Below are 138,931 nucleotides of genomic sequence, written 5' to 3'. Positions count from 1 at the left end.
TACTGTGATGTGGGATAACGATAAAACATAGAGACTATTATGTGAGTAGACTGATGACCTCATCTCACGAGTCATGGATATGAGATATCAGGTCTTCACATAGATATAAATGTTAGGAGTAATATTTATATTGGATTGACCCGCCATGAGAATACTACATAGTATGTTATGAAAAGTGTCATAAGTTATTCTCATAGTGATAATGGTGTATTCTGTAACGACCCGATATTTTAAGTCTTTTTGATAATTTACTCAATTTATTATTTATTCAAAAATTTATCTTATGCTTATAATTATATTTTTTATTATATATTGTTATAGTCTTATTTCAATTATTTATTCTTTATAATTACCTTGTTATTAATATAGTAGTTAATATTGTGAATTATGAGTAGCACATAAAATGGTAATTCCTTGATTTCCACACGTTTTCTACTTTAATGTCATTTAAATGAATGGATATATCTCATTCCCTTTCTCCCACGTTTTGCATTCTTTAGAGAATTTGTTCCACTTTATTCTCCTTTAAATTTGCACACGTCCAATTCAATTTCATTAAACAAGCAATTAGCACACACTACTATTTCCATTGCTAATTCTCGCCCAATTCTCTTCTTTTGTGACTCGTGCTTTGCCAATATATATAGCCACCATACACTCAGTTTTTTTAAAATAAACTTCAAGCCTACAAATTCCAATCTTTAAAAGATTATTCTTCTCTAAATTTTGTGTGACACCAAGCTTCGGTTTCTTTTCGTGTGTGAGCATCACTTCGTGGACTATAGAATTTCTTTGGCTAGGGAGAAAATAAGGTAAGGGCTTTTTCCCCATACATTCATGCTACATAGGAACTGTGTGGTGAGATGGTAGTAGAATCTTTGTCTATTGAAAGAAACTAATAAAAAGTATTTTTGATTAATTAAAAGAAAAATGTTACTTATATGTATGTAATTATACGGTGTTATACCTTCATGAATTTGTTTATATATGCTGTTATGGTTGTGAAATATATTATTAGCTTTACATGTAATTTATTTGGTATATGTATTGATAAATTTATTTGTTCGTCCTCACTTTGTTTCGGATATTAAAAGAAAATATACAAATAAAAAGATGGTATGGTTAGTTACTTGTTTTGGTCGGTAACACGTCAGGTTGGTTCTGAAGAAAAATGATCTATTATCGAGACATGCATCATATAGAATGTGTATATAAGAGAGTTCATTTAGAGCCTGTGTGGCATGTTTTAGGGCCTGTGTGGCAGAACTTACTTTTAGCCTGTGTGGCAGAACTTACTTTTAGAGAACTTATTTTTAGCCTGTGTGGCAGAACTTATATTTTTAGCCTGTGTGGCAGGAGCCTGTGTGGCAAATTTTCCCTATTGGTATGGGATGTATTATCCGGATCATGTGTCTCGCATAGCATGTAGTATTTGAGGTCACATTGCATTGCATCGCGAATCATTTGACAAAAAGGTTTTGAAAAATAAATAAATTAATTATATTTTTTTGAAAATCTTTTGATTGGTGAAGAGTTTTGTTATTGTCTTATGGCATTTTTCTTGTAGTGAGTATGATTCAATATGGATAAGGAAATTGACCCTTACAACCAACATTTTAGGTACTCAAGGAGAAAACTTTGATTGAATGTGATGTGATGCTCGAAGGCGCACGAACGGGGAAAATTGGGTTTTGTAAATTTGAGAATTTTTATGTAATAAATAAGTTCTTTGTTATATTTTCTTCCGCTGGAAATTTTCAAACAATAATTCATTTTTAATTAGGTTTATAATTCTTTGAATTCCACTTCAATTATCTTTATAACCATTTTATTTTAAAAAGGAAAAAAAAATAATTGCACATTTTCTAATTAAATATGGTTTTTAAGAAATATCTTGGATGAAAATCCGGGATGTTACATTTGGTATCAGAGCAATAATCCTCGGACAAATATTTTTGGGGTGGGAGCGATGTTTTATTTTTACGACGCATGTTTTGATTATGGTGTGATTTATGTATGACTTTGTTATTATTGATGTTTTTCGGTGTGTTTCTCATAAGGTGATTGTATGATTTTTCTTGTTAAAGGAAATGATTTGTGATTGTAAGAAGCAATGTTTGCTATTATGAATATTTTTTTGAATAGTATTTATGCTCTTTTAATTGAAAGGAATGAATTTTTAGGATGACTATATTCATGAATAATTTTGTAGTCTTTAGTTTTGAAGAAATTTATTACTACGATGATTTTAAAATAAGTAAATTCTTAGAGAACATCTATGATGAAGTAATATGATCTTTAAAAAAAAATGTTTCTACCATATTTTGAATTATAATTTTTTCTTAAAGCTACAAAAAGTACTTTTATCTTTGCAACTTATTTTTGCTACTTATATTATTGGCTTCTGTTTGACATCAGAGTGCGCAGCGTAATCATGAAATTGTATGTTTTATCTTGCTCTTAAGTTTTTGTACCTTATTTTATTTTTACTTTACATAAAGTGTTTTAGAAAATTATACCTCAATTTTTTTTATCTAGTTTCGGGGACGAAACTAAATTTTTGGTGGGTAGAATGTAAGACCCGAGAAATTTATTTTAATTACTATTTTATTTATGAGTTAAGATTCTTTAACTTCATCTTTTATAACAATTGGTTTTATCACCTTTGATTTTATGAGAGAAATTTACTTAACTTATCTTCTAGTTTCGAGGACGAAACTATTTTAAGGGGGTGATAATGTAACGACCCGATATTTTAAGTCTTTTTGATAATTTACTCAATTTATTATTTATTCAAAAATTTATCTTATGCTTATAATTATATTTTTTATTATATATTGTTATAGTCTTATTTCAATTATTTATTCTTTATAATTACCTTGTTATTAATATAGTAGTTAATATTGTGAATTATGAGTAGCACATAAAATGGTAATTCCTTGATTTCCACACGTTTTCTACTTTAATGTCATTTAAATGAATGGATATATCTCATTCCCTTTCTCCCACGTTTTGCATTCTTTAGAGAATTTGTTCCACTTTATTCTCCTTTAAATTTGCACACGTCCAATTCAATTTCATTAAACAAGCAATTAGCACACACTACTATTTCCATTGCTAATTCTCGCCCAATTCTCTTCTTTTGTGACTCGTGCTTTGCCAATATATATAGCCACCATACACTCAGTTTTTTTAAAATAAACTTCAAGCCTACAAATTCCAATCTTTAAAAGATTATTCTTCTCTAAATTTTGTGTGACACCAAGCTTCGGTTTCTTTTCGTGTGTGAGCATCACTTCGTGGACTATAGAATTTCTTTGGCTAGGGAGAAAAGCGCCTAAGGTAAGGGCTTTTTCCCCATACATTCATGCTACATAGGAACTGTGTGGTGAGATGGTAGTAGAATCTTTGTCTATTGAAAGAAACTAATAAAAAGTATTTTTGATTAATTAAAAGAAAAATGTTACTTATATGTATGTAATTATACGGTGTTATACCTTCATGAATTTGTTTATATATGCTGTTATGGTTGTGAAATATATTATTAGCTTTACATGTAATTTATTTGGTATATGTATTGATAAATTTATTTGTTCGTCCTCACTTTGTTTCGGATATTAAAAGAAAATATACAAATAAAAAGATGGTATGGTCAGTTACTTGTTTTGGTCGGTAACACGTCAGGTTGGTTCTGAAGAAAAATGATCTATTATCGAGACATGCATCATATAGAATGTGTATATAAGAGAGTTCATTTAGAGCCTGTGTGGCATGTTTTAGGGCCTGTGTGGCAGAACTTACTTTTAGCCTGTGTGGCAGAACCTACTTTTTTAGCCTGTGTGGCAGAACTTATTTTTAGCCTGTGTGGCAGAACTTATATTTTTAGCCTGTGTGGCAGGAGCCTGTGTGGCAAATTTTCCCTATTGGTATGGGATGTATTATCCGGATCATGTGTCTCGCATAGCATGTAGTATTTGAGGTCACATTGCATTGCATCGCGAATCATTTGACAAAAAGGTTTTGAAAAATAAATAAATAAATTATATTTTTTTGAAAATCTTTTGATTGGTGAAGAGTTTTGTTATTGTCTTATGGCATTTTTCTTGTGGTGAGTATGATTCAATATGGATAAGGAAATTGACCCTTACAAACAACATTTTAGGTACTCAAGGAGAAAGCTTTGATTGAATGTGATGTGATGCTCGAAGGCGCACGAACGGGGAAAATTGGGTTTTGTAAATTTGAGAATTTTTATGTAATAAATAAGTTCTTTGTTGTATTTTCTTCCACTGGAAATTTTCAAACAATAATTCATTTTTAATTAGGTTTATAATTCTTTGAATTCCACTTCAATTATCTTTATAACCATTTTATTTTAAAAAGGAAAAAAAAAATAATTGCACATTTTCTAATTAAATATGGTTTTTAAGAAATATCTTGGATGAAAATCCGGGATGTTACATATTCCACCCTTCGACCTGAAATCACTATGTACCCTAGATGTAGGAGTGTATTACCTTGTTGCCATTCAAACGTTATCCGTAACAGGATGACTATAAAGTTGGTTGATGGGTATTCCATGAATCATGTTGAGGGACATGAGTGACCTAGATGGAATTTGCCCCTCCTACATAACAGGAGATATGTCTATGGGCCCAATATTGAACTTAGCAAGGGTGACATACTATGCCTTGTGTTCAATATAGACATAAGGGCAAAGGGGTAATTATACACACGATCGTTATCACAGAAAGGTTTCGTCAGGTCACATGACATTCTCGTCACTTGGGTAGCAGTGATGTGTTGCTAGATACCGTTCACTGTTTATAATATTAAATATGTGATTTAATATTATTGTCAACGTTACGAGAACCTATAGGGTCACACACAAAGAACAGATAGATGAGAGAAATAAATAGGTAAAACTTATTTATAAAATAATAAGTAGGACTTATTAGTAATTAAATAATTAAGTATGACTTATTATTTAATTTATGAAAATAGAGAAATGCGGTCCACCGTAAGGTACGGTGCAGTGCTTGGTTTGATGACCACACAAGTGGTTCTATAAATAGAACCCTTGTGGTGAAGTCTTGTAAGCTTAACCTAATTCACAAAGTGAAACCTAGCCGCCGCTCTCTAAATCCTATTCTCTCTAAATCTCTGGTGGAATTGGCTAGCACCGGTCATCAGAGAAGGTCTGTTCGTGTGGACTGAATAGATGCATCGCTACTTTGCTTTGCTCGTGATTAGAAACAGTTTCTACCTCAAAGGTTCTGCACTTCAAGAGGTAAGCACATAAACTTGTGGTTTTGTGTCCTTTGATTTGTGATTAATGATTTAATCAAGATCCGTTCATCGGGATTGTTCCGCTAAGAGGATTAATTATTTTGAAAAACCCCTCTTAAATCCCTACAAATTTTTAGTCCTTCCAATTGTTTATTAATACTTTGTTATCATCAAAACCTTAATAGATTTAGGGGCAAACATCTTTAAATCAATTTTGTTCCAACAATCTCCCCCTTTTTGATGATGACAAACATAAGTATTAATTGACAATTGTTGTTAAATTAACTTATCATGTTTCTCTTAGGTTTATGAGGTTTGCAAGCTCCCCCTAAGATTGATACTCCATAAAGCCTAAGCTTTAAGTTTTATCCATGAAAATTTAATTTAGTATAAGACTTAAGTATTTAAAGTAAAACAAATTTCATATCTTTCTTCAGAGCGAGAGGTTTGCAAGCTCTCCCCCTGAGTCTCACAAGGCTAAGTTAAAATTGCACTTTTAACTTATCCTTACTTATGAAATTTAATTTCAGTTTTAAATTACTTAATCTCCGCATTGAAATACGTAAAACAATTTAAAACTAACTTAATAACTTAACAAACAAAAGTGGTTTCAGCTTTTTGAAACTTATCAACTTTCAATTAATGCGTAACTACTCCCCCTTTTGTCATTATCAAAAAGTAAAAAAAAAAAATAGATAACCAAGACAGTCAAGGAAGGAAATTGGTTATTACAAAGGTGAATTTATTTCAAAAGCGAAAACCAACGCGCCAAAAAGCCTATAAAAAGTGAACGAGTTAACAAACATTCTTCACAACAAAAAAAATAAACAAGCATATCAAGAAGAATCAAGAAGAATGAGAAGATTTAGTTCACGTATTGCAGAGGTTCGTAGAAAGAAAGAAGAAGAAGAACGCGAAAAAGATGAAAAAGATAAAGAAGACAACAAGAAACCACAAGATGCTGAAATTATAATCATTTCATCAGACTCTGAAGCTGAGGAAAATGAAGATGATGCTGACTACGTTGAGTTCTTGGCTGGCTATGTTCCAGAAGAAGAACAGGAAGAAGAAGAAGAGCAGAACCCAGATCCTATAGAAATTTCATCAGAGGATGCTGAGGAGAAATCTGAGATTTCTTCTGAGTATTATCCATCTGACTAGGATTAGGTCGTCTTTTTCTTTTTACCAATGTACTCATCGTTGTCAGATCATCAATAAAAATTTTCTTTTAAATTCACCTTGTGTTCTTATGTTCTTGTTTATCGTAAAAAATAAAAGTAAACAACACACAAAAATATCAAACCAATAAATAATTCAAAATAAGATTGTTCAGACGATAAATAACATTAAAAACATAAAGTGCATAGAAGCCTAGGGTTTTTGAAGAAAAGCTAAGAGGATGTCAAATTTGTCGTTCAGGGAGTCCACTTTGGAGTCAAGCTTATCCACCTTGGACTCTAAGTTCTGATGATTTGATCTGTGCCTCTCAAGATCTTTTTGTTGTTGCCTCAATGCATCCTGAAGAATTCTTAGCTGATCTGAAACCATAGGAGCTTTTCCTTTATCAGAGGAGGGTTCACCATCCTCTTGATAATCAATCATAAGAACATCAGCATCCGGAGCATCCTCTTGGTTCAGCTCATCAGCTAATTGGGCAATCCTTGCAGCAGCTTCAGCCATACGCTCATTTTCAATCCTTTGATCTTCAAGACTCTTGAAAAGTTTGGAATCAACCCAGCACTCCTTAAAAGCAGACAGACGCCTCACAGCAGCAGATACAGCAGCAAACTTGGCACGCTCATTCTCTTCATGACTATACATAGTCAGCCTTTTCAAACCAGCCCTTGCTAAGCCTTCCTTCATCAGATGAACAACCTCCATATCCCTTTTTCCAATAACAGACTTGATATCATCACCCACTGCATCCAGAGCATTATAAATCTTTGCCTTGAGTAGTGATACCTCCATATCCACATCAGAGGGACAAACCAAGAACCTGTCCTTTATATGTGACAACCTAAGTAAGTCATCATAAAGCTGATTGGAGAGGTTACCAAATAGGTCAGAGGATGAGGGTGAGATATTGGGAATGGGAGAGTGTTTTGATGATTCATTAGCAGGGTTGTCAATGATAACAACATCTGCTTCTGAAGGGTTAGAAACATGTTCAGCACTTGGGTTGAGATTGAGTTCAGGAGTTGATTCAGGAGATGTGTGTTCAGATGTTGGTTCAGGAGATTTGTGTTCAGAGGTTGGTTCAGGAGATTTTTGTGGAGAGGGTTGTTTTGTGGGAGAGGCTTGTTCAGAGGTAGGATTATCTGGTTGGGGTTCAGATGATGAAATGTCAGGTGATTTGTGTGGTTGAGGTTGAGGTGATTTTGGTTTAGGAGGTGATGAAGATTTGTTGGTTTCATGAGTAAAAGGTTGATTATTTAGAGGGTCTGGGCTAAGATGTTTTTCAAGTTCAGATAGGGGGTTATCAGAAGTTGAAATGTTAGTAGATTTGGGAAGGATAGTTCTAAGAGGTTTGGTAAACCCTATTCCAATCTCAGCTTCATTAAAAATGTACTTAGGAGACTTACCTTTAGGATCAGGAACTTGTCTCTTACGTAGCTTGGCACCAATAGTCTCTTCATCAGATTCAGTTTCATCATCAGACTCAGTCTCATCAGATGAGCTATCCTCCTCAATAACAATTGGCTTTTTAGATGATGCTTCAGCAGCCTTGTTAGCAACATCCTCATGTTTCTTCTTAGTTCTCTGTTCAGCCATAGATTGCTCAACCTTAACCTTCTTCTGAGCAAGAAGATCTGGCTTAACTTGTTCATCCTGAGAATCAGCTTTCCTCTTAGGTTTCCTCTTAGGCTTATACATGTTTATTGGAGCCTTTGGAACCATACTCCTATCAACAGTATAACCTTCACTTTGAAGAACCTTCAGATAATCTTGAATGATGTGCTCAGCATCCATTTCAGAGATTACTGGATATCCATCCACATACAGGCGATCTTCCAGACTAACTCTGAACTCTTGTTTAGGTTGAACCAGCTTGGTGTCGATTAAATGCATCTTTGTTAAGAAGCTTGCATTCAGAACTTCTGGCGAGAGCTTCTGAGCCATAAGTTCTGGATAGAACTTCTTCAGATTCTGAACAATGTGACCTTGGAAGAGAAGATCTGAAAGCAGTCTAGGATAAACAATGGTTGTTTTCCTCTGAGACTTGCTTAAGAATATGGCTTCACAGATCCTCTCAAAGAAGTATTTACCCAAATTTACTTTCCTTTCAGTCAGAAGGAAGTATATCAGATGACGATGAGGCCATGAAATAGTATCAGTACCACCAACTCTTGGACTGATAGTTGACAAAATAATCTTGAATAAAACTCTGCATTCATCTGTCAGGCCTTTAACCTTTCCCTTCAACTTCATATCAATGCACATCCTGTGCAGAAGTTCGTCTCTGAATCTTGTATCCTTCTCAAAATCATCCAGCACCAAACCAGAGTTATCCAAGCCAAGCAAGGCATTAAAGTGAATTGGAGAGAAGGTAAGATTGATACCACAGATGTTAGACCTAATCTGTGTACCAGTGAACTCCAATAGACCCATCTCCTTCCTAGTTTTTCCTTTCAGACTAGGATCTCTTTCGATTGCTGCAAGTTCTTCTTGCTTAGCTTCAAACTTTGTAAAGACTCTTGCTTTCATCCAGAATTTCTTCAAAAGATCTGGATAAATAGGACCATTCAACATGTCGAAGTACTTATTCCATCCTTGAGCAGAGAAATACGGCTTCACATCATACCCATTTTCCTTCAAACTGTCAAAATCAACCATCTTCTCAGGTAGTAACGTTAGTTGAGATTCTGGGAATTCCATCTCGTTCCCAACAATCTGAAGATGTTTGAATATAAACGGAGGGATCTTTGTTGAAGAAGAAGAAGAACCAGCCATGATGGAGTTTAGGGAAGGGTAGGAACTAAAGAGAGAGAAAGAAGATTTTTTGTTGGAGGTTTAGAGAGAAAAGAAAGTGTAGGTTGTGAGAGTGAAAAGTGTGCAAGTGTATTGTGTAAGTTTATTTAAAAGCGTACAGTTAACACAAAAATGGCAAATTTGGGAAGTTACGCTTATTGACAAATATTTGAATACTAAAAGTCATCATTAACCACCCACTACCTGACACACGTAGACCACGTGCAGAAGATTACTCGGTAACTGCTATTTTAATGGACAACTGTTCAGCAGCGAATGCTAAACGTTTTCCACTTAAATAGTTCAGAGCCTCTGAGTTTTTAAAATAATCTATCAGAGTTAAGTATTTCAGAGCTTGTGTTTCAGATGTTCTGAATCATAAGTTCTGACATACATAACCTCTTACACTTTAAATGCCAAAAAATTTTCATTCAGAAATTGAAAACATGTTCAGATGTTTCTTTATAAAATCAAATCTTTCAACAGGTAAGGCTTTAGTAAATATGTCAGCCCATTGATTTTCAGTATCAACAAACTTAATATCTATTATACCTCTCTGAACATAATCTCTGATAAAATGGTGTTTTATTTCAATATGTTTGGCTCTAGAGTGTAGGATAGGATTTTTAGATAAATGAATGGCTGCAGTGTTATCACAATATAAAGGAATATTGTGACTGCTTACCTGATAATCTTCTAACTGATATTTTAACCAGAGTAGTTGTGTGCAACACTTAGCTGCTGAAATGTATTCTGCTTCTGCTGTAGACAAAGCTATAGTAGTTTGTCTTTTACTAGCCCAGGAGATAAGGTTTTCACCAACAAATTGACAATTGCCACTTGTGGATTTTCTTTCAATTTTATCTCCAGCATAGTCAGCATCACAGAATCCATTTAGCACATAATCATTGGATTTCTTATAGAGAAGTCCAAGATTAGCTGTTCCTTTCAGATACCTAAAGATTCTCTTTACAGCAGTAAGATGAGATTCTCTAGGATCTGACTGGAATCTTGCACATAAGCAAACACTGAATAAAATATCTGGCCTAGAGGCTGTCAGATAGAGTAAGGAACCAATCATACCTCTGTAGACCTTTTGGTCTACTTTTCCTTCATCTTCTGACTTGCTCATGTTGGTAGTTGAATGCATAGGAGTGTTCATTATCTTGCAATCATCTAGGTTGAACTTCTTCAGAAGTTCTTTGGTATATTTTGATTGATGAACATAAGTTCCTTCCTTCTTCTGATTGATTTGAATTCCAAGAAAGAACTTCAATTCTCCCATCATGCTCATTTTAAATTCATCCTGCATTATCTTAGAGAAATTCTTGCACAAGGAAGCATTAGTTGAACCAAAAATAATATCATCAACATAGATTTGGATGATTAAAATATCCTCTTTGGTTGTTTTTCTAAAGAGTGTGCAGTCAACCTTCCCTTTCTCAAAACCCTTTTCAAGAAGGAAATTACTGAGTCTATCATACCAAGCTCTTGGAGCTTGTTTCAGACCATACAGTGATTTCTTTAATCTGAAAACATGTTCTGGGTTTGAGACATCTTCAAAACCAGGAGGTTGCTTAACATACACTTCTTCAGAAATAAAACCATTTAAGAAGGCACTTTTAACATCCATCTGATACAAAGTTATTCCATGATTAACAGCATAAGATAGAAGTAACCTGATAGCCTCAAGTCTAGCAACTGGTGCAAAGGTTTCAGTATAGTCAATCCCCTCTTGCTGACTATAACCTTGTGCAACCAATCTAGCCTTGTTTCTTACCACTTCACCTTGTTCATTCAGCTTGTTTCTGAATACCCATTTTGTTCCAATAATGTTCTTGTGTGAAGGTTTGGGCACTAGAGTCCATACATCATTCCTTTGAAATTGATTCAGCTCTTCTTGCATTGCTACAATCCAAGCATCATCTTTCAGAGCTTCATCAATCTTTGAAGGTTCCATCATTGAGATAAGACCAACTAAAGATTCCTCATTTCTCAGTTGAGATCTTGTCTTCCTTGGACTATCCTTATTGCCTAAGATCAGTTCCTCTGGATGTGATGATTTGTATTTGAAAGTGTTCCTAGGGGGTTCCTCATCTTCAGACTCATCAACAGCAGGTTCAGCAGCTGCTTCAGTTCTTTGTTGTTCAGAGTCTGTAGGAACTGTCATGTTCAGAGGTTCTTCAGAGAATGGATGTTCTGAGTAGTTTGGAATATCTGAATACTGATCCTCTGATACCTGAAATCTAGACAAACCTTCCACAAGCTCTGACACTTGGTCAGGCTCTTTGTCATCAAACTTGACATGCATAGTTTCTTCCACAGTGTGTGTTTCAGAAATATACAGTCTGTATGCTTTTGAGCGTTCAGAGTATCCTATAAAGATACCCTTATAGCCTCTAGCATCAAATTTCTTTAGATGGACTTTGTTATTTAAGATGTAACAAGTACATCCAAACTGATGAAAATAAGAAATGTCAGGTTTTCTTCCTTTGAACAATTCATAAGCAGTTTTGTTCAACTTAGATCTGATATAGATTCTATTTTGAACATAACATGCTGTGTTTACAGCTTCTGCCCATAAAAACTTTGCTACATTAGTTTCATGCATCATGGTTCTGGCCATTTCTTGCAGAGTTCTATTCTTCCTTTCAACAACCCCATTTTGTTGAGGAGTTCTAGGAGAAGAGAATTCATGCAGAATGCCATATTTTTCACAGAAATTTTCAAAAGGTTCATTTTCAAATTCTCCACCATGATCACTTCTAACTTTTAAAATAGTGTAGCATTTTTCATTTTGAATTTGTTTGCAGAAGATGCTAAACTCATCATAAGCTTCATCTTTTGTTCTTAGGAATTTTACCCAAGTCCATCTACTGTAATCATCAACAATTACTAATCCATACTTCTTTCCATTGATAGAGGCAGTGTTAACTGGCCCAAACAGATCAATGTGAAGAAGTTCCAATGGTCTTGAGGTAGAAACAATGTTTTTAGGTTTAAAAGAAGATTTTGTAATTTTTCCTTTTTGACAAGAACCACAAAGTGTGTTTGAGTGATATTTGATTTTAGGTAAACCTCTGACAAGGTCAAGCTTGCTAAGCTTAGAGATTAATCTCCAGTTAGCATGGCCTAACCTCTTATGCCAGATCCATTTTTCTTCACTCAAGGTCAAAAGACACATCACTTTTTGTTCATTCAAATCAGAAAGATTAATTTTATAAACATTGTTCTTTCTCAAACCCTTGAATATAATGGAATTATCAGATTGTTTAGACACAGTACATGATTCCTTATTAAAGACAACTACATAACCATTGTCGCAAAATTGACTTATGCTCAATAGGTTATGTTTGAGTCCATCTACTAACCAAACATCATTAATAGATAGGGAAGAATTACCTACTGTACCTGTGTTGGTGTAAGCCCTAGAGGCCAATTATTTATAATTGCATGATACTTGTATTGGATATTTTACTTATTAAATAAAGGCTTTTCTTTATTATGTTTATGTGTTAAATAATAATAGAGTCCCTAGAATAGTAAGTTCATTGTATGGAACGTTAAGTATGACTTAATCGTGAGATTCCATTACATATAAGAACACTATTCTTAAACATATCCATAGTCAAGCTTTATTGTGAAATGGGATAACGTTAAAGCATAAAGACTATTATGTTGGTAGACTGATGATCATATCTCACTGATCATGGATAATGAGTTATCAAGTCTTCACATAGATATAAATGTTAAGGGTAACTTTATATCGGATTGACCCACCATGAGAATACTACATAGAGTGTTATGAAATGTCATAAGTTTTCTCATAGTGATAAAAGGTGTATTCCACCCTTCGACCTGAAACCACTATGTACCCTAGATGCAGGAGTGTAATACCTTGTTGCCATTCAAACGTTATCCGTAACTGGATAATTATAAAGTTGGTTGATGGGTATCCCACGAATCATGCTGAGGGACATGAGTGACCTAGATGGAATTTGTCCCTCCTACATAACGGGAGATATGTCTATGGGCCCAATATTGAACTAGACAAGGATGACATACTATGCCTTGTGTTCAATATAGACATGAGGACAAAAGGGTAATTGTGCACAAGATATTTATCACGGAAAGGTTAGTCAGATCACGTGACATTCCTGTGACTTGGGTAACAGTGATGTGTTGCTAGATACCGCTCACTGTTTATAATATTACGATTAATATTATTGCCAACGTCATAAGAACCTACAAGGTCACACACATAAGGACAGTTAAGAAGGGAAAAAATAAGTAAGACTTATTGTGGGGGTGCAGTTAGTGAAAAACGGTTATTGGGCTTGAGAAGCCCAATTTCGTGTAAACTAAAGACCTCATAAGAAACTCTATAAATAGAGCCTTATGAAGTTCAGTAGTGATTTTTTTTTGAAACCCTAACTGAGTTTAGAAAAATTCTGAATTTCTCTAAACCCTAAACCGCACAAAATTCCCTCAGCCTTCATCCAAGAACAGCTAGCACTGTGAGATCGAAGGTTCCTGTTCGTGTGGACTAAGTGGAGGTGCTGCAAGTGCGGTGCTTGTGATCAAGAAAGGCGACCACAAATTTGTTCTTCAAAGGTAATATTCTAGACCTGATCATGCTCATTCACAAGAATCCATTGATGGGAAATTTTAATTTTAAAATTCCGCTGCGTTTATAAAATTGTTTTATGAAACGATTTCCCAACAACCTGTACCTATTATCTTTCCTTTTTGGTTACCTCCAAAGCCAACAGATCCTCCTTCTTTCATAGTCAGCTTAGAAAATAGTTGTTTGTCACCAGTCATATGCCTTGAACATCCACTATCCAGATACCATAAATGATTCATGATACTTCTTTGAGTGGTAGGCTGTATGAGAAACAACTTTAATCATTGCAGTAGAATTCTTCATCACAGTTAATGATAAAGTCATCCCAGTATTCTTCCTCTTCATTTTTCAAGTTCTGATTAGTAACTTGAGAACTTGTCAGCCATTTGTCTAGGACATAAGCCCTTCTTCCTTTGCATAGGACTTGTTTCCATGCTCTAGGTAGGACATATCCTTTCCTAGTTGGTAAATCTGAATGGTACATTATTTCAGCTTTTGGTACCCATCTTCTGGGTCCACGCTTGTTAGTCCACAAATGCTTACTATGTTGTTGAGTGTTAGAGAAAGATCTTGGTTTGGAATAATAACCTTTTTGAAACCTTTTCTTTGTTTGAGATCTGTTATTATTCCAGGATTTGGATTGTTTATGATTCCAGGGTTTGTATTTATCACCAATCCTATGTTCTGATTGATTATATCTACTGACTCTAGAATCATAAATAATCTGAGTCCTGTACTGCATCTGAGGTTTGGAGTTTGAATTTTTTCTTTTAAAAACTTCTGAGCTTTTAGATTGACTAGCTTCAGGTACTGAAGTTCCTTTGGATCCAGAATTTGAAGTCTCAGATTTTGAAGCTTTCAGAACATCTGAACTAATATTTTCAGGTTCTGAATAACTTCTATCTTCTGAACTTTTCTTCCCAGATCCTGAGGAACTTGGTTCCTCTGAGCTGTCAGCTTCTAAATCTCTCAGATCATCATCCTCATTTTCAAAAGTACCAGGATTCTTTCCCTCTTCACTTGGTGGAACAACATAATAAACCCAAGATTTTCCAACCTTTTTGGCAAAGGTCTTCAGCTTTGAATATGTTCTACCATATTCATAGCCAAGTCCTTCTCCTCTATGTCTCAAAACATTATAAATTCTATTAGCAGCTTTGCTCTTCCCAAGGTTGAGATGCACAAACTGTTGAAGAGCTATTTCCTGCTCATCAATAGGTTTGTGACACACAGCACAACCCTTTTCAAAGTCATTCACTCTATTCAGAGTTTCTTGATATAGACCTTGAAAATGTTCTGTCTGTTCAGTCAGAGTGTTAAGCTTTTCTTGTAAAACTTTTTGTTTACTTAGCACTCTGAGATGTTTCTCAATGACCTTGTTAAGTGCAGTTATAAGTTGAGATTTAGAACAATCAGAAAATACCTCATCTGTTACTTCCGAATCTGATTCTGATTCATCCTCTGAGTCTGCATCTGAGTCAGTTGAAGCCATTAGGGCTAGATTTGCCTCTTCCTCTTCCTCAACTTCTTCCTCAGATGATAGCTCTTCAAAAGTAGCCATCAGACTCTTTTTCAATTTGCTCTTAAATTGTTGCTTCTTTGAGCTGTATCTCTTGCTTTTGTCTTTGGCAGACATTTCTGGACAGTCAGCAATAAAGTGTCCTGGCTTCTTACAATTGAAGCAGTTCTTCTGATCATCCTTTTTGCTGACAAAGTTTCTGGAGCTGTTTCCTCTGAAGTTTCTTTTGTTAAACCTGTTCCATTGCTGAAACTTAGTGAATAAAGCAAACTCATCTTCACCCATTTCCTCCTCTTGACCATCTGCAGAAGATTCCTCTTCAATGTCAAGAAGCTGAGTCTTAAGAGCTTTAGAAGGAGTCCTAGTTGACTGTAAAGCCACAGACTTAGACTTCTTCTTAGCTTCTGAATCAGCATTCAGAACCATCTCATGGCTTCTGAGATTGCTTATCAGAGCCTCAAGACTCAGAATCTTGAGATTTTGAGCTTCTTCTATTGCAGTGACCTTAGGTCTCCAAGAAATAGGAAGACTTCTCAGAATCTTCTGAACATGGTCATAGGTGGAATAACTCCTCTTAAGAGCTTTAAGACCAGATACAAGGATTTGAAACCTTGTAAACATAGTCTCAATGCTTTCATCTTGTTGCATAGTGAATAGTTCATATTGCCTTATCAAGAGACTAGCCTTAGCCTCTTGAACCTTTTCATTACCATCATAGGTAGCACACATAGAGTCAAAGATAGATTTAGCAGTGGGTACCCATCTACATACAGACGATCTTCAAGACTAGCTGTAAACTCTTGTGGAGGTTGAATCAACTTTGATGAGATGATGCGCATCTTGGTTAGAAAACTTGCATTCAGAATCTCAGGAGTGAACTTCTTTTCCACAAGTTCTGGATGAAACTTCTTCAGATTCTGAACAACATGACCTTGATAAAGAAGGTCTGAGAGTAATCTTGGATAAGCTATGGCTGTTTTCCTCTGAGATTTGCTTGAGAAGATTGCTTCACAGATCCTCTCAAAGAAGTATTCTCCCAGATTCACTTTCGTTCCTTTCAGAAGGAAGTAGATCAGATGACGATTCTTCAAGAAGCTCTGAGGGAACAACAAGAAGGTTTGGAAAGGCAAAGGATGTAACACCCTAACCCATACTACCCTTAAAAACGTAATTTTAAAAACTTTTCAACAAGTGTAAAGGCAGAGTGCCACGCGGTAATTAAAACACAAGCATACACACAGAGCATCATGAAATTTAACATGAAAAGCAACAGCGGATTCATTTCAAACCAAGCATGCATATATATATACATATATATATACATAAGCCAAATTCATCCCTAAGGATGCCACTTATACAAGAACTAGCATATCAAAAGGTAACACCGATATACGATGAAATCCAAGCGTAACCCCGACTCGATGTTACATTACCAGAGCATTTACTATTTACAAACCCTAGTCAAAAGCTAGTACTAAGAGGAGTAATCTATTCTAAGTCTCCTCACCAAAAGGTACTTCCACGCCACGCTAAAACCGCAGTCTAAACGTCGGCACGATCCTCAGCCTGAATATCTGAACCCCCAAAGGTCCAGCAATTAACACAAAGCAGAGAGTTAGAAAACATAATCGCATATCATACGAGCATAAGAAAGGTCTTGCACTTTCGAACTACATCATACATATTCTAACTCACGTCCAAAACGTTGTATTAAACAGTTATCAATTAATAAAGTTTAACACAGTTCAACCAGATAATGTCACATACCATTTATCAAATATATGCGCATTTACCCTAATGTATCTAATGCCAATCATTCTATGTCATGCCATCCCTAGACACGACTAATGCATGTGGTACCAATTGCCTTTTACCCCTTATGGATAAGTTAAACAGTTTTACATCTTGCCGGATTGTTCGGAACTTACCAAACCTTCATATCCCTCATGGATAAGTTAAACAGTTTTATATCCTGCTGGATAGCAGCTCTAGATCTTAGGGATTCATCAAATCCGATCCTCGGCTTCCTTATGGACTCAAAAATCCATTTAAATCTATTGGAACCCAAGTTTCCAATTTCAACATATATATACATGAATGCATGTATGTTTGCACATATCATCAATATGATATTTCTAGCTCGAAGCTACTCATTATGAATGCGGAAACACAATTCAAACACATTCACTTAACATTACAAATTAATGCCAAATCTTCACATTGCTCACTTAAGCTACAACTTATTGCATACACGTTTATCATTCATATAACGATTAACAATAAGCATTAACAGTATCAACATGTATCAACAAACATGTAAGAATACTCTTAAACCATGTTACAAGTGCCAAATCACACTTACAAACATTAACCAAAGTTGCAGGTTCAGTACTGTTCGCTAAGCGAACCCATAGCGAACAGGTAGCGAACTCATTCGCTAAGCGAATCTCAATTCGCTGTAGCGAACTACATCAGAGGATTACAGGTACATGGCGAACAGGTAGCGAACTTGTAGCGAGCTTATTCGCTGCAGCGAACTCCTATTCGCTAAGCGAACAACACCAGAAAGAAAATCTGTTCTTGAGTTATCTAAGGCGGTTTAACACTAAATCAACTCAAAAATTCATCCAAACATGTTATAAATTCATATAAACAGCCATTCCAAACATATATGGTATCAAGGAACATTAATCATCCCTTCCAAACATCCAAATACCTCTAATAATCAAAATCATGGCAATTACTTGAGTTTTAAGTAACTTTCTCAAACTTTCCAAAAATGATCCAAACACATACATATTCATCATGGAATCAAACTAGTGATTAACACACACAAAGTGATGATGAAAAACATCATACTCACATACAAAAGCTTAATCAAAATCTAAAAGAAATTGAGTGGGAGAGTTCGGGAACGGAGACATAGACAATCTCCCCCCTCCTTGTCACTCAAGAATCATGAATTCTAATCTCTTACCTTAAGCAAAGATGATGATCCAAGCCTTCTCTTGCTCAAGCTTTCACTCTTGATCCAAACCCTAGCTTAGCTCTATGTTGCTTCTACTCACTCAAACTCAAGAAATGAAGTTATGAAACTATTCATAAGTTGGACTTGCTACTTATACTCTTTCCCATGGTCATGAACCAAGCCCATTTGGCTTAGGCCCATGCCTCTCACGCCCTTCAAGCCCAAAACCAAGGTTCTCGCATCTAAAAACTTACGATCGGCTAAATAATTATTCGTCGCTCACTAAAATAATAAAAGCCAATTAATAAATAAAATAACATTTAATAAAATATACGAATACGAAAAACGGGTCGTTACAATCCTACCCCCCTTAAAAGAATTTCGCCCTCGAAATTACCTAGAAACAGATCGGGATAAGAATCTCTCATCTTGCTTTCCAATTCCCACGTTGCATTCTCACCAGCCGGTCCTCCCCACACGACTTTCACGGATGCAATCTCTTTGTTTCTCAATCTCTTCACTTCTCTTCCTTCTATTCTCAAGGGTACAGTCTCAATGGTCAAGTCATCCCTCACTTGAACATCGTCCGATTCAATCACGTGTGTCGGATCAGACACATACTTGCGCAACTGTGATACATGAAAAACATCGTGCAAATTCGCCAATGATGGCGGTAATGCAATCCTATACGCAACTTTCCCAACTCGTTTCAAAATCTCAAACGGCCCAATAAACCTCGATGTCAACTTCCTTGACTTCAATGCACGTCCTACTCCAGTAGTCGATTTAACTCGTAGGAATACATGATCCCCTTCTTGGAATTCAATGTCCTTCCTCCTCTTATCATGATAACTTTTCTGTCGATCCTGAGACGCTTTCATCTTCTCACGAATCATCCGAATCTTCTCTGTTGTCTCTTGTACAATCTCTGGTCCAAGAATTGCACCTTCTCCTGTTTCATACCAACACAGAGGTGTCCTACACCTTCTCCCATACAAAGCCTCAAACGGTGCCATTCCGATACTAGAATGGTAACTGTTGTTGTATGTAAACTCTACCAATGGCAAACAAGAATCCCAATTCACGTTTTGCTCCAAAACACAAGCCCTCAACAAATCCTCTAAGGATTGTATCGTCCTCTCCGACTGACCATCTGTCTGAGGATGATACGCTGAACTCAACCTCAACTTCGTTCCTAAAGCTTCTTGCAAGCTTTCCCAAAATCTAGAAGTAAATCTCGGATCTCTATCCGAAATAATACTTGTTGGAATACCATGTAGCCTCACAATCTGCTCCACATAAATCTCGGCCAACTTAGGCACCAAAGTACCTTTCCTAATAGCAATGAAGTGAGCACACTTCGTCAGACGATCTACCACTACCCAAATCACTTCATGACCTTTCTTGGTCTTCGGTAAACCTCCCACAAAATCCATCGCAATGCTATCCCATTTCCATTCGGGTATAAACATTGGTTGCAACAAACCAAACGGCTTCTGATGTTCAATCTTCGATTTCTGACAAGTTAAGCATGAATAAACAAATTCAGAAATTTGCCTCTTCATTCCCGGCCACCAAAATAACTTCCTCAAATCCTGATACATCTTGGTTACTCCAGGATGTATACTCAAACCACTTCTGTGACCTTCTTCCATGATCATTCTCTTCAATTCGGGTACATCCGGTACACAAACTCTTCCGTGAAATCTCATGACTCCACTTTCGTCAATCTTGATATTGGTCTCCTTACCTTCATTGATGAGTACCATCTTCTCCATCAATTTCTTATCCGATTTCTGACGTTCTTTAATATCCTCGAGAAAAGGATTCGTCAACTTTAACATTCCAAGCTTCACACTTGTAGAAGTAACCTCGCACACAAGACTCAAGTCTCGGAATTCTTCTATCAACTCTAACTCTTTCACCATCAATGATGACATATGCAAAGTTTTCCTACTTAATGCATCGGCCACTACATTGGCTTTTCCAGGGTGATAACTCAATTCAAAATCGTAGTCCTTTAAGAATTCGAGCCATCTCCGTTGCCTCATATTCAACTCCTTCTGGTCGAATAAGTACTTCAGACTCTTGTGATCACTGAAAACTTCAAACCTCGATCCATACAAGTAGTGTCTCCACACTTTCAACGTAAACACCACTGCGGCTAACTCTAAATCATGCGTTGGATAGTTCCTCTCGTGAACCTTCAGTTGCCTTGAAGCATATGCTACCACATTACCCCCTTGCATAAGCACTCCACCAAGTCCTAACTTCGAAGCATCGCAATATACGACGAACGACTCTTTGGCATCGGGTAAAATCAACACGGGTGCAGTAGTCAATCTTCTCTTGAGCTCTTGGAAACTCTTCTCACAAATACCATCCCAAACAAACGCTTGATCTTTCCTCGTCAACTTGGTTAACGGTAAAGCCAACTTCGAAAAACCTTCGATGAATCTTCTATAATAACCGGCCAAACCAAGGAAACTTCTAATCTCTGAAACAGATTCCGGCGTTCCCCACTGTGACACAGCGTCAACCTTCGCAGGATCTACCGCGATTCCTCCACTTGAAATTATATGCCCTAGGAAACTCACCTCTTTCATCCAAAATTCACACTTCGACAACTTGGCATACAACTTCTTCTCCTTCAAGACTTGCAAAACAATTCTCAAGTGCTCCTCGTGCTCTTCCTCGGATTTTGAGTAAATCAAAATGTCGTCGATGAACACCACCACGAATCTATCCAAAAATGAATGGAAAATTCGGTTCATATACTCCATGAAAACTCCAGGTGCATTGGTCACACCAAACGGCATAACTGAATACTCGTAGTGCCCATACCTCGTCCTAAATGCAGTCTTAGGTATGTCTTCCGTCTTCACTCTAATCTGATGGTATCCAGATCTCAAATCTATCTTACTAAACACACAAGCTCCAACTAGTTGATCCATCAAATCATCTATCCTTGGAAGTGGATATTTATTCTTGATCGTCACTTTGTTCAACTGACGATAGTCTATACATAATCTCATGCTTCCATCTTTCTTCTTTACAAGCAATACTGGCGCTCCCCATGGCGAAACACTCGGTCGAACAAACCTCTTCTCAAGCAGCTCTTCAAGTTGCTTCTTCAACTCATTCAACTCTGACGCTGACATTCGATACGGCGCCATCGATATCGGGCTAGTTCCAGGTACTAGGTCGATAGAAAACTCTACCTCTCGCTTCGGAGGCACGTCAGATATATCATCCGGAAACACATCTGGGAATTCACAAACGATCGGTAACTCTTCTATCTTAACTCCTCCTTCGAGTTTCAATGATGCAAACATCATGAACATCTCGGCATGTTCTTTCAATGCTTCCGATACTTCCTTCCCGCTCATCAAATGCAAGTTCTCCTCCGGCTTCGGAAAAACAACGGCCTTCTCACGACAGTTGATATGAATTCGATTAAAGATTAACCAATTCATACCAAAAATCACATCCATACCACTAAGTGGAATACACACTAAATCCATTCCAAAGTGCCTACCAAAAATGGTTACGGGGCAGTTACGACATACTTGTCGAGTAATTACTGAACCATTAGCAGGAGTTTCTATTTCCATCCTACCCATCATATCCGTTAAAGGAATACTAAGACGCTTCGCACAATCCAAAGAAATAAAAGAATGCGTCACTCCCGTATCTATAATCGCAATTAAAGGAGTGTCATAGATGAAACACGTACCTCTAATGAGATTGTCCTCAAGGCTAGCATCCTCTCCACTCAAAGCAAACACCTTGCCCATCGCCTTCTTGGGTTTCTTGCAGATTATACTCTTGTGGCCCTCCTCACCACAGTTAAAACAAAACACTCTTGTTCTACACGCTTCAGTTTTGTGGCCTAACTTCCCACAATTCAAACACTTGTCTAATTTCTTCTGGCAATCATACGACATATGACCCCTCTCTCCACATTTGTAACAATTCCCATTCACCGGCCTCTTACCACCACTGGTATTACCCCTACTGCGGTTATCATAAGGTTTTCCGCGCTCTTGTCCTTTCCCTTTTCGGTCATTCGCAGCCTTGTAGTAGTTCACCTTAGCTCTACCATCCTCATCGCAAATCCTACTCTTGTTCACAAGGGTCGCAAAATCCCTTATCTGCGAAAATCCAATCATATGCTTAATATCTGGACGTAGACCACTTTCAAACTTCACACACTTGTCGTTCTCCGCTTCCATAGTGTTGTAATGCGGACTAAACGCACACAAGGTCTCAAACTTGACGGCATAGTCAGCTACCGTCATATTTCCCTGTTTCAGTTCCATGAATTCCACAACTTTCTTGTTCTTCACATCCACAGGAAAATACTTAACCAAAAATTCTCTTTTAAACATTGCCCATGGTATAGCCATACCACCGGGTCCTAGCCTCAACTTGGCATTCTTCCACCACACATTCGCTTCCTCGCGCAACACATATGTCCCAAGGGTTGTCTTCCCTTCCTCGGAACAATCCATTGCTTCAAAAATTATCTCAAGTTCTTCCAGCCACTTGTGAGCTCCATCCGGGTTGTAACCTCCGGTAAATGTTGGCGGTTTCTGCTTCATGAACCTTTCCAACCTCATCTCTACCTCTCTTCCAGGTTGATGATCTCTAACCACTATGTTGGTGAGTGCGGCCAAAGCTTCCGGAATCTGAGCATTCGTTCTCGCAGCAGCCATGATTCCTGAACGAATCACAACTAGACGTTAGAAAGTACTAACAGTGTTCCCTACACATGCTCATACGGGGAAAAGAAAAGTCCTAGTTGGTTCACACGAACCGACCTGCTCTGATACCACTATTGTAACACCCTAACCCATACTACCCTTAAAAACGTAATTTTAAAAACTTTTCAACAAGTGTAAAGGCAGAGTGCCACGCGGTAATTAAAACACAAGCATACACACAGAGCATCATGAAATTTAACATGAAAAGCAACAGCGGATTCATTTCAAACCAAGCATGCATATATATATACATATATATATACATAAGCCAAATTCATCCCTAAGGATGCCACTTATACAAGAACTAGCATATCAAAAGGTAACACCGATATACGATGAAATCCAAGCGTAACCCCGACTCGATGTTACATTACCAGAGCATTTACTATTTACAAACCCTAGTCAAAAGCTAGTACTAAGAGGAGTAATCTATTCTAAGTCTCCTCACCAAAAGGTACTTCCACGCCACGCTAAAACCGCAGTCTAAACGTCGGCACGATCCTCAGCCTGAATATCTGAACCCCCAAAGGTCCAGCAATTAACACAAAGCAGAGAGTTAGAAAACATAATCGCATATCATACGAGCATAAGAAAGGTCTTGCACTTTCGAACTACATCATACATATTCTAACTCACGTCCAAAACGTTGTATTAAACAGTTATCAATTAATAAAGTTTAACACAGTTCAACCAGATAATGTCACATACCATTTATCAAATATATGCGCATTTACCCTAATGTATCTAATGCCAATCATTCTATGTCATGCCATCCCTAGACACGACTAATGCATGTGGTACCAATTGCCTTTTACCCCTTATGGATAAGTTAAACAGTTTTACATCTTGCCGGATTGTTCGGAACTTACCAAACCTTCATATCCCTCATGGATAAGTTAAACAGTTTTATATCCTGCTGGATAGCAGCTCTAGATCTTAGGGATTCATCAAATCCGATCCTCGGCTTCCTTATGGACTCAAAAATCCATTTAAATCTATTGGAACCCAAGTTTCCAATTTCAACATATATATACATGAATGCATGTATGTTTGCACATATCATCAATATGATATTTCTAGCTCGAAGCTACTCATTATGAATGCGGAAACACAATTCAAACACATTCACTTAACATTACAAATTAATGCCAAATCTTCACATTGCTCACTTAAGCTACAACTTATTGCATACACGTTTATCATTCATATAACGATTAACAATAAGCATTAACAGTATCAACATGTATCAACAAACATGTAAGAATACTCTTAAACCATGTTACAAGTGCCAAATCACACTTACAAACATTAACCAAAGTTGCAGGTTCAGTACTGTTCGCTAAGCGAACCCATAGCGAACAGGTAGCGAACTCATTCGCTAAGCGAATCTCAATTCGCTGTAGCGAACTACATCAGAGGATTACAGGTACATGGCGAACAGGTAGCGAACTTGTAGCGAGCTTATTCGCTGCAGCGAACTCCTATTCGCTAAGCGAACAACACCAGAAAGAAAATCTGTTCTTGAGTTATCTAAGGCGGTTTAACACTAAATCAACTCAAAAATTCATCCAAACATGTTATAAATTCATATAAACAGCCATTCCAAACATATATGGTATCAAGGAACATTAATCATCCCTTCCAAACATCCAAATACCTCTAATAATCAAAATCATGGCAATTACTTGAGTTTTAAGTAACTTTCTCAAACTTTCCAAAAATGATCCAAACACATACATATTCATCATGGAATCAAACTAGTGATTAACACACACAAAGTGATGATGAAAAACATCATACTCACATACAAAAGCTTAATCAAAATCTAAAAGAAATTGAGTGGGAGAGTTCGGGAACGGAGACATAGACAATCTCCCCCCTCCTTGTCACTCAAGAATCATGAATTCTAATCTCTTACCTTAAGCAAAGATGATGATCCAAGCCTTCTCTTGCTCAAGCTTTCACTCTTGATCCAAACCCTAGCTTAGCTCTATGTTGCTTCTACTCACTCAAACTCAAGAAATGAAGTTATGAAACTATTCATAAGTTGGACTTGCTACTTATACTCTTTCCCATGGTCATGAACCAAGCCCATTTGGCTTAGGCCCATGCCTCTCACGCCCTTCAAGCCCAAAACCAAGGTTCTCGCATCTAAAAACTTACGATCGGCTAAATAATTATTCGTCGCTCACTAAAATAATAAAAGCCAATTAATAAATAAAATAACATTTAATAAAATATACGAATACGAAAAACGGGTCGTTACAAAGGACAGCTCACCTCAATCTGGAATCTAAAGTGGATGGTCTAGTTTCCAACGTGGGGTCTCTGAATGACAAATTTGACCAGCTCTTAGCCTTTCTCAAGAAACCTTAGGATTCTTTGCACCTTCTGTCTTTAATGTTATTTATCCTCTGAACAATTTTTTTTTTTTTTTAAATTTTTACTTATTTATTGGTTTGATATTTTTTATTGTTGTGTGATGTTTACTTTTATTTTCTTTGATAAACAAGAACATAAGAACACAAGATGAATTTAAAAGAAAATTTTTATTAATGATCTAACAATGTTGAGTACATTGGTAAAAAGAAAAAGACGACCTAATCCTAGTCAGATGGATAATACTCAGAAGAAATCTCAGATTTCTCCTCAGCATCCTCTGATGAAATTTCTATGGGATCTGGGTTCTGCTCTTCTTCTTCTTCTTGTTCTTCTTCTGGAACATAGCCAGCCAAGAACTCAACGTAGTCAGCATCATCTTCATTTTCTTCAGCTTCAGAATCTGATGAAATGATTATAATCTCAGCATCTTGTGGTTTCTTGTCGTCTTCTTTATCTTTCTCATCTTTTTCGCGTTCTTCTTCTTCTTTCTTTCTCCGAAACTCTGCAATACGTGAACTAAATCTTCTCATTCTTCTTGATTCTTCTTGATATACTTGTTTATTATTTTTTTCTTGTGTGAAGAATGTCTGTTAACTCGTTCACCTTTTATAAACCCTTTAGCGCGTTGTTTTTTGTTTTTGAAATAAATTCACCTTTGTAACAACCACTCTTCTTCTTTGACTGTCTTGGTTATCTAAATTCTTTTTACTTTTTGATAATGACAAAAGGGGGAGTAGTTACGCATTAATTGATAAGTGATAAGTTTCAAAGCTGAAACCACGCTCACGCCTTTATCCGTTAAGTTAAAAGTTGTTACTTTTAAGTTGTTTTACGTATTTCAATGTGGAGACTAAGTAAGTTGAAACTGAGATAAATTTCATAAGTAAGGATAAGTTAAGAGTGCAATTTTAACTTAGCCTTATGAGACTTAGGGGGAGAGCTTGCAAACCTCTCACTCTGAAGAAAGATATGAAATTTGTTTTATTCCAAATTATCTTAATCTTATACTAAATTAAAATATCATGGATAAAACTTAACTGTGATGAAGAGTTCTACCGCAATGATTAAAGTTGTTTCTCATACAGCCTGCCACTCAAAGAAGTATCATGAATCACTCATGGTATCTGGATAGTGGATGTTCAAGGCATATGACTGGTGACAAACAACTATTTTCTAAGCTGACAATGAAAGAAGGAGGATCTGTTGGCTTTGGAGGTAATCAAAAAGGAAAGATAATAGGTACAGGTACAGTAGGTAATTCTTCCCTATCTATTAATGATGTTTGGTTAGTAGATGGACTCAAACATAACTTATTGAGCATAAGTCAATTTTGCGACAATGGTTATGTAGTTGTCTTTAATAAGGAATCATGTACTGTGTCTAAACAATCTGATAACTCCATTATATTCAAAGGTCTGAGAAAGAACAATGTTTATAAAATTAATCTTTCTGATTTGAATGAACAAAAAGTGATGTGTCTTTTGACCTTGAATGAAGAAAAATGGATCTGGCATAAGAGGTTAGGCCATGCTAACTGGAGGTTAATCTCTAAGCTTAGCAAGCTTGACCTTGTCAGAGGTTTACCAAAAATCAAATATCACTCAAACACACTTTGTGGTTCTTGTCAAAAAGGAAAAATTACAAAATCATCTTTTAAACCTAAGAACATTGTTTCTACCTCAAGACCATTGGAACTTCTTCACATTGATCTGTTTGGGCCAGTTAACACTGCCTCTATCAATGGAAAGAAGTATGGATTAGTGATTGTTGATGACTACAGTAGATGGACTTGGGTAAAATTCCTAAGAACAAAAGATGAAGCATATGATGAGTTTAGTGTTTTCTGCAAACAAATTCAAAATGAAAAAGGCTACACGATTTTAAAAGTTAGAAGTGATCATGGTGGAGAATTTGAAAATGAACCTTTTGAAAACTTTTGTGAAAAATATGGCATCTTGCATGAATTCTCTTCTCCTAGAACTCCTCAACAAAATGGGGTTGTAGAAAGGAAGAATAGAACTCTGCAAGAAATGGCCAGAACCATGATGCATGAAACTAATGTAGCAAAATTTTTATGGGCAGAAGCTATAAACACAGCATGTTATGTTCAAAATAGAATCTATATCAGATCTAAATTGAACAAAACTGCTTATGAATTGTTCAAAGGAAGAAAGCCTGACATTTCTTATTTTCATCAGTTTGGATGTACTTGTTACATCTTAAACAACAAAGTCCATCTAAAGAAATTTGATGCTAGAGGTTATAAGGGTACCTTTATAGGATATTCTGAACGCTCAAAAGCATACAGACTGTATATTTCTGAAACACACACTGTGGAAGAAACTATGCATGTCAAGTTTGATGACAAAGAGCCTGACCAAGTGTCAGAGCTTGTGGAAGGTTTGTCTAGATTTCAGGTATCAGAGGATCAGTATTCAGATATTCCAAACTACTCAGAACATCCATTCTCTGAAGAACCTCTGAACATAACAGTTCCTACAGACTCTGAACAACAAAGAACTGAAGCAACTGCTGAACCTGCTGTTAATGAGTCTGAAGATGATGAGCCCCCAAGAAACACTTTCAAATACAAATCATCACATCCAGAGGAACTGATCTTAGGCAACAAGGATAGTCCAATGAAGACAAGATCTCAACTGAGAAATGAGGAATCTTTAGTTGGTCTTATCTCAATGATGGAACCTTCAAAGATTGATGAAGCTCTTAAAGATGATGCTTGGATTGTAGCAATGCAAGAAGAGCTGAATCAATTTCAAAGTAATGATGTATGGACTCTGGTGCCCAAACCTTCACACAAGAACATTATTGGAACAAAATGGGTATTCAGAAACAAGCTGAATGAACAAGGTGAAGTGGTAAGAAACAAGGCTAGATTGGTTGCACAAGGTTATAGTCAGCAAGAGGGGATTGACTATACTGAAACCTTTGCACCAGTTGCTAGACTTGAAGCAATCAGGTTACTTCTATCTTATGCTGTTAATCATGGAATAAACTTGTATCAGATGGATGTTAAAAGTGCCTTCTTAAATGGTTTTATTTCTGAAGAAGTGTATGTTAAGCAACCTCCTGGTTTTGAAGATATCTCAAACCCAGAACATGTTTTCAAATTGAAGAAATCACTGTATGGTCTGAAACAAGCTCCAAGAGCTTGGTATGATAGACTCAGTAATTTCCTTCTTGAAAAGGGTTTTGAGAAAGGGAAGGTTGACTGCACACTCTTTAGAAAAACAACCAAAGAAGACATTTTAATCATTCAAATTTATGTTGATGATATTATATTTGGTTCAACTAATGCTTCCTTGTGCAAGAATTTTTCTAAGATAATGCAGGATGAATTTGAAATGAGCATGATGGGAGAATTGAAGTTCTTTCTGGGAATTCAAATTAATCAGAAGAAGGAAGGAACTTATGTTCATCAATCAAAATATACCAAGGAACTTCTGAAGAAGTTCAACCTAGATGACTGCAAGATAATGAACACTCCCATGCATTCAACTACTAACATGAGCAAGTCAGAAGATGAAGGAAAAGTAGATCAAAAGGTCTACAGAGGTATGATTGGTTCCTTACTCTATCTGACAGCCTCTAGGCCAGATATTTTATTCAGTGTTTGCTTATGTGCAAGATTCCAGTCAGATCCTAGAGAATCTCATCTTACTGCTGTAAAGAGAATCTTTAGGTATCTGAAAGGAACAACTAATCTTGGACTTCTCTATAAGAAATCCAATGATTATGTGCTAAATGGATTCTGTGATGCTGACTATGCTGGAGATAAAATTGAAAGAAAATCCACAAGTGGCAATTGTCAATTTGTTGGTGAAAACCTTATCTCCTGGGCTAGTAAGAGACAAACTACTATAGCTTTGTCTACAGCAGAAGCAGAATACATTTCAGCAGCTAAGTGTTGCACACAACTACTCTGGCTAAAATATCAGTTAGAAGATTATCAGGTAAGCAGTCACAATATTCCTTTATATTGTGATAATACTGCAGCCATTCATTTATCTAAAAATCCTATCCTACACTCTAGAGCCAAACATATTTGTTGGATATTTGAATTGGCTTAATTTTGCTAAAACAAATATACTAACAAGATGTTGGAAAACATGTTACAACATCATATTTATTCAAGGAAATCTCGCGCATTTATGAGAGCATCTGCTATTTATGGAAATCCACTTAAAGAGCACGCTCAATGGAGATTTGATCTGATCAGGAGCTTTAAGGATAAGATAAGACTTAATGGTACAACGGTATGATCACAATTATCCTATAAAGTCCTTAAACACTTTTGGAAAGTTTCTATACACTCTTGATGAAGATCAAAAGAAAATCAGATCACCTTTTATGAGCTACAAGGAGCGTCCTATCAGTAATGAAGAAAGAGGAGCGTGCTAGATCATTATATATACGAAGACCAAGCTCAAGACTAAAGTATCTTATTGAAAAATATTAGTTCACATATTGAGTCTTTGTTGAGTCTTTTATTGTTTGATTGTAATTCTTGCTTGTGGATTCTATAACACGAGTTAAGAAGTAAGTTTATTATTTTAAGGTGACTCCCAAGCTTTGAAGTACGGAGTTTACCGTGTGTGATTCACTTGAAGCTTTTAAGCATAAGTGAAGTGTTGTCTTGGCAAGTTGTCGCCACATCATTCCCAACATTGTATAATCAACACAGGTTGTGTTGTGTGAGTGGAAGTGAGATGGGATCTCATGTCTAGGAGTTCCTAGGCAGAAGTTGCATGAGTAGTGTCGAGGTTATAAGGCGTAAACCAAGGGTTTGCTGGAGGTCTTAGTTTAAGGCGTAAATCCTAGGGTTTGCTGGAGGTCTTAGTAACTAGAGCTATTAGTGGATTTCCTTCCTGGATTGGTATCCCCCAGAGTAGGCAGTTGGCTGAACTGGGTTAACAATTACTTGTGTCATTTATTTATTCTCTGTCAGTTTTTATATGTTATATAAGATGTGCCAACAATAGAAAACAACATTATTCACAAAGTAGTTGTTGGGACATCTTAGGCAACATCATTCTAGTGATACCAGAATTTCAATTGGCATCAGAGCAGGCACCCTGTTCTGTTATTTTGGGTGAGCTCCAGGGAGAGTACTTTCTGGTACAATGGATAAAGAAGGAGGGTCAGTGTCTAAACCCCCCTTACTGACAGGTCCTGAGAACTATGATTATTGGAAATCTAAAATGGAGGCTTTCATAAAATCAATTGACAGCAGGACATGGAAGGCTGTGTTACGTGGATGGGAACCACCAATGGTTCTTGACAAAGATGGCAATAAAACTGATGTCAAGAAGCCAAATGATGAATGGACTAAAGATGAGGATGATCTGGCACTTGGCAACTCCAAAGCCTTGTATGCAATTTTTAATGGTGTGGACGCAAACATGTTCAGGCTTGTTAAGAGATGTATTACTGCTAAGCATGCCTGGGAAATTCTGAGAAAAGCTCATGAAGGAACATCAAAAGTTAAGCTATCTAAACTTCAGATGCTCAAAACCAATTTTGAGAATATCAGAATGAAGGAGGAAGAAACCATTCATGACTTTCAGATGAATGTGCTTGACTTTGCAAATTCGTTTGATGCACTTGGAAAACCTATCTCAGATGAGGAGCTAGTTGGAAAAATACTCAGATCTTTGCCTAAAAGATTTGATATGAAGGTGACAGCTATTGAGGAGGCTCATGATCTTTCAAGTCTAAATTTAGATGAACTCATAGGATCACTTCAGACCTATGAAATTGGCCTAAATAGGAGAAATGAAAAGAAAGATAAGAATCTAGCCTTTGCTTCAAAAAGTGCTGCTGAAGATTTACAAACTGAATCTGAAGGTGAAGAAAGCTTAGCTGAATCTATGGCTATGCTTGGGAGACAGTTCAACAAGTTGATGAAGAAAGTGGATCAAAGGCACAAGCCAAATGGTCGACTCAACAACAACAAACAGTCCAGCTTTCAGAAAAAGACAAATGAAGATGAAAGAGGAGTGAAATGCCATGATTGTGAAGGTTTTGGACATATCAGACCTGAATGTCCAACCTTTCTAAAAAGGCAAAAGAAAAGTCTTGTGGTTTCATGGTCTGATACAGATTCAGAGGAGGAAGAATCTGCCAAATTTGTTAATGCTTTAACAGGAGTTTGTGTATCTGACTCAGAATCATGTGATGAGGAGGTAACTTATGAGGAACTAGCTGCTACTTATAAAGATCTTCATACTAGAAGTATAGAAGTTTGCAAAGCATTAGAGAAACAAAAGAAGATCAATGGTAAACTACAAGCTGAGAAAAATGTCTTACTCATAAACATTGATAATCTCAATGCTAAGGTTGAAGATCAGAGTAGTAAAATTCAACAGCTGGAAATGGAGAAGTCTAACCTCCTGTGTAAAGTTGCTGAACAGAATGAAGAAGTAACCAAATTAAATGCTGATTTAGATCAAGTCACAAAAGTGGCTAAAATGATGACCAAAGGTACTGATGCCTTTGAGGAAATGTTACAGAGACAAAACTATGGGAAACCTAAGCCCATTGGTTTTGAACATGAAAGAGTAAAGCAGCAGATGAAGTTCAACAATGCTACTATACATACTCCAATCAGCAGCACGTTTGTGTCAGGAGGATTGTCGCAACATCTGATGGGACATTCTATGCCCAGGTTCTATAACTGGACATGTCATCATTGTGGCAGGAAAGGACACATTAGGCCTTTCTGCTATAGGCTGCACGGATATCCAAGAAGAGTTCATCAAGAATTCTATACTCCTGTCTTTCCTAATGTTACAACAAGACAGGAATGGAGAGAAAAGAAGAAGATCACAGGTCTAATAGCTCATACATCCTTGAGAGCTTCTTCAAGAGAAACCTGGTACTTTGATAGTGGCTGTTCTAGACACATGACAGGTGTTGAACACTATCTTGAAGACTTGAAGTCATATGCTACCAGCTTTGTGACCTTTGGAGATGGAGCCAAAGGGGAGATCAAGGGAGTTGGTAAACTTGCAAACCATGGCTTACCAAAGCTAGATAATGTGCTGCTTGTAAAAGGGCTTAAAGCAAATCTAATCAGCATAAGCCAACTTTGTGATCAAGGCATGAAAGTTAACTTCACGAAAGCTGAATGTCTAGTTACAAATGAGCAAGGAGAGTTGTTAATGAAAGGAGTAAGGTCAAGAGACAACTGCTATCTCTGGATCCCTAAAGAAGAAGATGTACCAACATGGCTTATTAGCAAAGAAGATGAGGTAAAGTTGTGGCACCAAAAACTTGGCCACCTGCATCTTAAAGGCATGAAGAAGGCAATAGCTAAAGAGGCTATCAGAGGACTTCCAAAGCTCAAAATAGAGGAAGGAAGTATATGTGGAGAATGTCAAATAGGGAAGCAGACAAAGATGTCGCATCCAAAGTTGCAACATCTTACCACAACAAGGGTTCTAGAATTACTGCACATAGACTTGATGGGGCCAATGCAAGTGGAGAGCCTTGGAGGAAAAAGGTATGCGTTTGTCATGGTAGATGACTTTTCAAGGTTCACATGGATTGAATTTCTAAAAGACAAATCTGAAAGTTTTGATGCATTCAAAGAACTTAGTCTTCAACTCCAAAGAGAAAAGAACTCTGCTATTGTTAGGATACGAAGTGATCATGGTAAAGAGTTTGAGAATGCAAGCTTTCTTGAATTCTGCATCTCTGAAGGAATCAAGCATGAATTCTCAGCTCCAATCACACCTCAACAAAATGGTGTTGTTGAGAGGAAGAACAGGACAATACAAGAGTCAGCCAGAGTGATGTTGCGTGCAAAACATCTTCCATATCAATTCTGGGCTGAGGCTATGCATACTGCTTGTTATATTCACAATCGTGTCACACTCAGAACTGGAACTTCTACTACACTATATGAACTGTGGAAAGGCAGAAAACCAACTGTCAAACACTTTCATGTGTTTGGAAGTAAGTGCTATATCCTATCTGATAGAGAGCACAGAAGAAAAATGGATCCTAAAAGTGAAGAAGGATTGTTTCTTGGATACTCAACAAACAGCAGGGCCTACAGAGTTTACAACCAGAGAACTAAGGTAATAGTAGAATCTATCAATGTTGTGATAGATGATTTGACATCTGCTAAAACATCTGATACTGAAGATGATGTTGCAACAACTTTGCCAACATCTGAAGAAGCTGTAGCAGAAAAGGAATCAGATTCAGATGATGAATCAACCATTCCTACACCTCGCCCTGTGAGCAAAGTTCCTTCAATAAGAATACAGAAGAATCATCCCAAGGATCTCATCATAGGAAATCCTAACCAGGGAATTGCTACAAGAAGGACAAATGAAGTGGTTACTAATTCATGTTTTGTCTCAAAGGTTGAACCTAAAAATGTAAAAGAGGCTCTCACTGATGAGTTCTGGATAGAAGCCATGCAAGATGAATTAACTCAGTTTAGGAGAAGTGATGTGTGGGATCTTGTTCCTAGACCCAATGGTGTTAATGTCATAGGCACAAAATGGGTGTTCAAGAACAAGTCAGATGAAAATGGTATTGTAACAAGAAACAAGGCAAGGTTAGTGGCTCAAGGGTACACTCAGGTTGAAGGACTTGACTTTGATGAAACATTTGCGCCAGTTGCAAGACTGGAATCTATTAGGCTACTTCTTGGTATAGCATGCATCTTCAAATTTAAGCTGTACCAAATGGATGTCAAGAGTGCCTTCCTTAATGGGTACTTACATGAAGAAGTTTATGTGGAGCAGCCAAAAGGTTTTGTAGATCCTGCTAATCCTGATCATGTGTACAAGCTGAAGAAGGCTCTTTATGGACTGAAACAGGCTCCAAGGGCCTGGTATGAAAGGCTGACAAATTTTCTTGTTAGTCAAGGATACAGAAAAGGAGGCCATGACAAAACCTTGTTTGTTAAAGAACAAGAAGAGAAGCTGATGATTGCCCAGATTTATGTTGATGACATAGTATTTGGTGGAATGTCTGAAAAGATGGTGCAACATTTTGTACAACAAATGCAATCAGAGTTTGAAATGAGTTTGGTAGGTGAGCTGACATATTTTCTTGGTCTGCAAGTAAAACAAATGGAAGACACCATATTTGTCTCTCAAAGCAAGTATGCGAAGAACATGATCAAAAAGTTTGGAATGGACACTGCAGCACACAAGAGAACACCAGCTGCTACTCATCTAAAGCTAACCAAAGATGAAAATGGCATTGATGTTGATCAAAGCCTATATAGGAGCATGATTGGCAGTCTATTGTATCTTACAGCCAGTAGACCAGACATCACCTTTGCTGTAGGTGTTTGTGCAAGATATCAAGCCAAGCCAAAAATGAGCCATCTTGTCCAAGTCAAAAGGATTCTGAAGTATATAAAGGGCACCAGTGATTATGGGATTCTGTACTCCCAGACAAAGAATTCAACCTTGATAGGGTATTGTGATGCAGATTGGGCTGGAAGTGCTGATGATAGAAAGAGTACCTCAGGTGGATGCTTCTTTTTGGATGATAATTTAATCTCATGGTTCAGCAAGAAGCAGAATTGTGTGTCTCTGTCTACTGCAGAGGCTGAATACATAGCTGCAGGAAGTAGTTGTTCCCAGCTGATGTGGATGAAACAGATGCTGAAAGAATATAATGTCGACCAAGATGTCATGACATTATATTGTGACAACTTGAGTGCAATCAATATATCAAAAAATCCAGTTCAACACTCAAGAACCAAACACATAGACATCAGGCATCATTTCATCAGAGACCTTGTTGAAGAAAATTGTGTGGAACTCAAGCACATTGGTACAAGTGAACAGCTAGCTGACATTTTTACAAAGGCGCTTGATGCTAATCAGTTTGAATTTTTAAGGGGCAAATTGGGAATTTGCCTGCATGAAGAAGCATAGCAGTTACAGCAGTTGAGGCGTGCAAAAGGAAACCGTTTTCTCTCCCATCATTCAATGCACGCTAATTTAGGGAAATCATTACAAACTTCCCTTAAATGTGTCTGTACACGCAATCAATACACTTTCACTCAAATCCTAATTCTTCATCGTGAACCCTATTCTTCCACTTCCAACTTCAACTTTCATCCGTTCAACTTCCTAAACCTCAAATATCATCATCCAAACATATCTGAATCTTCCCAAACTACAAAGTTCGGCCGTTCTACTCGATCAAAGGCAAAGATCGATTCCTCGAAGATCATCAAGGACGCTGTTCCTGTTACAACTGTTCGTGCTTCCAAACCCAAAGCTCAAACAAATGTCGCTGAGAAGAAAGGGAAAGGAAAATCTGTAGAGAAAAAGGAAACTCCAAAAGTAAGTGATGATATCTCTCTTTCTACTGTTAAATCTAGTAAAGGAAGTTCTAAAAAGAAGAGAAGAGATTACAAGTCTAGGATTCCTCTGAATATGTCTGATTTGGTTTTTGAATCAAATGTTAACACATCTGAGAAAACAACTAAAGTAGAATCTCAGAACCCTAAATCTGTCTCTGAAGTTGTTGAAACACTTATTTCAATTGCTGGTAACCCTAATCAAGATAATTTGGGATCTGGTGCTGAGAAGAGAGATCAGAATGATATGTCTGTTGATACTGAGATGGAAGACACTCCTACAGAGGTTGAGCCTAATATTGCTGATAAATCACCAACAATTGCTGAGATGGTGACTGAGAAATCAACCCCTGTTGTTACTGAAGAAGTTGTTATGAAGGATGTTGAAACATCCTTGAATGTGAATGAAGAAGTTGAAATTGCAATTGCTGAGGAAGAACCTGTGAAGGAAACTGTTGCTGAAAAGGATGTTGAAACAACTGCCACAACATCTGAGTCCACAGATGAGGAAACTGGTACTGCTGATGAGGGTACTTCTGATAATGAAGGGGACACTCAATCTGAAGAAAGTAACCAGTCCATCCCTACAGATGAGCAAGAGGTTGAAGCTGACAAGCCTGCAGAAGCTGAGAAAGAGAAAGATGTTGTTGATGTTGATGATTATGTCACCACCAAGACTGCTGAAAAATCAACTGGTGGTATAACAAAGAGATTGAGAAGCTGTACAGGGAAGGCTGTGCCCACTGCAACCAAGACTCCTACACCAAGAGTCAAAACAAAAGGTGTTGGACCAGTCAAAGGTTGGAGCAAAGTTCTCTCCCCTCCGAGTAAGAAGAAGGAAACACTGAAGAGAAAGAAGGAGTCATCTAGTGACTCAGACTATGATGTTGCTGAAGATATTGCTAACATCTCATCTGCCAATCCTAAGAAGACTACTGTGAAGAAGGCTCCACAAGGTATTGAAGAAGCCCCCTGTGATAACATCTCCTTCCATCGTGCTGCATTTGCACTGAGATGGGACTATATTTACCAAAGGAGATTGGCTGTTGAAAGGGAACTGACCAAAGATGCTCTCAAATGTCAAGACATCTTTGACTACATCAAGGAAGCTGGTCTGATGAAGACAGTCTGTGACTTCAGTCCCTGTTATGAGCTGCTTGTGAAAGAATTTCTGGTGAACATCCCTGAAGAATGTGATAACCCACTGAGCAAGGACTACCACAAAGTTTTTGTCAGAGGTAAATGTATCAATTTTTCTCCTGTTGTGATTAATAATTACTTAGGAAGACCTATAGAACCTAAGGCTGAATTAGAGGTTGCTAATGATGTTGTGAGTGCTGAGATAACTGGTGGTAAGGTTAAGGTCTGGCCTACAAAGAAGCTGATTCCCACGAGTAAATTGAATGTCAAATATGCCATCCTCAATAGGATAGGGTCAACCAATTGGGTACCAACCAAGCATGCAACCAATGTTGCAACTAACCTGGGTAGATTTATATATGCTGTAGGAACCAAGTTTGACTATGACTATGGATCCTTTATTTTTGATCAAACCATTAAGCATATTAGATCAACTGCTGTGAAGATGCCAATAGCATTTCCATCTTTGCTATGTGGAATTATCTTGGCCCAATATCCAGACATTAAGGTTGTGACTGACACTCCCAAGAAAAGGGAATCTGGTTTTACTTTTCATCATAAGCTCTTTGGTAATCACAATGTTACTGATCATGTTGGAACATCTGCTGCTGGAGCTGGTATTATGACAAAAAGGGAGATTATTGCTGGTTTGAAAGTTCAATGTCAAGAGATAGATAAACAGCAGGCTGAGCTTGAGAAAAGGAAGAATGTGTTCTTGAAGATGATTGAAGGATTGGAAGCTGATGAGGTACCTGTGAAAGCTAGTGCAAATGTGGTTGCTACAGATGATCAAAACAATGCAGATGAAGATGAAGGTTATGCTACTGCTACAGATGAGGATGAAGCCTCTGACAGTAGTGATGATGAATGATTTTGTAATCTGTTTAATGTTTTACTGCACTTTGTTATTTGGTTTGTGGGTTGTTTTGTGCCCTGGATTTTAGCACCTTCTGAGTGCATGGTCTGTTTAGTGTTTTGGCACATTTTGTGGCTAAAAAGGGGGAGTAGTACTTTGATTTGTTTGTTTCTGCTACATGTTGTTGTGTCTTTTGTTATGACATGTTTTTAAGTAGCAGTAAGCAAGTATTCAGGGGGAGTAAAATTTTTTACCCTGAGATGATGCACAAGCTGATGAAGTCAGGGGGAGTTTGCTGATGGATGCTGCCCTGATTGGATGACCAGGTGCTAGAAGATGTGCTCCCATATGTCAAAACACCTTTGATGACATATGACATATGATATATGTTTTGCTCTGATACCATGTTTTAGTTTGCTTGAGGCATTTGATGATAACTCCGCTGCTGCTGCCTCTGATGCATATATTTTTCACCTATGTGAAATTTTGCTTAAATGATGCTCTAACATTCCTTCTTTTGTGTGACCATGGTGATTTGAAGGATTGCGCTTTTTATATCTCTCAAAGGTAATGGCCTGAAATTGTTTTAGCCAAAAATTGCCAAAGGGGGAGATTGTTGGATATTTGAATTGGCTTAATTTTGCTAAAACAAATATACTAACAAGATGTTGGAAAACATGTTACAACATCATATTTATTCAAGGAAATCTCGCGCATTTATGAGAGCATCTGCTATTTATGGAAATCCACTTAAAGAGCACGCTCAATGGAGATTTGATCTGATCAGGAGCTTTAAGGATAAGATAAGACTTAATGGTACAACGGTATGATCACAATTATCCTATAAAGTCCTTAAACACTTTTGGAAAGTTTCTATACACTCTTGATGAAGATCAAAAGAAAATCAGATCACCTTTTATGAGCTACAAGGAGCGTCCTATCAGTAATGAAGAAAGAGGAGCGTGCTAGATCATTATATATACGAAGACCAAGCTCAAGACTAAAGTATCTTATTGAAAAATATTAGTTCACATATTGAGTCTTTGTTGAGTCTTTTATTGTTTGATTGTAATTCTTGCTTGTGGATTCTATAACACGAGTTAAGAAGTAAGTTTATTATTTTAAGGTGACTCCCAAGCTTTGAAGTACGGAGTTTACCGTGTGTGATTCACTTGAAGCTTTTAAGCATAAGTGAAGTGTTGTCTTGGCAAGTTGTCGCCACATCATTCCCAACATTGTATAATCAACACAGGTTGTGTTGTGTGAGTGGAAGTGAGATGGGATCTCATGTCTAGGAGTTCCTAGGCAGAAGTTGCATGAGTAGTGTCGAGGTTATAAGGCGTAAACCAAGGGTTTGCTGGAGGTCTTAGTTTAAGGCGTAAATCCTAGGGTTTGCTGGAGGTCTTAGTAACTAGAGCTATTAGTGGATTTCCTTCCTGGATTGGTATCCCCCAGAGTAGGCAGTTGGCTGAACTGGGTTAACAATTACTTGTGTCATTTATTTATTCTCTGTCAGTTTTTATATGTTATATAAGATGTGCCAACAATAGAAAACAACATTATTCACAAAGTAGTTGTTGGGACATCTTAGGCAACATCATTCTAGTGATACCAGAATTTCAATATTGAAATCAAACACCATTTTATCAGAGATTATGTTCAGAGAGGCATTATAGATATTAAGTTTGTTGATACTGAAAATCAATGGGCTGACATATTTACTAAAGCCTTACCTGTTGAAAGATTTGATTTTATAAAGAAACATCTGAACATGTTTTCAATCTCTGAATGAAAATTTTTTTTGGCAATTAAAGTGTAAGAGGTTATGTATATCAGAACTTATGATTCAGAACATCTGAAACACAAGCTCTGAAGTACTTAACTCTGATAGAGAATTTTAAATATCTCAGAGGCTCTGAACTATTTAAGTGGGAAACGTTTAGTATTCGCTGCTGAACAGTTGTCCATTAAAATAGCAGTTACCGAGTAAATTTCTGCACGTGGTCTACGTGTGTCATGTAGTGGGTGGTTAATGATGATTTTTAGTATTCAACTTTCTGTCAATTAGCGTAACTTCCCAAATTTGCTATTTTCGTGTTAACTGTGTGCATTTAAATAAAACTTACACAATACACTTGCACACTTCTCACTCTCACAACCTACACTTTCTTTTCTCTCTAAACCTTCAACAAAATTTTCTGTCTCTCTCATTAGTTCCTACCCTTACCTAAACTCCATCATGGCCGGTTCTTCGTCTTCTTCAACAACAAAGATTCCTCCGTTCATGTTTAGAACTCTTCAAATCGTTGGGAACGAAATGGAGTTTCCGGAATCTGAACTCATCTTTCTCTCTGAGAAGATGATAGATTTCGATAGCTTGAAGGCAAATGGGTTCGATGTGAAACAGTACTTCTCCACTCAAGGTTGGGATAAGTACTTCAACATGCTTAATGGTCCTATTTACCCAGATCTCTTGAAGAAATTCTGGATGAAGGCTAAGGTTTTTGATAAGGCTGAAGCTAAGCAGGAAGAACTTGCTGCTATTGAACGAGATCCTAGTTTAAAAGGTAAATCTAGGAAAGAAATGGGTTTACTGGAGTTCACTGGAAAACAGATTAGGTCAAATATCTGTGGTATGAATCTGGCTTTCTCTCCTATTCATTTCAACGCTTTGCTTGGCTTGGATAACTCTGGGATAGAGTTAGATGTTTTTGAGAAGGACACAAGGTACAGAGATGATCTTCTGGCTCTGATATGTACAGATCTGAAACTAAAGGGTAAAGTCAAGGGTTTGACTGATGTCTGCAGAGTGCTATTCAAGATCATTCTAGCTGCTATTAGTCCAAGAGTTGGTGGTACTGATACAATCTCCTGGACTCATCGTCATTGGTATCAGGAGATTTGTGTTCAGTTGTTGGTTCAGGAGATTTGTGATCAATTGTTGGTTCAGGAGATTTGTGAGGTGAGGGTTGTTTTGTGGGAGAGGCTTGATCAGAGGTAGGAATATCTGGTTGAGGTTCAGATGGTGGAATGTCAGGTGATTGTTTTTGTGGTTGAGGTTGAGGTTGAGGTGATTTTGTTTTAGAAGGTGATGAAGATTTGTGGGTTTCATGAGTAAGAGGTTGATTATTGAGGGGGTCAGGGCTAAGATGTTTTTCTAGCTCAGAGAGGGGGTTATCAGAAGTTGAAATGTTGGGAAGAAAAGTTCTAAGCGGTTTGGTAAACCCTATTCCAATTTCAGCTTCATTAAAGATGTACTTAGGAGACTTACCTTTGGGATCAGGAACTTGTTTCTGATGCATCCTAGTACTCAGAGTTTCTTCATCAGACTCAGTTTCTGAATCAGACTGAGATTCAGAAGAGTCACTATCTTCACTTTCCTCTTCATCATCAACGACAATAGGCTTCTTTGATGAAGTTACAGCAGCTTTTCCAGACAAAGCTTCATGTTTCCTTTTCGTACTTTGCTCAGCAATAGCTTCTTCTACTTTAACCTTCTTCTGAGCCAGAAGATCTGGTTTTTCTTGATCAGCTTTCCTCTTAGGTTTCCTCTTAGGATTGTACATGTTTACAGGAGCTGGAGGGACCATACTCCTATCAACAGTATACCCTTCTTTTCTAAGAACTTCCAGATAATCTTGGATGATGTGCTCAGCATCCATTTCAGAGATTACTGGGTACCCATCTACATACAGACGATCTTCAAGACTAGCTGTAAACTCTTGTGGAGGTTGAATCAACTTTGATGAGATGATGCGCATCTTGGTTAGAAAACTTGCATTCAGAATCTCAGGAGTGAACTTCTTTTCCACAAGTTCTGGATGAAACTTCTTCAGATTCTGAACAACATGACCTTGATAAAGAAGGTCTGAGAGTAATCTTGGATAAGCTATGGCTGTTTTCCTCTGAGATTTGCTTGAGAAGATTGCTTCACAGATCCTCTCAAAGAAGTATTCTCCCAGATTCACTTTCGTTCCTTTCAGAAGGAAGTAGATCAGATGACGATTCTTCAAGAAGCTCTGAGGGAACAACAAGAAGGTTTGGAAAGGCAAAGGACAGCTCACCTCAATCTGGAATCTAAAGTGGATGGTCTAGTTTCCAACGTGGGGTCTCTGAATGACAAATTTGACCAGCTCTTAGCCTTTCTCAAGAAACCTTAGGATTCTTTGCACCTTCTGTCTTTAATGTTATTTATCCTCTGAACAATTTTTTTTTTTTTTTTTTAAATTTTTACTTATTTATTGGTTTGATATTTTTTATTGTTGTGTGATGTTTACTTTTATTTTCTTTGATAAACAAGAACATAAGAACACAAGATGAATTTAAAAGAAAATTTTTATTAATGATCTAACAATGTTGAGTACATTGGTAAAAAGAAAAAGACGACCTAATCCTAGTCAGATGGATAATACTCAGAAGAAATCTCAGATTTCTCCTCAGCATCCTCTGATGAAATTTCTATGGGATCTGGGTTCTGCTCTTCTTCTTCTTCTTGTTCTTCTTCTGGAACATAGCCAGCCAAGAACTCAACGTAGTCAGCATCATCTTCATTTTCTTCAGCTTCAGAATCTGATGAAATGATTATAATCTCAGCATCTTGTGGTTTCTTGTCGTCTTCTTTATCTTTCTCATCTTTTTCGCGTTCTTCTTCTTCTTTCTTTCTCCGAAACTCTGCAATACGTGAACTAAATCTTCTCATTCTTCTTGATTCTTCTTGATATACTTGTTTATTATTTTTTTCTTGTGTGAAGAATGTCTGTTAACTCGTTCACCTTTTATAAACCCTTTAGCGCGTTGTTTTTTGTTTTTGAAATAAATTCACCTTTGTAACAACCACTCTTCTTCTTTGACTGTCTTGGTTATCTAAATTCTTTTTACTTTTTGATAATGACAAAAGGGGGAGTAGTTACGCATTAATTGATAAGTGATAAGTTTCAAAGCTGAAACCACGCTCACGCCTTTATCCGTTAAGTTAAAAGTTGTTACTTTTAAGTTGTTTTACGTATTTCAATGTGGAGACTAAGTAAGTTGAAACTGAGATAAATTTCATAAGTAAGGATAAGTTAAGAGTGCAATTTTAACTTAGCCTTATGAGACTTAGGGGGAGAGCTTGCAAACCTCTCACTCTGAAGAAAGATATGAAATTTGTTTTATTCCAAATTATCTTAATCTTATACTAAATTAAAATATCATGGATAAAACTTAAAGCTTAGGCTTTAAGGAGTATCAATCTTAGGGGGAGCTTGCAAACCTCACAAACCTAAGAGAAACATGATAAGTTGATTTAACAACAATTGTCAATTAATACTTATGTTTGTCATCATCAAAAAGGGGGAGATTGTTGGAACAAAATTGATTTAAAAATGTTTGCCCCTAAATCTATTAAGGTTTTGATGATAACAAAGTATTAATAAACAATTGGAATGACTAAAAATTTAATTTAAGTGTGCAGGACTTAGATTCAAATTAAGCTCTGATTAAAGATCAGAAGATAAGGACTTCAGAAGTTTGTAAGCGTTCAGAAGATCGTGAGACTCAGAAGTTGCAATCTTCAGACGATGAAGTCTTCAGAACTTCTTAAGGTCTTAGCTTCATCAAACTCTGATGATCTTCTTGAAGTTTGTAAAGATTCTCTTTTGCAAGTCAACTCTTCTACCAATGAAGAAAAGGACCTTTCAAGCCTGATCAGAACAGCTAATCTCTTTCTGTCTGTTCTCTTTTGAGAACGTGGGTTATCAGTGGTGTTAGCTGAATAAGGAAAGTCTTCTCTGCAGTAGTCAAAGTACCTGAAACTCTTACTTAGTTTTGGATACAACCAAACTGCATCAAGACAGGCTGCTTGAAGACAAAAGATTATCAACTTCAACGGTCATCTTTGCAACGACTCTTTTCTAGTCGTATATATACTAAAGGAATCAGTTGTAATTAATATCAAGGATTATTAACACGCACGAACAAACTCTGAATTCCTCATACAAAGCTCTGAACCTCTGAACCGTGTTGTTGCACTTTTAGTTCAAATATTTAGTATTTGTTCTTCTAGGTTCTGATTAAGAGCTGTTGTATTCTTTCAATTACTTTATTATTATCTAGTACCTGAGGTAACTTAAGCTTGTGTGCTTAAGTGTGAAGTCTCTTGCTTGTGTGCTTGAGCATTGTGGTGAAGTCTCTTGCTTGTGTGCTTGAGCATTGTGGTGAAGTCTCTTGCTTGTGTGCTTGAGCAGTTGTAATCTTGTGTGATTATAGTGAAATCCCTTGTGTGCAAGGGGACTGGACTACTCTCGTTTTGTGAGAGGAACCAGTATAAATTGCTTGTGTGATCTATCTCTCTCTCTTAACTTGTTTTATTGTGTTATTTATCCGCTGCTGTTGTAGTTAAGTTAAGAACTTGAAAAAGTTTTAAACTTGACTAAAACACAATTCAACCCCCCCCCCCCCCCCCCCCCCCTTCTTGTGTTTTCACACCTTCATTATTATCAAAGAATGATTCAAAAAGGGAATTTTCAAATTCTCCTCCATGATCACTTCTTATAGAGATGATACTAGTACCTTTCTCATTTTGAACCCTTAGACAAAAAGTTTTGAAAGCTTCAAAAGAGTCATCTTTATGTTTTAGAAAAAGTACCCAAGTGAACCTTGAAAAATCATCAACAATGACAAAACCATAATTCTTACCACCAAGACTTGTAGTTTTGACAAGGCCAAATAAATCTATATGAAGCAATTCAAGAGGTCTTTTGGTTGAAACAAATTCTTTTGGTTTAAAACTACTTTTGACTTGTTTTCCTCTTGTGCATGATTCACATACTTTATCTATGTCAAAACTTATCTTGGGTAATCCTCTTACTAGATCAAGCTTAGAAAGTTTTGAGATTGTTTTCATGCTTACATGTCCAGCCCTTTTGTGTCAAATCCATTTATCTTTTTAAAGACAAACAAAACAAGATTCGGCTGGAATTTCATCTAAGTATAAAACATAAACATTCTTTCTTCTTGATCCATTAAAAAGAATTTTACCAGATTGCTTAATTTCACAAGTGTGAGGTTTAAAGATAACTTCATAACCATTGTCACATAGTTGACTAATGCTTATTAGGTTATGTTCAAGTCCTTCCACATAATGAACATTTTCAATCTTAGCTGAATCAACCTTACCTATAATACATTTTACCTTTGATGCTAGCTTGTTCATTGTTACCAAAGGTTACCGATCCTCCATCTTTCTCTTCAAATGAGAGAAAGCTTTGTCTGTCTCCGGTCATATGCCTTGAGCAACCACTGTCCAAGTACCATGGTTTTTTCTTCTTTGCTAGATGACATTCCTACATTTGAATTTAATAAGTTCTTAGGTGGATTACCCAAGATAAGGTGGTTTAGCATTTCCAATCTTATAAGATGTCTTCTTATATTGATAAGATGATCTCTTATAAGGTGGTTTAGAAGAATATTGTTTAGGCAAATTCTTCTGAGAACGTTCTGCTTTCCAGTGAGAGTGTTGCCTTTTCTTTTTATAGCAAAATGATTCAGCATGACCATTTTTATGACAAAAAGAGCATTTTAGTTTAAGAACCTTTTTGTTTTGATCAGGGATAAAGAAATTTTTAAAAGGCTTTTGTTTTTGATGAGTTTTAAAACCTAATCCAGATTTGTCAAAAACACTAACTTGAGATCCCATGATTTTTTCAAAAGTTTCAGTAGATTTTACAAAACATTTTATATCATTTTCTAAGACAGAAACAATTTCTTTTAAAGCAATATTTTCTTTGTGAGTCTCAGATTTTTCAAAAATTTCTTGTTTAGATAAATCCCTTTTTTCATATTTGAAATAACCTCTTTTAAAATGATATTTTTAGCTTTATATTCATCTCTTTCTTGAGTTATTTTAGTGACATCATCTCTAAGCTTACCATTTTGTTGAGTTATAAATTGAGAGTCATATAATAGATTATCAAATAAATGTTCAGTTTTAAGGCAAGAAGCACAAGGTTCGAGTGATACCTCTTGAGTGTCTGAGTGTGTCATGAGGCACATCTTTGCTTCTTGTTGTTCTTCTTCTTCAAATGCTTCATCTATTTCATCCCAGGTAGCCATTATCGATTTATTTTTGACTGGAGGTTTTTGCCTTGTCTTTGGACAATCATTTTTGTAATGTCCAAATTGATTACTGCATAACATTGAACCTTGCTCATGTCACTTTCATTTCTGGTGTTATTTCTTTGAAATGAGTTTCTTATCTGGTTTCTTTTCATCATCAATCTTTGAATTCTTCTTGAAATGAGTGCAAATTCTTCTTCATCATCGTCTTGAAGTAAACTATTATTATCTGTAGTCAGATTGTTCTGAGAGTGTTCCATTACTTGTGACTCTAGAGCAATCATCATTTTTTGTGTAGGTTTATCTTCTTGAATGATTGATTCATGAGCTTTCAGAGATCTAATCAAGTCTTCTAATTTGATTTGAGAGAGATCCTTTGCTTCAGTGATAGCTATTACTATATGCCTCCAATCTTTTGGTAAACTTCTTAGAATCTTTCTTACTCTTTCATGTGCAGTGTAGGTTTTTCCAAGAGAGTTGAGTTCATTGATAATGATTGTGAATCTTTCATACATTTGATCTATGGTTTCATCTTCTTTCATTTCAAACAACTCAAATTTTCTCACACCTATATCAATCCTTGTTTCTTTTACACGACTTGATCCTTCATGATGATTTTGAAGAGTTTCCCACATTTCTTTAGCAGTTTTGCCTTCCATGATTCTATCATGTTCTTCCCTGTTCAAAGCAGATTTTATAAATAATTTTGCTCTAGTATTTAAAAGTACCCAATCAGATTCTTGTGTAGTCCATTGATCTGAAGTTCTTGGAGTTGTTGAATCTTTAGCTGGTGGTGGAACATATTCTCCAACTTCAATTACATGCCACATGTTGTTGTCTTGTGATCTAAGGAACAACTCCATTTTATCCTTCCAGTAGTAGTAATCATGTCCTTCAAATAAGGGTGGTCTTGTTGAGGATCCTCCTTCATTTATATATTTTGCCATTACTTCCTTCCTGAATCTTTTCCTCTAGCACTTGTTAAATGCTCAACCTTAGAGGCAGAGCTCTAATGCCAATTGAAGTAGCAAAGTTTTTCACAAGAAAGGGGGGATTGAATTGTGAACCTATTAAAATTTACCTTTTAAAAATATAACTCAACAGAAAGCGTTAGAATGATCTCAGAACGATCTGGTTAGCAGTAAAACAAATTCAAAGTGAATTGTGTGCTTAGTGTTTGCAGAAAATAAAAGATAAGGGAAGAGAGAATTAACACACAACAATTATACTGGTTCACCCCCTAATAGTATGGTTCACCCCCTAATTAACACACAACAATTATACTGGTTCACGCTCCGTGAGTATCCACTATAATCTTGAGATACTAGTAATCTCAAATTTCAAACCTCCTTAATCTAAACCAAGATCAATAACCTTAAGCCCTACAAGCTTAATATCCACCTCAGTCCTACAAACTAAGGTGTCACTCAATCAATAGTTACGTATTGACTTGAGCCAATCTTTTACAATGAATTGTTCGGATCACAAGCTTTCAAATGAAGAGAAAATCAAGTCGAGAAGCTAATAGAAGAATACACTCAGTTCACTCAATGATATACTGATCCAAGTATGTGATGTTAGAGAGCTGGAGTGAGAGTGGAAGAGTTTAATGACTTGGTCGAAAAAGACAAGTGTGGATGTTGAAATTTGTAGTTGAAACTCTTGAATCTTCAAAGCACCCAAGTGTGCTATTTATAGATGTTGTTTGTCCTTTGTTCCGTGGTCTCCAAGCAGGTTGGAGTGTTGCCAAAGACTAGCCGTTAGTCCTTTAAAAGATCAGATCAAATATTATTCAAATAATATTTGATGAGAGAGAAGATGCTTCTTGAGAACATTCTTAGAATGATGATGTCATGAGGAGCGTGAGGTTGAGCATCTTTGAGCTGTATGAACTTGTTCTCCAAGAACAAGCACTGTTGAAGCCTTGGAAGATCAATTACAACAGCTGGATACAGCTGGAGAGAATCTTTCGATCAAGAGCAGAAAGTCTGCTTGATTCTGGAACGTTCTTAGATCGTTCTCCCAGAGTATTTTCTGATTCTTGGCCTAGATCAAATAGAGAGATGTGCATTGCTTGTTTTGATTTTGTGGGCCTCAAGATATTCATGATGATCATATGATGATAGTTGGTCTTCTTATCCTTTTACTATTCATGTGTACTTGTAAAAGTACAAGTAGTTTTTCATTGTATATTAAGATCATAGTGAAATATATTTTATGAAGTCCTTTGAGAAGTACCATTTCAAACTTGTTGTCTCCTTTTCATTGGTCCATAAATGTCTTCAAATAATCTATGAATAGAGCATGTGAGCTTGAGAAATAAATTGTCAAAGACATGTTCATGTTTATTCCTTAAACATGACCAAATAGGAAGCTTTCTTTTGTTATCATTTAATCCTTGCTTTAAATGACTTATATCCTGTAGAGATTCTCTTCAATAAAGTCCTTTGCAAAAGTGCTTATTTGTCTCTTGTTCAGATGATATCAATTAAGTGCTTATTTGTTGATGTATAGCTTTGCACGTGAGAAAAAGTGCAGACTGGAGAATGTTCTCTGATCATTCTCATAAACTTGCAGTTTTCAATCAATTTAAGTGTAGTGATATATAATGAATGAGCTTTTGTTCCTGACTATATTAATCACTCAAGAGCACTTGTTAGATTACAATAAGATCAGAATTCACTTAAAATATAATTAAGATGTTTGTTATCTTTAAAACATCAAATTAGGATTTTGCCTCAACAGAAGGCAAGTTTGTACAAGCATGCACATCCCATTTTGAAGGACAACTAGAGATCAAAGAGGTAGAGGCACAAGGTCTGTTAGTAACTTTGCAATGGATAAAGCAAATACCTATTTGTCGCGGTGAAAAATCGAGAGACCAAGCCATTGGTTAGACTTGACTCGCGTTTTTAGGAGTTCACCACCGCTCTTTATTGTTTCTGAGGGAAAGGGGAAAAGATCAAACAAAACTCACAAATAAACATGCAAAGCTAAAGAAACAAGAAAGCAATAAGCAATGCAATAAGAGATCAAAGTACGAGAGTTAATTATGGAGGCAAGGTATTAGTACTCTAAGCATTTATAGTACTCTATATGAACCTCTTGTAATATATATGTTTTTGGCTAAAGTTGTTTGCTTGTAAATGATTGGGGAGATGAAAAAAGAAATATCTTTTTATTAATTTTGATTTGAAAAGACCTGAAAGTCTTATGTCTACGTACCAATGAATGATCAAAACCTCGTAGTTCGGGGTAAAAATAACAAAGTGGTTTGTTTGATTGTTTTTAGGAGAAGAGACAAATTGTCATCTTAAGTTAAGACTCCTTTAATCCACTACAAGCATGATGAAGATGAATCTTTGCTTCACAATAGGGAAGGACTCCAACTTGGATATAAAATCAACAAGTATGCCACTAACTCTCCTAGGTGGAAAAGACTCCATATCTTTCAATCTAATGTTATGGGGACTTTGAATAATCAACCATAGATGACTTATGTCTAAACTCTTTGAGAAAAAAGTTTTAAAGTCAAAAGCCAAGTAGCAAAAAGTTTTGAGTGAGTTTTTGTATTTTTTAGCTTTTTTGTGAAAATAGTTTGATATGCTTAAGATGTCTTAGCATTTATTGAAAAAAAGAGTTTTGAAAATGCATTGACCTAAGTCAAAGTTTTTTATGAAAGAGGTGCAAGTTTGAAATTAGGGTTTGAAGGATAAACATGCGATAAAAGATTGACAGTATATGTAATAAAACACACAATATGCAAACACATGACAAAAGTCAATACACAATTATTTTCCTTGGATTTTAGCAAAATTAAATTAATTAAAATAACAAAAGAGTGACACCAAAAAAAAAAAAAAAACAAAAGAGTATTTTTAATGTCTTGAGAAAACTTGTTCGAGAATGATGATTATGTTAGATATCTCATGACAATGTTCCTTCTAATATGTTAGTTAACAAGAAAAAGGAAAAAATGACCAGATAACTGGAGGAGAAATTGTAAAGACAATAACAAGAAGGTAAATGGACCAGATGACCAGAAGACCAGATAACTGGAGGATAAATTGTAGAGATAATGACAAGAAAATAAATGGACTAGATAACTGAACATAGTTAGTGCCGAATTAATAAAGGTTAAGGACTAGAGAAATATGGAAATAGTTAGTGTGAGTGTGTGTTTTTGTTTTATTCTTTTTCCATTTTATTATGCTTGAAATAAATAAATACTTAAAATTAAATAAAAACAAACTAAAAGGGCAAAGGGGTACAAACTGAAATAAGGGGGGTGTGAATAGCCAAAATAGGGCCCAATCCGCAAAGAAAGAGCCCAAAAACGCTAAAAGACAAACACAAACACAGGGGACCAGATCTGGCCGTGGGATTGATCAGACAGTCGTGATCTGATCTAGGAAGGAAAGAGTATAAGCCGTCTGATGCATATCACTGGCTGGTAGGAGAAGCTTACAGTGGGCTGCAGTGGACGCGTGCGCGTAGGATCAAGGGATGTATAAACACCCAAGTTTACAGATTTTTCCTCATTCTCCACTTTTCTTTCTTTCTCTCTCTCTCTCTCTCTCTCTCTCTCTCTCTCTCTCTCTCTCTCTCTCTCTCTCTCTCTCCCTCTTCTCTCACTTTCTCGGTTCTCTCTCTAACTCATGTTGTTCTTCATGAACAACAAGAACACCGGCGGTGTTCATATTTCCTGGCGGCCTACCACCGTGTCGGCCGGTTCCCGGAGGCGGAGCCACGGCGACGGAATCCGAAAACACCCAAAAAAATCCCAACTCTTTTTTTTTTAAACACTTTACCAGTTTAAACACAAATCAAACCCTAAAACAATGAAATTCAAACAAACAAAATCAAAACCCAAAAAGAAATAAATCTCTTTGTTTTTGTTACTTTCTGTTTCTTCTTTTTATGTTTTGTTTGTTTATTTCTCTGTTTATTGTGTTTGCTTGGTTTGGATTGTGGTTTATTGATGGTTTTGATTGAAGAGGGAGGCTGTGGTGGTTTATGGTTGTTGTGGTTTTGGTTGAGAGGTGGGGGGAGGCGCAGCTCTGCTTCTGCTGTGGTGTGTTTCTTTCAGATTTTTCTCAATTTGAAGGTGAATGGTCGATGGGGAGGAGCAGCATTGCTGCTGTGTTTTCCTTTTGATTTTTCTCCCTCCCCGTGTTTGATTCTTGACCTTCTATTTATAGGCAGACAATGATGTTTGGACCAATAAGCTTCTAAATGTAGTTTATGTGGTCCGGCAGTCGAAACTTCGCCTCATTTGTTTCTGCATTGTTCTTTTGCTGCTAGACTTTGGTCTGGCCTTCCTCTAAGCTTCATAGACATATCAATCTGACCTCTTTTATTGGTCTGCTTCAAATTGTTATTTGTTCATGCTTCTTCTAGTACTCAAATTAGAGACATTGCTTTAGCCTCCATTATTTCTTCTCTAAATGCTATATGGTTTGCTCGCAATCAGGTCCGTTTTCATAACATCCTTGTTCCCTTCCATCAATCTTGCTCTTCTATTTCTGCTTCAGTTCAAATGGCCGGAAACATGTCTAAGGGTATTATGTCCAACTATATTACTGATTTTCAAGCTTTAAAAGAGTTTAATATTGTGAGTCATGCCGGTCCTGCTCCGAAGATACAAGACGTTATTTGGTCTTTTCCTCCGACTGATTGGATAAAAGCAAACACTGATGGTGCAACGAAAGGTTCTTCGGGGCATGCCTCGGCTGGTGGTATTTTTTGTGACTCAAGTGGACGAATCAAAGGTTGCTTTAGCTTGTATCTGGGTATTCAATCTTCTCTCTTTGCTGAAGTAATTGCAGCTATGCATGCTATTGAAATTGCTCATCAAAATCATTGGCATAATTTTTGGCTGGAATGCGACTCTAAACTAGTGGTGGATGCCTTCAATAATCACCATATAATTCCTTAGAAGCTTAGAAATCGTTGGTATAATTGTATCTATTTCTGCTCCCTTATGAACGTTAGAATTTCTCATTTTTTAGGGAAAGAAATTGTTGTGCTGATAAGCTTGCAAATTTTAGTTTAACGTCTCAGGAAGATCATTGGTGGGATAATGTTCCTAGTTTTATTGGTGATGACTTTTTTGCAATAGGACAACTTTGCCTTCTTATCGATTCAATTGATTGTTTTTCTTGGGTTTTGGCCTAGTCCACCAATGTTCAATTGCTTTGTTTCAATAAATTTTTATGGGTGGTGCTGCAAATGATTGGTGGTGTTTGGGGTGCCAACATATTTGGGATGTCAAGTTTCTACAACTGATGCCTTTGCACTACACTAGCCTTTATATAAAAAAATTAGAGGAAACATTTTAGAAAATATATATTTATTTATATTATTTTATACATTAATACATTAAAGTTATTATTTTGCTAATATTTTCAAATTTTATAATTAAATTATCAGTTTTTTTTATAAAAATATAATATAGATTTTATGTTTAACGTAGTAAATTAAAGTAACAGTAATAAAATAAATAAACAGATAATTTTTAAAAATAATATTTATTTCAAGAATTATATAGTTTTTGAAAAATTATATTTTAAATATATATTTGACCAAAATTATATAGTTTAAAAAAAAAACATTTGAAAAAATAACCAAAACCTTGATGTCAAGTCATTAATGAACTCCCTCTAAGACAGATCATTTGAGAGAACTTGATTTCGATTCATGAATTAATATATTTTAATAGAAGTTTTGTTCAAAAATATTTTAATAGAAGTAACATATCATCTTCGTCAAAAAAAAAAAGTAACATATTAATATAAAATTTTATACCTTTCTAAATAAATATAAAATCTTATACACAAGAATGAACTTTATACAAGTAAAGGAATAAATATTTTATTATAGATAATATACGGGATGAACATTTCACAATATTTGTTAATATACGGGGATGAACATTTTAAATAAGAAATTGATGTTTAATATAAATTTTATTTACGGGGATGAACATTTACTTCTATACAAACTTACATACTCCCTTCGTCCCAAAACTTTAGTCTTTTAGAAGTTTTGCACGAAGATTAAGAAATGATAAGTAAAGTTATTTTTATTCTTACTTTATTAAGAAAGAGAAAATATATTTAATTAATGTTTTAACTTTTGTAAGGTTCAAATGGTAAAGTATCACTAAATGTGCATTAATTTCTTAAAAAAAAAACTAAAGTTTTGGGATAAAATTAAAAAGCTAAAAAGACTAAAGATTTGGGACGGAAGTAATAATATATACCTTGTAACATAAATACATCTCACATTTTTATAAAAACGAAAAAGGAAAAAAAAACTACAAATGTTATTTTAAAACATTTACGTTTTATTAAAAAAAAAACTTTTTTATTAGGTAAAAACTAACCCGTGACACGGGTGAATTATTCTAGTATATAAAGAAAAAAAAAACGTTAACTAATATTTTTAGGGCATTAATTAAGATACCAAATATAGTATAATAATATTGAAACTTGTGTAGTTAATATATTTAAAATATGAATTGTGTTATTTTCAATATAAAATTTATATATTTTAATTCTTTAACTAATTTTTCGGGACACTAATTAGCATGAATCATAGAAAATTTATCAAATTTTTCAAAGGATTTCATATAAATCATAACTCATAAATGAATTTCATTCATATAAGTCATAAATCATCCATTATACGTTCAAAAATTAAGTTTGTCAAACAGAACTTTAAACGAACATAGTAGTTAACATTTTGGTTACCTTATTACATATGAGGGAAATGTCAATAGAACGAGTTGTGACATGTCAATATACTACCTTCGTCCCTAATTATAAAACTCTGTTTGACAAAAATGTTTTATTTATTTACCTTGTTTTGATCGTATTTTTTTAATAATATATAAATATAAATATTAACAAATAAGATCTTGTTCAATTTATTTTGATGAATTGTGTTTTTTCAATATAAAATTTATCTATTTTAATTCTTTAACTAATTTTTCGGACACTAATTAACATGAATCATAGAGAAATTATCAAAATTTTCAAAGGATTTCATATAAGTCATAACTCATAAATGAATTTCATTCATATAAGTCATAAATCATCCATTATACGTTCAAAAATTAAGTTTGTCAAACAGAGCTTTAAACGAACATAGTAGTTAACATTTTGGTTACCTTATTACATATGAGGGAAATGTCAATAGAACAAGTTGTGACATGTCAATATACTACCTTCGTCCCTAATTATAAGACTCTGTTTAACAAAAATGTACTATTTATTTACCTTATTTTGATCGTATTTTTTTAATAATATATAAATGTAAATATTAACAAATAAGATCTTGTTCAATTTGTTTTGATGAGTATTTTTAAAATATTAAATTTTTATAATTTTTCTAATAGACAACTAAAGATATTAGTGATTAAAATTGTGCATTGACGTACGTGCAATGGTCAAACAAGATCTTATAATTAGAGAGAAAGGTGATAATAATCTACAATGATTGGCCAAAACTATAGAAACTTGAAAAAAGAGATATGTAGAGGTTGGTGGACCATGTTCCACAACCTGGCGGCCAGCAATCTATCATAGTTTAGTCAAAAATGTAAGCCGCCAAAATAGTGTGGAAATATTGATTTGGCAGGATCATTGGATGAATTAATATCCCTCCTTTCAACCATGCCACACGATATCTAGAATTAAGATGAAGAAGTTTCTTTTCTCTAATTTGAGTGGACAAGTCAAAATGGACAAAAAAGCAAACTTAAAACTAATTATGTAAAACATCAACTCTTGGTTTTATAGAAAAAAAGTGAGATGAAAAAAAATTATGATCTCACTTTTTTTCTATAGAACCAAACAGACCGTTCAAGTTGAAAGGATTTATGGATAATAGTGACACGAACAACAACACATTAATAATATTATTAATTATTGGTGTCTATGTTTCTTGCACCAAGTTTCGAAACAGGTACCTCTTGGTTGCAAAGTGACCTCTCAACCATATTGGTGTCTATGTTTTAGTATCGTGTTAATAGGTATTTTGCGCAAGTGAGAAATGCTAGAAGAACACAAAAGTATTCACCTGACACCGTATAAATACGGTCTGCTCTTCTTTTGTTCCTTTTTTAATTTATTTTTGGCTACTTCGGTTTCTATGCACTGCTTTCTCCTTTCCTTTTTCTATTAGATGTCACATACGGTGTATGCAGACCAGACCAGACCGATGTTCCAGTAGCATCACTTTTGGAGAGAAATAAATTAGGCGCAGTCAACTTTTCGGTGTAGTCGTTTACTAGTCATTCGATCTTGATCGGACGACTGCACCGAAAAACCGACTGCATGGAATCCGGGTCCTCTTTGCAGTTATAAAGGTAAAATAAATTTCCATTCTTCCGATCAACTTTATTTTCTCTCATGTTTTCCCAGCACCAATCAAACTATCAATATCAAAGCACAAACAAACATTACTTTATTCCTTTATATTGTCATTATCAAATAATATTAACTTGTACACAAGCAAACAACAAAACCCATTTTCACATTGAATGTATCATGGCATGATTTAGAACCAAAGTGACAAACTGCTAAAAGGAAAAACAAAATCAAATTCAACACTGAATTTCAGTTCCAAACCCTTCTGAAGATCTAATAGGAGGAGTGAAGGATGTAGGAGGTTTGGTTACAGCACTTAGTATATCAGCATATCCTACAACACCAACCAAAACTTCTTCATTCTCATCATCAGTCACCCAAACATGAGTTGCCCTATGAGATAGCATCTGAGCCATCACTGCAGCCAATGAACTAGTCACTTTACACGTCAACGGTGCACTTCTACCTCGATACATGCTCCTTGAACCGAAACTATGGCTTGCTGAATTATTGAAGAATCCAACACTCCTGCTACTGAATTTCTTTGGTTTTATCGAACTGCCGCCACCGTTAACTAGATCATTATCTCCTCCGGATCTTGAATTGACACAGAAATCAGGAAGTGACCTTGAGGTATCATTATCTTCAACTCCCATAACAAACTGTCCTGCCGAGAGATTCGCTAAAGCCCATGCAGCGGATGAGTAATCGCATTTCCATAATTTGATTGCTGAAATTTCTCCGATGATCTTACACTGACCTTCTGACGTGGTTTCTATTACTGCAACTGCACTTGGATCTTGAGGAACCTTTTGAGTTGATTCGAGTGCTGGAGTGGAGGATTCAATATAGCTGTAGTGTGGATTAATTGCTCCAAGAGCAGCAATGGAAGTGAGAGGAATTGGAGCGAGAGCTCCGAGACAACCAATGATGAAACGGAGTACGTCTTCTCTGGAGAGACAACAGTACTTATCACGGATGGATGCTGAGGCATTCCGGCTTACGTTTGCAGGTAGATTGTTGCTGCTGCTGCTAGGAGATTCGGGATTCTTGAGCCACTTTCCGTAGTAGACAACCGAGAAACGCTTACTCATGCCCTTCCATACTATACTCTTCGGAACAAGCAAACGCTTCACGCCTTGCTTCATCATGTCCAGTGCATCTATCAACCTTGATCAGAAGAAATAACAATATGTTAATAAGGATTGTGTTTGGAAAATTAGAAAACTGACAGTTCAATTTAAAACTAGTTATGAAACACTTCAGTTCAAACTAGCTTTAAAAACCAAATTTTCACTGTATTTGATTTCAAAAACTAATCAAACAAGAACTAGTTTTTCAAATATTATTACCAAACAAATTTTAAAACAAGCTTCATTAAACTTGGTTGTCGAGTTTCTTAAAAAGGACGATCACACATTAGCAAAGGAACATCTATCTTATTTCTGCGCTTTATCCCAATATCTGATAAATAGAATAACACATCGTGCATTTTTATATATAAATGCTTCACCTTTGTTCTTTAAAAAGGGAACGGTAGCCACAGATTCAAGGCTTTTAGGCCACCGTATATTTAGAATCATATATAAGGTCCAAAATTCTGTTGAGACAGATAAAGAATAATCAATATCTACATAAAAGTGAATTGAAAAAAACAAAGAGAATAGTAAACTAAGGAGAGAAAAAAGCCATATGCCAAGGACAAGTTCAAAGATACTAAACATGCATCTTACACAAAAGGGGATTATTAATATAAATTAGACATCCCTTTCCCTTTAACAACCTATTATCAAAATAGTGAAAAACAGTATTTCCATATGGTAAATATTTTTCGTGATCCTTTTGCCATGAATATATGAAAACCATTAACTTACACATTAAGGACATATCCTAGACAGAACTCGAGATTACAAACTCAACCAAGTATTGTCAAAGGCAATAATGGCATTGCTATTATTCCACAATACACTACTTAGTATATATAGTTGGTAAATCGAAGTTAGAGCAGCGATAGCACTGTAGCATAATGGAATTTTAACAAACTTATAATTTTTGCAATTGACAACACTAGCTCAAACTAAGGAAAATGGCATACAGGTAGTTATCGGCCCGGGATATCTTAGACACATGTGTATAAAATACCAAAGAATAAGATACACCGGCACCTAAGATCCCAATAGTCCTAATATAAAAATTGAAGTTATCAAACCCTCATGATTAAGGAGGTGTAGAATATATATATCTATGAATTACGGACATGACATGTTGACACCGATAATAATTTGAAAAAATGACATAATTCAATATAATCACATGTGTCGTGTCGGTGTTGGACCCATGGAGTATCTGCGCTTCATAGATGTATTCATGTAATTGGATGCAAACATTTGCGATTATTATCAGCAAGCCCTAAACTTCCTAAATCACACACCAGTTAAAGCAAAACTAAATTCACTACAAATCAGCACAAATCACTGATGGTATAATTTAATTTTTAAACCACGCCAACAAATGTAAAGTAGAGAAATTAATAGGATCCTAATGTACTCTAACTAAATCATGTATATTTAATATTCAAGTTCTGTTAAATTAAATTAGTTCAAAGCAAAAACTAAATGAAAAAGGTGCTAACTAACCTTGTTCCAGGATCAACCAACCTAAGCAAAGAATTATTTGGAACAACAACCTCAGAAACAGGTGTTTTCATAGCCTTATCTTGATCCTCCAAACACCAACTCTTAGCCAAAAAAGCAACAACATCAAAAGAACTAAGAATACCAACAAACCTCATCTGTCTCATGTCACTATTCTCAATCACACCTTGAGATCTCTTTTTCCAAATAGGTATACTACCTTCAGGTGATTCAGCTATTGCTCTAATTGCAGATTCAACCGTCTCAGTTTCATGAAACTCAACTAACTCTGGTTTCCCAACCGTTAGATCTCCAACAACGTGATAAACAAGCACTGACGCCATTAAAATTCAAAAGGGTATTCAAATTAATCAAAAAAATAGATTCAGTTTTTATTAACTGAATCAAAAGTAAAAAAAAATTAAAAAAAAATGAAATTTTTTTGATGGGGTTAAAGAAGAAGAATTGATTGATGGCTATAAAAGGGTATGGAGAAAGATGAGGAGAAGATCAAGGGCGTTAATGGGTGGTCTATGAAGGATCAAGTTGAGAAAAAGGGGAAGAGAGAATGAGATTTGCTTTGCCATGGAAGAAGAACAACAAGGTTATGGCCCATCAATCAGAGAAGAAACTGAAGATTTTGGAGAAATACTTACAAACAGGAAAAAAGAATGAAACTTGGATGGATCGAAAAGTGTTATGCGGTTGGGGACTTCATATGATGGATAGATGCAGAGAATGTGTATGGGAGTCAGGGTCTATGGTCTATGATGTGAATGTACAATTTATCATACGTATCATATACTACTAGTAGTAGAACTGTAGAAGCAGCAAATTTTATTTTATTTTTCATAAAATAAAATTCTTTATTATTAAAATATTTTTCCATGTGACAACCAAAAAATATATATTGACTTTCTCAATAAAAAAATACTCTGTCCGTCCTAAAATAAATAACCTAATTTTAACTTAGTATATTATTTATATGCTTATACATGCAAATATAAGCATATGAGATGTTTGATTTGTCTCGACGAGTATTTTTAAAATATACAATTTTTATAATTTTTAATAATAGATAATTTAAGATATTAATGATTAAACTTGTGCATTGACAAACGTGAATGCAGTCAATTAGGTCATTTAATTTGAGACAGAGTGTCATTTTTTTTTTTTTAAAAAAGTCATTTTTATTACACAATGCAAAAGCTAAATAAAATGATTTTTTTAAAAAAATTACATTATCATGGGTATTAATTTTTAGGAGGAGTAATTCTTGATGAGTTTTAAATCAAACGAACAGCTCAATACAATGGAAAAACAAAACAACGCCATAGTAACAAAAACTTAAATATACAGAGTAATTACTCATTTATTTGTTTTTGTTGAAAGAAACTTATATTTAAATAAAAGAAATGTTAACAAGTCATTTATTCTTTAAACATATTAAATAATAAATTCTTGTAATTTTTTTATAGAAATGTGTGAAATCAACGCATTGAAAATTAAAATCCTTTACTTTTTAAATAATAATATTTTTAAATAGAATATTTAAAGAGTATTATGAGAACATTCATTAGCAAGATCGGACGATTAAAAATAATAGAGAAGAAGAAAAAAGAAATTAGATATTCGAAAAAAGATGTGGGGCAAGGGAAAAAAAGTAAGGACTACAACCAAAGCACGCATCACATTTGCCATAGCCACAACAAATTGCTGGAATGAGAATAATACGCCAAACAAACAAATTCGCAACTTGTGTGAACATTATGCTCCAAGATGTGAAAGATAGATAAAAAAAAGGGAGATAAATGATGTAAGCGTAGCTTGCTTGATGTTGTAAGTAGGAATGTTAGATATCTTTGTGAGGTTGTTCTATTTGGGGATTCGAAGATGGAAATTTGGATGGGGAAAGAGAAAAAGTTCAGGTTTGGAGACGAGATGATATTTTATTCCCGTCTTGCAGAAATGTCGTCCTCAAACACTTTATTGAAATAACTTTTGCATATGTATATTCGAGTTTTAAATATGTTATATTTATTTATATTTTCACATACTATATGTCTAAATTTATTTTTATGTGATGTTTATTATTGTCACAATACTCACAAGATTCATAATAATATCTTAATTTTTTTTAATGTTTTGTTAGTATGATTGAACATAATATAAATTTTGATAATTATTCTAATGTTGATGGTTCCCATGGAACTGGGGGATCTGTGGGGATGGGGAAGGTGGAAGAATATTATCTGAAGCGGATAATGGGGATTCATTTTAAAATTTAAATGGTGGAGAATTATGTGGCAAAATACTTGTCACTTATTTTTCGCCTTGTTGACATCCTTATTTGTAAGTAGGGTTGGGAATAGGACAGACGGCCTACAGGCGCCTTCGGCCTGGCCTGGTCTGTTTATTAAAAATGCTAGGCTCAGGCTTTGAAAAAAGCCTATTTACATAAATAGGTCAGACTCAGACTTTTAAAAAGCTTACAAAGCCTGATAGGCCGGCCTGTTTATATTTAATAATTATTATTTATGTAATATTATTTATATAATAATTTTATTATGGCATACTTAACTTTGTCGTAATCGTATTTGTTATTTTATTAGCTTTTTCTTAATGTTGTAGAAATTATAAAAATTTAAATGTGAAATAGGCTCTAAGGCGTGTTTAACCTATTTAAAAAGACTATATAGAGTGATTTAAAAAAAAAAAACTATATAGAGACATTTATGTAACACATGCTTTTAAACAGGCTACAAGGCCATGTCAGGCTTTAAAAAGGCTCAGGCCAGGCCAAAAAAAATTGCATTTGATAGGCCGTATGTCATGCTTAGGCCTGAAGAAAAATCGTAGGCCAGGCTCAGGTCTGTCAAAGTCTGGCCTGGCCTGTTCCCAACCCTATTTGTAAGTATTCAACTTTTCTTTTTATGGCAAGTATCAATTAAATAAGAAGATAAATTATGAAAATGTAGTTTTTTTTTTTATAAGTTGAAGAACATCTAGACATTAGGAGACAAAGAAGGATTCACCTGAAATCATTCGCCTATATATCTTTATTATATTAATAATAAAAGGAAAACAAAAAATATGCAAAATTTGGCGGACATAAACTTAATCCGGTGAGTCCGAGGACAGTGAAACATAACAACCAACTTCTAATTAATCCTAACAGATAAAAAGAAGTCCTAAAATGTTAGGTGAATGAACTGATCGTCAACAGTCCATGTACCGGTTATTCAAAGCCATAACCAGTCGTTAATAACTAACATAAAACTTCAACACCATTTTTTTTCTTTTTCTGGCTTTCATGATATTGATATGAAGTTTCCACCGCCGTTAGCGATAACTAATCTCTGTCGGGAAACTGTGGTACACACAAGATGGATTCTCCCCTCCCAACCAATATTTTTTCATACGCATGAATCAGAAATCGAACTCCTGACTATATGCTTAAGGAGATCAAAACCCTTATCACTTAGACCAATTCATTGTTGGTACTTCAAAACCAAAATTTTGATTTAGTAAAAAAAATTCATTCATGTTTAAATATATTGTCATTTTATTTATATATGTATTTTAAAGCAAAAAATAGAATATGTATGATAATATAATATTACACTGACATTCCATGAATATTTTGTATTCAAATCATAAAAATGTTTTAAAATTAGTTATATTATTACATATAACATGAATGTGAATCCTCAACTCAACAACTAATTTTTGGAAAATTTCTCATCGCACCCATCCATTTTCTCGCGCACTCCCCAAACTTCCAAAATTGCCCCTGCAATGTTGACTTCGGGGACTACGACCCGAAATTTTACTTGTTCGGAAAACGTTTTCCGCTCGCTCTTTTTTCGGAAAATGTTTTCCGAACGACTGAGTTTTATACCAGAACGATCCAGCTTTCTCTCATTCACCTAAACACTCAATCTAAAACTCTCCCCCAACAAAAATTGTGTTTGCTTCGAATTTTGGCTCAAAATCAAGATTGCAACCTTGCCTAGACGTTTCATTACTCGTGGAGGCTCGAAATCCAGGTAAATTTTAGTTTGAACCGTTGTTTTTTTTTTTATATACATGCTATAAGTAGACTGTCATTCGTAACCCTTTTCTGACATAATCGCTCGGAAAACGTTTTCCGAACAAATCTCAGAAACGGTCGGAACGTGTTTTCCGAATTACTGGGAGTTTGAATTTTCAAATTTGCAGCTACTGTAGTATTTTATATGATCATTTTTTTTTCACATTAATCTAACAATTCATAATGGAATGCCTATTTGTGTTATTCATAATAATAAGATATAAATGTGTTATGTGTAGATATGAATGATGATCACGAGCTTCCAAAAAAGTCGAGGGAGGTTGTACTTGGCTTACGTAAACAAGATCCGGTAGAAGATGCCGAACCCATCAACTGTGCAAATCCTGTCAAATATGAAGCTACTGAGTGTGAAGCACCAGCAATTCACATTGATACAAGTGAGCATTTTGTGACGGAAGAAACATATAAGGATCGAGATGAGTTGATTAAGTGGGTTAAGGGTCAAGCTGAAAAGTTACATTTTACAGTTGTAACTGTAAGATCGGACCAAGGATTGGTAAGTGGGAAGCCAAGTTTTGTGTTGGGTTGTGAAAGGGGAGGTGCGTACAGACCATCGAACAGCAAGGCAATGAAAAAGGTATCAATCGAAGAGAGGGGATCGAGGAAAATTGGTTGTCCGTTTAGAATCCGTGGTTATTTGCCGAAATCAAAGGAGTGGAATCTTACAATTGTGTCCGGCATTCACAACCATGTGTTGGATAAAGCTTTACAAGGTCACCTAGTTGTGGGGCGTTTGAAACCCGAAGAGAAGGAGATGGTTGTTGAAATGACCGGAAATCAAATCCCACCTAGAAACATCATGTCTACATTGAAAAAGAGATATCCGGATAGTGCGACAAGCATCAAGCAATTGTACAATGCCAAGCATAGATTGAAACTTGCAGCTCGGGAGCCAAGGAGTGAAATGCAACAACTTTTGAAATGTCTGGAGGAAAACAACTATTATTTCAAAGTTAGAACAGTTGGTGAGTCTGATACTATTCAAGACCTTTTTCTTGCACATCGTAAATCTATCCAATTGTTCAATACTTTTAGCGATGTTTTGCTTATGGATTCCACATATAAAACCAACCGGTACAAAATGCCATTGTTTGAGATTGTCGGCTGCACATCGACTAATAAGACATTTGGACTTGGTTTTGCTTTTCTAAGTAATGAAAAACATGACAATTTTGTTTGGGCTCTACAACAAGTGCAAATGCTTTTAGTGGACGAAAACAGTACGCCGAAGGGTATTGTGACTGACCGGGATGCCGCATTGATGACTGCTATTCCCGATGTATTTCCAAATGCAACACCGCTAGTTTGTCGTTTTCATATTAAGAAAAAATGTGTCAGCTAGGTGCAGCGTGCTTTGTAAGATCAAACATGGTGAGGAGAAGAAGCAGGGGGACGTTGTTAGAAACATAATGTCTCATTTTTACGAAGTGTTGAATTCTCCAACCGAGGAAGCATATGCTGAAGCGGTCTTAAAGTTTAGAACCGTATGCGAAAGGTGGCCTAGATTTTATAACTATGTCAAAAACACGGTTCTAGACACTGATGAAAAGAAAGTTGTGAGCGCGTGGACAAACCGTGTAATGCATTTTGGGAATACTACAACAAACAGAGCTGAGTCATCACATGCTGTGCTAAAAAAATACTTGTTAGATCCAAATGGTGATTTTGTCAAGGTTTGGGGAGCAATACATGATATGTTGGTTAACCAACACACTGAGATTCAAGCAACTTTTGGGATCAGTTTGTCGTTACAAGAGCACAGATATTGTTGGGTTTTTGTATATTGGCTACATTTTGCAAAAACATATTTTAGCCAAGTGTTGAGACAAATGTGCTGACCCCAAGTGTTGTGACAAATGTTGGGACACTTTGGAACAACACCTGACTCTGTATCGTGCGCGCCAGCTAGCGGGTTTAAAATTCTACTCAATCTTTTGAAGATCTGTTTGAAGAATTGTTTCAAGGTTTCTTACAGAGGAAGGCGCACGTGTTTAATGTGTTTCATGAGGCAGCCAAACCCTAGTTTTATTTTCCAAAGGAATTATATTTTTGGAAAATATATTTTTGCGGTTCAAAAATATAACTATTATTTTCAAAAATATATCACAGCTGCCGCAATTCTAGAAGCCCTAATTTTGTCTTGAAGCCCAAGTCGTTCTACTACTATAAATACGAAGGCAAGCATATGGTTTCAAGTATCTAAAATCATGTTCTAATAAAGCGTGTGTTTTAGGGATTTTAGAGTGTTAATTGTGAGCCTTTCTTGTGTCTTACTGATGCAAGCTTAGGACCTGAGTTTATTGAGTTGTAAGTGTGAACTTCTCCTAAGCTTTTAAGTACGGAGATTGTTCTATTGTGTTGTGTGGTTTACTCGCAAGCTTTTAAGCAAGAGTGAATCCTAGTTTCTTAGGAGTGTGTCTCCACCTGTTGTGATTGTGGAATTGAATAGCAACGCTGTCTGTGTTGCTAAGGTGGGAATTGGGACGGGGTCTCATATCTAGGAGTTCCTAGGTAGAAGTGTCATTGGGTAGTGATTAAGTGAGAAGTTGTAAACGGGTGAGTTTAGCTTCGAAGTAATACTGCTGATAGTGGACTTCATTCCTGGATTGGTATCCCCCAGAGTAGGCTTTAGGCTGAACTGGGTTAACAACTCTTGTGTGTTATTTACTTTACTGTTTGTTTTGTTTTATGTTATTTGCTCTGTTTATAGACAAGTGTTGGCGCACCGGTAACAACATCTGTCTACAACAGACAAGTGTTGCTACACCTTGAGCAACACCTGTTCACTGTGTGCCAGGAATTTCAATTGGCATCAGAGCAGGCACCCTGTTCTGAATTTTAGGGTGAGCTCCAGGGAAATCGTTTCTGGCAAGGATGGACAAAGAAGGAGGGTTTGTTACCAGACCACCTCTTCTGGTTCGTGCTTCAAACTATGACTATTGGAAGTCCCGCATGATGGCCTTCCTAAAACAAATTGATAGCAAGACATGGAAGGCAATTCTGAGAGGATGGACTCCTCCTGTGAAGATGGACAAAGATGGTAAACCAACTCTTGAGTTGAAATCTGCTGAAGAATGGTCCAAAGAAGAGGATGAGCTTGCTCTTGCAAACTCAAAAACATTATATGCACTATATGGTGTTGACAAGCACATATTCAGACTCATCAAAAAGTGTGTCTGTGCTAAGGAAGCTTGGACAATTCTTGAGACTGTTCATGAAGGTACCTCTAAAGTGAAGCTGTCTAAGCTACAACTCCTAACAACTAAGTTTGAGAATCTAAGAATGAATGATGATGAAACCATTCAGGATTTTCACATGACCATACTTGATTTTGACAATCAATTTGATGCCTTGGGTGAAAAGATACCTGAAGAAAAGCTGGTAAGAAAAATGCTTAGGTCTTTACCTAAGAAGTTTGACATGAAAGTCACAGCTATAGAGGAAGCAAAGGATATCACAGATATGAAGCTAGATGAACTGGTTGGTTCTCTACAAACCTATGAGGTAGCTATAAATGAAAAGATGGATAAGAAAAACAAAAGCATTGCTTTTGTCTCAAATGCTGAGGAAGAAGATCAACAGAGTGACACAGAGTCTGAACACAGCATCTCTGATGCAATGGTTCTTTTGGGAAAACAATTTAATAAGGTGCTAAAGAGAATGGACAAACGCTCTAAGACAAGTGCAGCTGACATTGGTCGCAACACTTACAGGAATTTCAGAAAACTTGTAACAGATGAGAAATCAGCTCCAAATAAAGGTGTTCAATGCCATGAATGTGAAGGGTATGGTCACATTAGAAGTGAATGTGGAACCTTCCTGAAGAAACAGAAGAAGGGGTTAACTGTGACTTGGTCAGATGAAGATTCTGAGAGAGAAGCTGATACTGCAAAGGCTATACATGTATTGACAAGTGTTTGCACATCTGACACTGAATCATGTGAAGAAGAACTAACCTTTGATGAACTTGCTGAATCATATAAAAAGCTGTGTCTGAAGAGTGCAGAAGTTTGCAGAGTCTCTGAAGAGCAAAAAGAAACAATCACTAAGTTGCAAACTGAGAGAGCTGCTAATCTGTCAAGAATCTCTGAATTTAGCACTAAATGAGAAGATAGTTTAAAGATCATTGAGGAACAAAAGGCAACTATCATCAACTTAGAAGCAGACAAGATTAAACAACTGACTGAGATAGCCCATCTGAATGAAGAGGTAACTGAATTAAACTCTCATCTTGAGAATTTAAAGAAGCATGTTCTTAGGCTATTCAAAGGAAGTGATCTAGATGAAATCCTGGAAACTTTGCCTGCTCCTAGTAGATCCAAAACAGGAATTGGGTACGAGTACAAAAATGTTAATAGGATTATGGATTACAACAAAGAAGGGAAATATATGCCTGAGATAAGTAAACAACCTTCTCCAAAAATGCATGACAGGATGTCGCCACACCTGGCTCCTAGACAGCAGAGACAAGTGTTACCACATGTGGCACCACATCAGCAAAGATGGCAGAGACCTAGATTTATACCTAGACCTAGAAGCAGGTACCACTCATGGAGATGTCACCACTGTGGAAGAAAGGGGCACATAAGGCCTTACTGCTACAAATTGTATGGTTATCCAAGTGAAGTTCCTCAAGAGTCTGATCCATCCATTACTAAAACAAGGATGAAATGGAAGCAAAAAGATGATGCAATCAATACCAAGGAGTATACAGCTGAAAGCAGTGGGAAAAGTTTGATTGCCCATACGTCTCTCAGAGCCTCATCAAAAGAAGATTGGTACTTTGATAGTGGTTGTTCTAGACACATGACTGGTGTTGAAAAATATTTAAAGGAAGTAAAATCCTATGCCACAAGTTTTGTGACATTTGGAGATGGAGCAAAGGGGGAAATCAAAGGTATTGGAAGACTGATTGACCATGGTCTACCAAAACTTGAAAATGTTCTCCTTGTAAAAGGACTAACTGCCAATCTAATCAGTATAAGCCAACTATGTGATCAAGGCATGAAAGTCAACTTTACAAAAAATGAATGTCTGGTCAGCAATAATGAAGGAGACATCCTTATGAGGGGTGTTAGATCAAAAGACAACTGCTACTTGTGGATCCCTCTTGAAGAAGCTAATGTATCTACATGTCTCTTAACTAAAAATGAAGAGGTTAAGCCGTGGCATCAAAAATTAGGGCACCTTAACCTGAAGAGCATGAAGAGAGTCATATCAGAAGAAGCTGTCAGAGGACTACCAAGCCTACAGATACAGGAAGGCAATATCTGTGGTGAATGTCAGATTGGGAAGCAAACCAAAGTGTCGCACCAAAAGTTGCAACACTTGTCCACCTCTAGAGTTCTTGAGTTATTACATATGGATCTGATGGGGCCCATACAAGTTGAGAGTCTTGGAGGTAAGAAATATGTTCTAGTTATTGTTGATGACTTCTCTAGATATACTTGGGTAAATTTCATTAGGGAAAAATCTGAGACTTTTGAAGAATTCAAAAATCTTTGTTTACAACTTCAAAAAGAGAAAGACTGTGGTATTGTAAGAATCAGAAGTGACCATGGTAAGGAGTTTGAAAACTCTAAATTTGCTGATTTTTGTGCTGCTGAAGGAATAACTCATGAATTTTCTTCACCAATTACACCTCAACAAAATGGTGTGGTTGAAAGAAAGAATAGAACCTTACAGGAATCTGCTAGAGTAATGTTGCATGCCAAAAATGTTCCTTACAAGTTCTGGGCTGAAGCCATGAATACAGCATGTTACATTCACAATAGAGTAACATTAAGAAAAGGTACTGCTACAACACTGTATGAACTATGGAAGAATAGGAAGCCTACTGTGAAATATTTCCATGTGTTTGGATCAAAATGTTATATTTTGGCAGATAGAGAACCTAGAAGAAAATTAGACCCCAAAAGTGATGAGGGGATATTTTTAGGTTACTCAACCAACAGCAGAGCGTACAGAGTTTTTAACTCCAGAACTAGAACCATGATGGAATCAATTAATGTTGTTGTTGATGATAGTGATACAATAAGTGCAGAGCCAGCTGAAGAGACAGATGTCATAACACCTGTCCCAACACTAGATGATGATCAAACTGAACCTGAACCTGATCAACATTCTGAGTCTACTACAGAGGCTCCTAGACCAAACAAGGGACCATCTACTAGAACACAAAAGAATCATCCTCTGGAACTTGTCATTGGAAATCCAAATCAAGGAATTGCAACAAGAAGGTCAAAAGAAGCAATCTCCAACTCATGCTTCATATCCAAGATTGAACCAAAGAATGTTAAAGAAGCTTTGACTGATGAATACTGGATCAATGCTATGCAGGATGAACTAACTCAGTTCAAAAGAAGTGAGGTATGAGATCTAGTACCTAGACCAGATGGTATGAATGTTATTGGTACAAAGTGGGTGTACAAGAACAAAACTGATGAAAATGGTGATATTACTAGAAATAAAGCCAGACTTGTAGCACAAGGATACACCCAGATAGAAGGAGTAGATTTTGATGAGACTTTCGCTCCAGTCGCTCGTTTGGAGTCCATAAGATTACTCTTGGCTGTGGCATGCATTTTAAAATTCAAGCTATATCAAATGGATGTAAAAAGTGCATTCCTAAATGGCTATCTAAATGAAGAGGTATATGTTGAACAACCAAAAGGGTTTGTAGATCCAAGCTTTCCTAACCATGTTTACAAACTAAAGAAAGCACTCTATGGATTGAAACAAGCCCCTAGAGCATGGTATGAAAGACTGACTGAATTCCTTGTCAGCCATGGATACAAGAAGGGTGGTAATGATAAAACCCTGTTTGTAAGAGAAGAGAAAGGGAAGCTAATGATAGCTCAGATATATGTGGATGATATTGTATTTGGTGGAATGTCGCGACAAATGGTGGAACATTTTGTGCATCAAATGCAATCTGAATTTGAAATGAGTCTTGTAGGTGAGCTAACTTATTTCTTAGGTCTTCAGGTCAAACAAATGGAAGACACCATATTTATCTCTCAAGAAAAATATGCAAGAAACATTGTGAAGAAATTTGGAATGGAAGGTGGTAGTCACAAAAGGACACCTGCACCTACACACTTGAAGCTTACCAAAGATGAGAAAGGGATTGATGTGGATCAAAGTCTCTACAGAAGTATGATTGGGAGCTTGCTGTATCTCACAGCTAGCAGGCCTGATATCATGTTTGCAGTAGGTGTTTGTGCTAGATACCAATCTGAACCCAAGATGAGTCATCTGACTCAAGTAAAGAGAATCTTCAAATATGTCAATGGAACATGTGGCTATGGAATTTTATACTCTCATGGTAATGATTCTACCTTAATTGGATATTGTGATGCAGATTGGGCTGGAAGTGCTGATGATAGAAAGAGCACCTCTGGTGCATGTTTCTTCTTGGGAAACAATCTAGTATCTTGGTTTAGTAAGAAGCAGAATAGTGTGTCTCTATCAACAGCTGAGGCAGAATATATAGCAGCTGGGAGTAGTTGCTCTCAATTGTTATGGATGAGACAAATGTTGAAGGAGTATAGTGTTGAGCAAGATGTCATGACACTTTACTGTGATAATCTGAGTGCTATCAATATCTCTAAGAATCCTATTCAGCATAGTAGGACTAAGCACATTGATATACGTCATCATTTTATAAGGGAGCTTGTAGAAGAAAAAATTGTTACACTTGAGCACATTGCATCTGAAGAACAATTAGCAGACATTTTTACTAAAGCTTTGGACGCAAGTCAATTTGAAAAATTGAGGGGCAAATTAGGAATTTGCCTTTTTGAAAATCAATAGCAGTTACTGCATGAAGAGCGTGCAGCAGTTAATTTCTCTCTCCCACTTTTGGTGCACGCTAACTTAAGGGAGTTATTATTGGTTTTTCAAAACCAACCTATCTTCACGCAAACTTCTCATCTTCTTTTCTCTCTCACGCAAATCAACTCAACTTCCACTTTGTATTTTCTCAGAGAACGTTCAACTTCCATCTTCTTCAATCACAAAATTCACCTCATTTCACTCACTATGTCTGACTCTGCAAAATCCTCACCAACGAAGACAGATGCTGTTCCATCGCTACAAAGAGTGGTGATCGATGCTGTTCCTCTCAACACCATACCTTCCATAAGCCCAACTATGAGGAGAAAATCAGTTGCAAAGAAGGAAAAATCATCACGAACAAGTACAAATCCTTCATCTCCTTCCGCGACAATTAAAGCTTCAAAACGTAAAAGCAAGAAGGTTAAAGGTGAATCGAGTAAAGCGTTTACAATGTCTGAGCTTCACACTGATCCACTTCCTTCAAGTGGTGCTGCAACACATGTCGCTAGTGCTACAGTTGAGAATGTTGATGCATCTGGTAAGATTTCTGTTAATTTAGGTTTTAATACACCAAAATCTGATAAAACCCTAGGTGTAGAGACCCCTGATATATCTGGAAATTTGGGGAAAAGTGTTCCTAACTCCCCTGCTGCTGTTGATGATAATATTGGTGCTTCTACTGAGACCAATAATGATGTTGCTAATGAGTCCATTAAGAAAACTGCTCCTGAGACTCATGTTGTGCCAAGTGTTGCAACACATGGCGCTACGCCAAATGTGGTGCCAGATGTTACCACATCTTTGGCACAAGAAAACCTTGTGGACTATTCTGAGTCTGATGAGAGTCCCCCACCTAAGGCTATTGATAAAGAAACTGTTCCTGATAAAGTTGTGAATGAAACTCCTGAGGTTATAATTGTTAATGAAAATGAAACTACTGTTAGTGATAAGGCTGCTCCTACAAATTCTAAGGCTAGTGTGGCTAGAAGGACTTGAAGTAGGGCTGGAAAAGGGGTAGAGACTGCTAATACACCTGTCCAAACACCCCAACCTTCTAGGGCTGGAAAAGATACTGGTAAAAAGCCTCTTTATGGACCTCCAAAACCTGTAAGTAAGGTAATACCTAGAACAGAAACTAGGAAAAGGAAAGCTCCACCAACTAGTGATTCTGATTTTGAGCCAGAGACAGATGTTGCTGCATCTGGCAGCACATCTAGGAAGAGTATAGGAAGGAAGAAGGTTCCTCAAACTGTTCCCTATGCTCCTTTGGATAATGTCTCATTTCATCTGGAGAATGGGTCTGCAAGATGGAAGTATGTGTATCACAGGAGGCTGGCCCTGGAAAGAAATTTGAAAGCTGATATTCTTGAATGTGCTAGTGTTGTTGAAACTCTTGAGTATGCAGGATTAATGAAAACTGTGGTTGGGTTGGACAAGTGCTATGACAGGCTTGTCAAAGAATTTTTGATTAATGTGGCTGCAAACTGTAATGATCCAGCAAGTCCTGAATACAGGCAGGTATTTGTTCGTGGGAAGTGTGTTCAATTCTCACCAACTGTGATCAACCAATATTTGCAAAGGGATTCTGAAGAAGTGGCTCCTCTGAAAGTCACAGACAATGAGGTCTGCAAGGTCCTCACAGGTGGCAGGATCAAGGTATGGCCTAGCAAGGCAAAATTGGCTGCAACTTCTCTCTCTCCATTTTATGCTGTTCTGAATAGGATTGCTGCACATAATTGGGTGCCTACAACCCACTCAGGTGATGTGGCCAGAGGGTTGGGAAAGTTTATCTATGCTGTGGGTACCAAGACCAAATTTGATTATGGATCTTATTTCTTTCAAGAAACTTTAAGCCATGCTTTGACCTATGCTGTTGAGAAGCCAGTTGCTCTCCCCACTCTGCTATGCAATATCATTCTTGAGCAACACCCAGATATACTAAGAAGTACTGATGTTCCTTGTAAAAGGAAAGGGGTGTTGGTGATTGAGCAGAGGCTGCTGGATGGGACAAATATTGCCGCCGGTGTTGGCACATCTGTCCAGGCTGGAGCACTTTCAAGAAAGCAGATGATTGCTGATCTTACTGAGACAAGCAGAGCCCTTGAGGCAAGAAAATTGAAAATTGATCGTGTGATTGAGGCACTGAAGGCTGAGGAGATTGCTGAGACTGTTGAGGGTGAGCCTAATGAACAAGAAGGAGAAGGAACTAGTGGCTCTGAGGATGGCTCTGAGGATATGATGGAGGACTCTGATGAAAGTTCATCCATATGATTTCTGATGTTTTTCTTATGATTTTCCTGATGTACTTTTGGTGTTTCTTTGTTGTTACTTTTATGGGCAAGGCCCTGAATTTCTTGCACCTGTGTGTGCTCTATGGTCTGTAATAACTACACCCTGACACTTCTATTGTCTATTACACTATGATTTCCTATGCATGTGTTTGTCTAAATTGTGGCTAAAAAGGGGGAGTAGTGTGTGTAGTGTGTGTGTGTGACAAGTGTGTGGACAGATGTTCCCACATCTGGTGACTGTTTTTGTGCTAGTGTTCGTATGCTCGTATTGAGGGGGAGTGTGAGTAATATGCATGTACTGAGGGGGTGTAGTGAATATTCTTTCTCTATCTGATGAGTGTATGCATGAATTCAGGGGGAGTGTGAGTGATATTATCTCTTGATCGCCTGAATGTATTTGATGACAAATGTTGTGCCAAGTGTTATGGCACCTGACTATTGAGTCCACTATCCACTATGACTGAGAATTTATTTTTCTCAGATGTCTTATGGGAATTTATTTTTCCTGTTGTTCTTATGATGAATGGATACGCGCTTACACTATTAGGAGTTTATTTCTCCTACTTCTTAGCATCTACTATGGGAGTTTATTTCTCCCTTGTGTTGTTCCATGAGGCTAGTTGTTTTTATTCCGCTGTTGCATTGCCTCTGATACTACTTAACTCTTCTGGAAGTAGTTTTTATTGTGTGTTACTTTCTTTCCTAGTTGTGTGTTCATGTTGACTCGAAGGAAAGGTAATACTGTATCTCTCTATATACTGGTCTAATATTGTTTTAGCCAAAATTTGCCAAAGGGGGAGATTGTTGGGTTTTTGTATATTGGCTACATTTTGCAAAAACATATTTTAGCCAAGTGTTGAGACAAATGTGCTGACCCCAAGAGTTGTGACAAATGTTGGGACACTTTGGAACAACACCTGACTCTGTATCGTGCGCGCCAGCTAGCGGGTTTAAAATTCTACTCAATCTTTTGAAGATCTGTTTGAAGAATTGTTTCAAGGTTTCTTACAGAGGAAGGCGCACGTGTTTAATCACTACTACAAAAAAGAGTTTTAATAGCACCCATTTAATAGCGCTTATTGAAAAAGCGCTATTAAAACATAAGCCGGAACCATTATTATAGCGCTTTTAGAAAAAACGCTGTTAAAGCCTCAAACCAAAGTACACTATAATAGCACTTTGTTAAAAACCGCTATTAAAGCCATAAACGCACAGCTTTATAATAGCGCTTCTGAAAAAAGTGCTATTAAAGTTTATACCCTATAATAGCGCATTTTACGTAACCGCTATAGTAGATGAAATTGATAAATAAAAAATTGTCGTGTGTGGGTCTCGAACCCTTGACCCCTTGGTTGCTAATAATGATATAATATATTTATTTTTTGACAAAATATAATATATTAATTAAATAATTAAATAATAATAATAATTTTAAAAAAAAACTGAGATCTATCAAATTTTCAAAGCTCCCAATCTCAATCCCACGATCTTCAAACCACTTCCAGCAAACATTGAACTCAAACCCTAGAAACAAAATCAATCTTCTTCTAGCTTCAAACCTAAAGGAATCGAACTTCGATAAAATTCGTTCCTCTGTAATCAAACTCAGAGCAATCGAAACTCAAAGATGTTGTTTTCCAAGAGCAATCGTTTCCCATTAATCGTTGGTCTTCTCCAATCACACTCGTCAATCCTAATATCCAAGAACCTAGAAACCACCGTGAACCCTATCCCATAATCCATAAATTATCTTCTATCCAAGAACCTCAATCCAATAACCCACCGATTTAACTGTCGGAAGTCGTACTCGTTCATCCCCGTGCTCTTACAACTCAAACTGCCATCATTAAGGTATGCTTAGGATAAGTTACAGTATATGTGGGATATAACTCAAACTGCCAGCAGCCAACTCTGGTTTATATCTTAATGTGTGTATAGTGCAGGTTGGAAATGTCTGGTAATTGCTCATGTTACTCTGAGTGTTGTAATTGCTACATGGGTAATAGTCTGTGCTTCAGTTGGAACATATTCATCTCTAATTTGTGTAGGTGCAGATGAGCTGACTTGACACCTTTATATCAGCATTTAAGTTTAGAATTTTTTTTTCACAATCTTTAATAGTATGTTCCCCTGTATTTTTTTCACTTGTTGGTAGAGTTTAGAATTGTTGGTTCAGTGTGTGTGTTTTGTGTGTGATTGTTCATTATTTTTGTGGATCCTAGTATTATACTTAGTTTCTTATTCATGGATTTTACAATCTTTTCGATTTCGTGTTAATTATACCAAGTGATTACTGCAAACTTATAAAAGGTATTATTTGGAGAAGGTAATTTTGATGGATAAGATAGAAACTTGTGACAATAGGCTGAGACCACACCCTTTGAGTTCCCAATCACATCTAGCCCCTCGTTGCAAAAATAATGATAAATAGTTAACTATATGACTTGGTGTTACTTAAAATTTAGAGTAAAACTAAAATATCTTAGCTAAGTTTTTGTTTTTTGGTAAGCAACTGATAATGATGGGTTTAAATTTCTGGCCGTCCTTGAATTTTGCACTGTTCAGTAGTAAAAGGGAATTTGTGATTTATCGAAGCTGTTTCCCATTCTTTTGTGTGGTAGAAGCAAAAATATTGTTATATGTCCTATACTTGTCTCATAGACAAAATGAAGTGTGAGAAAGATGAAAGTGTGAGTGTGACAGAAGAGAGAGTGGAAAACATATATCTTTAATTTCCAATTTGGCACACTATAAGGTTTTGTATTCATGGTTGAGATGTTATGAACTGATTTTTCCTACAAATCTAATTTGGTAATTAGTAAGTAGAGCCATGTAAATGATTTCAAGATAGTTTTGCAGGTTTTTCTTTCATAGGTGTGGTTTTGTGCATTCATTTTTCAATATGGTACATAACTTATCAACACTGCACATCAAGAGTACTACTAGTACAACTATGTGAGGTGACTCATTATACATAATCTCAAGGTAATTTCAATTTTTCTCTGTAATTTAATTTATTTATTTTGTTGACAAACTGTAATTTAATTTTTAAGATTCAACTTTTTGGGTTTTTTTTTGTTTTGTTTTTTGTAATGGGTTTGTGTAGGAAGAGGGTTTATTGAAGGACCTCAATTCACAAGAAGGTGACAATGAAGATGTAAAGAGTTACGGTCAGACTTTATAATATGCAGATATTTATAATTATAAGTTATCATTAAGGGTTAATTTGTTTGGCAGGGTAGAGGGTAGGATTGAATTTTTCTGCTTTAGGCTGCTCATACATATTAGAGCATAACTTTGGCTTAATTTAATTTATTTGAGATCATTTGGCAAATGTAAAGTACTTTTCTAAAATCTTTTTTGGGAGTTCGAGATTCATTGAGTTTCTCACTTAGAGATGTTTCTGACATTATTTATTGATCACACTTTAATCAGAACATATGGATTATTCATCGCTTGTACTTTGTTTATTTGATATTTTAGGTGTTGGGGACTTTCATCACTGAATGGGGTGAGGGAAAGGCTAACTGTGATATACTGCTTTCAACAAAGGAGTCTGCACGAATGTATGCAGAATGTCTGCCAGAGCTTGCTGTTCATTTAGGCTTCGATGGGTGGCTAGTATATATTTCATCATCTCTCTGTGCATTTTTGCTGCAAGTTTTTTATTTTTATTTTGTTGTAATGTCCTATATTGTTTATGAGATTTGCAACTAGTTTTTTGATCAATATATGTTTTGGCCATTTAGTCTTTTATAATTCTAGTGTTATAGTCCGGTCCATATGTAGTCTTTCTTTGTATATGTTTTGGCCACTTAGTTTTATGTGATTCTAGTGTCAATGTTAGTGACTGGATTGTGTTGTAACAAATGGATTGTGACTAGCTATGTATTTGATTATGATTAATGAAAATCAAAGGTATTTATTTTTTAAATTCCAGAGAATGTCGAAAGCAAAAAAAATAAAAAATGATGACATACGATAGCGCTTTTTGCACATGCGCTATTAAAGGTTTACCCAGATTAGTTTTAAAAAAAGGACATATAATAGCGCATTTGTGACACGGGCGCTATTAAATATGTACCTATGACAACGTTTATAGAACAAAGCGCTATTAAAGCTCCGTTTCAAAAGATATCATGGGCAGTGTTAAACAGCATACTATAGCGCATTTTACTAAAAGCGCTGTTAAAAATGCACATTTGATAGCATTTTAAAACGCTATTGTAAGCATCCAGACTTATAATAGCGGTATCAGTAATAGCGTTTTAAAATGCTATTAAAAGTCAAAACAAGTGCTATTAAAGGGGCCTTTTTGTAGTAGTGAATGTGTTTCATGAGGCAGCCAAACCCTAGTTTTATTTTCCAAAGGAATTATATTTTTGGAAAATATATTTTTGCGGTTCAAAAATATAACTATTATTTTCAAAAATATATCACAGCTGCCGCAATTCTAGAAGCCCTAATTTTGTCTTGAAGCCCAAGTCGTTCTACTAGTACTATAAATATGAAGGCAAGCATATGGTTTCAAGTATCTAAAATCGTGTTCTTACAAAGCGTGTGTTTTAGGGATTTTAGAGTGTTAATTGTGAGCCTTTCTTGTGTCTTACTGATGCAAGCTTAGGACCTGAGTTTATTGAGTTGTAAGTGTGAACTTCTCCTAAGCTTTTAAGTACGGAGATTGTTCTATTGTGTTGTGTGGTTTACTCGCAAGCTTTTAAGCAAGAGTGAATCCTAGTTTCTTAGGAGTGTGTCTCCACCTGTTGTGATTGTGGAATTGAATAGCAACGCTGGATTCAATTCCTGGATAGTGGACTTCATTCCTGGATTGGTATCCCCCAGAGTAGGCTTTAGGCTGAACTGGGTTAACAACTCTTGTGTGTTATTTACTTTACTGTTTGTTTTGTTTTATGTTATTTGCTCTGTTTATAGACAAGTGTTGGCGCACCGGTAACAACATCTGTCTACAACAGACAAGTGTTGATACACCTTGAGCAACACCTGTTCACTGTGTGCCAGGAATTTCAGATATGATGATAAGCCGATGTACAATTTAGTGGTTTATAAGGTTTCAAGACATGCATTGGGTTACATTCATGAAGAAGCCAAGAGGGTTGAGGAAGTTGGCATGGATAGCAAAAAGTGTGGTTGTGTGTTACAACGCACCCATGGATTGTCGTGTGCTTGTGTGCTTGCTAAAAAGATTCGCCACAACTGACCTATTAGGCTGGATGAGATTAACAACCATTGGAAGAAGTTGGTTTTCAATGACCGGGAGGACGTTGAACAACAAGTTGATGACTATTCTTGCTTGGCGGAGTGGAACGCTATTCAGGTTCGTCTAAAACTAATAAAATTATCAATAAGTATTTATATAATGTGTTACAATGATAATTACTTATAATTGTTTTTCTTGCTTTTTTTTTGTTTAGGAGCGTTTGAGAACAGTCGATGTCCCCATGAAAGCACAAATTAGAGAACAGCTGCGACAAATTGCATTCCCACACTCTACGTCGTTGAAACCTCCGGTTGTGGTTGGAAAGAATAAAGGTGTAAAAAGAAAGGGTGCTTACGAGGAAAGTTCGATGACTCGGTCTCCTTCCTATTGGGAGCATGTGGAGGTGCAATTTCCGCCTAGCCAATCATCACAAGCAACATCATCGTCTTCTAAACAAAAGGGTGCACGTACCGGTGAAGTTAATCCAATCGAAGATCGACATATTCCATTTCTTGATGCAATGCCATTGTTCATGCATTCGCATATTGAGGATATAGTTGATGTCGATGGTGATGGCTTTTGCGGATTTCGTGTTATTGCTTTGGATACTCGCAACAATCAAGCTGATTATGAGCTAATTAGACTAACCTTGCAAAAGGAGCTAGGTAAGCACAAAGACGAATATTTGACGATATTTGGTTCTATGGAGCGTTATCAATATCTATATGACGCTTTCTTTCCACCAACGAGAAGGTCTAGTCGGCGCATGGCACCTAGAGAAAAGTGGTTAACGTTTCCAGACATGGGCCACATCATTGCCTCCTGCTTCAACAAGGTAGTAGTGTTGTTGACTAAGAGTGAAAGGTCTGGAGCTAGTGAAACTTTTTTTCCATTGCGAGACACTCCTCCACAAGACCCGGATTCTAAGATTTTATGTATCGGAGGGGTTCCAGATCATTTTGTCTATGTTAAGTTGAAGCAACATTGTCCATTACCTCCGACCTGTAAGACGTGGACTAAATATTGTACGCAGGAAGCTTCTTCGTGGCAGACTAGTTTCGTGGATAGACAAGCGGATTTCGTGGCATTGATGGATAATGAAAAAGGCGATGTTGTTCCGAAACGTAATCTTCAAAAGGGAGACTCTAAAGAATGTCCAATTGATTGCTTGTAGTTTATGTTATTTAACTTAATTCATGTTTTTTGATTTAGCGCGATTGCGGCGTAGAATGTCACTTTAGGATGTCATTCTAGACTCATTTTGTAAGTGAACACATTTTGAACACATTTTGTAAAGTAAGTGAACATTGGACATGATTTTATGGAATTGTGTATGTTAAACTTTAATTTGTACTATTCGATGTTGGATTTGATTGTCGAAATATTTATTTGTATCGGTGTACGTCTGATTTTGATGATTATAAATGTGGCTTAGTATGGTTAAAAGTCCCAGTACTTCGGAAAACGTTTTCCGAACAAATTACAAACTTCAAAAAATTCAGTTTCTGCGTTCCGAATTATTCTGTTTTACGAAATGCAGATTTTCTTCCTCCTAATTATAGTTATATTTAACGGTCGATATCGCACCGATAATCTTAACGGTCGAGATTTCACCGACACTTTTAACGGTCGAGATCGCACCGACACTTTTAACGGTCGAGATCGCACCGACGCTTTTAACCAAGGTCTAATATAAATATGTCTATGCATATTCAGTTCTAAAAAATACATGTTTACAAAATGAATGTTTCAACTCGTCCAATTCATAATTCTGTACCAAAAGCGCATCAGTTTTCTGTCAAGTTTCGCGGCAACGACGAGCCGTTTTACATTGAATTGAATAACACTTTAACAACTCTCCGCTCTCTCAAACGCAGGATTGAAGTCATGTATCACTATAAATATGCAAGGCAGATCAAAATCGATAAACTAGCGAATTCATAGTCGTACATCGATCTGGCATCTGACCATGTTGGAGGATACGATGATGCACCACGGAAATACGAGTGGCATGAGTTGAAAAATGATGAAGATGTGGAAGAAATGTTCAACTGCATAGAGATTGATCCAAAATTTCCCCGTTTGTATGCTACATTAATAGTTGCAAAATGATGCACATTCCGTTTAAAATGTTTTATTTGTATAAGTTTATTTCTATTGTCTAAGTTTATTTCCTTAATGTATTGTCGTTTAGTTTTAATGTATTCGCGTTTACATATAGTCAATATCGTATGGTTTTTGATGTATCGTAATGTGTTAAATAATAAATGTTCGAGATTAAATTTTGTCGGTGTAGTTTAGAGATGAATATTTTGGAAGTAGTAAAAATTACCGCAATTAGTAAAAATTATCGAACACGAACATTTTCACACCTTTGGTTCCTTTGCTTCTTCTTTTAGTTTTATAAGTCCCAGTATTTCGGAAACTATTTTCCGAACAAATGTGTTAACCGTTCGGAACGCAGAAACCTTTTTTTTGAAACGCTAAATTTCGGAAAACGTTTTCCGAATTCTGGGTACACATGATCAGAACATTCTGACTTATATTATAACCAAGTTATGTTATATAACTTAATTCAAAAACCTGTAAAACTTTAATAATCCATCCAAAAATCAGACATAAATTGTGATACACAGTTTTATACACAAAACACGATACAAACGAAATTATATATATCAAAGTTAGATGTCCCAAACATATTACAATCCAATCAAAGTGACTTAACACATTACAAAATTGAAAAGTAAACAAATGAAAATTCAAATACACACAAGCTAGCTATCAATGAGTGTTAAAGCGTCTTGCAGCATCATGTGGGTCAAATCTTCCTCTACCCGGTGGTCTGCGCCTTGATCGGTACAAAAATGCTGGTTCGACAAACCCAAGCACTCGGTTCACAGTTTCATAAATCGGAGTTCCTGGCAGTGCCTCATTTGCTTCAAGTGAGCGTCGTAGCTCGGTTCTAACATTGCGGCATATATCCAAAGTATCAGGAACTGACTGCGATTCTTGTTCCTCTATCAGCACCTCTAAGTTTGCTGGTCTAGGTGGTGGTTCCGGGGCAGCGATCAGACGCATAATCGGATGGGAGACTTTGTAGAACCATGATATATAGCCAGGTACATGATCTCATGCTCTCGCAACAGTCGGTCCTCTCATTTCTTCGTCAATCATTCTCATCTCAACCTCTTCCATAAACACTCGATCAATCTGCAACAAACTCATCCCAGCTGGGGCAGCCGCAGCAGGGTCTCTTGGAATGCCTTGAACATGACCAAATTGTCGCAGCACACGTTCAGGTAAATGTTTTGCCTTCAATGACCCGCTCCTCAACCAACCAGAAAACCAGCAAACATCAATCAACGGTCTCACATGGCGGTGGCCATCGTATGGACAAAATTCAAAATCAGAAATCTGCATGTTATCCAAAAATTGCCTATACAGGACAGGATGTTGGAACAAAATCGATTTAAAAATGTTAGCCCCTAAATCTATAAAGGTTTTGATGATAACAAAGTATTAATAAACAATTGGAAGGACTAAAAATTTATTTTAAGTGTGCAGATATAAGTATCAGATAAGCTCTGAGTGAAGCTCAGAGGATGTGAATTCAGAAGTTCACAAGCGCTCATAAGATGTTGGACTTCAGAAGCTACAACCTTCAGAGGATGAAGACTTCAGAACTTCTTGAGTGACTAAAGCCTCATCAACCTCTGAAGATCTTTTTGATATTTGTGAAGATTCCCTTTGCAAGTCAACTCTTCTACCAATGAAGAAAAGGACCTTTCAAGCCTGATCAGTTCAGCTACTCTCGTTTTGTCTGTCCTCACTTGAGAACGTGGGTTTTCAGTTTTGTTAGCTGAATAAGGAAAGTCCACTCTGCAGTAGTCAAAGTATCTGAAACTCTTACTCAGTTTAGATACAAACAAACTGCATCAAGACAGACTGCTTGAAGACAAAAGATTATCAACTCCAACGGTTCTTTTTACAACGACTCTTTTCTAGTGGTATATATACTAGAAGAATCAGCTACAACCAAAAATACAATTATCAAGGATTAAACGTGCGCTGAACAAACTCTGAATTCTGTGTATACAAGCTCTGAACCTCTTATCAAGTGTTTTTGCACTTTAGTCAAATACTCTGTACTATTTGTATTTGCTCTCTTTAGGTTCATCTAAGAGCATTTGTATATTTTCATTTACTTTACTATTACTTGAGGAAACTTAAGCTTGTGTGCTTAAGTGTGAAGTCTTAAGCTTGTGTGCTTGAGCATTGTTGAGAAGTCTCTTGCTTGTGTGCTTGAGCAGGTGTAATCTTGTGTGATTATAGTGAAATCCCTTGGAAGTGCAAGGGGACTGGACTACTCTCGTTTTGTGAGAGGAACCAGTATAAATTGCTTGTGTGATCTCTCTCTCTCTTAACTTGTTTATTGTGTTATTTATCCGCTGCCGTTGTAGTTAAGTTAAGAACTTGAAAAAGTTTTAAACTTGACTAAAACACAATTCAACCCCCCCTTCTTGTGTTTTCACACCTTCAATTGGTATCTAGAGCTCTGGTCTGTTACTTTCACTTAACAGTGAGACAGTAAAGATCTTGTGAGAACACTATGTCTGGAGGAGACGATAGTAGCACTAGAACAACCGGTGAAGCCGGTGAGGCCAGTGGTGCTGGTGGTGGTCCTAGAAATGCTTTTGGCTTTGACTACTTAAGTAATGAATCACATGAACATAGTGGCAATAGGAAAGCCCCTATATTCAATGGTGATGCATCATTATTTGAGTGGTGGAAGGAAAGACTGTATAGCAATATTACTGCTATTGATCATGAGTTGTGGGATTTGGTTGAGCTGGGAGTAACTTTTGAAAACTTAAATGAACATGGAAGGTTGTCCATTGAGCATAGAAAGTTACTCACACCAGCTAACTTAAAAACCTACACTAAGCATCATAGAGTAAAAGACATTGTTGTTGGTGCTATTAGACATGAGGATTATGTCAGAATAGAGAACAAGTCTACTGCTAAATCTATCTTTGATTCTATGTGTGCTACCTATGATGGTAATGAAAAGGTTAAAGAGGCTAAAGCTAGTCTTTTGATAAGGCAATATGAACTATTCACTATGCAACAAGATGAAAACATTGAGACTATGTTTACAAGGTTTCAAATCCTTGTATCTGGTCTTAAAGCTCTTAAGAGAAGTTATTCCACCTATGACCATGTTCAGAAGATTCTGAGAAGTCTTCCTATTGCTTGGAGACCCAAGGTCACTGCAATAGAGGAAGCTCAAAATCTCAAGACTCTGAGTCTTGAAGCTCTGATAAGCAATCTCAGAAGCCATGAGATGGTTCTGGATGCTGACTCAGAAACTAAGAAGAAGTCCAAGTCAGTGGCTTTACAGTCAACTAGGACTACTTCTAAGGCTCTTAAGACTCAGCTTCTTGATATTGAAGAAGAATCTTCTGCTGATGGTCAAGAGGATGAGATAAATGAGGATGAGTTTGCTTTATTCACCAAGTTTCAGCAATGGAACAGATTTAACAAAAGAAATTTCAGAGGTAACAGCTCCAGAAATTTTGTCAGCAAAAAAGGATGATCAGAAGAACTGCTTCAACTGTAAGAAGCCAGGACACTTTATTGCTGATTGTCCAGAAATGTCTACTAAAGACAAAAGCAAAAGATATAGCTCAAAGAAGCAACAATTCAAGAGTAAATTGAGAAAGAGTCTGATGGCTACCTTTGAAGAGCTATCATCTGAGGAAGAAGTTGAGGAAGAAGAAGAGGCAAATCTAGCCCTGATGGCTTCAACTGACTCAGATGCAGACTCAGACGATGAATCAGAATCAGATTCAGAAGTAACTGATGAGGTATTTTCTGACTGCTCTAAATCTCAACTTATAACTGCACTTAACAAGGTCATTGAGAAACATCTCAGAGTGTTAAGTAAACAAAAAGTTTTACAAGAAAAGCTTAACACTCTGACTGAACAAGCAGAACGTTTTCAAGGTCTATATCAAGAAACTCTGAATAGAGTAAATGACTTTGAAAAGGGTTGTGCTGTTTGTCACAAACCTATTGATGAGCAGGAAATAGCTCTTCAACAGTTTGTGCATCTCAACCTTGGGAAGAGCAAAGCTGCTAATAGAATTTATAATGTTTTGAGACATAGAGGAGAAGGACTTGGCTATGAATATGGTAGAACATATTCAAAGCTGAAGACCTTTGCCAAAAAGGTTGGAAAATCTTGGGTTTATTATGTTGTTCCACCAAGTGAAGAGGGAAATAATCCTGGTATTGTTGAAAATGACAATGATGATCTGAGTGATTTAGAAGCTGACAGCTCAGAGGAACCTAGTTCCTCAGGATCTGGAAAGAAAAGTTCAGAAGATAGAAGTTGTTCAGAACCTGAGAACATCAGTTCAGAAGTTCTGAAAGCTTCAACATCTGAGACTTCAAATTCTGGATCCAAAGGAACTTCAGTACCTGAAGCTAGTCAATCTAAAAGATCAGAAGTTTTTAAAAGAAAAAATTCAAACTCCAAATCTCAGATGAAGTACAAGACTCAGATTATTTATGATTCTAGAGTCAGTAGATATAATCAATCAGAACATGGGATTGATGATAAATACAAACCCTGGAATCATAAACAATCCAAATCTTGGAACAAAAACAGATTTCAAACAAAGAAAAGATTTCAAAAAGGTTATTATTCCAAACCAAGATCTTTCTCTAACACTAGACAACATAGTAAGCATGTGTGGACTAACAAGCGTGGACCCAGAAGATGGGTACCAAAAGCTGAAATAATGTATCATTCAGATTTACCAACTAGGAAAGGATATGTCCTACCTAAAGTATGGAAACAAGTCCTATGCAAAGGAAGAAGGGCTTATGTCCTAGACAAATGGTTGACAATTTCTCAAGTTAACAATCAGAACTTGAAAAATGAAGAGGAAGAATACTGGGATGACTTTATCATTAACCTTGATGAAGAGTTCTATCGTAATGATTAAAGTTGTTTCTCATACAGCCTGCCACTCAAAGAAGTATCATGAATCATTCATGGTATCTGGATAGTGGATGTTCAAGGCATATGACTGGTGACAAACAACTATTTTCTAAGCTGACTATGAAAGAAGGAGGATCTGTTGGCTTTGGAGGTAATCAAAAAGGAAAGATAATAGGTACAGGTACAGTAGGTAATTCTTCCCTATCTATTAATGATGTTTGGTTAGTTGATGAACTTAAGCATAATCTATTGAGCATAAGTCAATTTTGCGACAATGGTTATGTAGTCATTTTTAATAAGGAATCATGTACTGTAACCAAACAATCTGATAATTCCATTATATTCAAAGGTCTTAGAAAGAACAATGTTTATAAAATTAATCTTTCTGATTTGAATGAACAAAAAGTGATGTGTCTTTTGACTTTGAGTGAAGAAAAATGGGTCTGGCATAAGAGGTTAGGCCATGCTAACTGGAGATTAATCTCTAAGCTTAGCAAGCTTGACCTTGTCAGAGGTTTACCAAAAATCAAATATCACTCAAACACACTTTGTGGTTCTTGTCAAAAAGGAAAAATTACAAAATCTTCTTTTAAACCTAAAAACATTGTTTCTACCTCAAGACCATTGGAACTTCTTCACATTGATCTTTTTGGGCCAGTTCACACTGCCTCTATCAATGGAAAGAAGTATGGATTAGTAATTGTTGATGATTACAGTAGATGGACTTGGGTAAAATTCTTAAGAACAAAAGATGAAGCTTATGATGAGTTTAACATCTTCTGCAAACAAATTCAAAATGAAAAAGGCTACACCATTTTAAAAGTTAGAAGTGATCATGGTGGAGAATTTGAAAATGAACCTTTTGAAAACTTTTGTGAAAAATATGGCATCCTGCATGAATTCTCTTCTCCTAGAACTCCTCAACAAAATGGGGTTGTAGAAAGGAAGAATAGAACTCTGCAAGAAATGGCCAGAACCATGATGCATGAAACTAATGTAGCAAAATTTTTATGGGCAGAAGCTGTAAACACAGCATGTTATGTTCAAAATAGAATCTATATCAGATCTAAATTGAACAAAACTGCTTATGAATTGTTCAAAGGAAGAAAACCTGACATTTCTTATTTTCATTAGTTTGGATGTACATGTTATATCTTAAACAACAAAGTCCATCTAAAGAAATTTGATGCTAGAGGTTATAAGGGTATCTTTATAGGATACTCTGAACGCTCAAAAGCATACAGACTGTATATTTCTGAAACACACACTGTGGAAGAAAGTATGCATGTCAAATTTGATGACAAAGAGCCTGACCAAGTGTCAGAGCTTGTGGAAGGTTTGTCTAGATTTCAGGTATCAGAGGATCAATATTCAGATATTCCAAACTACTCAGAACATCCATTTTCTGAAGAACCTCTGAACATAACAGTTCCTACAGACTCTGAACAACAAAGAGCTGAAGCAACTGCTGAACCTGATGTTGATGAGTCTGAAGATGATGAGCCCCCAAGAAATACCTTCAAATACAAATCATCACATCCAGAGGAACTGATCTTAGGCAACAAGGATAGTCCAAGAAAGACAAGATCTCAACTGAGAAATGAGGAATCTTTAGTTGGTCTTATCTCAATGATGGAACCTTCAAAGATTGATGAAGCTCTGAAGGATGATGCTTGGATTGTAGCAATGCAAGAAGAGCTGAATCAATTTCAAAGGAATGATGTATGGACTCTAGTGCCCAAACCTTCACACAAGAACATTATTGGAACAAAATGGGTATTCAGAAACAAGCTGAATGAACAAGGTGAAGTGGTAAGAAACAAGGCTAGATTGGTTGCACAAGGTTATAGTCAACAAGAGGGGATTGACTATACTGAAACCTTTGCACCAGTTGCTAGACTTGAAGCAATCAGGTTACTTCTATCCTATGCTGTTAATCATGGAATAACCTTGTATCAGATGGATGTTAAAAGTGCCTTCTTAAATGGTTTTATTTCTAAAGAAGTGTATGTTAAGCAACCTCCTGGTTTTGAAGATGTCTCAAACCCAGAACATGTTTTTAAATTAAAGAAATCACTGTATGGTCTGAAACAAGCTCCAAGAGCTTGGTATGATAGACTCAGTAATTTTCTTCTTGAAAAGGGTTTTGAGAAAGGGAAGGTTGACTGCACACTCTTTAGAAAAACAACCAAAGAAGACATTTTAATCATTCAAATTTATGTTGATGATATTATTTTTGGTTCAACTAATGCTTCCTTGTGCAAGAATTTTTCTAAGATAATGCAGGATGAATTTGAAATGAGCATGATGGGAGAATTGAAATTCTTTCTTGGAATTCAAATCAATCAGAAGAAGGAAGGAACTTATGTTCATCAATCAAAATATACCAAGGAACTTCTGAAGAAGTTCAATCTAGATGACTGCAAGATAATGAACACTCCTATGCATTCAACTACCAACATGAGCAAGTCAGATGATGAAGGAAAAGTAGATCAAAAGGTCTACAGAGGTATGATTGGTTCCTTACTCTATCTGACAGCCTCTAGACCAGATATTTTATTCAGTGTATGCTTGTGTGCAAGATTCCAGTCAGATCCTAGAGAATCTCATCTTACTGCTGTAAAGAGAATCTTTAGGTATCTGAAAGGAACAACTAATCTTGGACTTCTCTATAAGAAATCCAATGACTATGTGCTAAATGGATTCTGTGATGCTGACTATGCTGGAGATAAAATTGAAAGAAAATCCACAAGTGGCAATTGTCAATTTGTTGGTGAAAACCTTATCTCCTGGGCTAGTAAGAGACAAACTACTATAGCTTTGTCTACAGCAGAAGCAGAATACATTTCAGCAGCTAAGTGTTGTACACAACTACTCTGGTTAAAATATCAGTTAGAAGATTATCAGGTAAGCAGTAACAATATTCCTTTATATTGTGACAATACTGCAGCCATTCATTTATCTAAAAATCCTATCCTACACTCTAGAGCCAAACATATTGAAATTAAACACCATTTTATCAGAGATTATGTTCAGAGAGGCATTATAGATATTAAGTTTGTTGATACTGAAAATCAATGGGCTGACATATTTACTAAAGCCTTACCTGTTGAAAGATTTGATTTTATAAAGAAACATCTGAACATGTTTTCAATCTCTGAATAAATTTTATTTTTTTTTGGCTTTTAAAGTGTAAGAGGTTATGTATATCAGAACTTTTGATTCAGATCATCTGAAACACAAGCTCTGAAGTACCTAACTCTGATAGAGATTTTTAAATATCTCAGAGGCTCTGAACTATTTAAGTGGGAAACGTTTAGTATTCACTGCTGAACAGTTGTCCATTAAAATAGCAGTTACCGAGTAAAATTCTGCACGTGGTCTACGTGTGTCAGGTAGTGGGTGGTTAATGATGATTTTTGGTATTCAACTTTCTGTCAATTAGCGTAACTTCCCAAATTTGCTATTTTCGTGTTAACTGTGTGCATTTAAATAAAACTTACACAATACACTTGCACACTTCTCACTCTCACAACCTACACTTTCTTTTTCTCTCTAAACCTCCAACAAACTTTCTTTCTCTCTCGTTAGTTTCCAAACCCTACCCTAATCTCCAACAATGGCCGGACCTTTGTCTTCTTCGTCAACTAAGATTCCACCATTTTTGTTCAAGAACCTTCAGATTGTTGGGAACGAGATGGAATTCCCAGAATCTGAACTCACGTTTCTGTCAGAGAAGATAATAGATTTCGACGGCTTGAAAGCTAATGGTTTCGACGTTAAGCCGTACTTTATCACTCAAGGTTGGGATAAGTACTTCGACATGCTTAACGGTCCTATCTACCCAGATTTGCTGAAGAAATTCTGGATGAAAGCAAAGGTGTTTGATAAGCATGAAGCTAAGAAGGAAGAGCTTGCTGCAATAGAAAGGAATCCTAGTATGAAGGGTAAAACTAGGAAGGAAATGGGTCTGCTGGAATATACAGGTGTACAGATTAGGTCTAACATCTGTGGAATGAATATGAGTCTCTCGCCCATTCATTTCAATGCTCTTCTTGGTCTGCCTAACTCTGGGATAGAGTTAGATGTTTTTGAAAAGGATACAAGATACAGAGATGATCTTCTGCATCTCATCTGCACAGACTTCTCCTTGAAAGGGAAAGTAAAAGGATTGACTGATGAATGTAGAGTTCTCTTCAAAATCATCTTAGCAGCTATCAGTCCAAGGGTTGGTGGGACTGATACAATCTCCTGGACTCATCGTCATCTGCTGTATTTCCTTCTGACAGGAAAGAAGGTAAATCTTGGAGATTACTTCTTTGAAAGGATATGTGAAGCCATTTTTGCAAGTAAATCTCAGAGGAAAACTACTATAGTTTATCCTAGATTGTTGTCAGACCTTCTGCATCAAGGTCATGTTGTTCAGAACTTAAAGAAATTTCATCCAGAACTTGTGGAGAAGAAGTTCACACCTGAAATTCTACATGCTAGTTTCCTTACTAAGATGCGTCTTATTGCATCTAAGCCTGTTGCACCTCCACAAGAGCTATCTGCTAAACTTGAAGATCGTCTGTATGTGGATGGATATCCAGTTATTTCAGAAGCTGATGCTGAGCACATCATTCAGGACTATTTGGAAGTGCTCAGAGAAGAAGGATTCGTTGTTGATAGAAGTATGATTCCTCCTGCTCCTGCAAATTTGTATAATCCTACAAGGAGACCTAAGAGAAAGGCTGTTCCTCAAGCTGATCAACCTAAGCCAGATCTCTTGGCTCAGAAGAAGATTAAGGTGGAGCAAGCTGATGCTGAAAAGAGAACAAAGAAGAAGCATGAAGAAACTGCAACCAAGGCTGCTGAAGGAGCTTCCAAAGAGCCTATAGTTGTTGAAGTTGACAGCTCATCTGAAGAGTCTGCATCTGAAGATGAGACTGAATCTGATGAAGAGACACTGGCTGAAAGACTTCGTAGAAGACCTGTTCCTGTTCCTAAAGGTAAAGGTAAGTCTTCTAAGTACATCTTTAATGAAAATGAGATTGGAATAGGTTACACCAAACCACTCAGAACTGTACTTCCAACCTCTGATATTCCAACCTCTGACAACCCTTTGTCTGAACTAGAGAAACATCTTAGTCCAGACCCTTTGAATAATCAAACCTTCACCCAGAAATCTTCATCACCCCCTAAACCTAAATCACCTCAACCTCAACCCCAATCACAAAAAGAAACACCTACCATTCCATCATCTGAACCAACATCACATATTCCAATCACTGAACCAATCTCTCCCACAAAACAACCTTCTCCACATAAATCTCCTGAACCAACAGCTGAACATAAATCTCCTGAACCAACAGCTGAACACAAATCTCCTGAACCATCCCCTGAACACATTTATCCTGAATCAACCTCTGACATCTCATCATCTGAAGCAACCCCTGAACCCAATCCTAACCCAAGTGCTGAACATGCTTCTCCTGAGCGTATTCACACTTGTGCTCCTAAGCCTTCAGAGGCAGAAGTTGTTATTATTGACAACCCTGCTACTGAAACACCAAATCTCTCTACCATTCCCAATCCTTCACCCTCATCATCTAACCCTTTTAGTAATCTATCCACTCAGTTTCATGATGACTTGGTTAGATTATCTCTGTTAAAGGACAGGTTTTTAGTATGTCCTTCTGATGTGGACCTAGAAGTGTCAAGCATTAAGGCAAGGATTTGCAATGCTTTGGATGATGCTGCTGAAGAGATTAAGGTTGTTGTTGGTAAGAGGGATCTGGATGTTATAAGCTTCATGAAGGACAGTTTGGCTAGGGCTGAGTTGAAGAGGTTAACGTCTTTCAATCATGAAGAATCTGAGCGTGCTAAGCTTGAAGCCATTGTTGCTGCTGAACAGCGTTTATCTGCTTTCAAGGTTTGTTGGATTGATTCCAAGCTTTTTCAGAGTCTTGAAGCTCACAGGGTTGAGAAGGAACGTCTGGAAGAAGCTGCTGCTAGAGTTGCCCAGTTGGCAAATGAGCTACATCATGAGGATGCCACAGAAGAGGATGTACTGAATGTACTGAACCAGGATGATGTCCTGATGATTGATTATCCAGAGGAAGGTGAACCCTCTGATAAAGGCAAGGCACCTTTGGTTGAAGAACAAGCACCCTTGATTGAAGATCAAGCTCCTGTGGTGGTTAATCAGTTGCAGATCTTTCAAGAAGCCCTGAGGGAACAGCAGGAAGGTCTGGAAAGGCAAAGAGCTGCTCACCAAACATTGGAAACCAAGGTGGATGGTTTAGTTTCCAATGTGGGATCGCTGAATGACAAATTTGACCAACTCTTAGCTTTCCTTAAGAAACCCTAGGATTCTATGCACTTGTTTTAAGTTTTTTTTTTTGTTTTCTTATTATCTTCTGAACAATTTTATTTTAAGCTATTTTGTTTTTCTTGATTATGTGGTTTGTTATATTTGTGTTATATTTTTTTGTTTGTTTTGCTTGTGCTAATTTTCTTTGATAAATAAGAACATAAGAACTCAAGATGCTTTTAAAACGAAAATTTTTATTAATGATCTAACCATGTTGCGTACATTGGTAAAAAGAAAAAGAAAAAGACAACCTAATCCTAATCAGATGGATAATACTCAGAAGAAATCTCCGATTTCTCCTCAGCATCATCTGATGAAATTTCTATGGGATCTGGGTTTTGCTCTTCTTCTTCTTCTTCTTGTTCTTCTTCTGGAACATAGCCAGCCAAGAACTCAACATAGTCAGCATCATCTTCATTCTCTTCAGCTTCAGAATCTGATGAGATGATTATTATCTCAGCATCTTGTGGTTTCTTGTTGTCTTCTTTATCTTTCTCATCTTTTTCGCGTTGTTCGTCTTCTTTCTTTCTCCGAAACTCTGCAATGCGTGAACTAAACCTTTTCATTATTCCTAATCTCTCTTGTTTTACTCGTTTATTCTTGTTTTTACGTGAAGCAGGCATGTTAACTCGTTCACCTTTTATAAACCTTTGAGCGCGTTGGTTTTTGTTTTTGAAATTAATTCACCTTTGTAACAACCACTCTTCTTCTTTGACTGTCTTGGTTATCTAATTTTTTTTTATTTTTTTGATAATGACAAAAGGGGGAGTAGTTACGCATTAATTGATAAGTGATAAGTTCCAAAAACTGAAACCACACTTTTATCTCGCTTTTATCCGTTAAGTTATAAGTTGTTACTTTTAAGTTGTTACTTTCAATGCGGAGACTAAGTTAGTTGAAACTAAAATAAATTTCATAAGTAAGGATAAGTTAAGAGTGCAATCTTAACTTAGCCTTATGAGACTTAGGGGGAGAGCTTGCAAACCTCTCACTATGAAGAAAGATATGAAACTTGTATTATTTCAAATTATCTTAATCTTATACTAAATTAAAATATCATGAATATAACTTAAAGTTTTGGCTTTAAGGAGTATCAATCTTAGGGGGAGCTTGCAAACCTCATAAACCTAAGAGAAACATGATAAATTAATTTAACAACAATTGTCAATTAATACTTATGTTTGTCATCATCAAAAAGGGGGAGATTGTTGGAACAAAATCGATTTAAAAATGTTAGCCCCTAAATCTATAAAGGTTTTGATGATAACAAAGTATTAATAAACAATTGGAAGGACTAAAAATTTATTTTAAGTGTGCAAATATAAGTATCAGATAAGCTCTGAGTGAAGCTCAGAGGATGTGAATTCAGAAGTTCACAAGCGCTCATAAGATGTTGGACTTCAGAAGCTAAAACCTTCAGAGGATGAAGACTTCAGAACTTCTTGAGTGACTAAAGCCTCATCAACCTCTGAAGATCTTTTTGATATTTGTGAAGATTCCCTTTGCAAGTCAACTCTTCTACCAATGAAGAAAAGGACCTTTCAAGCCTGATCAGTTCAGCTACTCTCATTTTGTCTGTCCTCACTTGAGAACGTGGGTTTTCAGTTTTGTTAGCTGAATAAGGAAAGTCCACTCTGCAGTAGTCAAAGTATCTGAAACTCTTACTCAGTTTAGATACAAACAAACTGCATCAAGACAGACTGCTTGAAGACAAAAGATTATCAACTCCAACGGTTCTTTTTACAACGACTCTTTTCTAGTGGTATATATACTAGAAGAATCAGCTACAACCAAAAATACAATTATCAAGGATTAAACGTGCGCTGAACAAACTCTGAATTCTGTGTATACAAGCTCTGAACCTCTTATCAAGTGTTTTTGCACTTTAGTCAAATACTCTGTACTATTTGTATTTGCTCTCTTTAGGTTCATCTAAGAGCATTTGTATATTTTCATTTACTTTACTATTACTTGAGGAAACTTAAGCTTGTGTGCTTAAGTGTGAAGTCTTAAGCTTGTGTGCTTGAGCATTGTTGAGAAGTCTCTTGCTTGTGTGCTTGAGCAGGTGTAATCTTGTGTGATTATAGTGAAATCCCTTGGAAGTGCAAGGGGACTGGACTACTCTCGTTTTGTGAGAGGAACCAGTATAAATTGCTTGTGTGATCTCTTTCTCTCTTAACTTGTTTATTGTGTTATTTATCCGCTGCCGTTGTAGTTAAGTTAAGAACTTGAAAAAGTTTTAAACTTGACTAAAACACAATTCAACCCCCCCTTCTTGTGTTTTCACACCTTCACAGGATCCCTATGTCCTTGTCCAGTGCTGAAGGTGGCATTACGTGGCATCTCCTCTCTGTAGTTGGGATCTCTACGCCACACAGTCATTTTTGGAAAGTGCATAATTATCCATCCCTACAAAAAAATAAATTAAATTATTTCGAAAAGTATAATTATGAAAATAGATGACAACCAAAATACATGTTCCTAATTGTTTACCTGATAAAAGGACAAGTATCCGGCTACTTGCCCACCACCCGCCTTGCACGAATCATCCAAATAGTACTGCAGATATGTTAAAGCAGCCACCCCCAATTCCACTGATTCACCTCTGACAAATCCTGAAAGTAGCTCAAATAAACTACGTCGACGTAGAATTGGCTTTTGTTGCTGAAAATGGTAGTGCACACCAAAAACAACAAAAAAGCCCTAATACATTGCTGCCTCAACACCGTAATTTCATGCATCGGTCGGTTTTCATTCACAGCTTTGTCAACTTCCTCCCATCTTGTAGTATACACAAATGCTAGCTCTCCGTAAGTTATATGCGGACCGTGGGTATCAATAAAAAATTCCCAACATTTGGATTCAGGCACTCCAAGATATGTATTCACAAGTTCAACTCCTTCAGCTCTTGATATCTTTTTGTGGTTCAACAGCTTTCCCTCGATCGGTATATGTAACAGACATTGGACGTCATCCAATGTGATGCCAACCTCACCTATTGGTATGTGAAAGGTGCTGGTCTCCGAATGCCATCTTTCGGCAAATGCAGTGAGAACCCCATGGTCTATTATGCTATAATTGGTCCTCTTTAGCGACTCTAAGCCGGTTGCTTCTATGGCTCTCCAAAATCAGTCCACATTCCGATCCATTTTTGGAAGGTTGATAACCCTCTTTCCGTTGGTAATGGCCCGCATAGTTTTCTTCAAAATCTGAAAATTAATACATAAATTTAGAACAAGACATAAAAACAAATAATTATTTAATAAATCATATGCAATTAATAATTTATATACCTTTTCATCATCAGGCTCTGCATTCCATATCGGAATTGCCCTATGCTTGTGGTATTCCGTTAATAAGGAAAAATTACTAGGTCCTCCCGGATAGCCATCCTCTGGTTGCAAATTGGGTGCATGTGGTGGTTGATGTGGTGGTTCATGTGGTGGTTGTTGTTGCATTTGTTGTTCTGGTGGTTCTTCATCTTCATCGGGCCAGTCTGCATCATCGGCCAAATATTGACCAACATTTACATTCCCATCTTCAGCTGCATCTACGTCAACATCATCAACTTGTTGTCATCTTGAACGTGATCGTGTCGCGCCTGACCCCCCCGCTTCATTATCATGTGTTCTTTGAGACGGAGGTTGTCCTTGTCTACGACGACCTCTTTTAGCAGGAGGATTGCCGGCAGTAGCCTCTCGTCGAGCAGAAGAATGTGCCTGACTCGGTCTACCAAGCCTGCTTCTTCCAATATTGTGTTCCATATCTAAACAAAAACAAAAAAACAAAACAAAACACCATGATCAAAAATAATTCAACAATATATGGTTATTTCCAAACTCAAACATATACATTATGCATTCCATTCCAATTCAGTCGTTTTCACGAATTATATTGCACACAATTTCAAGCATATGCATTACCAATCTTCATTGACACATTTTTACAAACACATAGAGTACGAAATGCAAATCTACAACATATGCTTGAGTTTATGCTACAAGCCAGCCAAACACTTGTCTTAAAAAACGAATGATCAACAATTTAATCACTTAATAACGAATGAATTTTCAGATGAACAATGGATAACAACAAAATTTCGATGCAAATGAAAATTGATGAAAATTGGATGATGTTTGTTGATGAAAATTGGATGACAATTAATAAGAATGCATAATAACAGTAACTTACTAATTGATCAGAGGTTGATGATATTTGTTGATGTAGATGCAAGCTATGCGTTCCTTTTCTCCCTTTGCAGCCCTAACCTTACTCACTTTCGCAGAAAATTGAAACTGACAAAAGGTCTATCGTTCTGGTATAAAACTCAGTCGTTCGGAAAACATTTTCCGAAACAAGAGCGAGCGGAAAACGTTTTCCGAACAAGTAAAATTTCGGGTCGTAGTCCCCGAAGTCAACATTGCAGGGGCAATTTTGGAAGTTTGGGGAGTGCGCGAGAAAATGGGTGGGTGTGATGAGAAATTTTCTAATTTTTGGGTGTGGTTATGGTGCATAAGCCCAAACTTATGCACCATGCATAAACTTGCTTCTTACAACCAACATATTTGCTTCCTACACCAAAAGTCAGCTCAACCCCAAAATAGGCAATCCATTTGCTTAGCACACCCCCCAAAATTTTTTTCCTTTTCCTCCCTAGATTTCTTGTGAGCCCCCCAATTTTTTTTCCTCCCCCAGATTTCTTGCGCGCCCCCAATTTTTTTCCTCCTCCAAACTTCTAGCGCACCCCCCAAATTTCTAGCGCGCCCCCCGTTTCCAATTAAATAATAATTTTTGTTCCTTTTAAGTATATACTAGTATAACTTACCCGTGCATTTGCACGAGTTAATGTTCAATGAAAAATATAAGATCATTTTTGACGCATTAAAAATATGAATTATTAAAATTTTAATATTTTTTTATTTTTTAATTATTTGTAAAATTAATTTTATATTTAATGTAATAATTTATTTAAATATGATATATGATAAATGATACGTATTTTGAATATTTAAGAGAGAAATGACGGAATAGAGAGTGATAGTGATACCCGACTCCCCGTTCCCAACTCACATGTTATAACATCATAAAAAAAAATTAAATAATTAAATTCTATATTATTTTGTAGATGAAGGTCAACATACTTTATTTTTATTTTTTTTGTTAATATATTATTGTACATTTTATGTTTTATGTAAATCAAGATGTATTTATTATTTTGATAAATTCAATTTCTTTTAGCACATTTTACACTTATTTTGCTATACGAAAAATATAATGAACGAATATACTGATAAACACGGTGAAATGTTCGAATATACAGAAAAAGATATTCTTTGCTTAATACTTCCATGTAGGTTTTTTTTTTTTATCAATAACCCCATGTAGTAATATTTTGTTTGGTACAAATTACCATGTATATTTGAATTTGAGTTATTTCCTTTTTAGTTTATTTTTAATAGGTGCATTAAATACGATTTATAAACAATAATTGAGAAATGATTGAATTTCCAAATTAGCCAAAGGTCAAGGAAAATGTAGGAAATAAATGTTGATTTGGGAAATAACATTCCTTAATTTGTCATTTTGGTTCCTACCATGATATAATTAGTAACAAAGTATTAAAACAATTAAATAGAAAACGTGTAATAATTAAGGCAATTGTGGGAATGGTGGTAGTGATTGATTAAGAAGATAAGATCAAAATCAACCAAAATTGGATATGTAAACCTTAAGGGTCCGTTTGGTGCACATGATAAGAGACAGGATAGGATAACTGTATCATATCCTGCCGCAATCCAGTGTTTGGTGATACAACAAGATATGATAAGTTAATCCTGAAGCTTATCCAATCCTGTCTCTCTAGTTATAATTCTTATCCTGAATTTGAGCTGGGTTACCAGCAGGATAGGATAAGAAAAAAAAAATTATTGATTTATTTTATAAAATATATTTTACAATACATAAAATAAAATTAATAAAATATAAATAATAAAATAATTAATTTTTAAATATATATGTGATTTTCTCACAGGAGTAATTTTGTAATTTATATATTCTAAAAAATCAAAATTTTACTAAAATTATTAATATTTTAAAGTAAAATGATTATTAAAAAATTGACAAATAGGAAACTGGTTTATATTTTTTATTTTAAAGTAAAATGATTATTATATAAAGTTATTTGATTACTTATTTATATTTTTTATTTATAAAATTCAAAGTATTACAAAATAATTTTAAAAAAATAACAATTGTTTTACAAGAGTAATTTTGTCAAATGAATATGTTATATATCTTATCATATTATTATGAGTTTAAAAACAAAATATAATAGTTATCATGATTGTTATGCTGTGTGCACCAAACACAGAATATGATAACTGAGTATAACTGTTATCCTATCCCATCCTTATCCTGTTTTATATCCTATCCTGTCACTATGGTATCCTGCGCACCAAACGGGCCCTAAGGAGTTTTAACCAAACGACACATAAGCAAATGTGGTCTTAGAAGATGCCATGTATGATAAAAAAAAATTGGTTGATCAAGAGAATGCCATGTAGGAAAGTTTTCATGAGAAAAAACTCCTAAACATATAATATATAGATTATAAGAATCCATTTTTAATTAATTTTCGTCATACACCCCCTAGAAGCCCAACATAATAACCAATGGTTCATGTATATATAAAGCATATTTGTCAAACATACAATTTAATTTTAAGTTTTATCAATCATAATCACAATATAAATAAAATCTCTCTGTCTCTCTCACACACACACACACACACACATATGGATGTTTTTCTTTACAATAAAAAAATGATCGAATCCAATATCTCACTCACACACACACACACACATATGGATGTTTTTCTTTACAATAAAAAAAATGATCGAATCCAATATCTCATGCATACTATCCAAATTTTTTCTCAACTAAACTAACCCTAATTGCTTTATATGATTTTTTGCTTTATGTAGCATGATCTTGTAAAATGGTTACGTGATGTTTTACTTAATAACAATGGTTTCAGTGTATAACATCTTGGCACTAATGCCCATATGAAACCATTTAACTAAAATAATGGTTTCAGTGTATAACGCTATGAAACCATTTAACTAGACTAATGGTTTAAGTGTATAACATCTTGAAACTAAATAACAAGACTAATGGTTTCAGTGTATAACGCTATGAAACCATTTAACTAGAATAATGGTTTCAGTGTATAACAGTATGAAACCATTTAACTAGACTAATGGTTTCAGTGTATAACATCTTGAAACCAATTAAAAGGACTAATGATTTCAGTGTATAACATCTTGGCACTAATGCTCATATAAAACCATTTAACTATAATAATGGTTTCAGTGTATAACAGTATCAAACCATTTAACTAGACAAATGGTTTCAGTGTATAACATCTTGAAACCAATTAACAAGACTAATGGTTTCAGTGTATAACATCTTGGCACTAATGCTCATATAAAACCATTTAACTATAATAATGGTTTCGGTGTATAACGCCATGAAACCATTTAACTAGACTAATGGTTTCAGTGTATAACGGTATGAAACCATTTTTGTTGTGGAATGGTTTCAAAGAGTTGTTCTCCAAAAACATATTTAACCCTTAATAAAAATTGTGAAATAAATTTAAATTTTTAAGACGATATAAAACCGGAGAGATTGAGGTATCCCCAGCCGTTCCAAATAATTCAAAATACCCTAAATAAAATTTTGGGAAAATTTTATTAATACCTGATATTTATAAAAGCATATTTACCTCATTTAATTAACTAAAAATAGTTTAAGGTCTCAGAAAAATACCTAACTGGTCCCAAAATTCCCAGAAAAGTATTTACTATTTTTCTGTAAAAACAATAAAAAAAATTGGAGTCTCCTTGACACCACATGCGTCCCCACGCGCCTCTAGTGAGAGTAAGCGTGGAGGCGCGTAACTGTTCATCATCCTTCTCACCCATTTTTTGAAGAAACGGGTCGCGACGACCCGGTTCGTCGACCCGATTCGTTCTCCCTCAACAATCAACGAAACTCGACGTTCTTTATACGGTTTTGATCGTCGTTCGATTTTATGAATGTTTCCGGTATTAGTTTTCGAAATCGGTGATCGAATCGCATATAAAATGTGGCCGAAATTGAGCAAGCAAAAATAGAAAGTTCTTCAGTTATGATTATTATACGTGTAAAATCATCTGATGGCTGTGAATGACTTATTGCACCATACATAAGAAAAAACTTATGCATATTAACTATTGCCCTAATCTTTCACAACGTTCAAAAAAAAAAACAACTAATCTTTCACAATTGTTTAATGCATCTCTATTAAACTCTTGTAAAATGCATGTGTGGTAAATAATAAAAAAGTTTAAATAAAAAAATGAGATAATATGTATTTTAATAGAAAGTAGAACTAGAAACATATGGGAAGCCCCAGAAGATTATCAAATTTACAAGTGTAGTTGTTCCAAGTTTTTACAAAACATACAAGAGGAAAAGGAGAGAGATTGCAAGAAAAAGGAAAAAAGACTATAGAAAAGAGAATAAAGAGAAGGAAGAAAACACTCCAAAGCCACTTTATTGCTTTGATCCAATCTAAACCCACATCTTGCACCCTCACTTTATCTCTGTCCCACACATCACCACTAACCTAAAACCAATGTAAGTTGTTCTTGTTCTGTTCTTGTTCCTCTTTTTGTTCTGTCTTTTTTATTTATTTATTTATTTATTGTGTTTTCCCCCTTCACACATTCAATCTAAAATCTTCAAATTCTTCACCCAAGTTCCTCTTTTTCATCTTCCACTACTTCAAACTCTTCTCCCCCTTCTTAAAAATCACACCTTTACCATGCCCCTTTATCGTTTTTGTCATTCACTCACACTACTTTGTTTGATTCTTCACTGTGTTACCTCTTCTCACTCAATTGATATTCACCCACAAGACAAAAAATCTCTTTTATGGTTCAAATCATCACTGCATGACCCTAACCAGAGTTTATCCAACTGGGTAGGTTCCAATTGCACTACATGGGTTGGAATCACATGTGAAAACACTACTGGTAGAGTGATTTCAATCAACCTAAATAGTATGAATTTGTCAGGTCAAATTCACACCAATTTTTGTAACCTTTTGTATCTTAACAAGGTGGATTTTTCACATAACAATTTCACATGCCCTCTACCTTTTTGTTTTGGAAACTTACTTAACCTTAGTGTTATTGATCTTAGTCACAACAGGTTTCATGGTGGAATACCAAGCTCTTTCATGAGGCTTAAGGTTCTCACTGAGCTTGTTTTGAATGATAATCCACCTTTGGGAGGTTCATTGCCTTTTTGGTTCGGTAACTTCTCTGTAAATCTTGAAAGAATCCATCTTGGTTTCTGTTCATTTAGTGGAGGTATACCTGAAAGCTTGCTTTACTTGAAGTCCCTTAAGTATTTGGACCTTGAAAACAATCTATTATCTGGCAATCTTGTTGATTTTCAACAGCCTTTGGTTTTTCTCAATCTTGCTTCCAATCAGTTTACAGGTACTTTGCCTTGTTTTGCAGCTTCAGTTCAGTCCTTAACTGTGTTGAATTTGTCTAACAATTCTATTGTTGGGGGTTTACCTGCTTGTATTGCTTCTTTTCAAGCTTTGACTCATTTGAACCTATCAAGGAACCATTTGAAATATAGAATATATTCAAGGCTTGTGTTCTCAGAGAAACTTGTTGTTTTGGACTTGAGTAATAATGATTTGTCTGGTCCTATTCCTAGTAAAATTGCAGAGACCACTGAGAAACTTGGCCTTGTTTTTCTTGACCTTTCTCACAATCAATTCTCTGGTGAAATTCCATTGAAAATTACTGAGTTGAAAAGCCTGCAGGCTTTGTTCCTTTCTCACAATCTTCTTTCTGGAGAAATTCCTTCTAGAATTGGAAACTTGACTTATCTTCAAGTCATTGATCTCTCACACAACTCTTTGTCTGGTACCATTCCATTTAGTATTGTTGGGTGCTTTCAGTTGTATGCTTTAGTACTTAATAACAACAATCTTTCTGGTGTGATTCAACCGGAGTTTGACGCGTTGGATATCTTGAGGATACTAGATATAAGCAACAATAGGTTTTCTGGTGCTATTCCACTCACTTTGGCTGGTTGTAAATCTTTGGAGATTGTGGATTTTAGTTCCAATGATCTTTCTGGATCATTGAACGATGCGATAACTAAATGGACAAACCTCAGGTATCTTTCTCTTGCTTGGAACAAATTCGATGGAAGCTTGCCTAGTTGGTTGTTCACATTTCAAGCTATAGAAACACTGGATTTGTCGCATAATAATTTTTCTGGCTTTATACCTGATATTAATTTGAAGGGTAGCTTATTATTTAACACAAGGAATGTTACGGTTAAAGAGCCTTTGGTTGAAGCAACCAATGTTCAACCAAGAGTTTCCGTAGTTGTTTCTGATAGCAACCAACTCAGTTACGATCTTTCATCGATGTTCGTAATCGATCTATCCAATAACTTGTTTCATGGAGAGATTCCAAGGGGCTTATTTGGCCTCGCTGGCCTAGAATATCTGAATTTGTCATACAATTTTCTCAATGGACAGCTTCCCAGTTTGCAGAAAATGCAGAGTTTGAGAGCTATAGACTTGTCGCATAATTCTCTATCGGGACATATCCCAGGAAACATTTCCGGCCTTCAAGATTTAACCATCTTGAATCTGTCTTACAACTGTTTCTCTGGATATGTTCCTCAGAAGCAAGGGTATGGAAGATTTCCTGGTGCATTTGCTGGAAACCCGGATTTATGCTTGGAATCTTCAAGTGGAATATGTGATGGAAGGATTCCATCAAATCAAGGCAGTTATTTTAGGGAAGATAAGATGGATGGACCTATATCTGTGGGGATTTTCTTTATCAGTGCCTTTGTTAGTTTTGATTTTGGTGTTGTTGTTCTATTCTGTTCTGCTCGAACAAGAAAATACATTCTCCAAACCAAAGCTTGATTTAATGTATCTCACAATGGCAATATTTCTGCTGTAAATTCCATTTTGTAATTTGGCAGCTGCCTTCTTGTTTCAAGTGAACATAGACATCCGTGTCCTGGAAATGACAAAACCAAATGTCAAATCACCAAAGGTCTAAACAACATTTGTGATTCTTGATTTTGGATAGCGTGTAAATGTAAAGACTAATCTGGTATTATTCAGCTGGAAAAGGAATGGATTGTTATGGTGAAAATTTTATTTGAGTAAAGACAAGCCCTACATCATTCAGTTGGTTGTTCTCCTTTGGTGGAACTTGGTTGCTAAACTTTAGGATGCATTATAACATTCATCCACATACTATACCATGTTATTTATAATCAAAATGGAGGCTTAGCATGAAACATGCCTTTGTATCTAGTCTAGTTATGGTGAAATTTTGATCTTGGCAATCAATTTGCAGATTTATAAGCTTATTTACATTTATGGTTCTAGATTTACATAGCTCTGTTTTGATTATGGGGAACCAAGATTTCCCTTTAGTGTTGTTTTGCATTTGACCGCAAATTGATGAAGTGTAGGGAACAATGGTTAGTGCAGACAATAAGACAAAAATGCACTAGTCTGGCTCACAAAAATAAATTTCTTACTGTGAGTTTTTCTTCTTTTTTTTCATAACAATCAATTTTCTTACTGTGATTTGAAATGATATTCTCAACTTTTTCTTTACAAACAAGAACAAGGTTAGCAAGAGAACTTACAATGTTTGGAAGTATTTTTGTAAGTATTTGAGAGAATTAATAAAACCAGCTTATGACGTGTATAAGTGGTTTTTCAATGATTTTAATAAGCTCCTCATGATGATAACTCAAGGCACTTATAAAATCGTTTAACCACTTGACCATAGAAATATTTATACACAAATGCTGATACAATAAACACTTATTGAATACCCTCTTAATTAAGTTGTTTATACACAAATGCTGATACAATAATACATATGCCTAGCAGCATACTCAACAAAGATTTTTTTAAAAAAAATTACAAAAAAAGGACGAGTAAAATAAAATCAGCAAAACACTCAATTAGTTGGTTTGCAAGGCGAAAAATCCAAAAATAAAAAATAACAATGAAGCAGACTTGTTGAATTACAATGAACTGTTTACAAGAAAACAGCAGGCAATTTAATTTAGCACATAAAGTAAATGTACTCCGTATAGAATAGAACAAATAATGTTAATACAATATGCTGTCCTTATGGTGTAGCCAGTAACAACAATAAGCTGTTCTTCAAGCTTCCAATTTCAACCCAGAAGGCCAAACCCTATACCAAAACCACCTTAATAAACCCTTTAATCCGTGTTGCGACCAATTTATTGCTCATCTTAAAAGTTGCCATTTGAAAGCTACATCCATTTTCATTCCCATTTGCACATTTAATAGCAGCCAAGACACAAATAATACATCTTTTACGGCCGCAGTCCTGTTCTAATATTTGATAGGACCATCTAGGCTCCCGGATGCAAACTGCCACAATGAAAGAAAAGGAGGCAAATAAACTGGTCAAGGCAGTCAGGCTAATGTAAGAAATCAGATTTTGTTTTTTTTTTTTTTGAAGCTAAATTAGACCACTCAAATTGGCATCAGCGAGAACCGAACCTGAGACCTTAAGGAGGAGCACACTCTCATGCCCCAAGCCAATACCACCAGACCAACCCAAGTGGGTTAAGATTACAGTTCATTCCTCAATGGGAATAGATTTAAGTTTGAAGAGGGCGATAAGTGTTTTCTTTAATGTGAACTTTTCAACATTTTATATTTAGGCATAGTCCTAAGGAAATTGAAATCCAAATAAAAGAATTAAAAAACAACTCATTATATTGTCGGTAACTGATGAAGCAAAACAAACCTGCTGAACAATTGGATTCGTTGAAGTGGTAAATTCATGAGTCATTCCTTCCCAAACAAGCTGTCCCTTGTGTAAAAACAATAACCTGTACTTATGAAAGAAAAATATTTCAAAGTAAGGTACATAAATTGTGGGCAAATTAAGAGGGTTCAGGGTAGAAGATGTTCAAATTCAACCATCATGAAAATATCCGTACCTATCAATAGCTCTTTTAATGGTACTATGTTGGTGAGTAACAACCACGTAAGATGTAATATTCCCAGGTTTTCCAAGTGCATCTCGTCCTTTTATGTGCACAGAGCGAATCAGATCCTCGACAACAGTAGATGCAATGGGATCAAGTCCAGCAGTTGGTTCATCATACAAGAGCACCTATACATAGTGTAAACTGCTGTTTATATTTTGAGAAACATGAATTCTTCACATAAGATGACATCTACTTTGACGCATGATACACAAGTATATTTGGTTTCTCCTTAAAATAGTAAAATTGGAATTGGTGAACATATAGTAAAATTGTTGACTTCATACATAAGAAATAGTATCAAGTGCAATAGATGCACAAGATAGTCTCCCAGCAAAATTAACCGTGAAAACTACATGTGGTTGAGGGAAGATGAATTTTATATTGAAAGAAACAATAGAAGAAATAAGATTCCACAAATCGCCTAATCTCACCTTTCCGTGGTTTTGTCTCGGCCATCCACCATTAGCACAATATGTGTGTGCACATCTTCTACTCCCCACCTGCACTAAATGTGCCCCTACTTGAGTGGAACACACCACCCCAAAGACAACACACAATTCATTCCATAGACGTCCAACAATTTTTTTCTCATACACGCCTAACCAAAATGCTACTATACCCAATCTTCCCACATGTGCTCCATTTAAAGCACCTTAGACGGGCTCAATTCTTGTTCCTCATTCGCAGATTTTTCCTACAAATCATGTCACTCTTCACCTGACATTCAACTATGTTTCTGGAAGCTCAAATGTTTTCGACCTCTCTTTCACTCCTGCTCCAAAGTCCATTCATTGCCTAATTTCCACTGGCAGCAGTCATGTTGACGCAGTCAAGGCCGTCTCTGAAGATGCTGTCACGTAGGCATGTTTCTTGTTGGAGCATCAGAGGCCAAAACAATTTTAGTATTTGGATTGACATGTGAAATGTTGGGTTGTGCCTCGTCACAGAAATGCAACAGGACAGTAGTGGAATTGTGGTTCTTTCTTCGGAGGAGATACTAATTTCGCTCCAGAATTTTGGGGCCTCTTCGTGTAACTTAGGGATTAGCGGAAATAGTATAAGAATGGAATCTGCTTGTTCTTTCCATTTTGATGATTTTTACTCTAACCAAATGATTGGAAATGAAGTTTTGGAGACTTCTCTATTGGTTATCCAACTTGAACCACCGGATTGGCCGTAGAGCGCAGGACAAATTTACAAGAGTTCCAAGAAAGAAGAGATTGAAAAACAATATATAGAATTTTGGGAAAAAGCAAAACTCCTTCATATGAACCAATATATAGAATTTTTTTTAATCTTAACCATTTATTTTATTTTTTAAAAAGAGAACCATTAGATTTTGTAGGTGTATTGTATCTTATGATAAACCACCAAAACTTAATTTTGTAATACTTTCTTCATCTTCTTTCTTCTTATCTCTTGATGTTCATCAAGATCTTCATAATCTTAAACTAAAAAAATTCCAGATTTCAAACTAACCCAGAAAATAATTCCGATGGACCCAGATTTCAAACAAACCGTTTCAGAACCAATAACAACATCTTCTTATGAAGAGGTTAAGAGTGATATTGAACCGACGGAAGTGGTGAAAAAGGAGATGGAAGTGGTGAAAAAGGAGATGGAATTGGTGCATCCGTGGCCAAAATAGATTCAATGGATGGAGAGATTAGTTCATCAGAATTATTTTGATCATAGGAGGAAGGATGGGGATAAGTATAACAAAAAAAACCCAGATTTCAAACTAACCCATAGATTGATGGAGAGATTGGGCTTTAATTTATTGGTGCTTTTACTGTGTTTTTATCAGATCTGTTTTTTTTGTATTTTAATTTCAGGGTTTGAGAGACGTGGAGAGGGAGATCCTAGAGACGAAGAGGTGAAAATAAGATTGAATGTCTGAGAGTGGCAATAAAAATTGAGTAAAAAATTAGGAGGACGAATATGAATCATGTGAGAACCACTTTCCCGTACATGGTTATTTCCTCTTATTTTTTATGAAAATGTTGTTGTGATACTAACTAATAATGGGTGTTTGTGTTAGTTTGTTTGGTCTGTAATAAGTTGGTGTGTCCATTTTCATTATTGTCCAGTATCATTCACCGTATATTTATATATGTTTCCATTTCCATTTCCATTTTCATTTTTTGGGTTTTTGGATCGTGATTTCTGGGTTTTTGGACAAATTTACAAGAGTTCCAAGAAAGAAGAGATTCAGAAACAATATATAGAATTTTGGGAAAAAGCAAAACTCCTTCATATGAACCATGTCAGTGATATTGGGTGAAGTAAGGGATGTGCTTGGCACGCTGTCGTTAATGCAGAAGGGCTTCCAATGAAAATTCAGGTCAGTACAGGCTGTCATTGTTTGGAAGGATAAGCACGTACCCCGAAGTCAGTTTTCACTTTTCATGTCTCAGCCTTGAGGACAGGACTTTTTTTCAGCGGTCGGTAGTGTTAGGATATCGGGTTGGGCCTAAGCCCAATAGAGGGGATGAACAGAGAAATTTGGGACAGTAGCTTATGTGGCAGTTAGCTGGGGATAGGCAACAAATATATAGGAGAGAATTAAAAAAAAGGGATTCATTTTGTTCTTGTTTGTTAGAAACTCGTGAGTTTGAGCAGAAAGAGTATCATCTCTTCTCTGAGGAGCAATTGCTCTGGGATTATAAGGATCATTCTCTGTAATAGTTCTTCCTATTTCAATCAATAATACATTTTCAGATTCTCTCGAATTCGGGTTCCTATTACTGACCACTCAATTTAATGCCAGAAATTGAGGTAAATTAATGAACAGAGGAACCTCTAAAGCAGGCCAATCCAGAGAAATGATGTGACAAGTGGAGTGGCAACCTACAAAACGCATTCATCATAGAAACTTCCTTTGATACAGTATCAATGAAGTACAGAAAGGAGACCCAATAGTACACAATTGTTAAGGCGGCTGGAGGCAGACCAAAATTACAGAGGAATTTCTAACAGATAGACTTTGATACCGTCTTAGAATTTAGATCGAGTCTAAACCAACCCTACAAAACTGGCTTGTAAGCTGAAATTTGCCCAAGCTTTATTACCACTACTTAGGCCCTATCTCTAGACAACGTGAGACTAAACTCAGCCCCTCACACCGAGTACAATGAAGGTGCTGGAGGCTGCAATATAGGCAACCCAAATGCTGCAATTAAGGAGGAATGTCCAACACTTTCCTTCCTCTTATGTATTGGAGATACCAAAAAATTTCCCTTACATTGCAATTTGCAACTCTAAAACAAAAGAGTTTCCTCTATTCTTCCCTTCCTATTATTTATATTTTATACCCTGTCATTCTCTCTCTAACTACCTAACAGACTAGCTATTGCAACTAACTAACCATCCGTAACTGGGGTTCAGCCAACACATATACTGAAAATTGAAGATAACTGTATTAAATAAACAGAATTAATTATTGCAATTTACAGAGATTGAATTTATAAATTGAACTCATCTAAAGCAAATAAAATTTCTAACTTCTAACTTCTAAAGACAGTCTTGCCTAGTGTAGGAAAATCCAACATTACGAACCACTTAGAATGCATTAAGTAGTTGATATCTGAGGGAGGATTGGACACTTAAGAATAGGAAAGGAGATATTTCAGAAGTTAACATACCTCTGGTTCTATTGAATCCTTTGTGGTGTCACAAATAATAGATCGAGCTAAAGCAACTCGCTTTTTCATTCCGCCTGATAACTCAGAAGGAAGTCGCTCCTCAACTCCCTGTAAAAAATGGTGGATAAGAAGTTATTCTATATGAAACTACTTTCTCAATGGTAGAAAGAAAACACACTACTTTTGCTACTCTTCAATGAAGTATCCACTGTCTGCTGTTAACGGATGAACTAAGTATTACACCTATACGATGTATACCTTCAAACCAACTGCAGCCAAGGTTTCCTTGATAAGCTCTGATATCTGTTCCTCAGGCATTCTTGAGTGTTCATACCTGAACAATTAAAAAAACAGGTCAGAAACAAAAAATAAAAGGATTATAGAATCCAGAAATCAATTAAATACACAACTTATATTCATCCTTTTCACGACAATGTTAAAAAGGAAGTGAAATTTCAAAGACAGGATTAAACCCGGGTCTTACAAGAGGAAACCAACATTTTCACGAACAGTTAAAGAATCAAAAAGTGCTGCACTTTGGAACACCTGTTTACAGATAAACAAATAAAATCACAACTAAGAAAGTGATGGCATTTAAGAATAAGCATGTCACACATAACTCTGAAACTTACTAATCCAATCCGAAGACCAGATATCTCGTCATCGCTTATCAAACCACCTCGCTTTCTACCTCGAATATAAACTTCTCCCTGCTCAGCGGACAAGAGGTAGCACTCAAGAAGTGATCTCAGATCAATTATTCAAAATAAAAATCACATGCCCAAATCAGGGTTTACCTTGTCTGGAGCAAGAAGTCCTGCAATAATCTTCAAAATTGTAGATTTGCCGGTCCCGGAGGGACCAATTATTCCAACAGCTTCACCATGCCTGATCTATTCATAATGTAAGAAGATAAAAACAGGTGGCAAAAATTTAATAAGCTCCGAATCAGCAAAGGCCTCCTCCAACTTCTCACTGATAAGTAACTGTTCATACTAAGGATGTGTTTGGAACACCTCATTTAAGTTTATCTTATATCAAACCCTTGTGTAGAGTTTATCTTATATCAAACCCTTATCAAACCCTTGTGCAACTTATAAAAATAACTCTGATATATGCAGAGTTGATCCCCATTCCCTCTTCGATCGTAGAAATAGCTTAAACATAAATTTTTATACAACAAAAGCTTATTGAATAAGTACTTAACTAAGTTGTCTATCCAAATGCCTCCTAACTCTTAAGTACCCCAATCAATGGAATGCTATGTTGCATGGGTACTCCATTTTAGATCGAGTACCGGTACCGGGTACGTACCGGGTACCGGTACGCGTATGGTACTCCCCCGGTACGCACCGACGCCGTACCTAATTTTTTTTTTTGTTTTTTGCAATGGGTACACGTGTGGTACACCTGTGGTACGCGCGTGGTACACCAATCCAAAAAAACATGGTTTTTTTTTCTTCTTTTTCTTTTATTATTAGTTTTTTTTATAGGAAGATTTACGTTTTTTATTTGTTTATAATATAAAGTAGCAACTATTGCTAAAAAACAATAAGAAAGTAGCCGCCGGAATTATTCACTCATTCATCGAAAAGGAATAACTAAATTCAAAGAGAGATGAAGATCTAGTTTTTATTCATACCAATCTTCGTCTTCTCTCAAGAAAGAGAAATATTAATACTTATAATGAAAGTGCAACAAAAATGTGGGATATTCGTAGAGATAAATGAGATTTATTTAATATATAGTTGATATTCTTGAAATCGCTAGTCTTTCTCGCGGTGAACCTAACTAGAGATCACTCTTTTTAGTGATGATGAAGAGGGAAATTATTGACTTTTTTTGAGCTAATTGATTTTTAATTTCATATTTTGATGTTTCGAACAATTTAAATTACATTTATAGTGTGGTGTGATCTTTTTTATGTTTAATTATTAGTTTTAACAACATAACTATATTATTTGATATATATAATTATATTTTAAAAAAAAAATTATAGGGACGTACCCGTACCTTAATTTTTCTAAAAATGACGTACCCCGTACCGGTACCGGTACCGGATACCGGTACCGGTACCGGATACCGGTACCGTACCCGCACCTGGGCAACATAGATGGAATGACTCGAAGGAATGACATATAAGAATTGAAGCAAAACGCCAAAGGATAAGTAAGGTAAAGACAATGATATAATCACCTTGAAGCTAACACCATTTAAGATTTTCTTTTCACCAAAAGACTTGTAAACATCTCTACACTCAATAAGAACATCAGAATCATCCTCATGATTCCTCACAGTGCTTAATTGTTCTGATTTGGAAGAACCCTGACAAGTATAACAAATACAATTGATGGTCACAAACAACAAAAAAAAAGAACAAAATTTGATGATACCCATAAAACTAAATTGAGTTAATTACAAACCCAACATAAAAAAAAAATCAAAAGAAAAAGAGGAAAAGCAAAAAGGAAGAAACTTTTTACATTGAATTGAATGGCGGAAGAGTCTTGGGTGTTGAAGTTATTACGTGGAGGAGCGATGCAAGCACAAACAAAATTTGTGGGATCTTTACTGTGTTTGTTGTTAAAGAATGGATTTGCGTTGTTGTTTTTGGGTTGAAATCTAGTAGAAGAAGGAGAAGTTTTTTGTGCAGTGAGAGGAAAGAAAGGGGTGGTTGAGAGAGAAACCATGGTTGAAGGAATTGAAATTATTGGGCGGTGATGAATGAGTGAGTCAATGGGGGGAATTTGGATGGTGGATTTTGAGAAGCAACTTTCCCTACGAGATGGTTATTAGTTATTACACTTTGCTCTCACTCCATGGTTTTGTTTTTTTTGTTTTTCTTTCTTACAAGATGTCAATAAAGAGAATAACTTTTTACATAGTTAAACTTAAAGTAGTGATCGTAAGGAGAGTTGTGAAAACCGGCGGCCCAGCTAAATTTGGGCCGGTCTGGTTGGGCTTCGGGTTTTATTGAGTAGGGCTAAAAATTTCGGGTAAAAAATGGGCTACCAAAATTAGTGCATGAGCCCGGTTTGGTACGGGTTGTCGGGCTTTCGGGTCGTCCAGTTTATTTTTTTATTTTTTATTTTACATTTAGTGCTCAAACTCAACATTATAAATATGATCAATAATTTTCGCGCGTCCTATTTTTACTCATCCGATATATATATATATAGAGTCAGGATCCGTTGACACCAACTAGTTTGACACCAAATGTTACACCTCTCAATAACGTTTTAACCAATATAAATTTTATAAAATCCACCGTTGGATTGAAAGTTTACATCATATAGATCATTTGTGTAAAATTTCAGACAAATCCAAAATCATTTGATATGCTATTGAGACACATAAAGATTAACGGCATTTAAAAAAATACAAAAACCGTTAATTTTGATGTATCTCAATAACATATCAAATGATTTTGGATTTATTTAAAATTTTACACAAATGATCTATATGATGTAAACTTTCAATCCAACGGTGGATTTTATAAAATTTATATCGGTTAAAACGTTATTGAGAGGTGTAACATTTGGTGTCAAACTAGTTGGTGTCAACGGATCCTGACTCACATATATATATATATATATAATAATTCTCGCGCGTCGTATATTCCTCACCCGCTATCTACGAGTTTCTCGCGCGCCCTAATTTTACTTATTTGCTACCTACGAGTTTCTCACGCGCCCTATTGTTACTCATCCGCTACTTACGAGTTTCTTGCGCGTCATATTTTTACTCATCCGCTACCTACGACTTTCTCGTGCGCCCTATTTTTAGTCATCCGCTACTTATAAGTTTCTTACGCGCCCTATTTTTACTCATTCGCTACTTACGAGTTTCTCGCGCGCCCTATTTTTACTCATTCGCTACTTACGAGTTTCTCGCGCGCCCTATTTTTACTCAACCGCTACCTACGAGTTTCTCGGGTGCCTTATTTTTACTCATCCGCTACTTAAGTAGTGGAGGTGTTTTATAATTTATATAACGAACTAATTTCAAATCATCCGAAACAAATTATTTATATTTTAATTTTTAATTTTATTTTTTTTTATTTTAATTTTTTCGGGCTTGCGGGCCGCCTATGACCCATTCGGGCTAGCCCATATTTTAATCGGGCTTTATCGGGCCTGGCTAAAAAGCTCGGAAATAATTCGGGCTAGAATTTTCAAGGCCCGAGCCTGAGAAAAAATCGGGCTTGCCGGGTCGTGCTAGCCCATTTTGAGAGCTCTAATCGTAAGCCACTAGGTTGTTTTGTTCCCTCTTTGGACTTTGTTTTACAAGAACACAAAGAAAACAGGGTCCATATTAATATTACAGTGTGATCCACAACCCAATGAAAACAATAGGAAAAATGGTGTTACCAAGTGTTGGAATACAATTATCTTCCTCATTCCCAATCCACAAAACACTTAGAACACCAATTCACTTAAAACCTCCACTTTCAAATTCAATCACAAACATGTCATCATCATTCCCCCAAAACACAACAAACAGAAAACTTCCAATTCTGTTATTTGACATCATGGACACAATTGTTCGTGACCCTTTCTATAAAGACATTCCTGCTTTCTTCCAAATGGCTTTCAATGAACTCATTGAATGTAAACATCCAACCGCTTGGATTGAATTTGAAAAGGGTCTCATTGATGAGGTAAAAATAAAGCAACAAACTTTTATAATTTCAATGCAAAACTAAGATACCCTTTTTCATGTTATGAATTTTATATAAAGGTCTAAACTTTAAAGGTCTAAACTTATATAAAGGTCTAAACTTTTTTGCAATTATATAAAGGTCTAAACTTTTTTGCAATTATGAATTTTATTTGCAATTGGGGCATTTGGGTATGCTTGTATTGTTGTTACTTGTTGCTTCATTCATAAATGACGAGGTTCTAATTTCTTAGAAATTTTGCATTGAACGGATTGATCGATTGATTGATTGTTTCTGGTTTTAACAGCAGTTTTCTTATCGATCTGTGATATTTTTTTTAAGGGGGAGCTAGCAAGAATTTTTTTTAAGGATGGAAGGGATTTTGATTTGGAAGGTTTGTCTCAGAATTTGTTGCTAGATAGTGTTGATCACTTAGTATTAATCTTATCTGTGATGAATTGAAACTGTCATATGTAGATTACATATTTGATATGCCCTGTTTGGATAAACAGCTTATTTGCAGCTTATAGCACAAGAGCTTACTATGATAAGTGCTTATGTATAAGCTATTTTTATAGCATCAGATTGAATTATATTAAATTGTTTTTGTATATGCTATAAGCTGTTTTCATAAGCTATACTGAAGAACTTATAAAAATAAGCTGAAAAAAGTTTATGAAAAACGTCATAAGCTGTTTTTACAAGTTCTGCCAAACAGTCTCACAAAACTTATGCTAGTTGATAAGTTCAAATAAGCCAATCCAAATGCATCAAAGTTACAAACTAGATGTGGTTTTTTCATATGGTCTGGATTATTGTATGTACTACAAAACATGTTAGCTTTTTTGTCACTTTTGTAAAAAATAATGTTATGCCACTTGATTAATTGAAATAGTACCAGCTGCAAAGTTCCTAAAAACTTTAATGAATTTATTGATGAATGTCCAAACTAAAACCTGCAGAATTTCTTCTTCAGTAGCCCGGCAGCAGCATATCAATCTGCAGAATTTATTGCTGCATAATTCTACCCGGCCCCTATCACCTAGTATTCATCATTATGGTAGATCTATCCTGAAACACTCCAACGGATGTTGGTGGCACCACTGAGAGATAGAAAAATCAAATGATTTGACTCTTGCTTATAACCAAATCCAAGAGATAATTTTGATTTCCTCCACTAATTTTCAACTAACCTTGAAGAATTCTGTAATATCCATATAGCTACAAACCAAATTGTGGATATCCTTTTGTGTAAAATTCTGCCACATTGAAATAAACCCAATAATTGAACCAAATGATCCCCTACCTCATTGGACATAACCGAACAAAGGCCCAGCCACTTGAATAATTTACTCCACACACTTGAGAAGATTGGACACTCAAAAAGTGTGTCTAATTGTTTCGATTTGACCACTGCCTCCCACACATTGTGTTAATTGTTAAAGTGAGATAAGTAGTTCTCCTTTTAGCAAGATTATCTTTGGTTAGTACTTTATCTTGTACTATTCTCCAAACAAACTCACACACACACTTTCCAAAGGATAAAGTTATTCCTAGGCTTAGGCCCTCCAGTATATAAAAAAAAAAAGATGTTATTCCAAACTTCTTTATATAATGTTAGTAGTGACACTTCAACTCACTTCTACCTCCCACAACCGGACATACCTCACTCACCGTTGCTGATTTTGTATCAGATATGCCATAAAGAGTAAAGACGACTAAATATCTCCCTAAGAGGTATCGCTCCTGCCCAACTATCCTCCCAAAAAAGTGTATTGTTCCCATTTCCTACTTTTCTTCTTAAATTACTTGAAAACCAAGACTGACACTGTCCACCACTACCTTAATCAATCAATAACAAATCTCTTGGCCATACTGAACATTTCCAAGCCTCCCTCTAGCGATTTCCCCACGCGACCCATATTTGATATCCAACAATCTTACCCACAATTGGGTTTTTTCTACCTTCATTCTCCACAACCACTTACCACAATAGTTTTAGCTTTCTGATGCCCAACCGCCCTAAGCCTTTTCACTAGTCACTAAATCCCATTTGACCCAATGTACTTTCCTCGCTAACTCACTCCCACCTTACAAAAATTGTTTAAAAATAGATTCAAGAGAAGAGAAAATACCTGATGGGATCCTGACGAACGAGAAGTAGATTGACAAGGCAAATGTGACAGATTTGAGAAGGACGATTCAACTGTGGCATTGGTAAATTCCTACTATTCCACCCTGATAGTCTTTTTTTACCGTCTCAATCACCGGATAAGTTGTACAAGACAAGTAGTTAGAATGCTTGAGATGGTGCTGATCAGTAGTTATTCAGTGAAGGTCTCATGTTGGAAGTTAGAAAAATCTTTAAGCGAAATTTTGTCAATCCAATACAGGTTTTGGGCTTGCATTAATTTCCTTTTAAATGACTGTTTTTTGCTTACCTGCAGTACTCACTATAATTTTGCTGTAAAAACTCTTAATATCATCTATGATTAAGTACGAGTTTAGTTTTGATGCAAGAAATGGTAATTATGTTTTGGGTCGTTAGTAAGATTAATGTAGATAAGCTAGAGTTACACTGCAAACAAGTCCTCATTTTCCAATATATATGGTTGTCTTTATCCTTCCTTGACCTGTTATATATGTTACTTTTACATGCTAATTGAAATGGGTCAATAATTTGGTGTCAACATTAAAATTCAATGACAGCATTCATAATCTACCGCATGTTTCATTTTTGTACTCCCAGCCCCCTCTATTTTGATATAGCTACTGACTTGCACGTGTTCTTCTATTTCTATGACAGGTCTTAAAACTTGTATGAGAAATGGGTATTCATACATAGAAGGAGTTGAACAATTGCTTCTTTCCTTAAAGAAAAATAACTTTGAGATGCATGCTTTTACTAACTATCCTATATGGTAAGACAGTGAATTTTCTACTGTGATTTCTGTTTTGCTTTTCATGGCATTCTACAGAATGTTCTGTATTGTAGGTACCAGTTGATCGAAGACAAGTTAAAGTTATCAAAATATTTATCTTGGACGTTTTGTTCGTGCACACTTGGTAGGCTCACTCTATGCTTTGTGTTGATAATCTTTTTGTTTGATTATGGTATTATCGATGTTCTAGTTGGACCAAAAAAAAATCAATTTCGGGTCAAAATATAGACTCAAACTATTCTTTCATGCAAACCTTGAATATTATAGACCCATTTTCATTATGTTTCAGGAAAGAGGAAACCAGATACTGAATTCTATACGAAAGTTGTGAGGCATCTTGAAGTTGATCCGTCATATTGTATTTTCATAGATGACAGGTTTCTAATCTTTCTATATATCGGTTAATTTATGAAGAGCAAACCATGTTATCACTTACTCCCTCCGTCCCAAAATATAAACAAAAGTGGGTCAAAGAAATTTGATGTATTTGGTTAAAAATTTCGACCAAATACATCCACTTTTGTTGACCACCTTTTGCTTATATTTTGGGGCGGAGGGAGTACAATTTATCGATAATACATATACACAGAGTTTGTATGCAATGATTACGTACTAGCATCTTGGCACCCAATATCAATCTCTCACTCCCTCTTTTTCTCATCAAGCAAATTCTCTTTTTCCTTTTTATGTTATTTTATGTTATTTTCTCAGGCTAAACAATGTGGAGGCAGCAATTGAAGTTGGAATCAAAGGTGTACATTTCAAGAATGTAGATTTATTGCGCGAAGAACTGTCATTGATGGGGATTGACATTTCAACAGATGAAGATCAATAGCTTTTTTTTTTTTCCTTTCTTTTTTTAATTAATTCTCAATACACCAATTTATTTTACATGGTGAAAATGGGATAAACGAAACTCTTAATTGTATATTCAATTCATTCATACCATGTTACTTGAGTTTATGGTGGAAAAGGGTGTATACAGTATACCAAACTTAGTTCTATATTCAGAGCTTATACCATGCTATTGAGCTTTGTTAAAATGACTTCCGAACAAAAATGTGGGGAACTAAAGTTCAAATTTATGGTGGAAGAGACACCTAGATGTTGTTTCCGACATGCTTCGAATATGATTGTCTCCAGTGAAGGAAACCTGTGTGAAACTAAAATAAAATAGACTTCTAAATGTCTAGTCCTAAGAACAATTTTATTGATCTTCTTAGAGTTGGTTTGCTTGATTATCACTTTCAGTAATCTTGTTTTGGTGAGTTTGATTTATGTTCTCTGCCTTTCTTCATTTTCTTTTTCAAATCAATAAAATTTTGAAAGGATTGGATATGACATGTGTTGATTAGTTCTCATCCATAAATCTCTCCAACAAGTTTTATAGTTTATTTAGTTCCTAAAAGTTACTCGCTCCTTCCCAAAATAATTGTCACATTTTACTACTGCACACTTGCTGATGTACAATTTTGATCATTAATATTTTTAGTTGTGTATTATTAAAAATTATGAAAATTTGGTATTTTGATAGTACTCACCTAGACAACAAATCTAACAAGATCTCATATGCTAATATTTATCTTTATACATTAGTAAAAAAATATGGTCAACGTAGCTTGTATGAATAGTGCACACAATCAAATTGTGACAATAGTTTTGAGACGGAAGGAGTAACATATATTATTTTGTTCATAAACCAACATAATAAAAGGAATGATTTAGTCAAAGAAAAAAAAGAAAAGGTATGATTGTTTTCATGTGTTACAAAAATATATAATATAATGTTTTATCAATTGAGCTAAATTCACGGAAACAAGTGACCTTATTTTATTTTGATAAAAATATGGCTTAAATGCAGTTTGATCCCCTTATTTTCAATTTTTTAAAATTTGGATCCCCTATTTTAAAAGTCATATATTTGATTTTTCTTGAATTTTGGTCCCCCAATCAATTTTATATTCAATTTTGATAATGTGTCAAAGACATTAATAACGTGACACTCCACATTTGGCTAAAACATTATACATGTGATGTGATGAAAAATTGAAATAGGAACAAACTATTAAGTAGTTTTTTAAAATAAGGGTTAAAAAAAAAATTGATAAAATTAAGATTAGAAGTCGGAGAAATATCCATCAATCAAGTGACGATATTTGTTGGAGAGAAGTTGTGATTCGAATTTGGAACTCAGAAACTGACCAAACATGTCATTCAGTTCATGCGTTAAGCCATTCCCACAATTGTACTTGTACCCATCATGCTTCCACTCCCACGTTTCTGGAACAACAACATCCTCGTCACTCTCTCTACCACCTCGTTCATCTCTTGTTCTCAAACAAAACACAATTTTCCATTCCGAACCGAAACTTCAACTCAAACGCGCTTCCACCACAATTCGATGTTCTGGTACTTCTCTACCCTCTTTCCCTTTCATGGGTTTTCACTTTAAAGTTTCAATCTTTGATTTCAATTTTTCACAATTCACACCAACCCCTTTTTAGGGTTACCTCTAATTTCAATTGTTTTGTCACTATTTACAAATTGGGTTTTTCTGATTTTGGTTTGTTTGTTTGTTTGTTTCAGCGTTGACTCCTGAATTGAAGACCACATTGGATAAAGTTGTTACTACAAACAAAATAGTTTTGTTTATGAAGGGTACTAAGGATTTTCCACAGTGTGGATTCTCAAATACTGTGGTGCAAATTTTGAAGTCTTTGAATGCTCAATTTGAGACTGTAAATATACTGGACAATGATTTGGTGCGTCAGGGACTCAAGGAATATTCCAATTGGCCTACCTTTCCTCAACTATACATTGATGGAGAGTTTTTTGGTGGATGTGATATCACTGTTGGTATGTCCTTTTGATTTTTGAATTTATGGTTTTGATACTTATTACAGTACCTATGAAGCATGTGATAACACTTCATATTGAAGATGTGTCTTGTGTCGACACTGCATCAATACATGATGTGATTACATTTAATCACTTTAATTTTTTCAAACTAATACTACCTGTCTCTACATGACTAAGTCGGTGTCATGTCTGGTGTCTGTATCTGGGTCGATGCTTCATAGTTTATTATGATTATTGGCCTAATCAATCAATGCTACCTTGGTGATAATGTTAACCTATTTAATTTGTTTTTCTGATGATTGTTTAATTTGGTTTGGTTCAACGATGGAATCGTTTGAACATGAGCTAACGGGAACAGGGAATCATTAATTCAAAATAGGAGAGCCAGAGTAGATAAGTTAACAGGAAGAGCTATGATAAATTTCACATGTTACGTTTGAACTAGGAAATTTGCTTATTTAGTTGCTGCTATTAGTGATTATCATGTCATGAGAAAACTAATGGAAATATTATACTACTAGTATAGGTTTAGCCTATACTTTGCTTCTCATTCTTTGAAGATTTACACTAAATGCAGGTGAGTTTAGGAAACTCAAATGTCAGATGTAAGTAACGTGACAGATTCTGTCTGCAGTTACCATTGACTGCATAAGAATCAGTAAACAAGATTATTTTTTTAACATCAGTTACTATTGACTGTATTATTATATTACCATCAGAACTTGATTTCTATAAAATAATTGTCCTACTAACTGTTTTTTTCCGTTATTTCTACAGAGGCATATAAGAACGGGGAATTGCAGGAACTTGTGGAGAAGGCAATGTGCTCGTGAAGCTTCATTTGCTCACGAGCAGATGGAAGCGATGAGTTAGGGACGTGGACTTCCCAACTTAGTAATCCTCTGCAAGTTATACATTAGCTTGGGGATAATGGATCAAATATATTTGTTTGATACGTTTTGTGTTCACCAATGTATTATGAGTACTACATTGCAATTATCTTGGCATTTGAATACAAAGTAGAATATATCTTTGAATGGACAATTATAGTGCTAGTTTCAGCTGCAAACTTTTTTCCATTAATCAATTTTCTTGTTTTTGTAAAAATGTCTTGTTCTGATTCTTCAAGTGTTCAAAATTTCGTGCACAAAATTTCATAATATTCAACTTTTCCCCTTAAAATTAAATAGAAAAGTATCTGATAAACTACCTTTTTACCGGGCAAAAGCAATAAAGACCAGTGCTATATATATAAAAGAAATGAATATTTCCAAAATACATTAATAATAAACGACCTTGGAGAGATTGCATTATGCAATGGAGAAAGTCTTCTATAGGCACATACATAACACATAAATTTTGGGCACAACCAATGCAATTGTGATAGCTCATAAAAAGCTTATATCTAAATCCGGGATATCTTAAACTTTTTACCTGGACAAATGACTTCAACCCAAATGCTCAACATCACACTACTGCTCAGGTTTGGATTCGTATCTCTGGTCTTGCACAAGAATATTGGAGGAAGAACATCATCTTTGCTATAGCTAGTAGTATTGGAACTCCAATTTGTGTAGATGCTAACACTAGTAAATCCGCTTTTGAGCGGTCTTTTGGGCACTATGCACGTATTCTTGTTGATGTAGATTTAAGCGTTCAGCTCAGATATCAAGTATTAGTAGAACGTAAGGGATTTGCATTCTTCGTTGAGATAGAATATGAAAATCTCCCGGATTTTTGTGACTATTGTAAACATATTGGTCATAATAATGCTAATTGCAAACGGAATAAAACCGTTGAAACTGAAGCTCGTGACATGGGTAAAAATGTTTCTAAATCGCGGAAGGAATTCATACAGGTGCGTGATAATCGTCAGAATCAACCTAGGCAACAACCTGTTAATAATGAAACTGCAAGTGGGAGTGAAGCGCGACCCGATGCAAATGAACCTAATAAAGAGGATGTTGTGAATGTTAATCACATTAGCCAGTCTGGAAATGAAGACCATGAGCTTGTAAATGGTAATGAGAATCTTCGAATAACTCAGGAAGTGCCTGAATTTATGTCGGACACCCCCATCAGTGACAAGCTTACAAATGAGGCGATAGAGACAATAGAGCATGATTTCAATGTCAATGATGATAATCCAAATATACCCAAGGTGGTTCATCAGGATGTGCAAATCTTAAAATCCAATCCGGCGGATATGGCGGAGGAACAGAGGAATAATCAAGAAGGAGAATTAGCTCTAGACAACACGGAGGATCAACCTTTCGAGATTGTTCTCACTAAGTCGCAGAAAAAGACAAAGAAAAGGCAAGAGCAGCAAGCCAGGACGCGCGTTACCCTCACTAGGGCAGGATCCCGAAATCTTGCCAAATGAATTGCGTCTATTGGAACATAAGGGGAATTGCCAACCCTTCGTCTAAATTGGCATTTAAAAGGTTATGTACTCTACACAAACCTAGTTTTTTCTTTATTGTTGAACCTTGGATGCATTTTCATAAATTTCCTAAGAGTTTACTTAATTCTGTTAATATGAAATTTTTTGCCGTTAATGATAGAGGAACTAATGATCCCAATCTTTGGTGCTTTTGTTCCAGTGATATCAATCCTACTGTCTTGCACACTTCAAATCAACATGTTTCATTTATGATCAAAATTTATGAGCAAAACATGGTTTTTAGTGCTATTTATGCTTCAACTGATTATCAAAAGAGAAGAGATCTATGGGCCGCTCTTAATGCGGAGAAATCAAATGGTGATCTTCCTCGTTGCTTTATTGGAGATTTCAATACTATTCTTGGCATGCATGAATATAGGGGAAGTAATACTCCATCCAGAATTTGTTATGAAGATTTTCAGGATTGGACCAATTCTCATAATCTTATTCATCTGCCTACTAAAGGGGCACACTTCACTTGGGCAAATGGTAGAAGAGGTAGGAGCTATACTGAAAAACGGTTGGACAGGTCAGTTTGTAATACTTTATTTATTGATGCTTGGTCCTCGATTAGTTGCAATACGCTCATTAAAAGTGAGTCGGACCATTATCCCATTATGCTACATCTTCACAACAACAATAATGTGAGACATGCTTCTCCATTCAAATTCCTTCGTATGTGGTCTAAACATGATGACTGTGTCAATGTCGTTAAGCAGGTTTGGAATTCTTCTATCTCTGGTTGCCCTATGTTTATTTTATCTCAAAAATTTAAAACTCTTTAAGTCTCACCTTAAAAATTGGAATAATAATGTGTTTGGTAATGTGCATTTAAAAGTTGAAGAAACTGCTACTCATTTGGATTTAATTCAGCAACATATTGATGCTACTGGTTATAATGATATTCAGATGGAGCAGGAAAGAGTTGCTAAGTTGGAGTATGCTAAGGCTCTTCACTTTGAAGAAGACTTCTGGCATGAAAAAGCGAGAATTAAGTGGCATACTGACGGTGATCGTAATACTCAGTATTTCCATCAGTTAGCCAAAGTTCGATATGCAACTAAGCTTATTTCTTCTCTCCGTAATGGTGATGATTTGATAACTAATGCAAGTGATATTGAAAGTCATGTTGTAAACTATTTTAAAGATATTTTTAGCTCTCCTAACATGTGTCTTGATAATGGTATTATTGATCAAGTTATCCCTAACCTTATTACGGATGATCAAAATATTTCTCTTACTTGTCTTCCTAGTATGCAGGAGGTTCACGATGCTGTTTTTTCTATGAATAAAGACGGGGCTCCGGGTCCAGATGGTTTCGGAGCTATTTTTTATCAAACTTATTGGGACATAATTGCGAATGATGTGTACAAGGCCGTGTTGCAATTTTTTTCTAATGGTTGGATTCTTCCTAACTATAACTCTAATAATGTGGTTCTTATTCCTAAGTCTCATGAAGCAGATGCTATTAATCACTTTAGGCCTATTGCTCTTGCTAACTTCAAGTTCAAGATTATTTCAAAAATATTGGCAAGTCGACTTGCTATGGTTACTCCTACCATCATTTCTTCCAATCAAAGAGGCTTCATTCCAGGGAGACAAATTTCTGATTGCATTTGTTTAACATCTGAGGCTATTAACATGTTAAATAACAAAACTTTTGGTGGTAATCTTGCCATGAAGATTGATATTAGGAAGGCCTTTGACACTTTAGACTGGGACTTTCTCCTAAAAGTGCTTCACACTTTTGGTTTTAGTCCTGTGTTTTGTAATTGGATCAAAGTGATTCTTCATTCAGCATGTCTGTCTATTGTTATCAATGGTCGGCCGTTCGGTTACTTTACTTGCAGAAGAGGGGTTCGTCAATGGGATCCATTATCTCCTATTCTTTTTTGTTTAGCAGAGGAAGTTTTAAGCAGAAGCATTACAAAGCTTGTTGAAGATGGATCTCTTCAGCTTATTCCTGGAACTCGGGGTAATTTTGTTCCCTCTCATATTCTTTATGCTGACGATGTTATGATTTTTTGCAGGGCAACTCTAGCTAATATTAATATTCTTAAGGGACTTTTTCAACGTTATGGAGAAGCTTGTGGACAAATCATTAACCCATCTAAGTCCACTTTCTATGTTGGATCTATTTCTGCTACCAGAACTAATAGAATTGCTGATATGTTGGGTTTCTCTATTGGAACTTTGCCTTTTATTTATCTTGGTGTGCCTATTTTTAAAGGGAAGCCAAAAGCTTGCCATCTTCAATCGATTGCGGATAGAATTAAAGCTAAATTAGCTGCTTGGAAAGCCTCTTTTTTATCCATTGCAGGCAGAGTTCAGATTGTTAAGAGTATTATTCATGGAATGTTGATCTATAGTTTCATGATATATGCTTGGCCTATTAGTCTGTTGAAAGATGTTGACAGGTGGATTAGAAATTTCATCTGGAGTGGTAATGTAGATCAGCGTAAATTAGTTACTGTTGCTTGGGATAAAGTTTGCACTCCCACCAATGAAGGAGGTCTTGGTCTTCGTTCTTTAAGACATATTAATGAAGCTGCGGATCTTAAATTGTGTTGGGAGCTATTTACATCATCTAATCATTGGGCGTCCCTTCTCAGAGCTAGGGTGATGCGTAGTTATGGTATTATTGATTATCATATTTCTTCTATTTGGTCAGGTATCAAGCATCATATACCTAGTGTTACTGATAATACTTGTTGGCAACTTGGTAAGGGTGACCAGATTAATTTCTGGACAGATTCTTGGGTGGGTGACCCTTTGGTGGACCTTTTGGATATTTCTCGCCATTCTCATGCTCTATTACAGGCTAAGGTGGCACACTTTATTGCTAATGATCATTGGCTTATTCCAAACTCTATTACTTCGAGCTATCCTAATTTGGTGCCGTTATTAAATTCTGTCACTATTCCTATTAGTAAAGCTAATGATGAGTTAAGATGGATTCATTCTGATAGCGGGGTCCTTTCTTTTAAAGATGCTTACTTGTTTCACAGACCTATAGGGCAACATATTCCTTGGGCTAAAATTATTTGGTGTGAGGATATTCCTCCCTCTAAATCTTGTTTGATGTGGAGAATCATGCATAATAGATTACCTACAGATGATCTTCTCTCTCATAGAGGTTGTTATATTGTCTCCAAATGCGATCTTTGTGGGGAGGCTGCTGAAACCATACATCATATATTTTGTGATTGTTGTTTTTCTAAGGATATTTGGCATTGGTTTGCCTCTGTTCTTTCCTTGCACGTTGACACAAGTACTGTTAGTTCTATTTTTGATATTTGTAACAAAAATTGGAACTCTCAATGTAAAATTGTTGTTATTTCTGCAGTTGTTAATATTTTTAATACTATATGGTGGTGCAGGAACCAACATAGATTCGAGGGAAAATCCATTCATTGGAGATCTGTGGTCAACTCAATTATCTCCAATGTTTCTTTATCTGGAAATTTATCTAAAAAAGCTTCTTTCATTTCCATGCAGGAATTCAGCATTTTGAAAGCTTTTAATGTCAATGTCCATCATCCCAAAGCACCTGTCATCAAAGAAGTATTGTGGCAACCTCCGCTTTATAATTGGGTTAAATGCAACACAGATGGTTCAGCGTTGGGTAGCCCCGGTCTTGCTTCTTGTGGGGGTATTTTTAGAGACTATACTGCTACTTTTATAGGGGGGTTTTCTATTAATATTGGAAACTCTTACGCCCTTCATGCTGAACTTATAGGTGTTATGAATACTATTGAGATCGCTCATTCAAAAGGGTGGAACAAACTTTGGATTGAATCTGATTCACAATTGGTTAATTTAGCTTTTAAGTCCGCCCACATTGTCCCTTGGAAGCTTTGTAATAGATGGTTCAATTGCTTGACGTTGACTAAAACCATGCATTTTAGAGCGACTCACATTTATTGTGAAGGGAACTGTTGTGCAGATAGAATGGCTACTTTAGGCATTAATGTTAATGGTTTTTACTGGTGGGACAATGTTCCGCCGAGTGTTCAAGGAGATTATATTAGTAATTTAATGGGTCTTCCGTCTTTTAGATTTCATTAAATCCACTGCACTCTTTTTCCCTATCCTTAGTTTTATCCCTTGGGGTTTTCCAGGAAAGGTTTTTAATGAGGTAGTGATAGGTTCCTTGTATTATTGTTTCCTTGGGTTTTGGTCTAGTCCCCCCAAGTTTGTCTCTTTTTCTTTCTTTTTAATAAATTTATTAGGGTGCTGCAAATGATAGGTGATGATTATGGGGTGCCAACATAGTTGGAATGTCATAATTATCATGTGATGCCTATGCACGCTAATGTTTTTAAAAAAAAAAAAAAACCTCTTTCATTTTTTGATATGTAGATGATGCAGGTAAAACAAAATATAAATATTATGAACACAATCGCCTTGACTAGCTGAGTAAAAATAACCTCAATCAAACAATTAATTTCATCAACGATGGAAAAATCACCTTCACAATTTGGAGTGCATATTAATAAGCACAGTTTTTTCAGGTTATGACTGATTCCCATAATTTGGTGAAACAAAGTGCATGTGCTATCTACTCCACCAGTGTTGTATTTCTTTGACACTTTTTTAATTCAGGATTCAAATGTTAGTTTTTACTTCCCAACTCAACCTTTATACAGAACTTGGCACCCTCAATCAAATTAGCCACACGCTGTATACTTGGTGAGATTGGTGGATGGATCAAACAACACCATAATGATCTATTCTATCATTATCAAGTCCAAAATGGCAGACCATTTATATCTGAATCTCCTAAACGGTTTGACCTGCTATTGAACTGCCCTCCATTTGGTCTATCCTACTTATCTGTACTGATTCATGTATCACCCACACATGCCGAAACCATCTTTGATGGGAGTCTACCATATTTTCTATAATAAGGGCTACTTAAAGCATTTGTATCCACAGTAACGTTTGCATCTCTAGAACACTAAGCTTATCATCTTATTGTTTCTTTATCGTTCACATTTAGCCTCATGCAAGGGCTTACAGATTTAGCAAACACGAAGGAAGGACCATTGCTAACAAATGATGATGTCGATTAAGCTGAATATTTATTTGTACAAAGAAACGAGAAAGTCTCATGGAATGTGGAACTCCCAGTACAACTCTCACACCCCAAGACAGGGCACTTAGAGTGTGACCTGAGTTACCCCACAATATTCAATTTTAGCTTGAAGGGTGTGTACAAGGCCCAAGAACGAATTCATAGTGGGTGGCTTAATGGACCATGTTAGATAAGCTCTAATAGTATCTTAGAATTTTGGACCGGAAATTTATAAAACAGGCGTGTAAGGTGAGGCAATTCCACCACTTATAAACACTTTCAGACCATATCTTATCCAATGTAGGAATCTCAATGGTATCATGGCATACATAGTCAACTTAGCTGGCGGAGACAAGGAATAATGACACTGAGATCAGAGACAGGACAGGACAAATCATCAAGGACAAGGCCTAGGCTGCATTTGGGAGAAGAGAGATCAAAGACTTTGCACATCTGTTGGAATGTCAATAAACAAAAAGACAGGTGGAAACAAAGCTAATCTATGGGAAGACGACATAAAACGTACTCAATCTGTGGATGAAAAGACATGCTGGAACAGTAATACGAGCATGCAATGGAATAATATCTAGATACTAAGACTTGATACAGAAACAGTTGCAAAGAAACCCAGATCAAACAAAAACATTCAGAGGCAAGTGTTGTGACCAAATCCTTTGTATTAGGCCGCTCCTGCGGTTCATATTGCAAACATTTAGAGGCAAGATTGACAACTACTGTTGCCTCTTCTGTAGAAAACTTTCCCTCCAAATGAGAATACATCAAGAGCATTTTGTTTTTTCCTTGTATCATATCAAGTGCCTTCAAACAGAATCAGATAATTCCACGTGGCACCACCAATAAAAAAACTAATGAACAAGTCTGAGTAAGAAAATAGTAAAATACACACCATTGTTAGGATAAAATTTGGATGTAGTTCCTTATATCATTATCATCAAGTGCCCAAATCGAATAATGACATGTGTGGACATTCTTTTAACATTAAATAACCTTCATTTAGAATATGGTGTATTAGTTTGATTCAAGAACTTGACGGCAATCAAGGTAGTAAATATCGCGAATCATCACAAGAAATCGTCCGAGTTTATGATCTTGATAGGTCTGTGCATGTTCATGAATAGACGGAATCCAATTTGGTGGGTATGACTGGGACCACCCTGCAAAACCGTGAAAACGGTGGAATTATGCGACTCTATAGATTCCATTTATGGGTTTTGCAGAGTTGGATTCACAGGCCGGGTCTGCAACTTGGTTCTCGAACCATGTTTCAAACACTTCACTACCTGTGATGGTTTATTTCTTATCCACTAATCCCATTTATTTGTAGAAAACCTACCAACTTGAGCATATGAACTCCCTCTCTCACGTTTGCGTTCTGCTTTGTTTTGGATACAAGAGAACAGAGTTCTATTTGCTACTGTCTGTAGCGTTTTGCACATGAACTCTCTCTCTCTCTCTCTCTCTCTCTCTCTCTCCCTGCTCTGTTTTTTATATGAAATGGCTGGTATTATATTTTTTCTAATAATTATTATTATAATGATAATGATAAAATAATAGTGGGAAAAAAAATAAATAAATAAAGAATAGGTGGGCAGATTTTTTACGGGACAATATATATCCTCCTTCATCTTTATCTTATATTTTTTTACCAAAAAGACAATCACAACACACACAAGTCTAGAGCTTTCCTTATTTCTCCTCTCTGTTCCTATCCTCGTCTCCCTCACCTCTCATCTATCCATTCTATCTTTCTTCATTTTCTTACAACCTTTCCCCTAAATTCTATCATATGTTCTACTTGTTATGAACTCAAGCTTGGAAAGAATATTGAGTGAGAAGTGAAAATACCCATTCATGGAGAGTTTGATATTTGGTGTTCCTTGAGATTCGGTGGAAGTTGCTCCGGTGGCCGTTCCGGAAGGCGTTGCTAGGAACGGAGTTGCCTCTTCATAGTTATCCGCGAGTGGCAGGATAGACCGTTCTTGATATTTGTAGATTCCAGCAAGTACCCTCTTTTTGGTAGGCCCTATCTTTAATAGAGGCCGATATTTTGCGACTTCAGTATGATGCAGCTATATTTTGGGTAGAACTTGTTTAGAGGTCTTTAGGTGTATGTAGTACTACAAGTTTGTAACGCTGCTATATGTATAGTCACTATCATGGTGGATATGTTAAATTTAGTATAATTAAGGACCTGCTGTTGGAACATGTTTTGATGTAAATAGATAATGCAGGGATAAAAATGAATATTTTAGGATTGTAAAAAAAACAAAGGAAACTTTGCCAAATTTTTGGTAAATTCTAGAGATGTGAATATATGTGTATTTTTATATTAGGCTTGCCAGACTTAGTTATTTTTCTGTAGCTACGGTTAGTCTGCGCGCCGGTCATGATCTTGAAAGAGGGTCATGACAAAGTTGGTATCAGAGCTCGGTTAGTAGGTCCTATAGTTGCATCATTGGGATTCGCTATAACATTTTATTTGTAAATTGTGAATCCGGGCACAAATTACAAACAAGAAGTTATGGCTACTCAATAACACACTGAAGTCATATTTTGTTCCTAGTAATTATGTTTTGTGTCTAAGCGCTATTTTTCTTCAGGTTGGAATGCCACCTCGAAGAAGTACAAGAGTTCTTTCTAGGGAGGCAGTTTCTAATGAGGCATCCTCTCAGCCTCGAGAAGAAGCCCCAAGAGGCCGCGGTCGTGTCCGACGCCGTGGTCAAGGGAGACGTGGACGAGCCGGTGTTATGCTTGAGGTTGAGGTCCCTAGAGCTAGGCGGGGAAACCCGACGTTGGCTGAATTAGCAATCGGTTTGCAAAATGTTCAACAAGTGGTACAACAAATAGCAAACAGATTTGGTGATCAAGGACAACCACAAGTTGAACAAAATCAAGTGGATTCTGAGCATAGTCAGGAGGTTGTGCAAGACGAGCAGCATCATGTTCACCCTAGGGTAACTGAAGTTTCGTTAACATGTTTTGTGAAGATGGACCCTCCAACGTTTAGTGGTTCAGATGTTCATGAGGATCCACAAGTCTTCCTTGACGAGGTTTCTTGGATATGTAAAGGCTTGGGTTGTTCTTCAACTAGGATGGTGGAATTGGCTGCATTTCGTCTTCGTGATGTAGCTAGAGGATGGTATGAAACAATGTTGTTGGCTAGATCAGTCGGATCACCTCCATTGGAGTGGGATGAATATGCTCAGCGGTTCTTGGCTCAATTTCTCCCTCAGAGTGTTCGGGACAGCAGGGCACAAGAGTTTGAGAATCTCGTACAACTTGATCAAATGACAGTAATGGAGTACAATATACAATTTATGCGACTTTCTAGATATGCACCGCATCTCGTTGCTACTGAGCAGTTGCGAATTCAAAGATTTGTAGATGGTCTGAAAAGTTATTTGTTCAGGGCCATTGCAGGACATGGAGATATGACATATGAACAAGCTTTGAATAGAGCTTTGGCTATTGAGCGGGGTAATAGAGACAGAGGTGGAGCTTCTCGTGATACACGCAAAAGGTCTCATTCTGAAGCATCTCGTAGTGGTCGTGGTGGTTTTGTTGGCGAAAGTTCTAGGAATGATGTTGGTCAGGGTCGTCGGGGCCAACAAGGAGGACGTCAACCACAAACTACTCAAGGTAGCCAAACAGGTAGTTCAACTCACAGGTGGGGCACCACACAACATCAAGTGCCCTTTGTTACGACTCCTAGTGCTTGTGTCACATGCGGGAAGGCTCATATCGGCCCTTGTAGACATGGGTTAGCAGGGTGTTATCGATGTGGTCAGATTGGACATTATGCTAGAGTTTGTCCTACATTATCTACTCAACCTTCAACTAACCAAAGTACTGAAAGACAACCTGGTGGTTCTGGAATGCAAGGACATAACAACTTTCAACGTGGGGGCAGAGGCTCAAGGGGAAGAGGACAAAGTCAGGTTGGTGGAGGACAAGCTCGTGTGTTTGCTTTGACTCGTCTGGATGCTCAGGCATCTAATGTTGTTGTCACGGGTATGCTTTCTATATGTTCTCATGATGCATGTGTTTTGTTTGACCCTGGAGCTACACATTCTTTTGTTTCTCGCCCATTTGCTGCTTGTTTAGGGATCGATCCATCATTGCTAGAAGTGCCTCTGATGGTGGCCACTCCTATTGGTGATTATTTGCTAGCTAAAACAATATATAGATCGTGTAAAGTACTGATAGAAGGTCATTCTTTGCTAGCAGATTTAGTTGAACTTAATATGGTAGATTTTGATGTGATATTAGGCATGGATTGGCTATCTTTTAGTCATGCTAATTTGGATTGCTACAACAAGGTGGTAACGTTCAAAATACCCGAGTTACCAACATTTACGTTTCAAGGTGATCAGAACCTATCTTCATGCAACTTAATTTCTGCTATGGCAGCTCAACGATTGTTGAAAAAGGGTTGTTGTTCATACTTAGCAATGATAAGAGTTGTCAATGACACACCTGTGAAGCTTGAGCATGTTCCCATAGTATGTGAATACCCTGATGTATTTCCTGAAGATTTATCGGGTTTACCACCTGATAGAGAAATAGAGTTCAGCATTGACTTGCTCCCTAACACTCAACCAATATCTATACCCCCGTATAGGATGGCTCCAGCTGAACTTAAGGAGTTGAAAGAGCAATTACAAGACCTTCTTAACAAAGGTTTTATTCGACCCAGTTGTTCTCCTTGGGGTGCACCCGTGTTGTTTGTTAAGAAGAAAGATGGTTCACTCCGATTATGTGTTGATTATCGACAATTAAATAAAGTGACGGTGAAAAATAAATATCCTTTACCTCGCATAGATGATTTATTTGATCAGCTCCAAGGATCTCAATGCTTCTCGAAGATAGACTTGCGATCGGGGTACCACCAATTGAAGATCAAAGGTGAAGATATTTCTAAGACAGCCTTTCGCACTCGATATGGTCATTATGAGTTTTTGGTCATGTCCTTTGGACTCACTAATGCTCCTGCGGCTTTCATGGATATGATGAACCGAATTTTCAAACCGTTCTTGGATCAATTTGTTGTGGTCTTCATTGATGACATCCTAGTGTATTCCAAAAGTAAGGAGGAACATGAGCAACACTTAAGGTTAACTTTGCAAACCCTGAGAGAATATAAACTATATGCAAAGTTTTCAAAATGTGAATTTTGGATAGACAGTGTGGCTTTCTTGGGTCACGTTGTGTCTAAGGATGGGGTAAGTGTGGATCCACAGAAAGTGGAAGCAATTCAGAATTGGCCTAGACCTACATCTGTAACAGAGATTCGTAGTTTTCTTGGTCTTGCGGGATATTATCGTCGGTTCATCAAAGATTTCTCTAAGATTGCAGCTCCTTTAACAAGATTGACACAAAAGCATGTTGTGTTTAAGTGGGATGAATTGTGTGAAAATAGTTTCCAACAGCTAAAGGATCGTTTGACATCTGCGCCAGTTTTATCTTTGCCCTCAAGCGGTGGCGGTTATGTAGTTTATTGTGATGCTTCCAGAATTGGTCTCGGTTGTGTATTGATGCAACATGGAAAGGTGATTGCATATGCTTCAAGACAACTTAAGAGGCATGAACAAAATTATCCCACACATGATCTAGAAATGGCAGCCGTGATCTTTGCTCTTAAAATTTGGAGACATTATTTATATGGCGAGACTTGTGAGATTTACACTGATCATAAAAGCCTTAAGTATATTTTTCAACAGAAGGATTTAAATTTAAGATAGAGGAGGTGGATGGAGCTTTTGAAGGACTATGATTGTACAATTTTGTATCATCCTGGGAAAGCAAATGTGGTTGCTGATGCCTTAAGTAGAAAATCTATGGGAAGCTTTGCACACATAGTTGGAGTTATAAGGCCAATAGTGAAAGAATTTCATAATCTTGTATCTAGTGGAGTCAAGTTTGAAACCACAAATGCAAAGTCACTTTTAGCACATGTTGAAGTTCGTTCTTCTTTGGTAGACAACATTAAGGAAACTCAGGATAAAGATCCGTATTTGAAAAAGGTTATGGAGAATATCAAATTAGACAAATTTTCTGAATTTAAAATTGACTCTGACGGAATTTTACGTTTGGACACTCGCTTGTGCGTACTTAATATTGAGAATTTAAGGAAGAAAATTTTGGAGGAAGCCCATCATTCTTCTTATACTGTACATCCAGGTTCTAATAAGATGTATAAAGACCTAAAAGAAATTTATTGGTGGGAAGGAATGAAGAGAGATGTAGCGGAGTTTGTATCTAAATGTTTGATATGCCAACAAGTTAAGGCTGAGCATCAGAAACCTACAGGTTTATTTCAAAAGATTGAGATACCAGAGTGGAAATGGGAAAGGATCACTATGGATTTTGTGATGGGGTTACCTAGAACCTTAAGAGGTTTTGACTCGGCTTGGGTGATTATGGATCGTTTAACAAAGTCTGCACAATTCTTACCCGTTAAGACTACCTATTCCGCATCTCAATATGCTAAACTTTATGTCGAAAGAATAGTTTCTTTACATGGTGTACCATTGTCTATAATATCTGATCATGGACCTCAATTCACCGCCCATTTTTGGAGGTCATTTCAGACAGCTTTAGGAACTCGATTGGATTTGAGCACTGCTTTCCACCCTCAGACAGATGGTCAGTCCGAGAGGACAATACAAATTTTGGAAGATATGCTTCGTGCTTGTGTGTTAGACTTGGGAGGAAGTTGGGATCAATACCTTCCTTTGATGGAGTTTGCTTATAATAACAGTTTCCAATCTAGTATTCAGATGGCACCATTTGAAGCCTTATATGGACGACGTTGCAGATCACCTATTGGTTGGTTTGAAGTTGAAGAGTCTAAACTTGAAGGTCCAGATATGGTTCAAGAAGCGATTGAAAATGTTGGTGTTTTATGTTGGCCTAATTTTTGGCTAAAACAATCTAAGATCATTTCAACCAATCTAGAGAGATACATCACCTACCTTTCTTCAAATCAACATAAGCACACAGTCATGAAGTAAAGTAGAACATCTTCAAATGCAGTTTTCAATAGAACTTCTCAGATGAAAATAGCAAATAAGAATAGCTGTATCGCACAAGAATAACAGAGGCATGCAACAGCGGAATAGTGAACACAACTCGCCTCACAGGAAAATGCCAATGGAGTGAAAAATATTCTCATAAAAAGAATCACCGGGGAAAAGTAAATTCCCTCAAGGCTGAGAGAAATAAACTCTCATGAATCAAGATGTTCATTTTCAACAGAGCATCAGGTAACGTGATTCAGCATCGATTAGAACATCTAGCATTGCGCCACAGAAGGCAACCCACAACACATAAAACTACTCTTCACAGATTCAGCAGACAATCAGCAGTACATCAGGCAGACTTACTAACTCTCCCCCTTTTTAGTCACAAAATATGCCAAACAGAAGCTTCATGCACGAAGAGTATCACAGAAATCCATAGTGCAGAGTATCAGAGCATAACAGATCCATATATTAGTATCTAGCAACCCGTAGTCTTGTAATAGCAGAAGCATTACTTCACATACATAAATGTAGCAGCATTGCTATACGTAACATATACTACACTCCACAACAGGAAGGGCAAATGTCTCAACATTAAGCACCACATCATAAAACATCAGATAACTACTCCCCTTCAAGACATGCATAACAGAGTATCAAAACATCACACACCACTCATGCAGAGCACATTCAGAACATATGCAGAGCACATACATCAGATACTATACATCACATACTGCTACCGTGCCTACAGCAGATGTTAGAGCATCTGTCAGCACATCATGCTCACTAAATAATACTACTCCCCCTCAATATCAGAGATGAGCAAAAATTTAATCAAACATTTTTACTCCCCCTCAAAATCAAGGATGAACAACAATTTAATCAGGCATTTTTACTCCCCCTAAAAAAAAACGCATATCAGAACAAAGTATCCGAGTGCCACATGCATATCATAACTTACTCCCCCTTAATTCTTGCAGAGCAAACATAAGTACTACGACACATATCAGATGTTGCAACATCAGATAGCACATCAACATTTTTACTGCACACTACTAACTACCAACTACTCCCCCTTTTTTAGACAAAATAGGGTCTTCATAGAAATAGAAGAAAATCCAGAGACATAGTGCAGAATATCACAGTCCAGATGCACACAGGGTGCTTAAATTTAGATCATAGCCCACACATGGAAAATAAATCCAAAAGAAACATTACACAGAGACACTGTCTTGGGGAATCATTTCCCTCATCTTCAACCTCAGAGTCTTCTTCCTCATTATCACCACCTGCATCAACACTCAGATTCTCATCAACACCTGCATCAGTTGCTTCTAATGCAGCTTCTTCAAGCTTCAGAGCATGAATCATTCGCTCAAACTACAACTTCTTTTCATCCAGCTAACTAGAGGTTATAAGTTGTAAAGCATATCTACTACCTCCATCACAACAAACACATAGTCAACATTCACAAAAGAGACATTTCCCCTTGTTTGCACAATATGACAAGGGCATAAGAAAACATTGTTCCAATCTCCCATGAACAGTCTTTGGCTGAGGTTCATCCAAGAAGTCAACCTCATCAAGATCAATCATCTCTTGTTCTTCATTTACTGTCTTTTCAGACTCAGTATCTTTATCACCAAGAGAGACAACTTTCTCTATACTATCCTTTGTTTTAGAGTCTTCAATAACATCAGCAGGAATATCATTGTTTTCTTTGTCCTGCAATTCATCTCCAGTAGCAGCCTCAAAATCACAGCTATCACCAAAAGACTTAGTGATAGTGGCAGCATTTGGATTAGGCTGGACATAGGATGTTCCAACATCCTGTGCAACATCAAGGGTAGTAATGTTCTCCTTGATAGAAAAAGTAACAAGCTCAACAACAGAATCAGAGATGGACTTATCAGATGGAGCCACATGATCATTCACAACTACAAATGGTTGTACAGTAGCATCAACAGTATTATCAGAGTTTGACATGGTGATCTGATTGAAATAAAATAGTTTTTGATTGAATTGAACTTCAAACAGAGCACAATCAGTGGGACAGTAGGTGAAAGAGAGTTGATTGCATGTTATGACACAGTTATGGCAATTTTGATATGATTGCCCGAAATTAGCGTGCATCACTGGTGGGATCGAAGTGAAAAATGTGGTTGCACGCTCAAAACTCCTTAACTGCTACAATTCCTTATGTAGGCAAATTCTTAATTTGCCCCTTAGCCTTTCAAACTCAACAACATCCAATGCTTTACTGAATATGTCAGCCACCTGTTCTTCAATAGCAACATGATCAAGCTTCACAATATTTTCTTCAGCTAAATCCCTGATAAATGGGACTTTGTTGACACGGGCAGGTTCTGATTTAGGATTAGTAGATTCATTGTTAGAACCTGAAACTTCATCAAATACAATATCATATGACTATTGAATGGATGATTCAACATCTGCTGTTTTGGTTGATGATGCATCATCAACTACCACATTCATTAATTCCACGGTAACTTTAGTTCTTGAGTTATAAACTCTGTAAGCTCTGCTGTTTATGGAGTATCCAAGAAAAATGCCTTCTGATGCACAGGAATCAAATAATTTTGCATTCTCAAATTCTTTGCCACGATCACTTCTTATTCTTACAATAACAACCTCCTTTTCTCTTTGAAGTTGTAAGCATAAGTTTCTAAAAGTTTCAAAGCTGTCTGATTTTTCTCTAAGGAAATCTATCCAAGTGAATCTAGAAAAATTATCTTCCAAAGCAAAAGCATACCTTTTACCACCAAGACTTTCAGTCTGCACAGGTCCCATCAGATCTATGTGTAATAGTTCAAGTGCTCTAGATGTAACCGGATGTTGGAGCCTCGGATGTGCCACCATGGTTTGCTTGCCTATTTGGCACTCACCACATATAGTTCCTTCCTCAATCTTGAGCTTTGGATTCCCCCTGATTGCTTCTTCTGCTATGACCTTCTTCAAACCTCTCAGATGTAAGTGACCAATTTCTTGATGCCACGGCTTCACTTTATCCTCTTTGCTTAAGAGACAAGTGGACAAGTGGTTTTCTTCTTCAGAGACCCATAAGTAGCAGTTGTCCTTTGACATCACACCCTTCATCAAGAGTCTTCCTTCTTCATTTGTAACAAGACATTCTGACTTTGTGAAGTTTACTTTCATGCCTTGATCACACAATTGACTAATGCTGATCAAGTTTGCTGTAAGTCCCTTCACTAACAAAACATTGTCTAAGTTTGGTAACCCATTGTCAATTAGGTTCCCAATTCCTTTTATTTCTCCCTTAGCTCCATCTCCAAATGTCACAAAACTTGTGGCATAGGATTTTAAGTTGGCAAGATATCCTTCCACTCCAGTCATGTGTCTTGAACATCCACTGTCAAAGTACCAATCTTGTCTAGATGATGCTCGTAGTGATGAGTGAGCTATCAGACATACATCATTCTCCTTTTCTTTCCACTCTTTCTTAGTCTTCACATTTTCTGGCTTTGGTGCAGGTGACCGGAAATTCTTTGGGTAACCATACAATTTATAGCAATAAGGCCTTATGTGCCCTTTCCTACCACAATAGTGACATCTCCAGTTCCTTCTCCTAGATTTAGGTCTTGACCAATTATTCCGATGTGGAGGAGGATGTTGAGGCATCGATCCAGTCTGTGCAGGAGGCTTAGGTTTGGGTTTTAACCAAGTGTCGGTTCCCTGGTGTGTGGGAGGATGTGGTGGTAAAAAGCCAGCACTAATAGGAAAAGTCTTCTCGATGGGAGTACTGATTGTAGCTTTGTTGTATCCCATTTGTTGATCAACAATCTCATAGTCAAAGCCAATTGGTTTCTTTCCTGCACTTTGTTTCAACAACATGGCTTGAAATTTTTCTTCTCCTGACCCATAAACTCTGACTTGTTTTCTAGCATGCTCCAAGTCACCATTCAGTTTTTCAATTTCTTTGTTGAGAGTATCAATTGTTACCAGACATTCATTCTTCTCAGCCTGCAGTTGACAATTCGCCTTCTTTTGTTTTTCCAACGCTTTATAAACTTCATTGCTTCTGATGAACAGATCCTTATAGGTAGTAAGCAGTTCCTCATAGGATGTTTCATCACATGATTCAGCATCAGACTCACACAGACCTGTCAGCGCATTGACATGTTTTGCAGATCCACTTTCAGTTTCCTCCTCTGAGTCATCCTCATCTGACCAAGTGATAGCCAGACTTTTCTTTTGTCTCTTCAGAAAGGTAGGACATTCAGCTTTGATGTGTCCATATCCTTCACATTCTTGACACTGGACCCCTTCTAACTGACTGGTTTTCTCATCACTTCTGGCCCTTCTTTGATCATTGGTCTGTTTGTTGATGTCGAGCTTGATGCTTGGCACATTGAACTTAGACTTTTTGTCCATTCTTTTCACGATTCTGTTGAATTGTCTTCCTAGCAGGACCATTGCTTCTGACAAACTTTCATCACTCTCCAAATCTGATTCTTCATCTTCTCTAGTGTTTGAGGCAAAAGCTAAACTTTTATTTTTCTTTTCTTTTCTTTGATTCATGCCTAACTCATAGGTTTGAAGTGAGCCTATTAGTTCATCCACTTGAATGTTGACCAGATCTTGAGATTCTTCAATTGCTGTCACTTTCATGTCAAACCTCTTAGGTAGAGATCTGAGAATTTTGCTCACAAGCTTTTCATCTGATATGGGTTCTCCCAAGGCATCAAAAGAATTTGCAAATTCTAAAATATTCATGTGAAAATCATGAATAGTCTCTTCTTCCTTCATACTCAGATTTTCAAAGTTTGTGCGAAGCATCTGAAGTTTGGACAACTTTACCTTGTTGGTTCCTTCATGTGCTTTCCTAAGTATCTCCCACGCATGTTTAGCCACAGTGCATCGTTTGACAAGTCTAAACATGTTGATGTCCACCCCATTGAATATGGCATTTAAGGCTTTTGAGTTTCCTAGAGCTAAGTCATCCTCGTCTTTAGAATAGTCTTTTGTAGGCTTGATTTCACTGGTTTTCTTTCCATCCTTATCAATGACCACTGGGGGTTCCCAGCCATTTTCTACAGCTTTCCATGTTCGGCTATCAATGGATTTAAGAAAAACCATCATCTTAGCTTTCCAGTAGTCATAGTTCTCAGGCCCTATCAGTAGGGGCGGTCTGGAAATTGTTCCTCCTTCCTTGTCCATTTCACCAGAAAGTATTTTCCCTGGAGCTCACCCTAAATCCAGAACAGGGTGCCTGCTCTGATACCAATTGAAATTCTGGCACACTAGTAACACGATGTTGAACACGATGCTCCAACACTGTATGTTTGATCCAATGATCCAACACTGTGTTCAACACTGAACTAGACGAACAATAAGGAAATATAAAATACACGAAACAGAATAACACAGTTATTTGTTAACCCAGTTCAGCATAACAGTCTACTCTGGGGGATACCAATCCAGGAGTGAATCCACTATGATAGTATTAGTTTGAAGCCCTCAATAAACGCCCCGTTTATGACTTCTCACCTAATCACCACCCGTGCTATATTCTACCTAAGTCACACCTAGGTATGAGAACCTCCGCTCACCTCCTCTTGATCACAGCCACTGTGATCGTACACTTCTAGATTCAACAAGTGAAGACACACTTCATAAAACACATACCAATTCCTTACTTAAAAGCTTTGGAATTGTATACACACACTATCTCCTTGCTTAGAAGCTCCAGAGATATTACAACACAAAGACACACAGTTCCTAATCAGTGTATAAATCAACACAAGACTCAGAACACAATTAACAATACTAAAACCCTAAACACACGCTTTGTAAGACTCAAATCTGGTTTCAGTGAGTTGCACAAGGGTTCAGTCTTCCTTTATATAGCACGAGCTAGGTCTTGAATTGGGCTTCAAAAACGCAGCTGGTCCAGAAGTTACTTCAAGGAATATTCTTGTATCAAATGTTTTGTTTCCTAAAATAGTTGATTTGTTTAGAAACAAAACTAGGTCATGGCCGCCTTCTAGAACATCAGGAAAGGCGCTACTTAGTGCACAATACTTCAGGTCAAAGCAACTTTGTAGAAGAAAATATATTTTCCACAAATATATTTTCACCAAATATTTATTCCTTCCATAAATATATTTATTGTCCATAAATATATTTATTGTCCATAAATATATTTTCAGTAGCAATCTCCTTGAATATATTTTCAATAATAATCTCCTTGAACCATAAAGATTTATTTGAAATAAATCTTTTATATTTTCTACAACAATCTTCACAAAATATATTTTAGAATC

At 36.3% G+C, this 138,931-nt stretch overlaps 7 protein-coding genes and 1 long non-coding RNA gene across 9 annotated transcripts; 6 read left to right on the top strand and 2 right to left on the bottom strand.

Moving 5' to 3' along the window:
- Window positions 1–55,418: 55,418 nt before the first annotated feature.
- Window positions 55,419–58,789, bottom strand: LOC123888521 (CBS domain-containing protein CBSX6). Its single transcript, XM_045937604.1, has 2 exons — window positions 57,981–58,789; window positions 55,419–56,514 (listed from the first exon to the last, which is right to left on the bottom strand). The coding sequence occupies exons 1-2, from the start codon at window positions 58,319–58,321 to the stop codon at window positions 55,581–55,583; spliced, it is 1,275 nt and encodes a 424-aa protein (XP_045793560.1). The 5' UTR covers window positions 58,322–58,789; the 3' UTR covers window positions 55,419–55,580.
- A 14,887-nt stretch (window positions 58,790–73,676) lies between these two features.
- On the top strand, window positions 73,677–76,096 carry LOC123888519. Its single transcript, XR_006802143.1, has 4 exons — window positions 73,677–74,072; window positions 75,081–75,206; window positions 75,328–75,391; window positions 75,705–76,096. It is a non-coding gene; the product is annotated as an uncharacterized LOC123888519 (long non-coding RNA).
- A 1,169-nt stretch (window positions 76,097–77,265) lies between these two features.
- On the top strand, window positions 77,266–78,613 carry LOC123892293. Its single transcript, XM_045942092.1, has 3 exons — window positions 77,266–77,363; window positions 77,448–77,556; window positions 77,654–78,613. Exons 1-3 carry the CDS (start codon window positions 77,266–77,268, stop codon window positions 78,611–78,613), a joined length of 1,167 nt encoding a protein of 388 aa, XP_045798048.1.
- A 20,640-nt stretch (window positions 78,614–99,253) lies between these two features.
- Window positions 99,254–102,474, top strand: LOC123888517 (receptor-like protein CLAVATA2). Of its 2 annotated transcripts, XM_045937602.1 has the most exons (2): window positions 99,276–99,485; window positions 100,053–102,474. In XM_045937602.1, the coding sequence occupies exon 2, from the start codon at window positions 100,090–100,092 to the stop codon at window positions 101,818–101,820; it is 1,731 nt and encodes a 576-aa protein (XP_045793558.1). In that variant the 5' UTR covers window positions 99,276–99,485; window positions 100,053–100,089; the 3' UTR covers window positions 101,821–102,474. The 2 variants fall into 2 exon arrangements, with proteins under 2 accessions (XP_045793557.1, XP_045793558.1); XM_045937601.1 differs by having other exon boundaries at window positions 99,254–102,474.
- Window positions 102,475–102,906: 432 nt separating this feature from the next.
- LOC123888518 (protein TRIGALACTOSYLDIACYLGLYCEROL 3, chloroplastic) lies at window positions 102,907–110,461 on the bottom strand. Its single transcript, XM_045937603.1, has 10 exons — window positions 110,083–110,461; window positions 109,796–109,924; window positions 108,397–108,492; window positions 108,232–108,309; window positions 108,084–108,145; window positions 107,858–107,933; window positions 107,600–107,707; window positions 103,905–104,080; window positions 103,709–103,793; window positions 102,907–103,326 (listed from the first exon to the last, which is right to left on the bottom strand). The coding sequence occupies exons 1-10, from the start codon at window positions 110,287–110,289 to the stop codon at window positions 103,288–103,290; spliced, it is 1,056 nt and encodes a 351-aa protein (XP_045793559.1). The 5' UTR covers window positions 110,290–110,461; the 3' UTR covers window positions 102,907–103,287.
- Window positions 110,462–111,913: 1,452 nt separating this feature from the next.
- On the top strand, window positions 111,914–116,286 carry LOC123888516 (flavin mononucleotide hydrolase 1, chloroplatic). Its single transcript, XM_045937600.1, has 6 exons — window positions 111,914–112,259; window positions 112,602–112,653; window positions 115,066–115,180; window positions 115,255–115,325; window positions 115,491–115,578; window positions 115,913–116,286. The coding sequence occupies exons 1-6, from the start codon at window positions 111,942–111,944 to the stop codon at window positions 116,034–116,036; spliced, it is 768 nt and encodes a 255-aa protein (XP_045793556.1). The 5' UTR covers window positions 111,914–111,941; the 3' UTR covers window positions 116,037–116,286.
- Window positions 116,287–117,260: 974 nt separating this feature from the next.
- Window positions 117,261–119,104, top strand: LOC123888515 (monothiol glutaredoxin-S14, chloroplastic). Its single transcript, XM_045937599.1, has 3 exons — window positions 117,261–117,610; window positions 117,788–118,057; window positions 118,838–119,104. Exons 1-3 carry the CDS (start codon window positions 117,409–117,411, stop codon window positions 118,891–118,893), a joined length of 528 nt encoding a protein of 175 aa, XP_045793555.1. The 5' UTR covers window positions 117,261–117,408; the 3' UTR covers window positions 118,894–119,104.
- A 62-nt stretch (window positions 119,105–119,166) lies between these two features.
- On the top strand, window positions 119,167–125,578 carry LOC123892292. The gene is made up of 7 exons (XM_045942091.1): window positions 119,167–119,202; window positions 119,448–120,376; window positions 120,625–121,222; window positions 121,422–124,533; window positions 124,625–124,641; window positions 125,153–125,292; window positions 125,506–125,578. Exons 1-7 carry the CDS (start codon window positions 119,167–119,169, stop codon window positions 125,576–125,578), a joined length of 4,905 nt encoding a protein of 1,634 aa, XP_045798047.1.
- Window positions 125,579–138,931: the final 13,353 nt, after the last annotated feature.

The sequence above is a fragment of the Trifolium pratense genome, linkage group LG6, assembly GCF_020283565.1.
Source record: "Trifolium pratense cultivar HEN17-A07 linkage group LG6, ARS_RC_1.1, whole genome shotgun sequence".
Lineage (NCBI taxonomy): Eukaryota > Viridiplantae > Streptophyta > Magnoliopsida > Fabales > Fabaceae > Trifolium > Trifolium pratense.
Note: the sequence above shows the minus strand (reverse complement) of the source record. Positions and strands in the feature narration are given on the sequence as shown.

What these genes read in the sequence shown, in the direction of transcription:
- LOC123888521 (XM_045937604.1), bottom strand. Translation starts at nt 58,321, where the DNA reads ATGGCGTCAGTGCTTGTTTATCACGTTGTTGGAGATCTAACGGTTGGG. An exon ending in TTGGTTGATCCTGGAACAAG is followed by an intron (nt 56,515 to 57,980) that starts GTTAGTTAGCAC and finishes CTTCTGATCAAG; the next exon opens with GTTGATAGATGCACTGGACA.
- LOC123892293 (XM_045942092.1), top strand. Translation starts at nt 77,266, where the DNA reads ATGTACAATTTAGTGGTTTATAAGGTTTCAAGACATGCATTGGGTTAC. An exon ending in GTTGGCATGGATAGCAAAAA is followed by an intron (nt 77,364 to 77,447) that starts GTGTGGTTGTGT and finishes CTGACCTATTAG; the next exon opens with GCTGGATGAGATTAACAACC. An exon ending in CGGAGTGGAACGCTATTCAG is followed by an intron (nt 77,557 to 77,653) that starts GTTCGTCTAAAA and finishes TTTTTTGTTTAG; the next exon opens with GAGCGTTTGAGAACAGTCGA.
- LOC123888517 (XM_045937601.1), top strand. Translation starts at nt 99,673, where the DNA reads ATGCCCCTTTATCGTTTTTGTCATTCACTCACACTACTTTGTTTGATT.
- LOC123888518 (XM_045937603.1), bottom strand. Translation starts at nt 110,289, where the DNA reads ATGGTTTCTCTCTCAACCACCCCTTTCTTTCCTCTCACTGCACAAAAA. An exon ending in GACTTCTTGCTCCAGACAAG is followed by an intron (nt 108,310 to 108,396) that starts GTAAACCCTGAT and finishes TCCGCTGAGCAG; the next exon opens with GGAGAAGTTTATATTCGAGG. An exon ending in TGGCTGCAGTTGGTTTGAAG is followed by an intron (nt 107,708 to 107,857) that starts GTATACATCGTA and finishes CATTTTTTACAG; the next exon opens with GGAGTTGAGGAGCGACTTCC.
- LOC123888516 (XM_045937600.1), top strand. Translation starts at nt 111,942, where the DNA reads ATGAAAACAATAGGAAAAATGGTGTTACCAAGTGTTGGAATACAATTA. An exon ending in AAAAGGGTCTCATTGATGAG is followed by an intron (nt 112,260 to 112,601) that starts GTAAAAATAAAG and finishes ATTTTTTTTAAG; the next exon opens with GGGGAGCTAGCAAGAATTTT. An exon ending in GTTTTGTTCGTGCACACTTG is followed by an intron (nt 115,326 to 115,490) that starts GTAGGCTCACTC and finishes ATTATGTTTCAG; the next exon opens with GAAAGAGGAAACCAGATACT.
- LOC123888515 (XM_045937599.1), top strand. Translation starts at nt 117,409, where the DNA reads ATGTCATTCAGTTCATGCGTTAAGCCATTCCCACAATTGTACTTGTAC. An exon ending in CACCACAATTCGATGTTCTG is followed by an intron (nt 117,611 to 117,787) that starts GTACTTCTCTAC and finishes TGTTTGTTTCAG; the next exon opens with CGTTGACTCCTGAATTGAAG. An exon ending in TGGATGTGATATCACTGTTG is followed by an intron (nt 118,058 to 118,837) that starts GTATGTCCTTTT and finishes TTATTTCTACAG; the next exon opens with AGGCATATAAGAACGGGGAA.
- LOC123892292 (XM_045942091.1), top strand. Translation starts at nt 119,167, where the DNA reads ATGTCTTGTTCTGATTCTTCAAGTGTTCAAAATTTC. An exon ending in CAGAAAAAGACAAAGAAAAG is followed by an intron (nt 120,377 to 120,624) that starts GCAAGAGCAGCA and finishes CGTTAATGATAG; the next exon opens with AGGAACTAATGATCCCAATC. An exon ending in GTGTCAATGTCGTTAAGCAG is followed by an intron (nt 121,223 to 121,421) that starts GTTTGGAATTCT and finishes CAGATGGAGCAG; the next exon opens with GAAAGAGTTGCTAAGTTGGA.